At 34.4% G+C, this 144,179-nt stretch overlaps 1 protein-coding gene across 3 annotated transcripts; it reads left to right on the forward strand.

Annotated features, from left to right (window-relative positions):
- The first annotated feature begins 18,367 nt into the window (after nt 1-18,367).
- LOC106661183 (B-cell lymphoma/leukemia 11A) lies at nt 18,368-90,607 on the forward strand. 3 transcript variants are annotated; one of them, XM_024229237.1, is made up of 5 exons: nt 18,368-18,816; nt 34,385-34,458; nt 39,126-39,318; nt 73,426-73,899; nt 86,145-90,607. In XM_024229237.1, exons 4-5 carry the CDS (start codon nt 73,437-73,439, stop codon nt 88,673-88,675), a joined length of 2,994 nt encoding a protein of 997 aa, XP_024085005.1. In that variant the 5' UTR covers nt 18,368-18,816; nt 34,385-34,458; nt 39,126-39,318; nt 73,426-73,436; the 3' UTR covers nt 88,676-90,607. The 3 variants fall into 3 exon arrangements, with proteins under 3 accessions (XP_024085005.1, XP_024085006.1, XP_014239913.1); XM_024229238.1 differs by lacking the exon at nt 34,385-34,458; XM_014384427.2 differs by lacking the exons at nt 34,385-34,458; nt 39,126-39,318 and having other exon boundaries at nt 18,370-18,816.
- Nucleotides 90,608-144,179: the final 53,572 nt, after the last annotated feature.

Below are 144,179 nucleotides of genomic sequence, written 5' to 3' on the forward strand. Positions count from 1 at the left end.
ATGTAAATGATATACATATTATCAATTTAAACTGGAGCATAAATAAAAGGAAAAATATATCGTTGAGTGTAGTATCGGCCTTCATGATAAATATTGAAATAAAGAGATTAATATGAAGCCACGGCTTCAGCCCTGATCCCTTTATTTCAATATGAAAAATATATTTTACTATTTGAAAAAATGAAATAGAGAGACCGTAGATTTCGAACAAGGTAACCAAACCCCTTAAAGGGGTTTTCCTTGTAGGTACTAAAATCTCGCTCAATGTTCTTTTTTCGGACCAAGGGGGAAAACTGGAGGCGGAAAAGCGCGTTTCCGAGTCTAGATAAGCCGGCTATCGGCCCACGCCTTTTGCACGGAAGCTGTGCGAACACGTTTTATCTCATGTTGTAAAACGGCAAATTCCAAAAACTGGAGTTCCCCACGTTTCATGAGCTCATGCACGAACAAAATCCGGCAGAGTCGTCTTAAACGCTCGCTCGGACAGGTGTAGCCGGCTAATGAACATAAGGACGTCGTGTCTGTGGGAGTGGCGCACCTTGACAACTATGAAATCCGAGACGGAGTTATTTTAATGGCTTTTCTAGTTTCAATTGTACAATCGGAATCCTTGACCACGTTCTGAGTAATTCAGCGTGCGGGAAACGAAGCCAAATGTGAAATCTTTCTACCGGACATAGACATGTATAATTATATATATTTCAAAATTTGCAGAGAAGACCAATTTTCTAAAAGTACCATCACTATAAATTTGCTTAGTAAGTAACAACCAGCAGCAAGGCTATTTTTACAAGGCTCATCTCATAATTCATTTGCTCAAATTAGACGCAACAGGTAGAATTAAAGGAGAAAAAGATAAAAATTGTAGCTAAACGAAATGCTAATTTGGTTTTTTTTTTACTTTTGATTTATACACAACTTTTTTTAACTTTTTCATAACTTCTTTTGCGTCTTTGATTTTGCATTATTGGGGAGTGCACATGCGTTATGTAAGGCGATTAACCTAGATTAACATAGGAATGGTTTGTTTATGTTATGGTTAAGTAGGATTAGAGGCTGCTTAGGTTAGAGAGTAAAGGTTAGGATAGGCTAGGTAGGGCTAGAGTTCGGGTTAGTGTTAGGGACTAGATTACTTATCTGACTAATTTATTGAGTTCTGTGTAGAAAAGAAAATATACCAGATTCCGTTTCTAAATGAAACACTTAAAACCTAAATAACTTTTAATGATTCTATCACCACCAGCACACATTTTACACAATTATTAAAAAAAGTAAATATTTAGATTTTTAACCTTAATAGGTTATTTCTTTGAACTAATTGTTCTTCGCTGGGTTTATTTTTTTCTATTTAATGACAAGATGTCAGTATGATGCCATTTAATTAGTAATAAAGTCAGGTTTTTGCATATAGGCTTACTGATGGAATTCACGCATATTTCAATGGTTATAACTTATAACTAAAATATGTGAACAAATTCTGTTTCCAATCTTGCTTAAACTTCTGAATTTGTTGATTTGTCTTCGTTTGGACGGGTACAAATACAATATTACATATTTACACATAAAATTAATGAGTGCGTATTGTAACAAAGGTCTGTACACTCAAATCACGATAATGCCATTATAATTACTCACACCTGTTGGTAAATGAAATATGCAAAGTATGTGAAATTTGGTGCTTTTATAGAGTGATTAACCTTCGAAAAACCTTTTCCTACGAATAATTAAAACCGCACCGTGGAAAGACCTAAGTATGAACTACTTGAACTTCGTTTCCCATAAAGTAGTCTTTCATTTACATTAAGTCCGAAAAAATAGGTATAGAACTGCTTGAACGTAAAACTAAAGTACTGATTAGTATTTCTGTTTTTTCCTTTTTAAACTATATTGTTTTGCATTTTATCTGAGCTTTTTAAAACGCCGTGACCAACGAAGTTAGTCGCGTGACCTACACAATCATTAACGTAATGCATAATTCTATTTTGGTTCGTCTTGTTATCGCCTAAGATTTATCTAAGAACGTTGAGAACACAGTTTTTTCAAGAGTTTTTTTTTAAGATTTAAAAAAAAAATAGGAAGAATTCCTCCTCAAAATGAACCGCCATTCTAGCTACCAAACAAGACAATATCGTATGGATATAATGCGACAACCTGAAAAATATGACCATGATTGTTTTGTAAAGACACACACACAAAATCTTACCCACACTATCTGAACTATAATAAAATAAACTTTCTAAGATGGATTCGAACTCGGAACTGATGAGGGCCATGCCAACGCCTCATCCGTTACGAACACTGTACCAAAACTTTATTATCAACCTAATTTAATTTATGATGGGTTGTGTAGCAGTGTGGGCGTTTGTTTGTTTGTGGCGCGATGTATTTTTTCAGTTTGTTATTTTCTGCATGATTTACATTTCATATTGCATGCTCTTAGGCACAATTTATAATTTTACTACAAAATAGTAAAACAAAATGGTGAATTTACACATCTTTTTTTCAAGATAGTTTAGACCCAAGAAAACCGAATAGTCTCTCTAGCCAAATATTCAAACATTTACAGTTTTCACAATCATTGGAATTGATGCCGAAAAAATAGAACAGATCGCTATCCGTTATCACTCGCTATCTCACTTTTGTTCTGGAGGCAGGCTCAACAACAGATTTTGAGAAAAGGAGCTCTTTTCTCCAGATAGTTTAGACTGGAACAAGATGTGGTGCCATATTTGCATCGCAGTCTCGATGTCAAATTGGATCCTGGAGATTTCTGAACCTGTGCAGATATGTCCATGGCCTGAAAGAACTTTGGACATCTTAAGACAACGACAGATGAACACTTCTTTTTATTCAGGAGGAGATGGTGGGGAAAAACGCCAAATCTGTTATGATGACCCGTTGTAGCTAGTGACCAACTTTGTGCCAACTTCCGCACGTCCTATACAACCAACAATCCACTTAGGTCTTCGGTACCAAGCTGAAGGATACTAGCAGAGCGGACTCCTCTGAATCTTATTGGCCAGTATATCGGCTCTTTCGTTCATTTTTTCCAAAAAGGCCCTCACCTAACTGAAGAACACACAAATGCTTTATAGGTATCAGAACATGCCAAATCTATCCTTACGATTGTTGTGACTACTACCATTTTCGGGAGAAAAAGCGTACTGAGTTAGACATTTCAATGAGTACAAAATTGCATGTAGACCCGCTTGATTAGAGCACTGGTCTGCTAATCTAATTGTCCCTCTTGGATCGTTTGTTTATTTAAATAGCTCAAGAAGGTTCCATTTCTCTTGCTGTCATCAAAATATATAGTATAATGAGTTGGGGACTTTCTTGATTATTAGAACTTCTAACTCCGGCACCAAACCAGGATGCAGCTAGTGACAGAACATCCTTGTTGACTCAATCTCCAGTTCAAATTGCTCGTCAATACCTTAGTGATTTTATTATTTTTGTACATATCTCTCATCTTTATATCCAGTGGAGGGTTATTGGCAACAGGCCAGTTGGTACGAGAGTGCGGAATCCTTCGCTAATTCCAAGCAAGAGTATCTGCACTCTGAGGATAGCTTTCACATTATACTTTCTTTTAATGGCTTCAGATCAAACTGGGAGAGCGATGGTGAGTAGAAGAACCATAGAACTGTCATAAACGCTGTAAGTCCTGACGAAATTCCCCAGTGGAGCTTTATCTTGACAAGTGACTATCTTCTGCAGGCTTTTTTAACTAATACCTGTACTAATAAATATGAGCGTTTCAGGATCATCTTGTATCTAAAGTCACTCAAGATATTGAAATTCTAGTATCAGTCCTTTTACCGCGTATTCACGTTATTCAGCACAATTAAATTCAATTTCATTTTGTTGGTGTGCATGTGTATGTCCCTGTGTGTGTGTGTGTTTTGTCTCGTTTCGTCTCGTCTCGTCTCGTCTCTCTCTCTCTCTCTCTCTCTCTCTCTCTCTCTCTCTCTCTCTCTCACACCTCTCTCACTGGGATTTTTTATTTTAGTTCTTTCGTTCAAGTTGTTATTATCATTAAACAGTTGAGATCAAATTTCGAACTATTTAAATATGTGATTACAAGTTTATTTCGATTACAACTTACTTTTACTTTATTATTAGAATAAACTAAACCCTGACAATGTAAATTTCGTATCTCTAGCAGTCTCAATGTGTTGAATGTGTTTGAAGGTTTTTCATGTAAATTTTGCCATATTTACAATTTGTGATCGTAAAAATCATATAATCCATATAATCTGTTCTTTTTGACAAGTAAGTTTTTTAATTTATTTTACTTGTCTATGATTTGTGGTGTTGGTCCACGAATTTTTCGTTCTAAACTTTTCAAATAAAACCAACGTCTCAGTCGGGAAAAGTTGGTTTAATATTTGAAACGACGGGCCTTTTCTTATGCTCCTTTGCTGGCGGCGGCCCTTAGGAAAACAAAAATGGTTTATTAACGCTGGGTTCCCAGGCGTCTATTAATTAGTAGCGCTACCGGAGGATGGGACCGTGAGGGGAGCCGAGTTCAGATGTGGCCCATGTGTCTGTCTGGTCCAGAGACGTCCCTGAGCCTCATTGTAAATAGAAACCTTTCGACTAATAACCGACAACTGCTGAGAATCCGACACATGGACATTACCGACGCGGGGAGGCGTCGTTTGGAATACGAGAGTCCTTTTTAAATATTCTATTTACCGACAGGGAGCCAACGCTATAAATCAGCGTTGGACTTGTCAAAACACTGGGAAGAGGACGAGGTGAAAACGGGGGCATAAAATATACTATAAAAGGAAACGATTTATTATATTATGACTTTTTATATACTCCACTATAAAATAATAATTGAATTCCTGTTTAAAATACACCATCCTTTCTAATAAATATATATATCTTTCCACGACATTTTCATGGTGATTTTTAAAAAATTTGATTGAAGATTGTATATTTTGTAATAGGACAGACCAACTGACTGACAATGGCCAACGATTCACGAAAAAGTAAGAAAAAACAAGTGAAAGAAAAACTACGACTAAGTGAAACATGATATGGATAAATAGATTGATTCATAGAATAAAGTGATAGAGATAATAATAAAAATTCGATTTTTAAGGCAAAACAATTTTTCCAAGATATGTAAGATGTAGAAATGTATGTACATAAGTATGTTACACGTAAGTAAATACAGACACACATTCACATATATATTAGACAATAATTTTGCCACTGGTACATTAAAAAAAAGCCTTTTAGACTCACAAACCGCTGTCCCTCCCTCAATTCTCTCGCTCTCTCTCTTTCTTTGTCTTTCTCTCTCTCTTTCTGCCACTTTTTGTCTTGTCTTGTTAATTGGCAGAAAATTCTACGAGAACTAACATTGCGCAGCAAAATAAAGCATATCATCACTTTCCTACTCACTCTCTCTTTCTCTCTCTCTCTCTCTCTCTCTCTCTCTCTCTCTCTCTCTCTCTCTCTCTCTCTCTCTTTCTCTCTCTCTCTTCCACTTTTTGTCTTTCATTTCTTTCTTGTTAATTGGCAGAAAATTCTACGAGACCTAACATTGTGCAGAAAAATATAGCATTTCATCTCTCTCTAGCATATCATCTCTCTATAGCTCTCTCTCTCTCTCTCTCCCTCTCTCTCTCTCTCTCTCTCTCTCTCTCTCTCTATTCCTCTTTCCGTCTGTCTCACTTTTCTTGTTACGTGGCAGAAAATTCCACCAAACCTAGCATTGCGCAATAAAATAAAGCATATCTTCTCTCTCTCACTTTCTCCCTATTATACAAACTAGTAATGCTTTTGTTAGTAATAAATTACTTAATTCACTCATAATGCCTCGTTTGTGATACATTCCATCTATAATGTCCGATTGATCTGATACAAAGAAACGTGGTACACAAACAACACAAAATGCAAGTCATAGATTCACATTAAGACTAAAGTACGATACCACTATATATGACAAATTTAAGAGAATTAATAAGTTAAGATAAATAAATTACCAAAATTGACCACCAAATCAATAATGTTTAAAATGATACACACAAAACTACCGAAGTATATTTTTGTTAAATATAAAACAACGTAAGATAAAACAATATATTTGAAATTCCAATTTATAAAAATAAAACATAAACAAACTCGTTTTTAGTTACCAGCATAAAGATGTTTAATACTGTCCCAAATTGTATTTCCTCTTAGAGCAGTTTTAGAGTTCAAAAGAACTGATGGAAAATAATTGAAATAATCATTGCATGAATCATAAAATCATGGAAACATAAATTAATTAATATTATGTGCATATTATATGGGTTTGTACTGTCTAAATAGCTTTAGCAATAATGAAAATTAAAAACTATTTGTTAATTAAATGATTGAGTGTAAATTAAATTAAAAAAATTATTTTTTTTTATTCGTATTCTATTTGTAAATTTTGTAAATTGTAAAGCCCAAAAGAGACTGCATTAATTGTATACATAATGTATAATGTACACACTCACGTTAAGTGGAAGAAGGGTCCACTAGACCTAACTTTGTGTAGCTAACTAAAATGTTAAATTAATCAATCAATCTTTCACGCTCTATGTTTTATTCTCTCTCTCTCTCTCTCTCTCTCTCTCTCTCTCTCTCTCTCTCTCTCTTTCTTTCTTTCTTTCTTTCTTTCTTTCTTTCTTTCTCTATCCATTTTGTTACTCTTTCCCCTTCAATCCCAATAGGTGGTACAATAGGTAATGTAGTTTTAGATTATTTTTGTTCGTTGTTTTTGTTAATTTTTCCTTCAGGTTTTTTGATATTGGGTCTTTAAATATGTCAAAATACTAGTTTTCTAACAAACATCTAGTTAATTAACAAAAATACACAAATATTTAAATAATAACTTTGAAAATTCCACTTCATACTCAGTATTACATATAAAAACTTTATTATTTGGGTAGAGTTGTCATCCAATTATAGAGTACGTGAAGATACATGGGATTATCTGTTGGATAAAGCACAGTTGGCAACTTTTAAAACAAACGTTTCTCTTACTTTCTCCTAAAGCCACTGTCGTCGACTTTCATAGTTTTATTTGTTTCCTGACTTCATCACACGCTGCATCTTTTTTATCTCGTCTCTCTGGAAATCGTAAAAAATTATCCGTTTAAAATTCAGAACACCGGATTGGATCGTTGTACAGTAATAAAGTATAAAAAGATTTATAACGTTTTACACCATTACACACGCATCATTAGATTATCTCCCGTTTATACACTTGACGTTTTCAATTAAACCGCGGTGGAGAAAAAAAGTCGAACCCCGAGCGTGAAAGGTGTACGGAGTCATTGTGCAACAGGTAGCCTCTTCATTATTCAGCTTTAGTTTGCGAGGCCGTTAAAAACAGAGTCTCACTTTTAATTATGTGAGAGCCCCCTTTGGAAGTAAAACTTTCATCCAGGGCGGCTTCCTTTTACAACTTCTCCAATTCATTCAACGTTCAACGAGGGAACGTACTTGAAAACGACTCCGATCTCCTACAATTCTCAGTTTAGCGACACCGATCGTAATTTGCTAAAAACGATTTAATAGATTCATTTAAATTAATTAAAATTGAAAATTGGTTATTTTAGTAAACGTATTGATTTTTGTGAGTTTTTATATAGTTAAAATTTACTGATTAAATTTTATACTCTTTTACATTAGATGTTTTAGGTTGCAGTGGAACGAACAGAGACTTCTACAGTGAGACCGAAGGAGGTAAAAAAATGACACTGTAAAGGTTTTGATTTTGAAACTTATAGGTAATTATATAAATATAGGATTCTCTGGGTGTCATTTTCGTAATTTGGTTTATATCAAGCGTATTTCAATAATATTTCTAATATATCAACAAATTTGAGGGTGAGAGGGTGAGTGAGAAAGAAAGTAACAGAGTGAGATATTGTGCTTTTGGTTAATAACTGTTCATGAAACCTAAATTGAAGTTTGGTGGGCTTTGATAATTATGGAATGTCGCGGGTTTTGTCTGTTGTTAGGTGCGTTTCAGCTTCTCGTCAACATCATTGGCAGCATAAAGCTTATCTAATTAGTTGCCTTTTTTATATTAACTTATTAATTGTATTTAACTGTTGGTCCTTCTCTCCCTCTCACCCTCTCTCCCTCTCTCTCTCTCTCTCTCTCTCTCTCTCTCTCTCTCTCTCTCTCTCTCTCTCTTCGGTGGTAACATAAATGCTCCTTTAAATACTTTCATCGGTGGTACCATAGCTGCTCCTTTAAATAACAATTTCAAAATAATTACAAATCTTGTCCATAATTTCGAATTATTTATCACAACAATTTTTCTATGTAATATATTCTTCTATTATTGTTTTTTAACTGTCTATAGTTAGTTATTCAGAAATCGTGAGATGCGGTCTGGTGTGATGTAGGTTTCAGAAAAACATTTTCTTTATCGTGCCAACGTTTCGATCTTTATTGAGATCGTCTTCAGGGCCTGGGATTTACAAACATTGTTTACATTTAACAAATACACGTAGGATGTGGGAAAAAGTGAATTTATACAATGCAAAATATATTTTTTATATTCAATCAAAGGATTTCTACTCACTCGAAGTGTTTGTTTTGTGTAATTTTGTCATTCTTGCGTGTCGTGTTGAGAGTGCCAGTGAGATTCTCTTTGTTTAATTTGTAGGGGTGTAATTTTTTTTATAGTATTTTAAGTCTATGAATATGCACCTTTCAGTACAACGCTTTCTTTAAGTAGTTCAAAACTGATCGACTTAATTGGATGAAATTTAACTGAGATTGTGTAACTTGACCAAGGGTCGAACCTTTAGTTATTATAATGGTTAGAGAAATATTAAGCCTTATTTTAATTTATTATCGATTATTGATTGTATTCCTGCTTTTATTTACACTTGAATTCTTAATATACTTGATTATGACACAACGTTGCATTCGAATACGTACTTGTTTTCGAAAATCGAATTGATTTCTTTCGATTCTTTCCAGCTAATCATCGGCTGTATTTCAACAGCTGACATATTTTCAAGACAATTACTCGAGGTCGGTAACGGCACTGTACCTACAAATCCAGAAACAGGAAAAATCACCTTACCATCTAATTTCTGCAACATCGTGAATTCAAAAGCAGAACTAATAGAAAATATTTTTAAAAGGCATCGAAACAAATTTTGGAAATCACGCATGGTTGAACGGAAGAGCCTTTCTCGGGCTAAAACTGTCGACGTACTCGATATGTACATCATCCAAATCTATCGACTCTGTGATGAACCAAAGTGAAGGAGTGAATTTTCCAACGGAATTTCTTCATTTCCTCTATGTTCCCGGATTGCTGTCATACATCCTTTGCAAATTGGATGGCCAATTGTATCATTCCAAAACATCAATCAGCCAAAGCTGTGCAATGGCACAAGATTAATAGTTAAAAAGTGATGAACAATCTAATTGAAGGAACAATATGATTGGATCTCTTAGTAAGGGCATACTTCTTCCAAGAGTACCACTCATGAAGAACGAGACCGCAGTAGAACAGAAGCACTAGAAACTCAAACCAAATTTATTAAAGTACCACATCGACCCCCAATTAGAGTAGCAGGTCGATGGAGGAGTATCGAAAACTCCATCTAGAAAAACAGAAAGAGCGCAATGTGTGAATGTATTTATTTGTGTGAATGTATATTGAACGTCTGTTGTTATATTTCGTATGCTCTTAGGGCTGAAATGACCTGGCTGTCGGATGCTCTAGTTATTTAAAAAATACCATTCCGACCGACATGGCATCGAGTTCAAACGACTTCACTATCCAATACGGCTTGCGTTCGTTATGACTATGATTATAGCGCAATAGCAATTTTTGCAATTTTGAAAAAGAATGCTACTCTTATGGGCAATTATTTATATGTCGCATGGTCCAGAGTCGGTAAACCGTCTGATTTTTATGTTCATGCAGATATAAACAAAAATATAGTCAATCCACCAACTGAACAATACAAAATGGGTTCGAAACCCTCTCGTGACACTGACTTTTTTATCTCAACTTAAAACTTGAATTAATTGAATGATATTAATTGGTCAAGCGGACCACGAAAACTAGTGAATTTTTATGTAGGTTTTGGTTGAAATGAAAAAGTCAGCGTCACGAGCGGGATTCGAACCCATGACCTTCGGTGGGTTGACGCTGACTTTTTCATTTCAACCAAAACCGTACATAAAAAGATTATATAAATCTATGTTTCTATTTTCTTAGAGAAAATGGTCGTTGAAAAAATTACAAATTCTAAATGTATAAAATTGAAGCGTGACATCTAGAAGATTGTTTTAATATCAATCTATTTACAGTCCTTCAAGAAGACTAATCAGAAGCGATTTCTCAGCTATTTCACTAGATTTTGTCACCTTGGCAGGAGAATGGGCCCCTCCGATAATATTCATAAGCGGAGGATGAGAGCATCTAATGAATGCCTGGCCATGGCCGACGGCTCGCCCATTTCTGATTTACATTGAATAAACTCAGCGGTGTGTTTCGTGTTCTGTCATTTGCGGGACAGCCACGTATCGATTTACTGAGCACGTGCCATACTATCTTAATGGTCGTAGCGGTCCCGGGCATGAATCAAACACGGCCCCGTTTGACAGGACGTGCCGGTTATAGGTTGCCTTTATCAAAACTGCACAAGGAATCCCGAAACGGTAGCGAATTGTGGAAATAAACCGGGAGATTTTACGACAGAACGATGTGTCCATCAGAATCGGCATGAACTTCAACGAACGAGGATTGTCTCGGCCCCCATTCGAAAGCAGTGATGAGGGTGGAGCTAACAAAGGTGAGAAGAGAAAACCGAGGTCCTTCCTCAGTGACCCCGAAGACACTTGTCAATCCGAAGACGATCGCGCAGGTTCAAAGGTCGCAGGAGATAAAATACTTTCGAGCTAGGAACGTCACTCTCGAACTACGCGTTTTTACATCGGTGAAAATGGAAGCTGACTGTAAAATCCTTAGTGGTGTTGCATTTCTAAAACCTAACGGTTCGGAACTACGTCTCTACTGTGCTAGTCCGACCAGTTGTACCTGCTTTGTCTTACATATCGGGTCAAATATTTTAAAAAAATATGTATATTTCAATATTTTAACACATAACTTCCTTGACCTGCAATGGCGAGGAGAGGAACGTAAGATCATGGGTTTTGATGAAACTATTTTTGGTGGCACTAGGTCAAAAAAATCATACACGTGTCGCGCTTTCTTGCCCATGGGCCTTAGGAACTGAGAAAAAAAATATTTCGAGTAATTTACATAGTTTTTGTTAATATGTTTTTCTGCCTTCGTTGTGGGTAATAGATTATTATAAATTATTCGTTATTAAATGAGATTTGATATATGAAAACTAATAAAAATAAAAAGACGAAAGTAACAGTAAAGTAAGTTAAAAATATATTTGACAAAAAATTTGAATTTTTTTTAATCGCTGTTTAAAGCCCTTCAATAGGAATTTGTTTGACTGGTTACACCGGCGTCAACCACCAGGAAGCCAGTGTTTTTGGAAAAAAATTCCATTTGTAAGTACAATGGGTTCGATTTCAGGGCCGCTGAGATTCGAACTCGGGACCCTAGAGGGATAATTTTTTCAACGCTATAAGCGTTCTTACCACCGACAACCGCCCATAACACAATATATTTTTTCCATATTCTACTTTAAAAACAATGACAACAAATGCATAAAAATATATGTATTAAAGAATATATCTAAATCAGTTAATTGTTTTTCGGCCCCCAAAATATATTTTCTATACCCTGGGAAATGTGTCTAATATTAGAAGAAGTATCACTTAAAAAAGCTTCATTAAAATCGGTGATCCCAATAATCCCATTTTACGCATTATCCCATGTTTATAATAATAAAACGAATTCAAATATGACAATTGAATAGTAGATAAACAACATAAAATTAATTATAAAATCTTCAACTAAAAATCATTTGTTCTTAAATCCAGTAGAATCAAGAATTTTGTTAACATGGAACCGAAGAGTGCGCATAGGGTGTTTAAGGTTAGGCTGGTTAAGTTAAAAATTATTAAGTTTAGGTCAGCCTCTTAAAAATTAATAAATTCTCTGAATTTTATTCAAATTCAACGTTATTTCAACCTATTAAATATTCTTTTTATGTGAATTATGGTTTAAACAAACAGTGGTTGATTTTAAGTTCACAGCAAACAAACCATATTATCCAATTCTTTTTATATAAGGTTTTTGGTTGAGATGAAAAAGTTAGTGTCACGAGCGGGATTCGAACCCGCGATCTTCGGCTTTGTGTTCGAAGCCCGCTCGTGACAATAACTTTATCATCTCAACCAAGACCTTACATTAAAAATAATAATTAATTGAAATAAATAATTTGGCCAATTAGACCAGAAACATAAATGGGTATTACAACCTTTTTTAATTAATTACATTTTTTATCTAAGGGCTTATTTGCGATGAAAATATAACGGGCGGACGTTACCAACCGTTATCACCATTGATCGACAGATGATCCAAACATACACATAACTATAAAAGATTGATATACACCATGATTCATCTCAAACCTATGTGGGCTTATCGAACTCAGGACGTAAACCGAGGATTTCAACTCCGAACACTTAATCAAAAATCACAATGAAAAGTCCTAAGAAAAATTGTTTATCCACCTTTTTATGTATCAAACCTCAGCCTAACCGAGCCCTTAATATTTCATTTGTTCCAGAAGTAGCGAAAGCCTATTACAGAACGTTCCTTCAACCCCTTTCCACATATCCAAATGACTTGGTCCATCAGATCAGTTCCAATACCATATCAGATAATCCTCCCCGTCGACTGAATCGTCAATGGCCACGTTATGCCTTATGTACTGATGAAGAAAATTTGACTGTTAAATCATAATCCATACGAGGCTACCACAGAGTGTGTTCTCCTTTTTTTCATATCAGCAGCATTTTTGAAAATAAAAAATTGACCTATGTCTATTTAAAAAAAGTAAATATTAAAGAATTTCACCTTGAATGTTGAATGCATCATCAAATCAATCGTTATGACTAGGTAAAAAATTTCCATTAATTCCAATAGTGATCGTTGGTCATTTTAAAAGGTTGGCGTAAGAAATTTACAAAACGTTTTATCAGTTGTATTTTTATTATGAAATATTTATTCAATAATAAATATAAATAAATAATAGAAAAGAATATGTATATTATAGAATCTATTTAAATATATAATAGCCATAATACATTAATATTTAATGCAAAAATCATGTTTCCTTCACATTTTTATAGCATAAATTACTTACAAACTAATTATTTTAATTACTTATATATAAAAACTTTTTTTATTAGAAGAAGGATATTCACTTCTTACCAAAACGTTATCTTTCTCTCTTTGATTTTTGGTGTAATTAAAAACCCGATTTTTATTCTAATTTTCTCTTCATGTTTATTTCTAAATTTGTAAAAAAATCATTGACCTTGTTAAAAATAAGCATATGTTGTTTGCTTTTTACCACAGTTTGAAAAACAGCATGCAAGAAAAAGGATAGGTGAGTAGTCTTTTGGCAATCTGATATGCTCAGCTCGCATTTCCCAGTCTTCAAGAACTTTGCCAAATTTGACAGGAGATTTTGTTTCTTTTTTCTCCAAACATTGCGACCAATTACAAGGTTTGGATTGGAAATTTAAAATATTATTTGGGTAAAATAAAAAATAAATAAAAACAGACAGAATCTACGTAAACAAGTGTGTTAAAAAAAAGTTTGTTTCTATAATTACGCCCCTGAAGAGTACATTTTTTTGTTACTATCTTATCCAAGACGAATAAAATTTGTTTAAACAATAAGTAAGCTTAAACAAACTAATTCTTTTGAGAAGTTACAATGGTGCGTTTACGATTAAAGCTGTTGACTGCTATGTCTTTGTAAACATATCATACCGGTTTTTGATACAAAAACGATTGTTTATGCTCATTTACAGAATATATGACAAATGTCTTTTTCAGTTGTTGTTCGCTTGGATACCAGAGCCGAAACTTTGAACACCGGTTCGAATCGCGGCTGGCCTTCTTGGCCGAGATAAGGGCCCGGTTAGTCTCTCAAAATGGGACGGCGCTTATCTCCGAGTACCTACGCCTCGGCTTATCGGTGGAATTATCACCGTGAATAATTTGCCGAAGGACTTTCTCGGGATTTCGCCTTTTTTTCTTTTTAATAGAAACAATACGGACCGCTTATTATAATCGTTATCTGCCGTCTGTATGGGGGCGCCGTCAACCCGCTTTCGTTCGCCGACCGGCGGGCCGAAAAGAAAAATTGAATAGTTCAGACAAAAGTCGCGATAATCAAATGAACCATAAATGAAATTAATATTTTCATCAAACACTAATATTTATTTAATAACACACAGTTGTTGAAACTCAAAACTGAACTGCCGCCTTTTGCGTTTCAAGATAAATATCAGAGATTCGATCTATAGCCTAGATTTGTAAAATCGTGTCAAGGGATAAAACTGTTTTCTTAAATTAATCATAAAAATTCGAATCATATTAAACCATCAACAACAATTTAACCGGAACATTGAGGTGAAAACAAGAAGTAGATAAAACAAGATCAAAAAGGATGATTTCTTACGCCATAGTAGAGTCAATAATATATAATCAAACAAATAATCCTTGTAAAAAAAAAGTTTATAAATTAAGGCCCAATAAATTATCACGACAGTAAAATAAATCTAAAATAATATAGCACCCCAGGCTGAACTCCGACTTCAACGTCTATGAAGCCTAACTTTCTTTATTGGAAAGAACGAGGAAAATAAAGAGTGAGTGTGAACAAAGAAAGTGAAAAATAAAAGTCTGAGAGAGAGAAAGAGAGAGAGTGAGAGAGAGAACAAAAAGAAAGAGTGAGGGGGAAGAGAGATAGAGTGACAGAGAAGTGATAGTCAGAGAAGAAAAAAAGAATGAATCAGAGAGAGGGTGAAGATAAAGAGAGATTGAATGAGAAAGAGAGAAAGAGAGAGAGAGAGAGAGAGAGAGAGAGAGAGAGAGAAACAGAGAGAGGCAGATTAATGACAAAGACAGAGATAAATATATAAACTAGTGTCAATAATTATNTTTTGATTAAAGAACATTGCTTTAAAGTAACTAGTTTCTTTTTTTTTGTTTAATACCAAAATCCTGCATTATTTTCCGGACAACCCAATACATACATGTCGAAATGAAGAGAAAGAGAAAGAGAGAGAGAGAGAGAGAGAGAGAGAGAGAGAGAGAGAGAGAAAGTGGAGAGTGAGTGGGTGAAAGAGAGAGAGTGAAGTTGAGAGGGAGTATGTAAGATTGAGAGAGAATCATTCAGTAAAGAGTCAAAGTGTATCATAGGAAATTTTCTAAAAAATGCTGTGAAAAAACATGGTATCACTAACATGAACACAAAATACTCATGGTTTGAAATATTTTAATAAATTTTCGAGTCCTGCCAGGAAAGTCCACATAATTGGAGCTAGAATTACTTATAATTCAGTTCCGTATAGTTATCGTTTCTAAATCAAATATTCCCTCCCTAAGAAAAGTGAAAATATCTTTTCAGAAAAGAGGGATTTGCGCTCTGCCCCATGGTTGATTTCATTCTGTGAATCGCTACAAAGGTCTCAGGGGTACTCAGCCTGCGGTTAATTGTTGAATTGTTGTTCTGAACTTTTTTTACAGACGAAATCGATAGAAAAAAACGAACACAAAAGATTGGGATCGAATTCGACCAGAGGATAGAGGTTTGGTCGAAAATAATGGCCAATGGTTTGAGTATGTAGTCATCGTTTTATATTGAAAGTTGGATATGGATTGCATTGTAGAAAGCAAATGTTTCTTGCTTTCAAAAGAAGTAAAAATATCACAAAGAAAGCCGAACCGAGAAAAATAGTTAATAAGTAGATAAAGAAACCCGCTATTCTTCACGAAAAATGCAATAACTGAATAATTTGTGAATCTATTAATTCATATAGAAAAAAGATTTCTTACTAAATCAGAAAGGGTATTTTATTTACATAAGATAATCGATATCAACCATTTTTTAAAGGTTATGAGAAAGATACAAATAAGAAACAACTGCCAGCAAAAATTAAGATTACACAAAAATTACAGTTCGATGTATGTATACAAAGTGATGTGAAACAACGTGGGCTCAAATTAGTTGTACTACTTCTGTTTCGGTAAAATGAAAATAAACAATCATAGATAATCGTAGATTTATTTTTCAGAGTGAGAAACACATTATGGTTTACATAAAGTAATGTTTTTATTTAATATAAATTGACTGCTATAAAAGTGCGCAAAGGTTTTTTAATATTATATAAAAATGATCAGAACGTGATTACAAAGGTTTATGAGCGAATGTATGAAAGTGCAATACAATTACAAAATTGCATATAAAATAAACAATTATTTTAAAAAAACGGTGCTTTTCAACGCGTTTTTGAAGTGAAAACGTGAAGAAAAGTGAAGGATATGGTCCCAGAAGTATTGACTAAGGACTAAGGATTATACAGAACTTGATGGATGGGTCGACTGAGGTCGTAATAATTAGGAATTTCTTAAGGAAGATGTAAGTACATCGTGATCTTTTCACCAGCAAGAAATGTCCGATTAAAAAATAAATCCCCTGTTTTTAACATCACGATGGTATACTGTAAGTTCTAGTTATAATCTAACAAGTTTCTAAGTCTCTTAACGCATTTTAATTTAGTCTCAAAAGAAAAAATATCAAATTGTTGAGTTAGTTTAAGAGATACGGTAATTTTTATTCAAACTAACCTTCCTAGGCTGCAATTAGTACAAATTAGAAAAGTTATTGGTGGGTCTATAAAAGTCATTAATGGGGGAGTCATGATTGATATCTTTACCGTATGAGATATACCCATCCATATCATCGAGTCACAAATACTGCACAATTCGACTTAAATTTTACATTCTTGTATGAAATATGACGTTTGTAAAAAAATTTACGGTAATCTGTTTTAATTTGATAACAATTTGAGTTTTTTTCACATTTTTCCAAATTGAAACTTTTTTCTCGTTCCCCACACGTTACTTTTTCAGTTCCTTAACTCTAACTCTGCTTGATGATTGTAAAAGTTTACTATCAAAATCGATTCATGCCTTTATAGATGAAAACATAATTTTTCAGGAGAGGGAAAAAATGAAAATTTCACGCCGAAAACAAGACAATATGACTCTTAAATGAAATCGTGGATACACTTTGATTTGGAGAATAATCCGGAAAAGAACTTGAAAATTTGTCAAGTTTTTCGGCGCATTTTCTTTAAAATGTACATATTGTTCAGTTTTTCTTGAGATGGGTCGTGTTAAACGGGTTTTTTCAAAAGGCCAAATCCTGAAGCCCATTATTTAACCCAAAAATTATGTTAATGTTCAAAAATCCGAAATCAAATTCCAAAGGAAGATGGAAGATAATATATACGAGTAAGCTTAAGTGGAAAACATACGCTGAAACGTTTTTTTTTTCAGCATGTATTATATTTGTGACTTGCATATTTGTGTATTTTTATTTGTAAAATTTTGTTTATGTACTTTTTAGTGATTTTAAATAGTTAAAAAACGTTTCATTATCGAAAAAGTTGGTACAATTTTTATAATGTTTATGTTCACAGTATTGGTGTTTCTTACGAATTGGAACAAATTCGAGATGAATTGATCAAAATTAATCACTTCCCTGCATCCTTTTACGGACTGGCTTTGGTCTCAGTTCTTCACTGAAGAATATAGGCGAGAAAAGACGTACACCATGATTTCATCCAAAAATACTAGACTCTCCACTCAACAGTATTTTTTGTTTACGCTTACCCAATTGTTAAAAATGAATATTTTTGATCTAACACAAAATTGAAATAACTAGAAAAGTTTGGAAGAAATATTTATTGGAGTGATCTAGTTAACATAAATCATAATAATTTTAGTGACGCATGGGTTCGTTGGTCGATGAAGGTCGCTCTTGTTTGAACATTTCGTAGGAAGATAAAATCATACTTTGTTTTAATTTGATTTTAAATTTAATATACATTAAACGGTTTTGACGTATAAAATTGATTTTACGTGTTTTGAGACTTAAGCGTGTAAGTGACGGACAAAGTAATTGGAGTCCTTTAAGAAGGATGTGATTGATGATGTCGAATGGACAGTGGTGAAGGTCATTACCAAGGGAAGACGAAAACAATCTTCGTAAATACGTGCAGTTGAATGCCAACGAAGACGAGAGCAGGGAATTGTAGGGTGCGAAAATTATCCGAAAGAATATGGTGGTCATGCAGATGTAATTGGCGATAGAAGGGGTCGAATTGGTGCAGTGGTCAAGGGGTTTGTATTGATAAGAGCGGGTGGGGTCAGTGGGAGGGGTCAGTTGTGACCAATGTACGTCCGTGTAGTGGACATCCAAGATGTGGCGCTATTCTGGGGGTCGCTGGAACTAGACCATCCCCTCTGCTGGAACTCCGACCGACCGTAGCCGAGGGGTGCCGATCTGCTCGTCCGCTCCGCTCGGCCCCCCTGTACACTTAGTTTGCATCGCAGCCCTGAGAACCACGGACCTTCGTCGCAGCATCGCGCAGCCCAGATTACGTACTTGGCCTCGTGCAGTGCCCGTGTAGTGCTTATGTTCAGGTGACATGGAACCCGTCTCCAACGGATCCACCTGAAGCCAAAGTGCAACTGAGTCACTACCCCTGGAGTGTCGATCCACCCCTCGGGCAAGATGAGGATAAAGATGCCAGCAGTTCGGATCGCACAAGGTAAGTTTAATAATCACTGATCACATTGGGTTGTTTTGTAAAAACCGATTAAAACATAAGCCCTTACGAGTTTTAAGTGCGGTCAACCCCCGGACACCCACCCCTCGGTCGCGTGGGCCCCATCCCCCGGTCGTAAAAAAGCGTGAACCCTTTACCTGACGTACTTCTCGCTGTACCGAAGCACGTGCCGGCCGTACCTGTTATTAAAATGGTGTGCGTAAGACCTTCATTCACGGTTTATCGTCGGCGATTCCCTCTGACGAGCACAAATGACTCCTTGAAACGAGACTTTGAAAACTTTTCAGAGGCCGTAATTCATTTAGACGATTAATGTCCAACTTCCCAAAACTACTGACAGTCCACCAGTCCAACTCTTAAGATTTCGAATATAAATACGAATTTGAACGTCATGTTATCAATAAAGAAAAATGAAAGATGATTTATTATTTAATTTAATCAAGTAGTTCACAAGTATTAAGCATTAACAGTAATAATCGAATCATGTCAGTGTCCTCGAGTAAGGACGTCTCTATAATAAATGTTTTATTATAGACAACAAAGTCCCTGTTCTTATAAAATTTTGACACTCGCGTACGTGTCTTGGAAAACTATTTATTTTTCAGGCCCACGTTTATTCTTACAAAATAAATGTCTATGATCGTCAGACGTTTATCAAAATGACAAAGATATTGTTATTTCTAATAACTAAATAAAAACTTCAAGTATTGTACGACTTAAAACTATCGAACTACACAATTTATAGAGCACGTATCATTAAATACACTATCTTTTATTAGTCCTAGAGAAAGTTTCTTATCTTTAAATTTATTCACATTTTCATTTGACATATAATTAGAGTGTTTAGATAAACTTCCTTATTATTTAAAGACAATATTATTCCCGGTTTTAAAAAATATGTCAAAAGTCCGATTCAATTCATTTCGCAAATATAATCTATATTTTTTGTTTTTTTACGGTGTTTAAAAGACTCAAATTTAACGCGTTTTAGTGCATTAAACGCGTTTCTGTCACAGATTACGGATATAATCGGAAACAACATACAAGACTATTAAAATAAATTATTATCTATCAATCCTCTGTCTACTAATTTGTCTACAATTAAAATTCATACACCAATCGAATCATTTGTATAAATAGATCTCGCGGAAATAAAGTAAGTTGACAACGAGATGAACTGATTATTTCTGAAATTAGAAGGATTTATTTTTTGACATTTCAATTCCAAATAATCTTCTGTAAGTTTTTGCCTTAAGTTTAGAACTTACCATTGCATAAATACTTGGAATCATATCTTTTCTACTATCATTATCATCAGTAGTCAATCCGGCGCCAGATTTATAAAAAAAGGTCATTAAATAATGTTTAATATGTTCTTACATTTGACTATGGCAAAATTATTTAATGACAATGACCGAGGGCTTTATACAACAAACAATAACAAATATTTCTGAAAATTTTGCACACTGAAGAAATTTGATAAAGAACGTATTTACTTGTTGGGCATTATTCGTAATTGTAATCGTACATAAACAAATATAATTTAATTTTATATTCCTTATCTTAGAATAATATAAAGTTTACGTTCAAAAGACGATCCCCGATTTAAAAACATCACCAGTATTATTTTCAGTTTTATTATTTTTTAAATCGACGTTTCGTCGAATTTCTATGACATACAGGTTATATGGTCATGTTAAGTCGGTTGTAAAACTTCAAATTACCCTTGTCCTACGCGATTTTTTTATGCCGGTTTCTCTTGTGCTCTACCGAAATTTATACACGGCCGCGAAATCCAAAAGTCAAGGAAAATACATGAAGAAAAAATGGTACGTTTAAAGCCAAAACAGCATAAATTTATTGGACAGGTTATCTCGTTCGACATCGTTTACGGTTAATTCTGTAACATTAAACATCATATATCAAAATTAATTTCGCCGACAAAACTGCAGATTCATTTTTTTGCTCTAAATTCCAACATTAATCTTGTTTTCTGAAGAAAAGTCAATAAAAAAATAATAAAACATCAATAAAACCAAAAATTTTCTAAACACTACTATTTATTTTTTATCTCAAACAATAAGTTACTTTTTAATGTAGGAATATGAGGGAATATTGAAAGTTAAAAATTATGACACTCTTTTCGTGAAATAAAAATAAATATTTTTTAATCATATAGGATTAATTACTAATAAAAATAATAACTTCTTGTTTATATTTTGAAAAAACAGTTATAGGTATATAACCAGTACCGAAATTATTAACCAAAGTATTTTAATAACATACAATTTTGCATGTTAAATATTTAGGATAATGCTTGTTGATTCATAGGTCAATAATTGATGTAGTCAATTTTTTAAATAATACACACTAAATCTATAGTCCTACAACAGTTTAATTGCTATTTGTTTATGGCCCAACAAAAATACAATAAGTGCTAATAGTTATAATCTTTATCATCATGAACATTCTTAATACTAATAATGTTTTTTTTTGTTATCATATTTTCTAAAACAGTGTTTATTTTTTCTGTATATTTTATGTATTGTAAACGGCTGTACCATTTACTGATCGTGTTGTCGTAATTTTGCATGTAATTTATGTAATGTCTTTTTGATAATCGTAATAATAACGATGCGTTAATTATTACTATAAATTGAATTGAAAAATGTGAAATGAAAAAATGTTGAAAGTTAGGATATTTTTTTACGATCGGTTGTGAATATGTTTTGACTCTTGCCTGTGCCCGAGCTAAGCAAACATTTCGATAAGGCCGCTGGATCAATTTACGACGGAGTGATTATGTTAATACCCCAACTTTTTTATATTCGCTGGTTCAAGGCCGGAAAGTCCATTACGACCAAGTTATGAAAGGGGGTGGCAATCGGGGCATTCTAGGACAAAGTTCTATGACGTAAAAGTTAAATAATAGAAATTAAAAAATAAACGAATAACGCGAAGATTACGACGCAAAACCAAAATGTGTTGTAAATGATTTGAAATTTGTGTTGATTTTTTTTTTCAACGTTGTTTACAAGGGGCGCATTGACGCCGAATTAATATTTCATGAAATGAAGCAGTCCCCCTCGACGTTTTACAACCGGTGGAAGGGTTAATTCATTGGCGGCACGCTTCGAAATCCCAAGGATATCGGCGATCATAATCTCTAGTATATAATCTTTGGTATAACATAGGAAGCTTTCCATCTACAGAAAATTGACAACAAAAACAAAACAACAATATCCTGCCAATATTTGCTTGTTATGAGAGTTTTCTATCTTCAAAATTGATATTAAAATGTAAAATTCAAAACTATACTAAATACAATTGCAGTTCTTATTTATTAAAAAATGATTATAAATATACACTCAAAGAGAAATACCGGAGGCTTCATTTTGTTGTTTGTTTCAAACTGTATGTATTTTATCGTTATATTAATTACAACACACTTATTTTGATGCAAACCAAATTAAACTAGATCAGAAATCCATGAGTTTTAATAAAAATTACTTCATTAAGAGGATTTGAAAGAAAATTCACCAAAACATCGGAAAATCATTTAATTATAGATTAAAATTTAACTAACATTTTACAACCTGTTTTGCTCTTAATAAAGCAGCTTGCGTAGGGAATTAAGCCTCTTAGGCATCGCATAAATAAGCGACCGGATTTCTCCAGCGAAGAAGAGCGGTTTGAAGATGTTCAACGCTTGTTGGAGGAATCGAATAACGTCTTTATCATGATCAATAAGTGTTTGATGGGATTCATCAGGAGAACGTGCAAGCCAATTCATTGTGATGATTTCTACATCCACCAAGTCGAGCTACATGCGGTCGAGCATTATCATGCAATAACACGAAGTTGTCCGTAACAAATGGAGCGAATGGGATCAAAACTTCAAGAAGAATTCGTCAATGTGCCTTAGAGCAGTCAAAGCCCTACTCTGTATGATAATCAGTTCGGTAAGGGCATGGACTTTGCTTCACCCAATACCAAAACTGTCTTTGAATAGGCTGTGACTCTCGCATGGCACATGAAGCAACGCGTACTTCAGGTCTTCTCCTCGTATGATTGCCACAGAAACCAGCACTCATCTGAGAAGAGAACAGCCCCACTATTACTGTCCAAGCGGGTGCTGATTTGCGAATAATCGCCTTTCTATTCGATCCTTCTGCAGTAGTAGATGGATAGTAGAATCTGATTCGTTTGACGTTCCGTAGTGCGGTAAGAGCAATAAAAGTATTGCCTCTAGCCGTCTTACATGGCGGTCGACCAGAATGCAGTGGTCCATTCTTCCATCGAGACTTCCGGTGGCTCTAAATCGTGGATGGACAGCACGGCATACTCAACCCAGGACTATGTAACGGCCGCTACGTCCGACGCTGGCCAAAGCATCTGCCCGGGGAGATCTTCTCGGCTCTAGAAAGGACGAAATTGAACTAATTTTTTAAATTTTTAATCCAAAGAGTGTAAAAGGATTATTATTACTCTATGAAGGTAAACAATATTATTATTCTTGAGTTAACGTTTTAAGTCAACTATTAAACTTTATACCTGGTTATAATGGAAAATAAATAAATACAAATTTACTTTTTTTTCTCTTTGCGTGTATATCGGAGCGTATGATTTAATTTTCAAACAAAATAATAAAAGACTTCCCCGCAGTTTAAAAGTAAATTAGGTATTTTGTACGGAAATTTATAAAATGCCAAAATTTTAATCTTGATTAGTTACTGTTTATGTTTATTTGTATGTTTTCTTTGTAAACTTAGTTACTGATTAGTTGAAAACCACGAGGCCAGACGACGTACTTTCTCAAATGCATGCATAAAATGATCTATCAAGGAAAAACTGGCCAAATTCTTTACATTATGAATCCGCAGAATTAAAGTTAATATGCTTATGTTTTAGCCGTTTAGGTGTCTTGAAATTTGTTTTGTTGTTGTTTAACAAATTGGCTATAATTTGTTTGTACCGATTGACGTGTATTAAGAAATAAAAATTATCCATAAACCATAATTTTTTTTCTTCTAGCTTTTCAACAAATTTAATAAAATCGACAAAAAAATTAGGGAATATTTTAATATTGAAAGTTTTAATTAACGGCGCGCAGGGAGATGTGCGGACATGGTGAAAAGAAATCCACAAATAATAAAAATATTTTGTTATACAAATATTGTTTAAAAAAATATATTGCTAATAGACATTTTATTAAAAATAATACTGTAAGCAATATGTTAAAATGTGTAATTTAGACAACAAAGCATAGTTTTTAAGAACAGTACAAATTTGTAAAACTGAACAATATGAACATCGTGACATATACATGTTACAAAATTAATTGTAATATTGTATAATATTTTATTAGTCCATATTTGCTTAGTAGTCATAATTGGCCATTTTAATTATTCCACATAATTATTCTTTATATCTAAGGCTTTTGGTTGAGATGAAAAATTAGTGTCGCGAGCGGGATTCGACTTTGAAAATATGGCAAAAAGAGGGAAAAGTCAAAGTGACGGTTGAGATGGGGAGTTGGTGTCCGAGGAGATCAAAGTCACGATCCCTCAAGTGGTTAGAGCAGCTGCGTATTTAGCCGTAGGACGTGTGTTCGAATCCCACTCGTGACACTAATTTTTCATCTCAACCGAAAACTTTAGATAAAAAAAGAATAATTAATTGGAATAACATGGTTTTTTGCTGTGAACTTAATAACTGACCATTGTTTGTTTAACACCTATTTCAAATTTTATTATGTATGCTCATTTATACATAAAATACTTACAGGGATGAACATAGTGAAATCAATTTTCCTAGGACGATATTCGTTTTTATTATTTTTTGATTGTATTTTAATAGATATTGGTAGTCTGCGGTTTAGATATTTATCACAAAGGATCGTAGTGTCGGATAGTAGTATGCGGAAATTCGGAGTTGGCAAACCTCCCGATCTTCCCCCATCACCTTCTGACCCCCCGATAAATCACGGATCGGGGTGGCTATTTAGAATGTCAATTGGAGTCCGTTAGAAATCACCGTCGGGTTACTCTTTAAATGGTTTTCCTCTTTTCCGCTTTTAACTTGTTTTCTTCTCAGGCCATGCCTTGTTATTTGTTTGGGGGGGGGGTCAGAATAATTGACAGAAAAGATTGCGAACCGTGACGACACCGACCGCAAGATTTCTCATTTGTTCTCCTACTTTTTGTTTGCTCTTAACGATTAAATGGTCATTAAGAGGTCCCGAGTTCATATATAGAGCCGAAACATCACTTTCGACAAGTGACAATGTTTTAGGGACCTTCATAGTGACACTGAACTTGGGTCATGGTTGTCGTTTAATAAATTGTTCCTTTTTTTATTCAAACTTTGGCCATTGTTAGACGCAAACGTTTTCGTTTAATAAAAAAGTGCTCATTACGTACAATTGTTCATGCCAGAATGGTTCGTTCCATAATTTTTCTAACCTTTTAAAATCATCCATAAACTGTATAGCATCAAGTTTAATAATCTCCAGCTTTGGTTTGTTTTGAAATCGATTAATACGGTGCATCCAGCTTATCAAAAATCATTAAATAAGATAATAATTTATTTTAGATAGATTTCAGTTTTCAGCTCGAAATTCATCTCAACCAAAGCAGAATTGTGAAATATTGTGGTTTCGTCTAGGAGGTAATGAACCGATAGTTCGTTCGTCCATGATCATCCTGGTCTGCCTATACAAATCGCAATTATTAAATTTTTATAAAATTTTGTAGTTCAGAAAGTTAAACAACAACAAACAGACAAACTGTTAAAATTTGAAACTCTCAAAACGAAATCACTAATAATGATTATTGAAATTTTTTCAAGTTGGATTATGGCTACATTTCAAATTAAACAATTTAGCAAACATTTTTCTATAATAAATATATAAACGTAATAAAATAAAGTTTCACCGTTCTGATCATCCAGTCAACCTGGCCTTGCTTATTTTGTCTGCGACCCTTTCTGCATCGCCAAAATTTGTGATTTGTTTCTAAAAAAACATTTTGTTAAAAGTTGAACGATTCTATAGTTTAGTTGGATCATTTCCGTTCACTGGCTAAATTAATCATAATGAAGTGGTATTAAACTGAAAATTTTAATTATAGGTTTAATCATTCAATCAGTTAGTGCTGCATGTGAATCAGTTCGGTTTTCATGGTTCGCCGAGATTTTTAAAAGGAATCTTTACCTTTTATTTTAGAGGTTAAATCTTTTCCAGATGAAAAGTATTGGCGTGACCTGATGTGTAGTGCAGTAGACTCTAGCCTCAACAAGAAATCTACTATCTCAGAAATTTTACATTTTTAAGTTTGAAGTGTTCATTATGGATTGATACGTTAACTTTGAAGGGTAAATATTAAAGCCAGCACGCTTTTCACAATGATCAACCTATATGCTGAAAAATCCAGCCCCTGTACCGGAAGGTTGTCGATCTCAGAATCGGCATATCCCCTTTAATCCAAGGGCGAAAGGGCTGCTTTAGAAGGGGTCGACGCCTTCCTCTAATAAAAGAAAACTTTTAAATCCACCCCCCGCGCGACCACGTCGCGGCCTTCTTTGCTCTTTGCCACCCAGGAAAGTTGGGCTTGCGCCCTAGTTGCCCCGACGCCCGACAGGTCCCGACACACGGCCGAGCTTTCACCCCTGAAAATTCGCACAGACGGAAGTGTTGACAAGAAGCTCTCAAGGGTACAAATTGCCCGGCCATTAGGTCCCACCGGTCAGTCCTATTAGGAAAACAAATAAATCAACAACTGCCCACAACTACCTCCTCTCAGAGCCGACAAAAGACCTCAAACTGGATCGCACAAACCCTGGATGCAACTGGTACAACTAATTAAAACATATCTTACTATCGAGGAAATGCTTAGTCAATTGAAGACGAACATCCAGGAAGCAGTCCTTTTTCCTGTCAAGGATAATCACAGACAGCCGGATGGTTCAACCCACTGCCCAAGATTTTTCCCGGAGCGTTCGTATCGATTAAATAAAACTTCTGTTGATAAAACTGTAATATTTCCCGTATAAAGTCCTATCGAGTACGTCTTTAAACAGACATTCCAAGGATCCCGGTGCAATATGAAAGAAAATGTGTTAAAAAAGCATAAGAGCAAACTTTTAATACACAGAGGTTATCTCAAATGGATTGACACTAGAGAAAACTGCATGTTCAATTACTGCAAAGAAGAGACCCTGACACATTCCCATCAAACTAAGGACTCATTTATTACTCTCATTCTTTATTGAGGTAAGCAATAAAATTCATAAAGATCTCTGACTATCATATGTACTATGTGTACAGAAGAGAAAAAAACAGCAGTTTTCGAAAGGCGCAGTTTAACACCCTCTGAATTTTTCTCTCTACCAATTAGTTTGATTTTTTAGATAATTTTAAAAAATGTTAAGTCTTGTATGTAATTGTTGTATGTAATTTTTATTAACTGTTAGGACTATAGTTCTAGCAGGTGTGCTATGGATAGAATTCATAAGCAAATCCGAAAAACATTGTGCCACCCATTTAAGACGTCAGATGAATTCAAAAGGTCAGAAATAGGTGCTACACTGTGGACAATCAGTAGACCTTTATATTTAAATAATATACTTCCTAGCCAGAACGGTGGATAGTTCTTGATGGGTGTAGTACAACACTTCATAAATTAAACTTTCTTCAAATTGGTTGTCTTTTTTAATTATTTATAAATACTAACAATCATTGTCCATTTTTTATGTAGTGCTGCGCCGATAAGAAGGTTGAAAGATGCCTAAATGTTAGAAAACGAAATGAGCTAAATTGGGTAAAATCAACTGGATTTTTTATATCTCATCATTCATCGTCAGATCATTTTTATAACAATCAATAATTTACTTAGCAAGTTTAAATGTTATGTACTGTGCTATACTCGAAATGTTTAAAGAGTTAGAAGGATTCAAAACGTCCGAAAAGAGAGTTGAGCTAAATTCGGTAAAATAATTAATTTTACACTTTTTTTGCAAAATGTGTCTATTGCTATCATAAAATATTTCCAATTGTATTCTTTTAAAATGGTACGTAAAACATAAGTAATTCACATATACATATTTTATATTATATCTAGTAAACTAAAGACTTAGCTTCATGTTAGTCAAATAAATAAAAACTTTAATAATAAACATTAACAGTTCTTAATACAAATATCTTCTTAAATATTCTATCATTTTCTATACCATAACAAAACGTAAGAGTTGTTTACTTTAACAATCTGGAAATCCCACTGACAAAACGCTATGTTATTCAATAATGAAGAACACTAATTCCGGAACGTTATCAAGGCTTAAATTAAAAAAAAAAAAAATCGCTAAGTAAAACCGACAAAACACCTAAAACCAAAATTGTTTATTTACACTGGAACAAACAATTGTCTAAAAACAGTTACAAAAGCATTACAACGGTACTCTTTTTTTTATAAACAATTCACGCACGCAGTTTGTTACACAGTTTGTAGATAGCGTAGAATGATTTAATAGAGATTGTTTAAACTAATAAACTTTAATCATGCTGGACGGCTACTGGGTCACTTACACACTCATCAATGAAATTAATGTTTTGAAAGTATTGGTTTAATAACGTTTAACAATTCAAATTAAATTTTCAGTATAATTCTGACTTTTACATTCGTGAAAACTGCAGTACTTTGTTACAAACTGAGGAAAAACCATGTGTCAGAAGATGTTTGAATTTTCAATAAAACTTGTGAATGTATTTTTGTTCCGGTTCAGTCAATAAAAAATCTACTATTCCCATTACTAAACCGTGAACTTTTCTCGCAGTAATACATTTCTTCCTAAGTCGATATTTACGGTATAAAGGTAAAATTTGCCCGATTGTTGTTATCAGGTATGACGCACGGAAAGAATTGAATCTGGACCGTGAAATTTAAGTTACTCATTTTTGTTTTTTATCGTTTCTTGTTCTTCCCGTAATTAGGAATTGAGAAAAAGTCAAAGATTAACTTATCAATTCGTATTCCGGGGTCAAGGATACGTTTAAAAGCCCTTTGTCATTAAAATTCCATCCGAGGGTGAATAGGCGGCTACCGTTATAGGTGTAAACACATCCAAGTCCCTGTGCACACATGCTCGCAAGCATGGGAGTGGTCCAGGCTCTCTATGACCCCGTTCTAAACCAATTCTGAGTAGAGATAAAGCACGAGATTCAACGCGATTTTCTTATCTCGCTCTATCTTCCTGCCTTCCCGGAATATTCGTTCAGCAGCCATTTCGCCTTTTGAATAAAAAACAAACAAAAAACAGACACAGGACAGCAAAGAAGTTTATAAGACACGTGCAAAGTCCAATTTGAAGTGTTTGTCCAGAGAGTGACGTCGGACAATTAGAACTATTGTTGCTTCCTCTCGGTCTCGGCAGATAGAACAATAAGGGCTTTCGGCTGGAATTGAAGGTTCGTTAGACGGTATTGGTCGCCGACTTCCTGTGGGACAAAGGCCGTGAAGTGACTCGGAGGAAAGAAAAACACCTTTCCGTTCAGTGGACCCGGAGCCACAGGAAATATGGACCAATTAAAACAGGATGTCTTACTTTTGTCTACTTTTTTACCCTATTTCGTACTCTCCTCTCGGAGGCCGTCCGAGGCTTCTTCATTACAATATCAATGGCCAGGCGGAGGCGTTCACTGAGAACGATTACCAAACAAACGGAAAGGTAAAAGTGTGGGATGAAAATTACTCTCAGTCCTCAACTGGCGCGCATTGTCCCCCGAAGTTCGGCCAACGCGGCCCACGCCCTGGAATGCCGGGTGGAGAGAATTCTTCGACGGTCAACAGGTCCTGAATTGCAATTTTAGAACTGGCTCAACCGTTCTGGCAGGAATTATTGCGATTTTGTACTTACAACAATTATGCCTATGAGTTAGACTGCTAGATGGAACTGTAAGAGTTTTTTTGTAGAGGTCTGCGGTGTGGCTAATTCCTACCACACTGGCCCTAGCCTCGGTGATATAAGTCTAATCCGGGCCAAACAACATTTCAAGTACGAGGAAATTTTCAGCAAGTCTTGATTACCTAAGTCATCTTTTAATCTCTAGTTTACAACTGAAAATCAATTTTTTTCGTATTCAAACAATGACACTAATCGTCATGGAAGCATTTAGGTTTAAATCTAAACTCTCACGACACGCAAGAATGGCACAATTGCACAGAAGACAAACACTTTAAGCCCTGAAGATGATCTCAATAAAGATCGAAACGTTGGCACGATAAAGAAAATGTTTTTCTGAAACCTACATCACACCAGACCGCACGATTTCTGAATAATTAGTTTAAATCTAAGTTAACATAGAATTAGTTATTTTAATTTTTTGATATTTTTCAATGATGTTTGATAAGTCATACTTCATTAAGTATATATAAGTCATAAATAACTCCAGGTTTTTCCCTTAGCTGTCGGCCTAAAAATCCTTCGCCGAACTTTCCTATTCGAGCAATGTATTTACTGCAGAAGGATCTGGATGGTTTCTGGTCTTGGTGCGACACTAATAATTTTAAATGAATTAAAAATAAATGTAAGGTCATAAAATTTTCAAAGAAGGCCAGTATGAGCGTGACTTATTTGTTTACAGATTCAATGGTCATCCTACTGACTACATCAGTTCCATCTAGGACCTTGACTTTTTTTATAAGAACCTATGATTTTCATCACCACTTTGAAGCTGTTTCAAAAAAGCATTTAAAAATTTGGTCTTAATTAGAAGGCAGGTAGATTTTGAAAATGCATTTGCCATAAAAATCCTCTACTAATCACTTTGTCGCCATTTCGAGTATGCTAGTATTGTTGTGTCGCCCGGATCAGACAGCGGATCGCTCATAATTGCGAAGGTACAAAGGAGGGCATCTAAATATTTGCCGTTCAAAATGAATATTCATGAGTCAGTCGTGACCTACCTTATACAGTAAGACGAGATTCGGATAGGATTGACTCTCCGGAGATCTTGTCCTGCATTAGTACTAGGGTCACTAAGAACCGACTCCGCTACCGTGAGCTATTTCTACGTTCCTCAACATAGGTCGAGTTATGAGTTGGAATCTCGTCTTTTTCGGATAGTCCGGCACATTAATATAGAGATGTCGCGGACCCTTTCTCTGACCCGTCGGTTTTCAAAAACGATTTTACAAGCTTACAAAAGAGTAATTCACTCACGGATATTAGAAAGAGGAACTTTTGTTCGAATCCCTGATCTGCCTGTTTTTATTATGGGTCGTTTGTAGACNTTTATCCGTTTTATCTAATGTGAAGTTTTTAATTTCTAAATTTTTATGTATGTTTTTTTGTACTCTTGACTGTCCAGTTTGGGACATTTGACACGGTTGAACTGCAATAAGATTAAAATGAATAAAACGAATTGAAAAGAACGGGTTTAAATGACTAATATTGATCAACATGGTCAGAGAATATTTGTAAATAAATAGGTCCCCTTTTGGCTTCTTTCCACTTTTTTGGTTACGTTGCAATATTACATAGAGGAACTTCTGTTCGAATACCCGATCTGCCTGTTTTTATTATGGGTCGTTTTTAGACTACACTTAATTTTAAATGTATAAACCAAAAAATAACCGCGAACTTGATGTGGTCCCGTTTTCTACAATATCAGTTTTTAATTTCGGTAAAATATTAAGGAATCATGTCAAATTTCGAAAAAAATTATATGCATAAAAACGCAGTCAAAAGGAACAAATAGATTATCCTGAATTTTATGTTTAGTTAATTATTGTGGCAATCGAGATGTTAATATTGTTTTGTTTCCAGGCGAGCTCTGTCATTTTGTTCTAAATTATTTTTGTGTGTTTATAAATTATAAACGAATGTTTGATTACTTTTGTTTCCAAAACAATTCCAGAATTCATCGTTGGTAAAAGAGTTTGAATACTGGGATGTACTGACATCGCAGATTTGATTACAGTCTAGGCTGCGTGGTTTCCTTACGCTGTTACATGTTGTTATTCTGATTAATTGGAGTTTAAATTGGTTTCACGTACTTTGGCGTTAAACAAAGTGTAAAATAACCATAGATAGATTCAGATCCGAGGTCCTCGAACAATTGAGTAAACTGGCTTCGTACGGGCTAGAGTCGTAATAGTTTGGCAGGAAGCCGTAAAGCTCCCAATGGCGGAGCTATTTAGCATGGCTTGCCTTTAATTTACGTCCTCGGCGATTTAATAACCCAATCACGCCACTCTGGCCGTAATATGCATTTATATTAACGGCGTTTTGATGTCTCTTTCCGAAATACAGAGCGTCGACTAGCTCGGAAGGCCTCCGGAAATAGAAGGGGACTCGGTTTATTTTCGTCGGGACGCTGGAGCCTCAAGACGAGACGCCTTGCTCCAGGCTTTACGTAAAAAATGAGGCTTTATTTTTAAAACTTCCCCGATGTTTACTTCAGAAGGGGCCCTCCCGTCTTTCCGTGCCGGACGTAACGTCAGCCTCGGCCGTCGAGGCCTGGGATAACCTTGTCAAGATTCGAGAAAACAATCGAAAGCCGGTTGTTTATAATTTCTCGCATGCTATTCACCGATAACAAGGGGGTCTCGTTGTTTACAGGAGATTGAGGCGTGTAACAGGCGTACGCGGACACCTCGAGGTACTAATTGCAGAGAGACAACGGTACAGTACGTGCCATTAAGACCGGAGTCACCGAAGATGTAATTTACAGTCGGCGGGTTGTTCCGCGCGTCCAATTACTCTGCTCCGGCTGCCAGTCCCTTTCTATCTTCTGAAAATCTTGATCATCCCGGTTGGCGTGACGAAGTGTCCAGGATGAGATTGTCCTCGTAATTACCACGCTCTGTGGGTCACACGGACCACACCACCGTATATGAGACGTTGACACCGACAATTAAAAACCTTTTCCTGATTAATTCGCGATAGCGTTACTTCTTACAGCAAAAAAATTAAGTTTTCATGTGACTGGAATGGTTTAATCACTCAACTCCTTTGTAGTTTTCTTCGCTATCCTTTGTTGATCTTTGACTACATTCACGTTGTATGTTATAAACAACATATTTTGCATAATAATAATTCGTGCCTGCTTTTCAGCTCGAATCCAAGTTTTATGCAACTCCCAAGGACAGGTTCGCCCATTCCAGAGGTGCTACTTTTTTTCGTAGTCATGATTAGCTTTTCACTTGTGCAAGTTACTTATATAAGTCACTAGTTATATTCAATGAAATACTTAAATTAATTTTACCATCAAGAAAGCTGTGCATTAGCAGATTAGCATCAAATACCGAGATGGTTCTTTACATTATTCATGATTGACATATTTGGCGAAGTTGTTCTTAGATTTACCTAGTCTCTATGAAATAGTCAATTTTGATTTTGTTCTGTGGAAGACGTCGATTTTCAGATCAATTTTGATCCGTCCTCAGTGAAATCCCTTCGAATAATATGAACAGTGTGTTTGTATAATTTACATCATTCAATCTAATGTTATTTAATATTTTTGACATTGGTTTTTTTTCTTGGATGGGAATCGTTGTTATTTCTTTGATTTCGAATAGGGGGCGTATTTTAATTAAAGGCCGGTATAAAAAAGCATCCGGCTGATTTCATAAGACATCCTCGAAGCTCTCATCACCCGGATTGATAAAGATAGACCAACGGATCACGGCATTAGATGACGTGCACAATGATAGTGATGTTTCTGTTTCCTGTCCGGGCGTACGCTAAGTGGATTAGCCGTTCGCTCATTAAAAATATCGACTCGACGTTTCGTGACTTTTTCCATGGGACTTTTTCAAACTTAGACAGTGCGTTCATCACAACAGAACAGCTTCGGTCCGCCTATTCTGGACCGAGTAGTAGTTTATGAAAATTAGACATGAAAAAATCGGCCTATGAATCTCCCTTTTATTAATTATCAATAAAATTATTTTTTTAAATATGTTTATTAACTCCAGCCATACCAATGTCACTTCTTAAGATCAGGTCAGATCTCCTCTGGAGACTTCAAAACGACCGGACCTTTGTCCGCCGCCCACTGCCACACTTCACCTCGCGAACACATCGTAAATGACAATTTCTTTTTTTATACCTTCGCGTGGCTTTTGCCCTCCCCTCGGATTATTCTCGAGGAGTGCTCGGTATGCTAAGTGTGGCAGGGTGTGGTGGGCCCGCTTATTATCTGTGAGCCCGTGCCCATTGTCTGAAGGGCGTGTGTGTATCTCCTAGTCCATGTCGCCATGGCTCATTACCTCCCGAAGGTTCAATTAGTAAACAAATCTTAAAGACTTGTTTTTGCGCTCTCAACTTGAATACAAAATGTCCGTTTAACACCGATGCAAAATTAAAATTATCAAGACACTCCGTACATAATTATCTTTAGTAAGAATAAAATCATCAGCGGTAGTTTAACAACATTCCTTCCTGTTAAATAGCCCTTAATTCTATTGAATCATTCACTAATGCAATTTAAAAACTAATAGATGTATAACCGTAGTTGAATTAGTCAATTATAGCCATTATACTTTTTCAGGCCCGTCCATCCTCGCTGGGTGTCAACTTACTCAAGAATTGAACGTCTTACCAAAGCAATAAATGATACACATGGTTGAGTATGCTTTTAACTACAACCATCTACAAAAATATCAACATGTACAAATGCGTCAGACCGAAATAAGGGTCATAATTGATCAGGCTCACAAAAGGAAAATTACGTGCTTATATATGCTACAACAAGACTTGCCAATAAAATATGCATCAGCATAGGTCACAATGATAAACCTATGAAACACAGTCTTACACCAACTAAGCTTAGTATAAAATGGCTAGGAAAAATGAATTATTATAATCGAATCCATGTTACAGCTTCCAATGTTTTTTTTTTTTTTTAATTGTAATGACTGATGTTAGTACGTTGGGATTACGGATTTTGTAAGAAAGCTAGGTACATAAAACAGGAAATATTTATAGAAGTGATTAGCATGATTAGAAAAGAAGCGTTTTCTATAGAATTTGTAATACCGTAAAATCTGTTGGACTTTCCTGGAAGAAAAAGAATGAATAGGTTACTTTTGTTTATTCTACGTTTTACGAACGCTAAAATGTTCGCATCGTGTTTACAGGTGATGCCTTTCTTTAAAAACTGTCATTTGAAATGCACTTTTGTTTGGTTTTCCGTTTTATCTCGATGACGTTTCCTGCACTTTTCTGTTGGAAATAATTGATTATGGTTTTCATAAGAAATAGGTGAATGCTTTGTATTTTATGTGTTTTTGGTGTCAATTATTGTGAATAGTATAGAAATATCATCTCAACATCAATCATAAATGAGAACTAAACTAATTTCTTTGCGATGTTCATGCCTTTATCTCATTTTAATTATATGTAAAAAATTTAATTGAAAGAAAATTCAGTTTCTTCAATGAGCTTTTAGTGGAATATGAACTTGAAACTGTGTCTAATAATTCACACATTAACAATATCAAAATTTACTTACAATAGTAAAATTATGAGTTCGACCTTCGTCAACACAAAAGGTCTACCATCGTCCATGCTACATTAAAATTATATCATCCTTAGTTAACCTATCACACATCCATGTTTTATCAATATCATCTATAATTATTGGAAGGAATGGAAAGCAAGATGGATTATAAAAATCTTAAATTTCTTAATTGTCTTAGAAAATCGTGTATTCCGGGTAATGGTAATGAGAATACTAGGTGTGCGGTTTTGCTCCCCAGGCACTGCAGCCTTCTGGCTTATTGTACTTTCCTAGTTCCCTAGTTCAGTACAACAGACTCAATCCTTCTTCTTAGAAGTATCAGGTCATTCGCTGCTACAATTGCAATTCTTAGGTTTTTCCTGTATGTTAGGTTAAATCTCCATTGAGCCGATGCTTAGCATTCGAGGATGATATGGGTAGCTGTTTCCTCCTCCTCATTGCATAATCTACAGATGGGATCATGCATCGTATGTCTATGTTGTATAGATTTCTCAGATGCCAGTGATCTGTTAGTAGACTTATCACTCCTCTGAGTCTAGCCCTCTTCGTGTATTAGGGGTAGTTTCGACTGAGTCTTTTTTGAAATGAATGATTTGTTGCAATAATAATTTTGTGGTCAACCTAGTTGAACTGCAGCATTTCGAATTGCCTAATCGTGCAGATCTGCTTATTTTCATACGCTTTCACAATAGGCTCGTTTCGTAATTCCGGCCGACGGATCGTTGGAGGTCCTCCAACGCGAAAAACCCCGTGACGCCATGTTTATGTATTTCTTGTCGGGCCGGCCTCACTCCATGCGTGACCATTTTCCTTTTTGTGAAAGGAGAGAAGGAAAAAAAATTCCGTTGTCCGTTGAATAGAAGAGGTGGTTCCGGCCGATTTCCCGCCGGGAGCGGCTAACCAATGGGCTCCGGCACCGGGCCCGGCTCCCTCTTTCCCTGCGGCTTCAATGCCGAACCTCCTGCCGCCATCCTTCCGATACGCTGCAGAATAAATAATGGAACTGGACCGAGGTCGGAAACGCCATGTGTCGGAGCGGAATTAATGACCGGCTTGATTGGAGAGGGAGCGCCCCGGTCATAGGCTCATTAATCATCCCGGTAGGTGAGCAAATCGTTTCCTCGTAACTGTAACAATTACTTTAAAAAATTGATCCTGTGATGTATTAACCGGAGAGTATAATGATACGCAGAGGGAATTTCGCTTCTTCCATTATCTAAATTTGTTTTCCTTACTGTGGTGTTATCGTCGGAAAGAAACGGCTGTCGTCACCTCGTAAAATCAAATTGCACTCGTTGTGAATCACCAAACGAGTGTGAAATGAACTCGGACTGATGTCTTGCAAACTTTCCACGTCCATGAAAGTGATTTTAGCAGAAAATTCTTAAACGGCTTAAACAACCCAACAACCGCAAGACTTCAGCGAAGAAAATACATGAGAAAAAATAAGCCTAATTTTATATCCATTACATTTAGTCGTCTGATTGACCAAATTACTTCTTTCAATTAATTACTTTTTTGTATGTAAGGTCTTGGTTGAAAGGAAAAAGTTAGTGTCTCGAGCGGGATTCGAACCCACGTCCTTCGGCTTAATTTTATAGTTCACCTAGTTAATGAATGCTGATCGTATTTGACTTCCAACCCTCTGCTTCGGTAAGTCATGCGTTTTGGCATTTCGCCTTTCTCAGCGGTGACCTTCTTAAAGTCAGCAAACTGCCTGTCGATTTGAATTAAAAACTCACAAATAATTTAATAAGGGCAAGAAATATGCGTAGAAATGTTTACATCAATCAATACTCACAAAAATCAGACAAGAACATATTGCTAATTGGTGGAAGCATGCAGGTCGGTTTAAAGTAATAAAACCGATCCAGATTCTGTAATCCTTTTCTTAAAATAAGTCGAACTGGATATTGCAAAAGATCACACACGAATAATTTTATTCCTACTTAAGCATCACGATAATAATGGAACTATTCGAACTCTGCTCAGAAGTAAGGTCGAGATTTTCAATTTCGTCAATGACACTACCTCTGGCTAACTCTACTTTTCGTTCCTTTATGAAATGTTTGTATGGTGCCATGAAGATTTTATTATTTGCAGAATGAAAGTTCATAAAACAATGAAAATCAATACTTTGTTGTCGCGACATTATTTTTATATGGGATTTAAAAGAATCATAATTTTTGTTCAGCATGTTTTCTAATCATAGCTGGGTTCTTTAGTTAATGGTCCGATTAACTTGACATATGTTGGCATGATACACTCAAAAACTTATCTAAAACCTTATTTATTTACGATTTTCTAAAAAAAAATCATTATTTTTACTACGTTACGATATTCATTTACTGAACTGGTTTTTTTTCTGCATTTTCTTAAGTAGAACATTAATTTATGTGACATTATTAAAAATCCATTATATTTCGTGGTCCGATTGACCAAATAACTTCTTTCAATTAATTAATCTTTTTAAGAGGCAAAGAGATTATAAATTAATCTTTCGTAAGGTATTGGATGAAATGAAAAAGTTAGTGTCACGACAGCTCAAGTGGTTAGAGCAGCGGCGTATTGAGCCGAAGGTCGTGGGTTCGAATCCCCTGGTGACACTAACATTTCCATTTTAACCTTACATAAAAAGATTATTAAAAATGTATAAATAAATAACTTACATTTCATAGAAAACATTAATGATTCTACGCAACCATACTTTCATCGCCTTGTTAAAGTAATCAGTCTGTTCAACATGATCATAGATCCTTTAACCAACTTAATCCCATATAGCAGATTGTGGGTTGAGAATCAGTGATGAAGGAGGACTAGAGGCTGTTAATAAACTTAATGACAACAAGTTCTCTTTTATCCAATATACTGATGTATATAATCATCATAATCTTTGTTCATGAATAGTTAAAAAAACATATATTAGAAAAGGTAAAGAATAACAATACGATTTTGGCCATTTGGAGAAGAACGAGATGTGTCAATCAGGTAGAATATGCACCATTGTCAATTGTGATAACCGTAATTTCTACTCTACTAAATAGTCTTATCCGTTGTTTATATGCGCGTTATAATCAGTGGTTCATAAACACATTAAAAGAATTATTAATTAAGTTATTGGAAAATGTAACCAGTCAATGTGATGATAGTGCTTTGCAAAAGCACGAAGTGTGACAATCAGAGTACGGGAACCGAAGATAGACAATTAGTTTGATGACCACCATGACCAATCTACTCGGTACTTTCATTCCTTGGCCTTATTGATCACTATAATGACAAGTTTATTAAAGCTCGTTTTAATGAATCATAGAAAATTAATTAAATTAACGAACTTTTAAACGAGGAAAGACAATGCGCAAGAATTGCGAATGATTGGCTGTTGACATGTCGTTTCATGTTGATCCATTGGATCAATAGTTCGAAGATGTAAAATCACGAAAATTATACATTCTTCTATGAATATGTAATTTAAAAATAATAAATTCATGGTGAACAAAAGAATGATGATTTTTATAATGACTTCGTACGGTTTTCTTTTTTCGTTATCAGTATTGCTAAGTGCCTTATATTTGGATCGTAAGATAAAAGCTGCATTAAATTGTTAAATGGGTTGAATCAGCAGAATCCGCGACTTGTAATGCCATGTAATTTCCCCAGGCACACCATCTGGTCAAGTGAATTTTAGTGCTTCCCCTGGAGTATGGGGTGATAAAGTGATGTTGAATCTAATTCCACCTTGTAAACGACGTCTGTATTTTCTGTGTTTCAGGTAAGGAGGCGCCGGGATTTACGGCCCCTGGACTTGGGCAAACAGTAAGGCTTTATCTTGAGTAATTTAACCGGATTCTCCGAGATAGCCCATACGGAGCAGTTGAAATTTTCACCTTGGGATTAAATTTCCTCCCGTTTTCGATCAGGGGAAGGGTCGACTGTGGCCGAACCGTTCCAGAATTCCGACGGGGGTTAGTAAGTCTGTTTAGTTAGAGTAAGCGTCGAGTTAAGTTTTAAGTGGATGGGGTGAGCCGTGTTGGGCGCAGGGATGAATAATATACGGTACAAGGTCCAGCACTCTGGACATATGGGGAGCAGAGGAGAGTCACTGAACTAAACGACCCTTTTATCGATAGTTGTCACGTAGGATCTGCAAGGATTATTCAGTGTTTGACGTTTAGCTCTGACACAGGTGAAATTTAATGGCCGGGGTCACGTGATTTACACTTAACGCTTGGCAAATGACGCAGGCCTCTTTCGACACAATAAAATTAAAAAGGCTGACCCCATTCTTGGGATAGCCTCTCGAACGTGTGCATTCATAGTGTGTAAACAAAAAATTGGGGGGTTGTCAAGCTCTTCAATTTGTCTGAAATGTTTAAAAAAGATTATAAGTATGAAAACATCATCAACAAATATGAAAAATGAAAATAAGATTAATACGAAAAAATTAATGCTGGTAACCGCCACAGTTAAGGCGTCGACACGGCGACTCATCATCGTAAGGGTCCGGGGTTCAAATCTCAGCAACTCTGAAAGTGTGTTTTTCAAAAGCCCCAGCCCTTCGCGGACTAATATAATTTTAGTATAAACACAGGCAGGTGTTAGTCGCGATTTTTTGTTGAAAATTGTACCTTTAAAATCAGTTTCTTATCTGAACAACAAAAACTGAATTTTCTCTCCTTATTGCCATTTTTCAAAAGGTGTGTGGTTGAGATGGGAAGTTGGTGCCTGAGTGGATCGAAGTCACGATAGCTCAAGTGGTACAGCAGCGGCGTATCAAGCCGAAGGTCTTGGGTTCGAATCCCGCACACACTGACTTTTTATCTCAAATAAAAGCCTTAATTAATTAAATGATATTAATTGGTCAAGCGGACCACGAAAACTAGTGAATTTAATAAAAATCAAGTTTGACAATGAAAAAATAATTCATAGTAAACATTATTTTTCAATATTAGTTTAAATTAAGTAACATCAAAAATATTTATGAGAGATTTATAGGAGATAAAGTGACATTTGTCACTTCGGGGAACGACTTTATTAATTCACAATTTCTGGATTCTCCTATTGAAGATAGTAGGTAAAAAATGAAGTCAAATAACGGAGTGAAGAATGTAAATAATGACTTTTAAAAGAATTATTGTAAAAGTTTGTTTACAAACAAGAAGTATGGGGAAGCACCTGGCGATTCTGTTTCATAAACTCAGCTCCTCACAACCTTGTAAACAACTCTTTTTAAAACGCCAAATTTCTCTCTCTCTCTCTCTCTCTCTCTCTCTCTCTCTCTCTCTCTCTCTCACACACACACACACACACACACACACACACACACACACTTTTTCACTCTCTCTTTCATACTATTATAACAATAAAAGAATTTATTAAATCAAATATTAACAATAGAATCAATCGAAATATTACTAACATTCAATATATTTTCTTTCTCAATGACAAAACAAAGTGGAAAAACTACAAATACCTTTCCAAAAAGTTAGTTATTAAGGCAAGGGTTTAAAACTACGAAAATTAATTATCAAAATTGATCGATCAATGTCATACCAGCCCCTTTGAACAGTGAAGTCCAAAAGATTTATAAAACTTCCTTTGAAATTCAAAACAATTCCAATTGATTCAATTTGTTTAATATCTATCACCAGAATAAATCACTCCATAATTACGATTTGGTTAGGAATAAAGTAATAATTTTTATTTATTGTTTATTAAAAACTTTTATTATTTCTCAGGTTTCTTACAGGCACCTTGTGAAAGCATGTAAGAATAAATACAATATTCGCATCAAAGACACGATAAAAGTTATAAATAAAAAGGTAATTAATAAAATACTTATTCTTCTTGTTGTTATTCTTGGCTTTTTAAAGTAAAAATAAATTAAAACCACAATTTTTCAATACATTTTACTGCAGTTTTCGCTTGGCAAACGCGATTTAGAATTTTGCCATCATTCATATTCATCTGTGAATTTTAAACGTACTGCCAGTAATTTTAATATTATTATTGATTAATTATTATTTATTTCTTGATTGCTTGCCGGAACTCCTGTTTTGAACAATCAAAACACTAAACTTTCAAAAAGCAATAAGAATGCCAGCTATCAGTTATGAAAGAATTACTAGAAAAGTTTGTTTACAAATAAGAATGACGAAGTGACTAGATGTTCGGCGCCCTTGAACCAAGGACTTTCTCTAGTTCTGCCAATCCATCGTCTGGTCAACTTATCAACAATAATGAATTTAAAAAAAATTAAAATTTAATTTATGGTATAATTTCAAATCGTTGGCTTTATCTGTCAGAGTTTCAAGTAATTATATAAGAAACGAGAAGGATTGTCTATACATTTTCGTTTATTTAATATCGTGGTCCGATTGACCAATTAACTTCTTTCTTAATTTATCGTATAATTTCAAATCGTTGGCTTTATCTGTCAGAGTTTCAAGTAATTATATAAGAAACGAGAAGGATTGTCTATACATTTTCGTTTATTTAATAAGTGTCTATTAATAATTAACTATCATGCTCTACATACTTAATTCTTCCTGTAAATAATTGGAAAAACAAATTTAGGAAGAATGATTATGCTGATATCTTGACCATTTACATATAAATATTACTACATAATTTATAAAAATTGATCTTTGTTCACAAAAATGAAAGATCTAACGTATCATGCCTATTTTTTTAAACAAAATTAAATTAAAATTAATTAATTATTTTAACAATAAATTTCAAATCGTTTGAATTTGTTGGAATTAGGAATCCCAACCAGCCCTAATTTTATTATCTAGTAGCTTTTCTTATTAAATCAAACATCAGGAAAGAATGTTTTTTAAAAACATTATCACTTGTGAATACAAAATAATGACGAAAATCCAGGCAATCTGTCGCCTTTGATCTGGCCGTGGTTGAAGCGATTCTAAAAAATAAATAAATTAGTACATAAACTTAGTTGTAGCATAGATTAAAAAAAAATTAATTTAAAAACAACTATTTTAAACTTTAAAAACAATTATTTTATAAGTCCGATTAAATAATTAAAGCATTTTTGATCCAGGCAATTATTTGAGTCTTTCCTATATGCGGTGTCGTTTTCAGATGCCCCGGCTGATTTTCAAACATCTGCAAAGTCTGCTGTGGTTGAAGCGATTCTTAAAAAATAAATAAATTAGTGCAGAAACTTAGTTGTAGCATGGATCTAATATTGTACTTTAAAAGCAATTATTTTATACATCCGATTAAATAATTAAAGCATTTCTGATACAGGTAATCATTTGAGTTTTTCCTATATGTGGTGTCCTTTTCAGATGCCCCGGCTGATTTTCTATCGAAAAAACCAAAAAGTATTTATTTAACATTTTTTCGTATAGTTTTAAATCATTATTCTTTTTATGTAAGGTCTTGGTTGAAATGAAAAAGTTAGTGTCACGAGCGGGATTCGAACCTACGACCTTCATCCTAATCCTGCTTGTGACACTAACTTTTTCATTACAACCAAAATCTTCCGTTAAAAGAAGAATTAATCGAAAGAAGTCATTTAGTCAAACAGATCACTAAACATAATGGATTTAATAGTTTTAAATGTTTACTTATTTTTAAAAAATATTTGTTGTCAGGATACTTCATAGCCAGTACAACTCTGAAATTTTAAATGAGAACGTAAACCCACAAGTGAAGAATGTTTTACACAGAAAACCATGGCGCTATAAGAATTAATTTAATTGTTATTTAATTTAAATTGGTCAAATAATAACAAAGTTAAGCACGTAATGTGAATTTTGTTTTTATTATAAATTTCAATAAGTAATTAAGCAGTGAAAATTTAATAATAGACTCAAAAATATTAAATAACTATTTTACGGTTTTTCGATAACGTTATCAGTTCAAGAGAAATTCAGCCGATTCGTGTAAAAAGGATACAATGTATTGTAAATCAATATTATCACAATCAAACAAAGTGAATAGTGGTTTGTATTGAATTTGCGGAAGGAAGTATAAGGTTTTCAATTTAAGAAAAAATGTTTCGTTTGTCAGATGTGACATGTAACAAATTAACTTTTTGAAATTGACTTAGGACCGGTGTCATTTGACCAAAAGTTATTCACGTGCCGGTTGTTCGGCCCGGCCTGACCTCAACGGCGAATTAATTATAACTAAAGAGCATTAATCATTTATTTGTCATTTCATTAGTCCACGGAGAGAGTTTTCGATTTATCGCCGGAATGCAATAAAAATGCGCGGGCCAAGCCCGAGGGGGCCAATGAATACTAAATATTTGGACGGGCGGCCCATTCACTAATATTAATTCGAATGTAAAATGCCGATTCGATAAAAGTTAACAAAAAAAAAAAAAAAATTAGAGCGTACTGTTCGAACGGTCCTTCAAAAATGGGTCTTGGAAAGTTTTCACATTAAACATTATTTACAAGCGGGTTTGTTCCTTGCATGTCTGCCTTTGACAGGTTTACATGAACAGAAACATAGATGATGGCATTTAAGAGATTGGTAGCCTGTAAATCGTGATTATGAATCAATGAAGAATCTTAAACAATAATAAAAGCGAAATAGACGGATAAGTGTATGTTTAGTTTAGATCACCTATTTCCAACAATAAATTTTTAAAAAACTTAGACTTCTATGTCTTTGTAACGATTTTTTTACATTTCCTAGCTTTTGATGTTCTAACCCTCTTCGATGCTATAGAAATTATATTAATATTGAATAAAAAATAATATTCAATGTACCTTTTCAAAGAGTAAATTTAGAAGGATCGTCTCCGAAAAACTAAAATTTATTATCAGTATTATTAAATTAAAATTATCTTCTTATTAGCGATCGTTCAGAAAATCATAAAACAAACTCACTTTTAAAATGTGTCAGCTAAATGTTAAATGTTTATTTTACAGGCTGGTGGTGATCACTGAAACGATTTCCTTTTATCCAGATCATTCTGGATTTTTGCTCTAATCTTGTTTTTATCTATTATAAAATTTGTAAATCATCAATTAAGCATTTATTCTGACTCGAAACAACACGCAACATGTAGCTGTTATGTACGAAGATATTATCATAATGGTTAAAGTATATTTACAAAAAATGTTTAACAACATTTTTTCAAATAATTAATCTTTTTATGCAAGGTATGGTTTGAAATGAAAACGTTAGTGCCACGAGCGGGATTCGAACCCACTTTCATTTATTCTGACAAATATTTTTTTTAAATAAGTAAGCATTTAAAACTATTAAATCCATTATGTTTAGTGATCTGTTCGACGAAATTACTTCTTTCGATTAATTCTTCTTTTTATGTAAGATCTTGGTTGTAATGAAAAAAGTTAGTGTCACGAGCGGGATTAGAATGAGTGTCGTGGGTTCGAATCCCGCTCGTGACACTAACTTTTTCATTTCAACTAAGACCTTACATAAAAAGAATAATTTATTTAAAACTATACGAAAAAATGTTAAATTAGTACTTTTTGGTTTTTTCGATAATTTAAACTGTTCAGGAGAAAATCAGCCGGGGCATCTGAAAAGGACACCGCATGTAGGAAAGACTCAAATAATTGCCTGGATCAGAAATGGTTTAATTATTTAATCGGACTTATAAAATAATTGTTTTTAAAGTTTAAAATAGTTGTTTTTAAATTAATTTTTTTAATCTATGCTACAACTAAGTTTATGTACTAATTTATTTATTTTTTAAGAATCGCTTCAAAGAAGTTAATTGGTCAATCGGACCACGAATATAATGGGATTAACGAAATTTTAAAAACATGTTTACCTGAAAGTTTATTTTACTTTTTTCACTATATTATTGGTTCTTTAATATTCTGTTTAAAATTACAATATTTACTACATATCATTAAATTATAGGCTTAAAAAATCCTTATTTATAATGAACAATTTTTTTTTCTTTTAACAATATGATCGTGTATCGTGTTGTTTCTTGTTAATTCGATCTATAAATAACAACTCTGTTCGCATCATTTGCATTTTTTGGCAAAAAAATCCATTTTCCAAAAGGTAGTTTCTAAGTCGTAAAACAACTATTTCAGACAGTAATACTTTTAAAAAAAGTCATAATGGATTTTGCTAAGAAAAGTTACTTTTACATTATTTTTTTATCGTTCTACCAGTTTTCCGGTCTACTAGAATTCCTATTGTCGAATAATATATTTTGATTTTACAAGCAATGAATCAAACCCTTACCATGTAAATTTGATTCCGAAAAGTGTAAACCAAAATTAAAACTAAGATGATTAATATTTTGATAATATTTTTCCTAAATTAACAAGTACAATTATTCGTCATTTCGACATAAAAAAGGTTTGTTTCATCAAACGTGACACTTTGAAACCGTGTAAAAACGATTTCAAATTGAAATTGACAAGAAGCTATCGACACGCTTTTCTGCCAGGGGGCTTAATTGCTGAACAAGGTCCGGCCTGGGAAGAGCTAGTGTTTCTGCCTTTTTAGTTAATTATTGAAACGACAAGTGCTCCGTGTATTAACAAAACAGTGACAAGTCATTTCCAATGTATACCTAACCGGAGGCTATCGCTCCACCGTTACAACGGACGACTTTAAAAATTCAAATGATATCAAATTTGAGCCGAGGACGGACAAACGCCCGGCTAAAAGGTATCCGGAACAATAATTTTCACCTTCGTTCCATTGCAGAAAATGTACGGCTAATTTTATTTCTGCATTTATGCTTGAGTTAATTACAAACGAACAACAAATCGCATTAACGTATTAAACAAAATATCTGTTTAGAAGCATAAATAATACTTAAATGTATTCATGAATTTTAATAGCTTCAAATATCTGAAAATGTTATCAGTATGCATTATCATGTTTCCCATTGTATGCTTCTGTCAACGAATTGTAGTCTTTCATTTGCCACATTATGTGTATTTGTGCGTACCTATTTCAAAGATTTCGTCCTCGACCTAAACGTCCTAATTTTTCACATATGAGGATAGTGTCATGAGTGTATTATATGATGGGGCTAAATTTTGCGATGAAACTAATATTAAAATACGTATGGTTTTATATAGTATATTCATATTATAGAATAAATAATCAGTGCATAGTTTGTTCATTGATCATCCACGGTTCTTAGGTATGAGAAAATTATGTGGTTTCAACAAAAGCAATAGTAAAATAACCCAAAACTGCATTGTTTTAAATGTTTTAAATTGAAAAATTATATTAGAAATTTGCTTTATTATTGACTAAATTTTGATAAGAATTGATAAATATTTTTTTTCCATTCGTTTGCTTTGTTCAGCCCCGAATGAGTCGCATTCTTTCCAAGAGAACCCATAAACAAGAGTTTATTTTTGTACTGGCCTCCGACTAAGAAGTCGAATGTTTTGAATTTTCTGACGACACCCCCGAAGATTGTGGGACACGTGTAGTTCGTCCCGTCATAGAAAAAATCTCCCAGGGGTTAAAGAGGATCCGGCCCGAAAGGAAAGCTCCGAGGGCTTTGTAACTAGCCGACCGAAAGCCGGGATCTAATGCGGTGGTAAAAGGGTGTGAAACAAGTCTGATTGATGATGATGAGTTAGCCATGGGTGAGCAAAAGGAGTGAATGGAACACTTGAGCCATTGTGCCCTGCCGTGGGTGGGTCAGCCGACGCGGCGTCTTCCCATGCATTGTTCCTTCTTTGACATTTTCAAAATGTGCATATTTACAGCGGCTATTGTACCCGGTGAACGTGAGCGCGGTTGCCCAACAGCCGAAATCGCGAGCTTTCCCGATCCGGGGCCGGCGTGGGAAGTTTTTTCGCCCAGGTGGCCGGCCGTGGTCCATCGGGGTGCAGGTACCGTTAACCTGATACTGACCTTGAAAAACGACAGAAAACCACCCCCTAACCTGAGTCCCGTTATCCCACGGAAGAGCACCTGCTGAAGGGATTTTTGTATAAAACTGGAACAGAACCCTGACTACCTGACCCTGAAACATAATCTCCCACTGTTGGAGAGCCACGATAAAAAAATTATAAACGAGAGGGCTGCCAAGACCTTTCTCAACAACCCCCTCCAACCATACTACACACAATTGTAAATTTAAAACATCCCAGATGTTTCATCCGGCATACACCTGAATATCATTGAAAACCTTTGCTTTTCTCTAGAACACATACGATCGTAAAAGAACACATGCCTTAAAAATTCTTAAGTTTCACCAATGGCTTGCAAGACAATAACTGAGATAAATTTACACAAAGGGACCCCACTCTAAAATTCCATCTTCAACATTTCATCAGCACTGCTATGTCAACAAACACCTACAAATATCAAAACTTTACAACATAAATATATTTATATTTGGTAGTACATGCATTGTTGAAAGAAAAGTACAACTGAATAAATAGAAAATAACATAATGATAAGCTGACCATTTGCAAACTCTTCATTTCTAAATAGAAAAAAAGTTAACCTAATGATTGATCTAGAATCTGTCTGGTTTGTTGACCTTTGAGTTGACGGACTCTCCACAATTGACATCAATTAATCATATCTGGATTTGCTTATTCAAAACCCCCTTTCACAAAAATTAATCTTAAGAACAACAAAAAGTTAAACATTTGTATTTTTATTTGACTATTAATGACTCAACTTTCATCGGTTGATTTATTATTTGTAGGTAGTTGGTAAAACAAAAAGTGCAAAATTTCATTAAGAAAGCGTAACCAGAACGTATATAGTTTTAACTTGGTAATTTAAAACATCAACTTATATACCGCCAGGATGGAAATTACTATTTTTCTTTTTCTGAACTGTTTTAATATCGGGTAACAAGTCATATTTTTACGATAAATATATTATTTATTAATAATTATTAATTTATAACTTTTAACTAATTTTCGTGGCCCGCTTGCCCAATTAATATCTTTCAATTAATTGAGGTTTTTAGTTGAAAAATGGCAAAAAGGAGGGAAAATTCAAAAGATGCGGTTGAGATGGGTAGTTAGTGTCCGAGTGGGTCGAATAGCTCAGCTGGTAGAGTAGCGGCGTATCTAGCCGAAGGTCGTGGGTTCGAATCCCGCTCGTGACATTGACTATTTTTATCTCAACTAAAAACCTTAATTAATTGAGAGATTAATTTATAGCTTTAAACATTTTCTTGGGTGAAAGGGTACTTTATATCAATAATTCCTGGATGGCTTAATGTCTAACTATCGAGTGTGCAGGTAAGGGAGGGGTAAGAACCACTTTAAAAAATTTGATTTATTTAGTTTATCTTAAAATTCCAAGCGCTATGACGGGATTTGAAACACAGAACCGCTTGCGAGGCAAATACGAGTCGGACCCCCGTATTTAAAAAAAAAATGGATTACCCGGACAGAAAAGGGAGATGTCCTTACGATGGTACTTGGGCAGTTTATCGTTTAACATACAAAAGTTGGTGTTCAACGAACCTCGACATGACTTACAAATTTAGACGTCTTCAACATCGAAACCTCAATCGGCAGTATCGCAAGTGGCGGAGCTTGTAAAGACATGTTTTCTGAATTAAAAAGTCTAGACGTGCGGGAGAGCGCGAGCTAACCTCTGCCCGCACAAGATATATAGTCCCGGCCCCGACAAGACTAGGTAAACAGCCTCCATGATTTAGTACTTAGAGATTATCTCGTCGTAGTTCATTTAACAAGTAGCCTTTAATTTACAATTTGTTAAATCCCCCCTCCTACCATCGGTCGGCCTATGTTTAAAACATGTGTACGGCCACCTCCGACCCCAACCAAGGAGATAAATCCATTCAGCGGCTACCGAGCTTTCATCTGCAAATCGCGCACGTACGGCAACTGGTGTTTAACTCTGTTTCACGTACAAATTAATCAAAAGCAAAACAGAGTTTTACTACTGAACAAGATATTGGGTTATCCACTCAAAGACCGAAAACCTGACATTCATATTTTGTTGTTTATTTCAAACCATATGTATGTATTTTTTTAATATATTAATTATACATTATACTTATTTTTCTGTAAAATAAATTAAACGAGATCAGAAATTCTTGAGTTTTAATTAAAAAAATATTTAATTATGATTGTTTGAAACAAAATTGACCAAAATACTGGAAAATAATTTGGTTATATGTTAAAATTTGTCTAACAATTTATTCTATAAACTAAACGATTCAACTTTCAACCTCTTAAATCCCAGCAATGTTAGCACATACAGATTTTGATATATTGGTATTTAATGCCGTCGCCTGTTTAAATTAATGTAAATGTCAAACAAAGTTTCCCATCGGCACGTAGTCATCGTGGGGAAAAGTTTATCTGATAATGTTACAAACGCGGTTTTAGATATTTCAGAAATTCGTCGAGGTGTGATTTGACATTTAATGACTTTCCCCTTTTTCCCTCTACGGGTCTAGTGCTCCTGATCATAAACGGTCTATGATTGCTATACTTTAAAAATATCAGGGACGGTAGTGAGGACGCATTAATCGATCTCACAGTTTAACAAGTTGATCTGACGTAATTCGATTGAGTTGAGGCTGTTAGAAATAATACCAAGGTTTAAAAAAGCATAAAAGAATTCTAATTTAGAATACTAATACTAAGAATACTAATGATATATTACCACTTTAATGCTTATTGAAAATATTTCCAAGTATGTATAATTAATACATTCTGAGTATTGATGGATCATCATGATGTATCAATTTTGGTATACATATTCCTTGTCGAAAATGGAAAAACAATGCAAAGGAAATTGACGCATATTACGCTTGTCGTTTTAAGTGTGCTAAAGTTGCTAAAGCTTTAGGTCGTAAAGGTGTTATTTTGAAGCTAATAGTAGGTAAGACTGAGGATGGTTTTTTCATTCTCTTTAAGGCTTCGATTGACTTACAGTCTGTTTGTAAAATAGACGTTTACAAGCCTAATACAAGTTGTATTAAGAAGGGAAAGATCAAAAAGTAAGCCCAAACAGGATCAATTTCAATTCATCAAAAATTTCCAACAAACAATATTTAAATAACTAAAGTTTAGAAACAATGCTTTATTACGCATTACCATATACAAAAACACATCTTAAGAAAAAAATGTGAACACCCTTCCTAGGACAATTATGAGAAAAAATTTCAAAGGACTTACACACTCAAGCACAAACACACACACACACACACACACACACACACACACACACACACAAACACACACACACATACACACACACACACACAATATAAACGCAATTCTACGTTTAAGTATCTATTGTTTGGTGAAAATGTTTTTTTAAGAATATGAGGGAAAGGGAAACCGATATATTTTTGAAAACTTTATAATTATAAACTTTTTTTGATTGTTTTATCACAATTTTTGACTTGTAATTACAATCATTTGTAGCCTTTTTCAGTTTTATAACAAGTTAGTTTATACTTTTAGGTCTAAAAATGGTATCCTGCTTATCCTGCGTCCTAGTGTTGTCTCAGCTCCTCTCAGGAATGACGATGGATTGTTTCCGACAAAGAAAAGTCCAAAACATTTGCGAAACATCTTTCCGAGGTATTCAAACCTCAACTTAATCAATATTGAACGCGATAAATTTATATCAGATTCACTTAGGACACCTGTACCTCTAGATCTGCCACCTAAACCAATAACTCTAAAACAAGTATCAAAAGAAATACGACAGCTTCCCAAAAAAAAATCACCTGGTCATTTGGATTTGATAACAGCTGAAATTCTTCAAGAACTTCTCAAAAAAATCTAAATGAGGGAATATTATACAAATTAAAATTATTTTTACCCCAGGAACAGGTTCATTGTAAAGTATATGCTAGGACAAGTCTCATGAGGGAGTGTAAAGGTGATATGTTGTGACTTTGAGGGGTTAAATTTTATTTTCCAAAGATTGCCCAATTTTTCAGTTGTTTTTATGTGGATTTGTAGCATAAGTGAAGCTTATAATTCTGATTATACAAGCATACCTTAAGAAGAGATTTTTTGCAATAAACCAGGATACGGAGATTTCTGAGATGGAAGAATTGCTTGTAGGTGCCACAAGGGTCAATACTCGCTCCGCTGTTGTACTTTTACTTGTGATTTGCCTACAAATGAGAATGCACTTACCGCCACATACGAGATGACACCGCCATATTAACAAGTTTCAAAACCACACTTCAACAAATGAAAAATTTGAGCAATCTTTGGAAAATAAAGTTTAACCCCTCAAAGCCACAACGTATCACTTTTACACTTCGCCGTAAGATTGTCCTAGCATACACTCGGACAATGAACATGCTCCTCAATCCGACTTAGGACTATTTAGACTTACATTTGATAGAAGACTAACTTGGAATCCACACACACGATTTTTAAAAAAACAGACACTTAACAAACGATTTGAAATGCTTTATTACCTACTTAATCGACAATTAAAATTACCGTTGAAATCAAATCTTTCTACATACACTTGCTTAAACAACATTTGGATGTACGGGTGCCAAGTTTTTGGATAGGCCAAATATTCCAATATTCAAAGATTACAAAATTTTCAATCCAAAATTTTACTTCTAATTGTTCCTGCTCTTTTTTAGGTAAACAGTAACACACTTCACAAAGATCTTAACATGCCAACAGTTTTTTCATCCATCAGAACATATTATAGACGTTTTCATAGCAAATTAGAAAATCACACTAAAACACAAATACGTTTCCTTCATTCTCCACAATTACCACTCCATTACACAATTAATTAATTATTAATTATAGGACTAAGAGACCTCTTAATTATTTTATTAATGCAGAGCGGCTGCCAATGGTTAGCTTTGTTTACATGGCACAAACATAAATTGAAATCCAATCTGCTGGTTGTATATAATACCAGTACAGTTGTAGATACAAATAAATGAAGTAAAAAATTGTAAAAATTTGTTGCTTGATCATCTGAGCGATGTATAGCACATTTAATGTTTTAAATATATAGTGATCAATTCAATAATTGTAATATTAGAAGGTAAATTATTGATAATGAGATTTCTTGAAGTGGTAAGTGGGGTGGTGGACAGGTAAGGCGGGATAGGGAAACTAAATCTCAAACGACCCAACGATAAATTATTAATGTTTCTCAAGTTTTCGACTGATATTTCGAGGATTTAAAAAATTACGTGAGATTCTTTGGCTACTAACAGTGCCTTGTCAATGAACGGATGCCGAAATGAGCAAAGAATTGATTGCCTGTTGCGCGAAATATTGCCCACGGTATTTTCTCAATCAATCAAAGAGACAGAGGCTCTCGACTGCCTCGCAAAGGTCAGCTCGACGAGATGACATGGGCTTTTTCCTGAACTGTTTATGATTTTCGCCCAGCAGATGGACAAGGAGCGTGAGAATCTCACGGGGGTCAATAGCGGAGGAGTGGACACTTTCCGTCAAACGGTAGCAAAAGGGTTTTCTGTCTGTCGATCGGCCGTGAGAAACGGAGCGTACCTGCGACGGATCGTCTGCTCTTTCGGAAAGGTGGACTCGATCATTATCTCCCTTCCACCCACTGAGGAAACTCGGCTGATCCCGGTGAATAACCAAACGAGATTAGATCCTCTATCTCCTGTTTTACAAACTCGGGGGACCGATTGTCCCAAGCTGCCCTTTATACGGGGCCAATTATGCCCGTCTCTTCTTCGAGGGCTTTCCTTTTATGTTCGTTTATTTATGAAGGCGTGTCATGTACAGTTTTCATAAGGCGAGCCACTGCGGACCCAATAGAAAACCGAATATCAACGGGAACATTGCTGCACTTCGCAGTAAATATAGATAACGGATGACGACGCCATTCGCCCCCTTTTTATGATTCAAGACTGCATTTAATACCACTTGTTTCTTCCCTTTTTTAAAAATGAATTATAATGATCTGATAATTCTGTTTCAAAACAATCTGATTATTATGCAATATAAGATCTTTAAATTTTGGGAACGCCTATTTCCACCACATAATATAAACTTTTTTGCATTAATCAGCTACTATGTACGTTATCAAGATAAAAAGATATATAATCAAGATAAAGAAATAATAATATTACGTTAGCATTTTTAGAATGATTATAAAATATTCCCACTCTGCAGAAGGTATTTAATCATTTTTATTACACTTTTATTGGATTAAAAATACCAACAATTTTAAATAACAACATCACCAGTCACATAGCCAGCATTAAATTGATTTGAAAATACTTTACAAAATTGGAAAAATTAATGGAAATTACAATCATCATCCTCCAAACGTCCAAATGACGAAACGTTGCCTACACAGAAAGCGCATTATACATTTTACACCTGATGAAAAATATTAAATTATTATTTTGCTTTTTTTGTAAGCCTTATAATATAAAGGTGTTTTTTAATAAAACTCACAATTGTACTACGTTTATACAACCTTGTGCCATTTTCAAGTGCATATAGTTTGTATGTAATATATTTTTATAATTAATATTTACCTTATTATTAACATTAATTTTTTTAAATTTAATCTCAATAGTAAGTTGAAATAGCGTTAATGATTGACAAAACGACTGCCTTTTTATTTATGGTTACAATTATAGAACCACTGTAATAAAATGCGAAAAGTAGTGCAATCATGAATTTTATTTTAAAACACCTTCACAAAATAAGTCTTAGAAAAGGATGAAGTACATCTATAACAATAAAAAAGAATGAAAAGAAAAACTAAGAAAAGAACATTATAATAAAAAAATTTAACATTTGGAAACTTAGAAAGCAAACGAAAATGCTAACAATCTAACAGAAATTCACTATAATTGCGAATAAAAAATGGATTAAATTAATATAATTAGTAGTAATACTATTAACACATTTGTAAATAATTATGATTAAAAAGTTTTCCCTTCCAGAATACTGAATTATTTAAAGTTCAAAGTGCTTCACAGACACTATATTTTTGATTCGAAGTCCAAAATTCGGCCTGGAAATGAGTGTGATGCAATAACACGCCTGATTATTGATTGTCAACTTAGAGAAATATATTTTTCCAGTAATGCTTTCGTTGTCAAGGGGAAATGAGTTGCCAATTAGTATTTTACTTGAAATTGACAGTCATTACACTTAGTATTAAGGTTACAGCAATGGCCCAGAGGTGGAGTGGTTAATCTAAATTTTTTTGATAAACTGATAATAAAGGTGCTTGAATTGGTTCAAAATAAAAAACTGACTTATTTCTTTATAGTTCACAATTGGACTGATTATGAGTCAAAAATTGGACTTTTTATCATTTGTGAAAGATTGAACCGTTTTTATACTTTTTTTCTCTCCTGTTATTATTGTTTCGACTCGATTTATCCGCCCTGTTTGAGAATGGGGGTTGAATTGTTTGTCCGAATGAGGTGTCCATTGTAGCCGAATTCCGCAACACAAATATTTACGGACATTTAGCCCATTGTCGGTCAAAGGTGACAACAATCGGCCCAGGTCATGTGAGACATCCCCACTTAAGCTTTTCCGCCCCGGGGTTGAAGAAACGCGCACTACCCTTTCGGACAACGAGGTGGCCGGATCTTACCAACAATTATAACAAAATCGTAAGTAGTTGCATTTTGTTAAAAAAAAATCACAATTTTAAAGGGCGCGAGTATAATTTATTAAAAATTGACGATTGTGTTAAGCTAGCATCTGTGGTATGATCATTTTTATTGTTTATTTTAATGATCACTCCTGACATTGTAATTTTAACTAGGCTTACAGAAGAAAATTTTCAATATTTTCTTAAATCAAGGGAATGACAGATAATTTATTCGAAATTGAAATATTCGACGAAAAATTATTACTTTTGTACATTTTATTAAAAATTCACGACAATAATTAATTAAGTTTTTTAAATTATTAATAGTGTTAATAAATTTGCTATTCATTGCAACACAAGTAATTGTATATTATATAATTACTCATAATTAATAATTATTCACTTAATACATTTATGTTTAGTGGTCTAATTAACATATGAATTATTTCAATTAATTATTCCTTTTTTTAAGGTCTTGGTTGAGATGAGAAAGTTAGTGTCACGAGCGGAATTCGAACCCAAAGTCAGCGGAAGGTCGTTAGTTCAAATCTCCCTCCTGACTAACTTTTTCATCTCAACCAAGACCTTACATAAAAGAATAACTAATTGAATTTATTCATTTTATTAAAATTTGATAATCGACTTATAATTTGTAAAATTTACGTCACTAATTTAAGATGTTCTTTTTCAAAAATTACTCAGTGCTGAATCGTCTTTTTACTTGTTACACGCCAGGGAATGTTTGTTATTTGCTCTCGTGACCAAACCAAATTTATTTATCCGATTTACAAGTCCCGTGAATGGCGATTGGTGTGAAGGACCTTTTGCTCGACCATTGCGGATACGAAAGTTATGAGAACGCATGACATATTTAGAAATGTAGGAAGTATGAACGGGATTTACACGAAGAAATTGATCACACAGAGGTTTTTCATTTAAGAATTAAAAAAATAATAACAAAAAAACTTTTTCTTCGGGGTAAATTACAGTATTTACAATCATATTTTGATGTAACTATTTGGATGTAAAAAATTATGTTGATTTAATTAATTATATTTCGTGTAGGATGTTGAAATCCCTTTTAGGACTCACTTTCTCTCACACCCTCTCCCCTGGCCTTTCCAGAAAATTTAACGTACCCAGCTCACCTGTAGGCCGCTATTGCTCTGCCGAGAGCCGTTTGAGTTTGGCCCCCATTGGCATTAATATCACCGAGAAGTGCTTTTTATTGTTGAGAGAATAATGTCAGGCAATTTCCCCTCGAAAACCCTGCCCGGATTCTCGACATTACAGGTAGTTGATGGCCAGCCCTGGTACTGAGTGCCAGAAGCAATTTAAGCCTCTCAGCCCCACTAATCCGCGGTATAAAATCCTAGTTAGACGGGACTTGCTCATGACGCACTATGGCCACTCAGGACGAATTTATGACTGCCCGACTCCAGTCCGGACACCAATTAGGGTCTTATGATATTGAGTTGGCGATGTAAGATGTCAAATAACCATAATTCATTATTCAATTACTCGCTTGTTCATTTTTTACAAAATAGAATAGAATAGAAATTATATACTTGCGTTCTATACAAAGTAATAAGCTGAAATAAATATAACAAATCCTGTACACAACCGCCTGCTTTCAGTAAGTAAAAACTTGTATTTCTTAGCAGGAGGCATGGTTCAGAAGAGTATGAATTACAAAAAGAAAAAATACACACTATACGTAGACAAAAATTACTTTAAAAAAGTTTAATTATAATTATACTCTTGGATAATTTTATTTATTAAGGCTTTTATAAAGGATGTAAAGTTATTATAATTGTTATAATTAATTTTATTTTATGTAAAAATTTCAATTTCAAAATTAAGTGAAAAATTATGGTATGCTTAAATTATGGTTTTAATCTTAATATTGTTGTATTTAACGGGGTGAATGCACGATTTTTTTAGGAACATCTGTTTTAAATTGATCACTTTCATATCATCATAGAGCTGCTTTGTATGATATCTTAAAGGTTTTTTAAAAATAATTTTGAATAAAGTATTATTAGCAATCTTTAAGGCTTTTATGTAGCAATTTCTTATCTAGTTGAAGGTTAAGCATTTCATTAATATAAATTATAAGCAATTTTATGTAAGGTTTTGGCTGAAATGAAAAAGTTAGTGTCACGAGCGGGATTCGAACCCACCTTGCAGCCTATCAAACTTTCAACCTCCTTGATAATTTAAAGGAACAATTATAACCGTAATGGCAATAAACTATTTTACTTTTATTTGGTCTAAATAGCGTTGAAAAAAATATCTGCGTGTCTGATACATTTGTCACAAGTGTTTCTATTGTAACTGAATGTCGAATAACCCAAGGTACTGTTCATGGTCCGATTTTATTTTTAAATTATTAAATCCATTATATTTCGTGGTTTTATTGACCAAATTACTTCTTTCAATTGATTAAAATTTTTATGTAAGGATTTGGTTGAAATGAAAAAGCTAGTGTCACTAGCGGGATTCGAACCCACGACCTTCGGCCCAATACGCCGCTGCTTTAACCACTTGAGCTAGCGTGACTTGACTCGGACAGCAACTTCCCATTTTAACCTACCTTTTTTCCTCCTTTTTTCCAATTTTCAACAGCTCCCCGTGGCCACTTCATATATCGCCCAGAATCAAATCCTGATTACACGACACTTGAAAAATGACAGAAAGAACGGAAAATTGGAAATGTTTAATGTTGAGATGGGGAGTTGGTGTCCGAGTGGATCGAAGTCACGATAGCTCAAGTGGTTGGAGCAGCGGCGTATTGAGCCGAAGGTCGTGGGTTCGAATCCCGCTAGTGACACTAGCTTTTTCATTTCAACCAAATCCTTACATAAAAAATTTAATCAATTGAAAGAAGTAATTTGGTCAATAAAACCACGAAATATAATGGATTTAATAATTTATAAATAAAATCGGACCAAGAACAGTACCTTGGGTTATTCGACATTCAGTTACAATAGAAACACTTGTGACAAATGTATCAGACACGCAGATATTTTTTCAACGCTATTTAGACCAAATAAAAGTAAAATAGTTTATTGCCATTACGGTTATAATTGCTCCTTTAAATTATCCAGGAGGTTGAAAGTTTGATAGGCTGCAAGGTTCCACACTCAGGCAATATTTGCTTAACCATCAATCAGGGGGAAACGTTCTCCTTTCTGAATACATCTGGGATAGACACAGATTGTTTCAGGTTAGTAATTCATTTCTCGCTAATCTGAAGTGTCCTATTCTAAGTTTTGATAAATTATACATTTCCTACGGTAAATGTTTGAACGACCGAATTTAGGCAAATTATTTCGTTGGGAAATATGTTTTGTGGCGTCGTGTAGCAAAATGTTGAATGAAAAGAATTTCTGACTAATTGTTCTTTTTCACTATTTTCTTACAGGATATCAGATTTGTTTATTTATTTAAGTAGCTATTATGTATTTATATTTAAATTTTCATTAATTTCGTCGATAAAATTTGGCCAAATTTAAATGTTTTAACTAGTTGTGGTTATAAATATTTATGTGCGGTGATTAGTGACCGTTAATCGTAAGTGCACACACGCAAGAATGGCAAAATCACACAGAAGACAAAACACTTTGAGCCCTGAAGATGATCTCAATAAAGATCGAAACGTTGGCACGATAAAGAAAATGTTTTTCTGAAACCTACATCACACCAGACCGCATCTCACGATTTCGGAATAATTATAAATATTAACCACTTCACTTTTAATTGATTACTAAACAGTTCCAGTAAATCATAAAAGTGTGTTTTCGTTTTAGAACAATTAAAAAAAACCGAATCATGCAAAAAGGTTAATCGGCCGTTTAATTCCGTGTTTTTCCGTCTTTCCGTCGAGAAAACGGAAAATTGCCCGAGTTGGTACAATGAGCACTTCCCTCCTTTCATTAAGATTCAACGCACCTCGAATCCCTGATGGGCAAAACAGCGATTTACTTAACCACGCTATAACATCACGATAACGATTCTGTCGGATGGAGGTGAAGGGGTTAATTCTGAGCAAAAATTAATTTAATATCCCTAAAAAGATTTTGTTATTAATTTACCTCTTTTAGGATGTTTTTACATGTTATATATCGATTCTTAAAATTATATCGGTTCTCTTTTTCTCCAACAGCTTGTTGTGAAAAACTATTTCCCAAACAATTAAAAATTATTCAATTAAAAAAGCATTTTACAATACATTTATAAAACGACAACCGCACAAGGAAATCTCGATGCAACTCACAGAAATCCACTGCACATTGCGAATTCTCAAAACAAGTCACAAATGTAAACAGCAAAAAGACAAACGGAAGCTATGCGTCTTAAAAAACTCACTTATTGTTGGCAGAAAGTTAAAAGTAAACTCTGCCTGAAAATTACCACATTTTCATAACACATCGTAGATCTGTCAGATAGACAAGGAAAATTGTTAATTGCTACACCGTATAAATATGAAACAGGTTATTATATTAATTTTTTAACAAAAAAAAGCATTATGGTGGTTTCCTGTTGCTGATATTATATTACTTTAATTCACATATAATTATATAGACATACATAAGACAATTACATTCTAGACCAGTTTTTTTACACGTTATCAAGAATAATCATCTTGTACATTTTACAATTTTTTCTACCTTTTTGCCATTTTTTACACGTCACGGTGTCATTCCTTCATTATTTCTGATTCGTCATGTCTATTAGACGTAAGGTATAATTGGGTCGTACCTTATCTTCTTGTGATTCAATCCGAATCTTCCTCCTGTGTGAAAATACCATTTGGACGAAATGCCAAAACGATTTGTCACCAGAAATCAGAAGTAATTTTCTTCTCAGAAGATTAATGGAATTTACTTTTGGCGGATGTACATTTCTATGCAAAGAACATTGATAATGATACACCTATAGACAAATTTTGAAAAAAAATTTAACACATTACTCATTATACATAAAAATATAATATACCCTATAAACTAGACAAGTATGAAAATAAGTAAACTTTAATAAGGTTGATAATATTCTCTAGGTTTAATCATGGAACGATCATGATTATGAATGTCTTATTGCATTATGTATTTGTGTCAGGTGTTACTCTAGGACAAAATGATTCAATTTTATGCAAATAATGATATGCAAGTCTCTTATTTTGTTTAGAGTATTTTTTTGTATCGGGCAAATAAACAATTTTATTTAAATATATATCTGAAGTTTTTACATTGTTTTAAAAAAGTTAATAATCACATTAGTCAAGAAAAATTGGACTTTGTTAATAGGTTTTGTCCAAATGTCTGCGAGGTAAAAAAACAAAGGCCTTATAACAGCTCATTTGTATTTATAGATAATCAAGCTACGATAAAGACTAATTTTCGTATTGTTTAAAATTACTTTCCCATATGAAATAATTTATTGAAGGGAATAATTTGAAAAATATCAAGCCTAGCGAACCTATTTTAGAAACCTAAGAAAATCGTTTGTACGTTGATGCCATTTGTAACACTGGTTGGAATTGTAATATGGAATTGTTCAGCATGTAATAACATATAATAATAAATAACCAGATTTATAATACAGCATCCGTGCCTTTTCCTGGCATACAAATCTATAAAACTAGAGAACATCTTAGAAGCGAGATAGGGTGAGAGTTTGACAACGATGGATTCACAATTTTATTATATATCCCCGTGTTCTTGTTAAATTGAATCGATTTTTTTCTTTTAAATATGATCTAAAATTATTTAATTTTTGTTTTAAAAAGTTGATCACTAATTTGGCACTTGCCAAGAAAAATTTACTGACACATGATCAAATAACCGTTCGTTTATAGTTAAGACAGGGGTCGGCAAACTGCGGCCCTTTTCAACTTTTTGCGCGGCCCGCCAAAGCCCAATATAATTTTAGGAAAAATCAACAAACTTAGAGCGTGAGCGTGCCGAAATGTGGCCGGTGACAAAAATGCGCGCTAACAGAAGCATAGTGGGAAACCTATTTTACTGCGCAAGTTTAATCCCCACTCCCCATAATAATATTTATACTCGTTTATGATATAAAAGCACTATTTAAGTTACATTTGAATGTGTGGCCCGCATAAAAAATTTTATTTTGAAAATGGCCCGCCGTCCGAAAATGTTGCCGACCCCTGGTTTAAGATATTCAAATTACAAGGGAAAATGTTTATTTTTTTATTATTTAAGAATGCGTTTTCAAAACAAAATGAGATACTGAAAATGGAGGCTATGTCAAAATATCAAATTTAGTGAACCTAACAAAGCGCTTAAAAAATTTGTTATTACGATGGTGATGTTTGAATCAAGGACCCGATCAAACATGCAGGGCCAAATCCTTCTCCTTCGGAATAGGGAATCCATAAAATTATATAACATCTTAGAAGAGAAAATAGATTAAGAAGGAGGAAATCATGGGATATGACACAAGATACACCTTGAAAAATTTCAAAATAATGAAATTAAGAAAGAAGTTGGAAAATGATTTGCATTTGAGAAAGATTGCTGAGGCAGGATAAAATGTTTTCAAATTTAGAACATAACGTGGAAAAAATACAGCCGTATATAAGGTCAATATATGGGATGTATTATTTTCAATGGTGTTTGGAAATGGACTCTGGGATACCAATGAATTCTGTTTGGCAATGATTTTTTTCCTAGATAGCCATTGTGAAACAATAACGGTTCCGGCCGGTACCCGACGACGTCTTGACGTTGTGCAGGGCGCGCTAATCGTGTTAGCAAGTTTGCTGGGGCTGTCTCTGGTAATTAGGGGAACGTCGGAGCACCCCCGTCGGCCCCCGGGTGGCGTATTTTTTCTCTTTTTCCACCGGAATCGCATTATAGACGGTAACAAACATTGCTAACCGCCGGGAGCGGTTGTCCCGTGTAATCGAATCTAAGCCGCCTTTGGGTCGGTTTGATCCCTTATCGAGTTATCCTGGAGGCGTCGTTGTCTAACTGGATTGCGACCTCTCCTTCGGGACCTGTCTTCTAATTGCGTCACCGGCGACATCTCCGGACAACAGCCATGTTACATACTGTGCTATTCTCTTCCGTTTCACTACATATTTAATCCGACGCCCTCACCGTTTTGGTGGCGGCAATCCGAGTTCACTCCGTACGGTGAAATATTAAGCAGGATCAGGCAAGACATATATACGCATTTCTAATTCAACCGGGACGACCAGTTCCCGCGGTTACTCCAACCGGTGATTAATAAAGTTGACCTCAACGCCGAAACTTCACTCGGTTGTTATTAACAACGTGCGTTCTGGACGATCGTCATCAGCGAAGATCATCAAAACACGACTCCTCTTGTGTTGGGATATGGCGTGAAACCCTTTTCACTGTCTCTGTTCGTGAAATTCGTGCGGTTTGTTCTGTTGTCGGCGGTTTGATCAATACTGACCATCTCTGTTTCGCCTGTTCACTTTCGCGATTTTTCAAAGGTCTTCCACATTCCAAGGTTCTCAGAAAACGATAGGATTAACAATGAAGAAGAAAAAACAGTAGTTCTATGAGAAATAGAAAATTAAAAGTATGTAAATAATTGAAAAATAATGTAATTAAGACTCGAATTGACTATCTTAATGCACATTATTATCAGAATTATCTCCCATCATTTCGCAAATAAATCTATAGAAATATTAATAAGAAAATCATAAAACATTATGTTAGATTAATTATGTTTCGATATTGTTTAATATTAAGTTTAATTATTATAATTCTTCAAGCAGTTAAATAAACGCAATTTGTCACGTCATTACTGACAAAAATATTTATATCACTAAACAGAATTTAATATCTACATTTTAACATTAACATTTTTTTCACGAAAATTGTTATGGATGTAAGATTACATCGACTTACAAATAAGTCTATGAACGTTTTATTAATTTCAATGTTTGTTGTAGAAATATTCTAAAAAAAAAAAAAATGAAAATAATTTGTTTTCTAGTCTACGATAAAAGAATTGTAATAATTTCAATAAGCATACCGTACTTTACAGTTCTTTATGTAATCCATATCAGATCATCTTTAACGAAAGTTTCGCATATGAATTTTTTTAAATCCTTTTATTTTCGTTTGAAGTTTAGAGAAAATCTTTGTATTCATTTTAAATTTAGTTTTATTCTGACTATATATATTTAAAAAGAGTTCATCTCGTGTAGGGTCAAGAATGATGATTGTTTCCAGCCGCCCTTTATGCTTTCCTTTCTCGCTGAGGGTCTTGACCTCAAAAAGTTATCAATCTCCTAAGAGTTTCACAGCACCAATTTTACCGTCTAAAATCCATTGTTGATTGTAGCGTTCGACAGATTTCTATTTCATTTATTTTTATATTTTATATAATTTGTACAAACAAGGCTACGACCAGGTGTAACCACCCATCGATGTGACACGTTACAATCTTATTATTACATACTTAATCTAAACATCTTGTACCAAATTAAAATTTGTTAATAAATAAATTTTTAATTATAATTTGGAGATGAATAAGCAAAATATTTTATTTAATTATTATAATCCTTCAAGCAGTTTTAGTGAAGGGACTGTTAAATAAACGCAATTTGTGGCGTTAATACTGACAAAAATATTTATATCACAAAACAGAATTTAATTTATACATTTTAACAATAACATTATTATAGTTTAGCGAAAATTGTTATAGGTGTAATTTATACATATATACAGGAAGATACTAGATATTTATACAATACAGGAAGATTGCTGGGATTTTTACTGATAACGAGCGTTGACCATATGTATCATTGTGCTTTGGGCCAAAGCACATAGAATTGTGTCTTAAATTTGTATGTTGTTGTTTTAATGAACGATGCTTTGAGTTGCCCATGAAGTAATTTATCATTTTAAAGATAATGTATTCTCCTTGAGAATTGAAGATGACTAGGCCACTCGTCCGTCCACTGCAGCGCCAACTGTTTCTTATGAACATTATACGACTGCTTTTATCAGTTACCTTTTCAAAGATTCATTTGTTGGGTGTTTTTTGTCTAAAGGCTATGCCCTTCAAAACTGACCACAAATGTCCAATGGATTGAAATCTTGGCTGACAGAAGGCCACTCTTCCAGCTGATAAATTCAGAATGGTTCATTCTTAACCAGGCCTGGATAAATTTCGCCTTGTCTGCTGTAGCTGACTCCTGTTCGAACTTCCAGAGATGTCCTTTAAAAGTCCTATTATTAAAGGAAGTTACTGCTTTATCAATGACGTCGGATTGATAAACTTCGGCCCTGGTTTTTACGCCTTTTTCATGAAAGTAGTATTTATTAATAATACGTAATAAAAATATTGATTATAGATTTTGAAATTATAATTGATAACCCTTGATTATATTGAAAGAAATTAAAAACAAGGTAATACATCCTAGTTCGTCCAATGTTTACTCAAATAATTTACTGATAACGAGCGTTGACCATATCTATCATTGTGCTTTTGGCCAAAGCACATAGAATTGTCTTAAATTTGTATGTTATTGTTTTAATGAACGATGTTTTGAGTTGCCCATGAAGTAATTTATCATTTTAAAGATGAGATATTTTTTTGCATTGAGTGTAAGCTTGTTTAGAAAATCCACTTTGTGAAATTCTTTCGCTGATTCTTGTCTACCAGGGCCAAAATAGTTATTAAATTTGTTATTGTTGTTGATGTTAAATTATGGAATTAACTGAATGTAACGTACAGTTAATTATTCAGAAATCGTGAGATGCGGTTTGGTGTTATGTAGGTTTCAGAAAAACATTTTCTTTATCGTGCCAACGTTTCGATCTTTATTGAGAGCATCTTCAGGGCTCAAAGTGTTTGTCTTCTGTGTAATTGTGCCATTCTTGCGTGTCGTGTTGAGAGTGTAACGTACAGTAATGCTTGACATGAACCTAGAATATATTTAAACATTAATGTCTATGGTCTTCTTTATTATGTTTCTTTTTAATTTTAGATTTTTGTTTACAAAACATTAACTGATTTTGTTATAATAGTGCAATAAAATAATGATTATGTTAACTAGCATACTTTTCCAATTCTTGTATGTTGAAGTTTATCGTTGTCGTATTATTGCCTAATATGGCTATTTAGAGAGTTATTTCAAATGCTTGACAAATGCGAAGCAGTCCTTCACAGGGGAGTAATTAAAATAAATCTTCGTTAATAGAGGCCGAGATGTTGCAAAATGAGTCCCTGTATTGAAAAGATCCTTTACGATTGTCTCTCAATTTGTTGTGCAACTGCTGCGCTCCTCTTTGGGTGTCAAGGTGTACCGCTTGTCTCACTTTAATGAGTAGTAAACTGCACCCTTTTACCCTTGATCTCGGTCTGTCCGATTTTGAGCCATTAGAAGACGAAAAAGATTCTTTCGCAATTCCACAGTTTTCACTCTTTTCCCTTTTAGGGTCCTGGTACAGGAGATCGATAAAAGGCAATATGTATTTGGGGCCGGAGTTATCTCCACTGGCTATCTCGTACGTAACATACGATTGGGTTTATTGTCTACCGATTGCCTTATTTTGGCAACTCGGAGGGTAATAGATTCTGGGGCAATCACACACTCGATCCCCACCAGGCCGTTCCCGCAGATTGAGAACCAGCCCTGATATAGTGCTTCTGGAATTAGCCCCCACCCATGGCAAAGGAGGCCAATTAATGACGATCCGAGGAGAATGAGGGTAGTTTGGCATGTTTTTGTAGAGTTATTTTTGACAAAATCACTTTTCTAGGTGTTGATAACTTCATAACGACGATTTTGACAGAGCTTTAGATACTTTTACCTAGTGCAATTTTTAACACCGTGATCAAATTATTTCCACCCTGAATAAGACAAACGAAAATATTCCAAAAGGCTAAACAAGAGCGAGGGAAATGTGATAAATATTTCTCGTACTTCATACCTGCGATTTCATGAAACGATTTTTATCCAAAACAAATGAGCATCAAATCTCATGACAAATTTCAAAAGCAGAAAAAGTGTTAAAGGATGAAGCACATGACATTTTATTTTTTAAATATTCTCATTTGGTTGAACGATTGTGAAATATACTTTTAGCGTTTCCTTATTGACAATAAACTCTGGATGGTAAAAACGTCGTTTTCCACGGTTGTAAGTTTTAAATCTAACAAAAAGACACGTTTGGTTTTATGGCTTCCGCACGCAGTCGCCGCTGTAATTTCCGTCGATGACATCGCCCTAAAAATAGTATTTTGACCGTTGTTAATCAGTGAGGATAAGCGCCTCGGCAAACACGAGGTTTACATAAGGCAATAAAGAGTCAATTTACCTAAGATAAAGTGGCCAACTCGCTCATTAATCGCCCGAGGCTAGGTTGCTAAATTCACCAATTCCCCCAGAGGAACGTTCTCCTTTGAAATCATCCCGGTTCCTAAGGCAAATAGTATTTCCATCTTCTTTTTTCCGGCTCTCACGGACAACCAGTGTCCACCTAGCTTGGGACAATATTTCCTCGCCAATTAGGACATACTGAGCGTGCCTCGGGATTGACCGGACACGTTCACACGGTCGAGGTGCCTAATGCGTTCTTAAACATGGGAAAAACATTCTAGGAATATGCACAACTTTTGAGGCGGAACGAGGATCAAGATTTTCTTTAAACATGCATATGTCCCTTTGTCAGGATTGCAAAAAACAGTCACAAAATGACCACCTGCAATACACTGAAATTCGGCGACGACAAAATAACTGGTAGGATGTAAAGTTGAACAATACGTACATTATTTCTACTCCAAATTAATTTTAAAGCAAGAAGAAGAAGAATATTCATTGTCTTGTAATGCATAAAATCAGAGTTGTCGGTTAAAACAATATTTTCAAATATCAAAAGATCAAAGCTATGTTCAACAAATATTTTTGCGTGATAGTGAACTATAGATTAACCTGATGTTAAAAAGAAATGAAAATAGTAAGAAGATGAAATTGATTGTTCTTTTAACTGTATTTACAAATTAATGATTCTTTTTATCTAAGGTCGTAGTTGTGATGAAAAAGTCTATTTATACACAATATTATGTGTCTGAATTAGTGAGGAGCGGTTAGGTAATTCAACCACCTATTGAACCACCGTTCCCTAAACATCACGCAATACAATATTATCTTTAGATTGAATGTGTGGAAGAAGTAAGAGTTAGTATGAGTGAGAGAGAGAGAGAGAGAAACAGAGAAAGAGAGAAAGAAAGAAAGAAAGAGAGAGAGAGAGAGAGAAGGGAGGAATGTGATAGATAGAGGGACAAAGTGAACTATCGTGATGATAAGATTGAATTGACAGATAATTAAAAAAAATTCTTAGAATGAAGAAAATGGAGTGCAAGCAAGAGAAAAAAAGAGAAAGGGAAAGAAAAGAAGAAAGAAAGAGAGAGAGAGAGAGAGAGAGTGAGAAGGGAGGAATGTGATAGATAGAGGGACAAAGAGAACTATCGTGATGATAAGATTGAATTGACAGATATTTTAAAAAAAATCATAGAATGAAGAAAATGGAGTGCAAGCAAGAGAAAAAAAGATAAAGGGAAAGAAAAAAAGAAAGAGAGAGTGAGTGATTGGAATGAGTGAGTGTGGAACAAGGCGTAGTGGGAGTGTGTATTTGTGATGCATAGATCCGTTAAGAGGCACGCGTGCAAGTAGGAAAGAAATAGTAAAATATACAGAAAAAAATTATATATACACGTAATGTGTAAGACTAACATTGGCATGTAAATTAATGAATTAGTATTCATTTGTTTTGGAAATTTGGAATTTCTGATGGATCAGTAAATGCAAGAAGAGAGAAAAAGTGAACGAACTCTTAAATGATGACTGCTATTCAATTTTATTATTTTAGGTGTAAATTATGTTTCTTTTGCGTTCTTTAGTAGGATACAATTCTATGATTAATAAAATACTTCTGTTTTAGCAATCGACTAACGTCATTTAACTAGTGAGTTACTTGTATGAATTTGTTGATGTATCAGGAACTTATTTAGAAAAATTTTATTGAATTAAAATCGCAAATAAACAGGATAATAACATGCGTCATCAATGCACCCTGTCATTGAATAAGAATATCAGGAAATTGTCATACCATAAGGATCTGGATGATTGGTTTGGGGTCAAATGGACTTTTCGCATGGAAGAGCGAAAACAAAGGCAATTACACTACCTAAGCTGTTGAGAATTGGTCCAATTAGCCTAACAGCAGTAAAGTAATCACTGTAATCCCGTAATTTGTGAATAATGTGATAGAAAGAAAACCTTCCTTGCACACAGTCTGAGGAGCTTTTCCCCCGTAACAGCTGAGAAATGAAAACGGATGAAATTTCTCTGTCTGCGGGCGATGGTTGTAAAATTGACAAATGCTGCGAACGACCCGATGGGGGAGAGGGATGTCGGATATGAAAAGGCTCCTCGGCGTGAATAATGAATGCGAGGGTGGCGACGTGGAAGGGGGAAATATTGTGAGAAAGACTCCCCGCGGACAGGAACCAGAGGTATTAACCCGACGGACGGGAAGGACGCTGCTACGACCGCATAGTTTTTAATGGCGCTTCCCGTTTCACGCACACGGGCCAAATACAGGGTCGTGCGGGATTTTCTCCATGGGAGAAGCGTGGATTAAAGTTTCCCGCGATTCGGAGACAGGCCGACTGAGACGTGATTGCCCGGGTCATTAGGAGACGAGGCTCCCTCTGGAGAACACGTCCGACCTACGCCCTATTTACATACAACGGACAGAACACCTGTCATATTAGCTACCTCTGATATTTGTTACTGTACCATTGTCCGAATAGCAATATATCTCATATTGAAAGTTGATTGCTCACTGATATCACCTGCGGTGAACGGGATCGGCCGATTTTTTTTAGTTAACAACCCAGTGTGTGTTTCGAAAATGGTTTCATAATCCTTTGGTTGCTAATATGCAAAATTGTCCGTCCAACCTGTTGAATTTATTGTGTGCGTGTAACACGTGCCCACCTCAACTAACGATTGTCATCACTGTCATCGATTTTTCTAAATGTGTGGTGATTAGTGACCGTTAATCGATGATTATTCGGAGATAGTGATATGCGGTAATTGTGCCATTCTTGTGTATTGTGTTGAGAGTGGGCACGCAGAAAACAAACACTTTGAGCCCTGAAGATGAACGATCGAAACGTTGGCACGATAAAGAAAATGTTTTTCTAAAACCATCGACACACCAGACCGCATCTCACGATCTCCGAATAATGTTTCTAAATTTTTCCCCTGGATGCATTTTATTTTAAAAGTCCAACAGCAAAAATTTTACTATAAATGGTGTAATACAAATTCCTTATATTTTTATAAGTTAAATGTAAAATAAGTCCAACTTTATAATTAGAAAATTTGAACTTTTTTTATTAATAATAAAATCAAATGCCATTCGTCAATATATATTTATTCTAATTGTAGGTCTGTTACTTCTTCACTTGAATTCAAATGAAATATATTCAAGGCAGGTTAAGGTAGTTTTTCTCCATCATATACAAAAATCATGTCTTACAATTAAAATTTAAATACAATTCTTTATGATAGATTATTCAAATTTACAGATTTCATTTACAGGTTGTGAAACAATAAAAAAGAAGCGTTTTTAAAGAAGAAAATTTTAGGGAACAAACAAATCATGAACTTCGCGGTATATTATAGTACCGTAATCCTTTTAGCCGCCTAGCCATAAGTTTTGTCACAAGATGATGTTGATGATACTAGGAAGCGGGGTTTGTGCTCCCCAATCTCTGCAGTATATCTTTCATCATTTCTATTTAAAAAAAATCATATCTTACACATCATACTTAAACCATACAATTAAATTTTAAATAGATTTTTTTATGATAGATAATTCAAATTTACAGATATTATTTACAGGTTGTGAAACAATAAAAAAGCTTTTTTATAGAAGAAAATTTTAGGGAAAAAACAAATCATGAACTTCGCGGTATTCTATAGTACCGTAATCCTTTTAGCCGCCTAGCCATAAGTTTTGTCACAAGATTATGATGTTATTGTACCATCCTAGTTACCTAGTTCAGTGCAATGGACGCAATCTTCATTTACAGAAGTATTAGGTCTGTTGCTGCTACTATTTTATTCCCTAGGTTCTGTTACAAGAGTTCAGGTTGTTTTAAATTAAAATAAGTCTTAATATCCAAATATTTAACACATAAATGAATTACTAGTTAATTCATTTTTCAAAATGACCCCCTTGAGATCCTTGAGGATTGAAGATGACTAGGCCACTTGTCCACTGCAGCGCCAATTGTTTCTTGGGAACATTATTCGACTGCTTTTATCAGTTACCTTTTCAAAGATTCATTTGTTGGGTGTTTTTTGTCTACAGGCTATGCCCTTCAAAACTGACCACAAATGTCCAATGGATTGAAATCTTGGCTGACAGAAGGCCACTCTTCCAGCTGATAAATTCAGAATGGTTCATTCTTAACCAGGCCTGGATAAATTTCGCCTTGTCTGCTGTAGCTGACTCCTGTTCGAACTTCCAGAGATGTCCTTTAAAAGTCCTATTATTAAAGGAAGTTACTGCTTTATCAATGACGTCGGATTGATAAACTTCGGCCCTGGTTTTTACGCCTTTTTCATGAAAGTAGTATTTATTACTACGTATAATTGAATATAATTATACGTAATAATAATATTGATTATAGATTTTGAAATTATAATTGATAACACTTGATTATATTGAAAGAAATTAAAAACAAGTTAATACATCCTAGTTCGTCCAATGTTTACTCAAATAATTTAAATAGGTGTACAGCTAGCTTTTTTCCGTAAGTATGTTCGTACAGTGTGTAATCTTAACAGGTCAAGTTGGCACATGATAAATTGTTGTGGTTTTAATATCACTATAGATAAAGTCATTCGATGGATTGGTGTTTGGTTCTTGTGAGCAGGAGCTTTCTAGGTTGTAAAGGTTATTGCATGCCCATTAACGATCTTTAAGGTCAGATCGCCGTAATGGTTCTCCTCGGGTTCATTTGTCTTTTTCGTTCTCGTCGTAGTTATGTCAGGAGTTTAATAAAGGTGAATAATTACTGTGGGAACAGATTGTGCAGGCTTTAAACTAATGACTTGCTCCCGGATTAATTGCTGGCTGTCCATTGTCCCTTCGAACAGCCTTGTTTGCATACATCCTTTTAGTCGAGGAATTGGTCTGTCTCACACTTTTGAAACGGGACGGCTGTATTATTTGGTAGATGTAGGTCTATGTGCCATGTGGTAATCCCCTCCCAGGCCACTTTTTACAAAGGGCACTCACTCCCCCCACGGAATCAATAACGGGGGGAGGTGTGTTTGCCGATTATGCACACCCCGACACGGACTACTGTTACCGCTGGTCAAACAGAGAGGGTGATGACTCAACCGCAAACAGGGTTTTGTTTCTAGAGCGAAAAAGGTTAAAACGACTATGATCACACGGATCAAATAAAAGCGACCGTGACGAGGGTTCGGTTTACCATCTGGGTCAACAACCGGAAACGACCAGGCCCCGGAAAAACTAAAGCTCCATTTTGGCAAGAAGGGTGGGGGCGAGTGACCAGAGGGTTGGCCAGTCGGTCTGACCATTGGTCAGCATAACACGCATGTCACCCCCTACCAAAGCTCGAGAATGTATCTACCCCCAGGTATACTCCACCCCCAATAACTTACATGTACTTCACATTTCCTTTATATCATTATAATTATTGACAACCAAAATTTAATTGGGTTTTTATGAACTGTTTCTCATAATCCGAATAAATAAATATTTGTCCCGTGAAAAAGCGAATAAACGAAACGAAAGTTAAGCATTCCTTTTCCTTAAATTAATTTACTAACTCTTCTAGTTAGACAAATTCTTCTAACTTTTCTGATAAATCAAATTTAAAATAACGTAGAAATGAAGAATATTTTCATATAATTCATTTTATGTAATCAGTACAATATTAACATAGATGTAAACGAAAATGTAAAAAAAACAAGCCTGAGAATGATTTTTTTAAAAATATTTTTATATTCAGCTAGATTCAGGTACCGGTGACTAACAATCAGAGTAACTATCAATGTAAAGGAATAACTACATGAATAAATAAATAAATAGGCTTGTAAATATATAAATAATAGCATAAACAACAACTACTTAAACATTAATATCACAATTCTTGAAGAGGAATCAAATTTAAGTAAATTAATTTTCAACATAAGTTTAGAAGAAAATCGCAATGCAGAAATAAAAGCTAGAAATGGGATTTTTCTCACAGGAGATAATTTAACAGATCCTGAACTTCGTAATTATCAAAACCATGGAGACGGAGGTTTACCATGTAATTATTTAAATATGCACTATGTTATAGAAATTCACTTGTCAGAGAACTGAATTATTAGTAGGAATATATTTTTTTTCTCTGTGCTTTCTTTATTTTTATTATAGTAAAAAAATTGTATTGCAACTCTGCTGACCGATTAGCATCTAAGCAAAAAAAAAAAGGTTGCGTTGAGATATTTTGTTTTATTTTGTAAATAGCTTTATTAACAAACATTATTTTTTATTTATTTTTTTTAAAGGGTCATCCGACACCTTGGTCATTTCAGTCCCGAGCGCATGCGAAATATTACAACTCACATTCAAAACGCATTCACTCAAATAAATACATTCATACCCATATTCATTGCATTGATTCTGATTGGTAGATGGAGTACTCATTATTCCTCCATTCGACCTGCATACAATAAAAAACTTATCTAATTGGGTTCGATGGGTACTTTTATAAATATTAGAGGGGCAATGGGGATGCTATTCCACCATCAGCACCTCCCCGTTCACTCTAATAAATACACTCACTCTTACAAAACACAAAACACATATTTTGACGGCCACGTACAATAACAAAATTCCCAATTCCCCTAAAAAGCGGAACACGGGACCCTGAAACTCGCTACCGTGTCAGACATCTTTACTTAATTTGACGGCATGCCTTCACGCTCTCTGTATGGAACCAAGGCATGACACGCCTCTATTATGTAGGATACATCAATCACTCTTCCTCTGCAGAAGGCCTACGCGGGCTTTGGCTCAAGATTATTATTATTCGTTTTATGAATTAATTTACAAATTAAATGAACTAATTTCATCTAATATTTGGGGAAATTGAGTCTGACAAACTCATTCAGAGAAAATTGGCGGTCTTAAATAATCAAGTATCATCAAGCTAGATACACTATTTCAACATACCTACGGACATTGTTTCACAATAATAAAAATATGAAAGAATTCTTCATTTAAAATGAAATTTCATATATAAAAATTATTTCAGGAATGAAGAATAAGCAGTGAGAAAATGCTGAAACGATGTCTTAACATGAACTAGTCATACATTTATGATTGCTTTGAAGAACCTAAGAATGTTAATGATAAAAATAAATCTGGTTTCTTAAATTAAAGTAATTCAATTTTGTTTTTTGTTTTCAGCGGACGTCGAGATGCAGCAACAACACTCAGATGTCCTCACGTGTGGAGCCTGTCAGAAGGCGTTCGCACTCGGGGACATCGTCAAGTTCATCCAACACAAAGTACTAGCGTGCAACAAGGAAAACTATTCGTGCGAGCCACCCGCCGGAAACAACCCGGAATCGGGCGACTCGGACGACGGGGGCGTCGGCGTGGTGAACTCGCGGCGGCCGAGTATCTCCGCGCCGATGAAGAAGGTCTCGTCGGCCAGGGTGCTCTGCACGTCCTCACCCGAGGAGGAGCCGCGGTGCTCCACGCCGAAGAGGCGACCCCTGCCGCTCAACCTTCATGAGGACCATCCGGAAGATGACGAGCTCAAGTCGAGAATAAAGGAAGAACTCGACTCGACACCTCCTCACTCCTCACCTGAGGAGGCGGCCTGCAAGAAACTCAGGACGGACGTTTCTGACGCCCAGTCGAACACAACCAACTCAGGTGATTAATAAACTCCATCGTCTTTCATAATTAGATCTTGCTAAATTACATTGTTAAAAATAAATGGCCCTACACCGACTATCGTTCCTGACTATTAAAACTTATAATTTTAAATCACTATCACACTTCGTCTAAAAATAAACTGAATTCTGATCCACTCACTGGTTTTCTATATGTCATTTTAAATTAATGTTATTTCAACTGCTAAGGCTTTAACATAAGATTTTTTTCTTTGGGAGATATGATAAATTTAAATCGAAATTTGCCGAAATATAGTGCCAAAATTTATTTAACATTATTGTTGTAATCTGGTATCATGTGGGTTTAGAAATACATTTTCTTTATCGAGCCAATGTTTTGATATTTATTGAGATTATCTTCAGGGCCTTGGATTTATAAAAATAGTTTAAATTTGACAAATACATGTATGATATGAAAATTAATTTATACAATGTTACACACAATATATCAATTTTAGGTTTAATCAAAGTATTTGTACTCTCAAGTTGTGTGGTTTCTGTTTAGATGTGTCACGGTTGTATGTCGTGTTGAGAGTGTTATTGAGATATTAATGTTTTTTTTTCATATGTTTGATTTTGAAAAAAAAATCAACAAAAATTAATTGTATAACTTGTCCGGCAATTTACATCGGAATTACATCCCAATAACTGGATAAGAGGCTAAAACAACATATCTATGATTGCAAAAACAAACAAACTCCTACAGCACTGTCTACCCACCATTTTCAACAAAACAGACATATACGTAACTTTTTAGAAAAGGTTTACATCAACAGAGATAATCACAGCATCTACAGAACAGACACGTATATACAACGATAGGAATTTTTAGTTTAATCAAATCATTTATCTCAAACAAAGTGTGTCGTTTGTGTAGATGTGTCACTGCTGTCTGTCGTGTTGAGAGTGCGAATGAGACACATTTCCGTAGAAAACACACACTTCGAGTGAGTACAAATACTTTGGTTAAACCTAAAATTTCTACCTTGCATAAATTCATTTTCACACCTTACACTTGTACTTTGTATTATTTAAACAATGTTTATAAATCCCAGGCCCTGAAGATGATCACAGTAAAGTTCGAAACGTTGGCAGGAAACCTACATTTAACCTACATCACACTAGACTGAATCTCACGATCTCTAAATAATCATTTATTGTCTTACCATAAATTTAATTAATAAAAGTGAAATTTTGTGAGTGTGTACACAACGTCAACACATTCTTCAAATTAGAATAATTCCCTATGACCAGATGATTTTAAAATATACTTCTCGGTGAAACATGATACTACTATCTCTTTTTTTTTAAATAGCGATCATTTTTAGACCAATTTTCTTTTAACATAACGGGATTCTTTTTCTAGTTATTATTTGATTGGTGGGATAAATAACGTCGGGGCCATGATGTCGTGTTATCGAAATAACAAATCATACCGCTTGGTTTTAAAAGGAAATATTGAATTAGATTTTGCCCGGCGATAAGTGAAAAATGCTCTTTCGAGTGTAAAACATTAATCAAAAAAGATTCATATTTGTAAAAATAAAAATATATATATTAAACCGGTCTGAAGGTCATGGAGAGTACAGTTAACCAGTGAATATTTTCATAAAAGGTCGTTTGGAAGGAAAGGGTGGGCAGGTGTGCTTTGGGCAGTTGGCCCCCCTTTGAATATTTGTTGTTCTGGTAGATAAAAGCCGCCCCCGTCGATCCATTGTGCAACCCGTCAGATTCCAGTAAACCCTTCACCAGGCGGGGCGTCAATCGCAATAATTAAAGATATGCGTCGTAAAAGCGAATTAAAGACGGAGTTGTAATCCGGCGGGTCCTTTTAATAGTTTTACTGCCGGCCGGACCCATAAAGCGATAAAGTTTATGAGAAAAGATTTGAGGATTACCAGGCCTAACTTCTGTGCAAACAGAGCGCGTTATCATTTCCGTTCGTTTCTGGTGTAAAAAAAATTAGGTGTCCTCGCCACCGCCCACGCATATGTGCACCGCAACCCTTGAGATACACATCGGAACCGGTCCGGGGATTATCTCCGCTTAGTCCCCCTCGGATTCAATGAGAACCGATTGAGCAGGAGCGGCCACCGTGACAAGCATTGCGACAACACACGAAAATACGTTACGCCGTGTCCTGAATGGAATTTAATTAGATGACACGAAAGCTGCAACCATCGGCCCATCCTTAACAACCATTGTCTCATCGGCAGACACCAGTTATGTACAATTTCACGAACAACGAGGTAGACGGTCGTGCTACAATGCTCAAACAAAAAAGGCCAAAGAAGGGGGCGGATTTTTAAAACGTCAAATTAAAAAAGAAAAAATTATACCTAGCAAACATAATATGGCATTGTTCGCAACCATATAAAACCAACTTGCATCGAGATATAAAAAAATCTGTGTAGAGCACAACCGTATAGTTCATGCTCGAATTACTAAATAGGAAAAGGAGATTCAACTCTTCATTGTTCAACAACGACCCTCCTGATTAAAAGAATTATCAATCAGAAAATCAAATGTACAGTTCAAAACTTCTGTTTCAATACGATTATAAATAAAAATATAAACTCTAGTATGTATAAGAATATCAAAAATCGCAACAATAGATCAACCAAGTCCAACTTTCCTTAACTTGTTTTATTCATAAAATTTCTATTACGTAGTTTAAAGCCTCCGTTGAAAATACTTAACTTATTTAATTGCTATGGAAATTTTAAAAAAATACATAGCTAAAATAAATTCCTCCGTCATATCCATAACGTTCCCCTATAAAAATACAGAAAATGTTAATTAATATAACAATTTAACTTAAAATTAAACTATACCAAATAAAATGGAACAGAAAGAGGCTTTAACATATTATTTATATTTGCCAATGAGCTTCTGCGATTCCTAGCTTGTTGGACAGTCAGATTGGGGGAAATTTTTCTATACATACACATTTTTTTCTATACATACACATTTTTTTCTATACATACACATTTAAGATCATTTGATGTAATTTTACTCTTTTATCTTACTTTATATTTGATCCATTTGCATATCATATTGTATTTAACCAACTTCATCTCTATGCCTTAATTGTCTATAAGGGAGAAATAATAAATAAATATTCATTGTGTCAGACTGACGTAAAGATATACAGAAATGCCGAAAGGGCTCAACCATACTCTTACTTGAGACTTTGTCTGTATTAAATCAGATTGAATTTCAAAAACCGTTTTTACCAAATAATGGAAGGAGCTCTTATGAAAATAGAGATTCTCTCTTAGCATCCCTTGAAAACAAGTTTTGTAAACGTTGGTTTATGATTAATGCCACGAAGTGTAATTTATCACTTTCACACTGATTGTGGTGGTACCCCTTTCCCGATTGGAGACAAATTAATTTCTTAGGCATTGTAACGGACAAAAAATGACATAATCATATGAGATGTATATGAAAAGGATCGATTATAGATCAGTACATAACACAAAACTAATTTAGTAATTTGAAGGTTGAATTTCTTGGCTCCATATAGAGAGCGCATAGGAATGCCATCCGATAGGAGAATTGGGTTTGGTATAGCAATGAGGGCCTGGTCCCCTGTTCCAATTTTTGGAGGAACGTGGTGTTTTATTGTTTACAGTAATGATAATTTTGTCCGTAGCGTGTATGTACTTATTTGCGTAAATGACAGAATATCGGGTACCCTATCGGTCCTCATTAGGTTAGTTATAAAATTATAATTTTATTTAAAAGTTACCTCAGACTTTACAAATTTGACGGACGAGCAAAAATACCTAGGCAGGCCAAAGTGACTGGTAACGACCAAATTTAAAATCACAAAAATAATGACGAGAAGGACTAGTCAATTTAAATGAAGCTATAATACTTAAATTACTATACATATAAATGAATGAGCATAAAAATACTTAATTATCTTTAATTGAAAAGCCCTCCGTTTAAAACGTAATGAAAAAAAATGTATGATATTTTTTCTGGATTATCAATTTAATCCATTTTATACTCTTTTGTTTTATAGTTGCTGTGCTCATTTATATGTAAAGTGCTAAACCTGCTCTTTATTATTTTAGGATTATTTTAATGTGCTTCGAAATAATTTTTGAAATAGTATTTTCAAAACCACAATTATTGTGGAGTTTTGAATTATTGTAAAGTACGCAGTATTGAACAGTAATAAACCAAATTAATTACTTTATAAGTTCTCTATAATACATACAGAGAAAATTAATAACTGTGGTTGAATTTTGTACGGGATAATTGTTCTTTTTTCTTCTCTTTCTTTCTTTTTTATTCACCGTTTTGTAGAAAGTACAAACCGAAGGTTAATTAAGGGTCTTCATACCCTGCTGACACTATATCAACACGTCAAAAAAGTTTCGACCGATTAATAAGGATGTATGCTAATCCGGAGAAGTCGTGACGTTGGAAATGCCTTTCGGAGAAAGGGAACTTCGTAAATAATTAATTTTAATAGCGTTATAATTAATTGTTCATGCCGTAATTAAATATAATCAGATAAGTTTTTTTTTGTTTGTTTTGTTTTCACAGGTAGGCAAACGGCCGTTTTCCCTTGTCGGCGGCGCGCCCATCGTCGACATTTGGGATTGTCAACCGGTCCACTTGTGAACATTGTTCACGACCGGTTCCGGGCTCGTGCCCGTCTTGTTTAGCATATCTAATGTTCTATCGGAGGGCAGATAAAGTTTTCAGGGTGTCGCCGCCACGTGCATCCCCTGTTTTGTTCGAAAACTCTGCATTTTTCACCGGAATCTGGGCCGTGGGATCGTGGATCCACGGTGGCGGCCGTTTGTGAAATTTCGCAACAATTCAAGTACACAAATGGTGCAGAATTCGTACACCGAGAGTCCTCGAGAGATATTTTGGGCCCTGCCTCGTCAAAGGACGGCAAATTGGCGAGGTGACTTTCACTTTCGCGATTCCTTAAAGGTCTTCCACATTCCATAGTCGAAGAGTCCCCTCGATTAATAAAAAGTTCAAAAACCATTATTTACTTTTATGATTTCACAAACACTTTAACGTGTCAATATATTATTATTTAACTTCAAGCTTTTGCAACCACAGTAAGTGAAGTTAAAGAATTAACGTACATACGTATTAGTTGGTATATGTAAAAGTGTGTGTGTGTGCGTGTAATAGGTTTCACACATGATAATTAATTTTGGTCTGTAGTAGCAAACAGCTTCATCTCTAAATGATTTGCTTCCTGTCAAAAATGTTAAAGACTTTCATAACTCTGATTTAGACAGTTTATCGAACTATTTACACTATTATGTGCGTCTCTCGCTTTCACCCGCTCTCTCACTGTCTGTCTCCCTACCTCTTTCACTATCTCTCTCACTCACTCACCCACACACNCTCAACTTTGTCCTGGTTAAGTTCTTTGTATTGTTCTGTCAATTTTCAACTTGTTTTTTTGGTTTATTAGCTGCTTAACACACTTGTTAAAAGTAATGTTTTTGTCATAATGCCTTCTTTTACATGAAAACTTTCTATCTTTCAAAACTGTCATCTTAAAAAATGCTCATTTACCCTACTATAAAGTATATCTGTGTGTGTTTTTTAACCTTTGGCATTAGTTAATTGGTGTGTAATTACTAAGACTGTGAAGTGTATCAGATCAATCATTCAATGGTTTAATCGGCAGTCATCATCCCTGGCCTGATTATTCTCGTTGTAGGACGTTAACAGACGTATTCAACACAATATCATTGTCATTTTTATTAAACCTGTTATGAGTCTGAAATAATTATTGTCATTTAGCTTTTTCATTACTTTCGAATATTTCTTCTTTAACTTAATATATAGAAAATTTGAAACGTTTAGCTAACACATTACACAAAATTTCGACTATTTTAGAACCTGCAAGTATACTTGTATAAAATTTAAAAAAACTCAACGTGCCAGTGTTATTAATTAACTTAAAATGGGATGCTTAGTAAATAGGTAAACGTGAATTGTTTTAGATCTACTTTTATTTCTAAATTTCCGTAGGTTTATTTTTTGTGTTCAAAGTTCAAGAGTAAAAATTAGTAATGATCAGTCCATTAAGTCTGTTCAAAATTCACTATCTTTTTTATTGTAGTTTCTTACTGTTTGGTAGTAATTAAAGATGTTTGGCATAACTGTATAACTTATTATTTTAAAATTTCTAAATTTGCAAGTTTTATTGCAACGTTCGGCAAAGATCCTGACTTTTTTTCTAACTAAAAAATAAAGGCACATATATAAGGGAGGTGGAGAAATGAGATGTCTAGACTATAAAAGGGACAGGAGTGATGGGCGTGAGGACGTATGGGGGATAACGGGACATTGCTCTTTGACTCGCTCGGAGCTTTATGATTTCGTTCTCCGCAGTATAGCACAGTTCTATAATTGTCTTTCTCCATTTCTCGAAGATGCTTCATTTTGGATCGAAATTGCTACTGGGAAAAGCGTAAATAAAGCGTCCAACGGCTCGCGGGCTAATCTCTAGGATCAGAGGATTTTATTGATTTCAGAGTAACAATTAGGTTTCGGGTCAAGGGTCGAGCTAAAAAAGGGTCCCCTTAATTTAGGACAATGGTCAGGAGCGAAGGGGTAGCTCATCCCTTGACAATGAGGCTCATTATTTAAAATCACATAGCGTACACCCTCAACTTCACAACTGTCCACCCCTATCGCTCTCACCCGTGTCACGTGCGTGCAGTCCTAGCCGGGTATTAATCTTTCAACGGCATAGGGCTCCCAGGTTTCAGCATGTTTCTATGAATTATTGATTTTGTATTAACTATATTTTTGGGGGAGATCGAGACCGGTTAAACGGTCCTTCTGGAAAATTAATAGCGCTTACCTATGCGCATGGAAAATAATTGTTTAAAGTCCGGGATAATTCAAAAGGGGGTGTTGAAATATTTACGGGAAAGCGAGGGATTAGCGGCTTAGATTCCCCAACTTCCTGAGCTTAAACATCGCAACTCCTTAACCGAGCATCCGGTATTTATTATTTGACTTGATGATACCTCTGAAAAATGCCGATGAGCTTCGCCAAACGGCTGATTTGCTTAAAAGCCCCCGGCTCGTATCAAATCCGAGAATTAACGAGAATCTCTTCCCTAGCCCTTTCTATATTATTATTTATTGCTCTTGGGGGGTGGCCCTGAATTTCCCAAGCGCTTAATTCCTCCGGAAAAGTTGTGTGAAGAGTCGGCTTGAAAGGGGCGAAAGTATGGGGGGGCTGACCGCAACACCCCTAATTTATTTATACGTCCGGAGGAGAATATCTTATCAACGGAGGCTCTCCATTACCCGGGCGCCATCTTGGGGGTTGCAAGGCTTGATAAGATGACGCCACCTCATAAATAACAACCAAGAGTTGAGAGGCCCCTGAGAATATCTTTTTCATCCTCGAGGTTTTCTCATGCAAATACATCCCTCCTTGGCTGGTCAAGTCCCTAACACATTTTCCTTTTAACGGTAGTGCCCTGTTTTCTCTTTCTTCTGCCCTGTCAGCCTTTAATATTTTATCATTTAAGTAATAAATACAATTTTATTTACTGTGGAAATTTCAATTGGCATTATATATATATATATTTTTTTTTTAACAGCATCGAGTAAAAGCGTCATTACCTAAAAATTAAAGGGTTTTCCCATATTTCCTTCGCTTATTGTTTCTGCATGGTGGTTGCAGTTTTGGAATCTAATTGACGAACTTTAAACCTAAAGTTTGCAGATAACTTTGCATTCAATCTGTCTGTTTTATAACCGCAGATTACTTAATTTAATTGATGATAAAGTTTGAAGATCTAAAGATTCTTTAGGCAAATGAAATAGAATAATGAAATAATTGTCGAATGGTTTTAACTAAAAGTCATTTAGAATATTTATCTGGTGATATTTTGTAGTTTTACATTTCATTGAAAGTGTATGATACCTCCTTTACACAATTTTGCTGAGAAATTTCATTTTACGGGTTATTTAAATACCCCAGGTGTTTAGACTTCAGTTGAAGAAGTGACAAAGGTAATAATGGAGTTAAACTGACGTCGGTGCTTTGAGGACTGGGACAGTTTCATTTTTCCGGCGGCGGTCCCGTGAAACCCATCTAAATGGAAACAGTATCCGAAGGGATTAGGTGCGAGGGTTGGGGGCCGGGATTTTCATTAGAGTCCACCCTCGGGCCGCCTCGGGAAGATATTGCATTACCATATCACAGTGTTGACATTTACATTTTTCAATCAAAACCGGAAACCGAGATGCCCCCAATAAGAGCGATACGAAAAATAAGACAATCGTGTCGAAAAGCCGGGCCACGTGCTCCTTATTAAAGGAAAGGGTTGGGAGCAAAAAAAAATATTTTAAAAAAAGGATCGCTCGCTCTTTCCCCGAAGGGTCGCATTGTCAGACATCTTGATGGGGTTTGTCTAAAGGTTAATTATGAACGGGGAGCAGATGCAGTGCCTCCTGCAGCCAGGTAGACACGGCACGGGCGACCTAAGAATATAATTAAGAGCATGTGGCACACGCCCATGATGACATCACTAAAAATAATTTTTATCCAAATTTTCCGCGAATGTTTATAAATACCGGGTCCACATTTTCGTCAATTAGGCCGACGTTTAAGGATCGACGGTCCTCATTATACGTATGACGGTTCGTCAAAAGCAACGTTCATGAATGGAACAATCGAAGGAGTGGACGTGGGCGAGTCTCTCCTCAGGGTCCTGTCATGAATTATAGATGACCCGAGTGTATCTAAGAAGACGTAGGTCACAATCGGGTCAACAAACCAATAATTGAACAGCCGAAACACCCAAAGGTTACACGTAGACGATTGGTAACAAAAAAGAGTAAATTTATGAAGAAACATCCCTTTTTATATATTCAATGCGACGATGTATCATAATTGTGACGATAGCGAGAAAGCTTTATGACCTCAGAGGACCCACCTTTCTGTTATGCGAAATGTCATGCGACTTATCTGTCATTTGCATGCCGATTATTCGTAATGAATGTCGAAGGAAAACAATACCAAAAAAGCATAAGACATATACTGGCCTATGAAATGAGTTTAATAATTATAGTTTTAAAACCATTTATATTATTACTTTATCACAAAACATGATGTCGACAAAAATAACATTCTGGGTAAATAATGTAGAAATAATATTGTTCTAAAATTTAATCATAATTCAATAATAAAAATCCAACATTTTTGTTAAATATAAGTTTTTCAACGCCTGTAACAAAATATTTTACAACTTATAAAAATTATAAATAATGATCGCTTGAATGTTTGGATAACATTTCTTTCGTAATATTTGTGTGCTCAATAGAAATTTTTAAAAAATTATTGCAAATTTTAGCTTTTTATTGATAACTATTTTTTTGACCAAGTTTGATGATTGTAAAAGCTTTTAGTCAAATAATGTTCTGCACAGGCAAAAACTGTGTGCTGTAAAATATTATCATTGCCATATTATTAAAGTTATAAGAAGAAAATTTTTTAATGATTTTTGCTAAGTCGTGTTAAATAACATGTAAACCACAACATTTCCAAAATTGGACAATGCAGTTATTCCAGCCATTAATTTCTAGTAAGATTTTTCAAAAGTTTTTTTGAACACAAATAACAAAATATTTTACGACTTATAAATCTTTGATCGCTTGGATAATATTTATTTTGTCATATTTTTTTGCTCAATTGAAATAAACAAAATTTATCGAAGATTTTAGCCGTTTATTGATAACTATTTTTTTACTATGGTGTTTGATTGTAAAAGTTTTTGGTCAAATAATGTTTCTGTGTGCAATAAAATATTATCATTGTCATATTATTAAAATTATAGGTAGAAAACGAAAGCATGATTTTATCTAAGTTGTCTTAATTAAAATATAAAACAAAACATTTCCAAAATTGGACAATGCAGTTATTCCAGCCATTAATTTCCAGTGAGATTTTTCAAAAGTTTTTTGAACACATATAACAAAATATTTTACATATTATAAAACTGATAAATTTTCGATCGTTTGGATAACATTTATTTTGTCACATATTTTCCTCAATTGAAATTAAAAAAATTTATCGCAGATTTTAGCCGATTATTGAAACTATTTTTTTTACTATGGTGTTTGATTGTAAACGTTTTTGGTCAAATAATGTTTCTATGTGCAATAAAATATTATCATTGTCATATTATTAAAATTTTAAGAAGAAATGTAAACCATGATACTTTCCAAGTCGTGTCAAATAAAACATTTGCAAAATTGGAAGATGCAGTTATTCCAGCCATTAATTTCCAGTGAAATTGAAAAAAAAAAGGTTACAACTTATAAAACTGGTGAATCTATCTGATGATTTCTTTTTTTTTTTTTTTTAACCAAGGTTAATGATTATAAAAGCTTTTTGTAAAATACTGTTTCCATACAGGCAATGATTGTGTGCGATAAAATGTAAGTTTTGATTTTTCTTTAAAAGAACGATTCATGTGGTTTTTAAAGAAAATTTATTACTTATTTAAACATTTGTTTTGACGTTACGGGAATTTACATCATCAGAATCTATATATTTAAATATATAATATATAAAAATATAGATGCTGCGAATGGATGTAAATTCTGTAAACGCCAAATAATGAATTTGCTTTTACAAAAACCACATGAATTGTTTTTTTAAACAAAAATCAAAAAATCAACAAATACAAAATTGTCATAAAAATTGCCGTTATTTAAGAAAGACATAAATATTATTGTTGTCATATTATTGAATTATAAGATAAAAACAAAAGGTTCATTTTTTCGATTCTTGTTAAATAAAATGCAATATAAAATATTTGCACAATTTGCTAATCAAGTTATTCGAGACATTAATTTGCAGAGAGAGTTTTACTGAGGTCGTTTTCCGCCGATCGGTCATTTTATGTAGTAAACGAGATTATTTTACCGTCAAAGAACTAAGTAAATATTTAATAATTTTAATTTTCTCGCTTAGAGTAAAATAAATTTCGTACATATAGGTCAATGGGACCGAAGTATATTTCATTTCTACTGGGAGAAACCACTAAACCGGTATAATTGGCACCTACCAAATGATATAATATTCATTCTATTCGTCAACCCTTTAAAACCAGATAAGGAAATTTTAGTTAATTGGAAAGGGCAAACTTTTTAAAAACCAGCAGTGTGGTTAACACAAGGCAGGAAATGGGAATATGTGGCAATTATGACGAGAGGGACAAAGCGGTGCCTGTTTAAAAATAATTGACAAAGTTTCCCAATTACGACTTTCGGTCCGTCTTTACGGATGACCGGTTTTGAGCCCGTTGTTCTACGAGTACGCCGACAAATTAATCGCCTCTCGCCCCATTGTCCCGATTTAATAATTAGCCCCGGGCGTGGGCGGCGACTGCCTTTCGTTTCTTTTTATTTTTTTTATTTTAAAGGAACCGAATTTCTCTGCACAACAGATATATTTGATATCCGGAGTCTGCAGAGGAGATGGGGAATCTTTGTTATTGATAAAAGTGTAAAGGGGGTGAGAAGCGGGTGGACCGGACGGAGGCCGCATACATAACGAGATGGTCATTGAATGCCACCCCCTCCGACAACACCTTGCGCCAGCCCGGTAATAAATTATTTGTGATTGAAAAAAAGGACTGGAGAGAATTCACGCCGATTTTCGTGTCGGGATTATCAATAAATCTGATTTCTGTAATTTAAAATAATAAAAAAAAATCGAAATAAGTAAATAATTTATTTGAACATTATTTCTTTCGCGTACGCTCTTTGTACACTATCTTTTTTATTATCTGGGAGGGCTGTAAATAGTTTTGGGTCATCTGGTTGCACAGTTTGAAGGGAGAGAGGAAGATGGAAGGACGGAAATGGTAGGAGGAGAAAAGGAAGCGGAAGTCGCCTTCCCCGGCCCCTGCGCCTCCTCTGCTCCGCCGCAGCCTCCGTAATCCTCCCTACCAATCCATTACCAGGGACCTCCTGGGAGATCTTTTACCCGCCTTGTGCATATCTCCTTATTTACGGGAAAGCCGGTTTTCAGCACATTATAAATAAAGGGCTTTCGAACAGTGGCCAAAAGATTACATAAGTGGAAGTGAGAATTGGCTTCTTCTGCTGCCACTTACCTTAATCTTTGAATTTTTTACTTTTATTTTTTGTATAACAATTGATGTTAATCGAATTGTTACGGTTTTGTTTCAGAACCAAGCAACTATGTCTGTTCGACGTGCAAAGCGAGGCTTCACTCGGCGTGGCGGCTGGTGCAACACGTACAGAATAGTCACGGAATAAAAATATACATTGAGTGTTCACCTTCGGGATCAACGTCGTCCATCGGTTCGTCGCCAGGGACGTCAAGCGCTGCCAAAAATCAGTCGACTTCATCAACTTGTTCGTCGTCGTCTTCTGGGTGTTCGTCTGGAGGAAATGCGCTGGGGATAGGAACGCCGCTATCCATGGCGTCTCAGCCCAGGCTCGGAATTCCGACTTCATCGCCAATCGTCGAACCTCACCTATCGATGCACAACCCTTTTACTGTCGGTGGAATTTTGAGGATGCCGATAGAGCCGCCAAGGCACCATCAATTCCCTCCGAGCTCTTTGGGTCCTAGCTCGGGAACGTTATTCGCCCGACCCTCTAGTCATAACGAACACCATTTTCGCATGGAGCAGCTTGTCTCGGAGCAGTTTAGACTCAGTCAGCATCACAGCTTGGGCCTGGCAGCAGCGGTGGCGGCAGTAAGCGGGGTTCCTCCACCTCATTCACCTTTTGGGCCGCCACCGAATGAAAGGCCCTCCCCAATCCTACCGACGTCCACCGTTTCGAGAACTCCCGTACCTCCTCCTCCACCGGCTTTGAACCTTCCCCTCGAGCCGCAAATCGACTTCTATTCTCAGAGGCTGAGACAGTTGGCCGGAACGACTAGTCCCGGGGCGGCCAACAACGGCAATTCATCGCCTTCTTCACGAAAACTGACACCGCCTTTTACTAGTCCTAATAATAATTTACAAGCACCAGTCAGTTTAGCATCATCTGTTGCAATGACTAACAACAACAACAATAACAACAGCACCGCAAATAACAACATCAACACCGCCCGATCGCCTACGCCAAGGCCGCAGTCGTCGACACCACCATCCGAGCCGAAACCTCCCACCTTGAACGAAACACCTCCTAGTGACCCGACGGACATCGCGATTACCCCGCGGTTGACCTCTACACCTCCGAACAAGCCGACGGATTTTTCTATGGCCGCCCAAGCCGAATCGATGGACGCATCGGAAAATGGCAAAATTCATTCTTGCGAGTTCTGTGGCAAAAAATTTCGATTTCAGAGCAGTTTAGTTGTCCATAAAAGAACTCACACGGGTGAAAAACCTTATAAATGCAATGTCTGCAGTCACGTCTGCTCGCAGAGTTCCAAATTAAAAAGGCACATGAAAGTGCACAAAAGAAGTGTAAGTAAGACTTCCGGCGGAGAGGATGGGACCAATCCGAACGGAGGAGGTTCGGTCCATTCGACACCTGATCAAATGTCTAATGAAGGTTCTATCGGTACCGCCGAAGACGACGATGACGAAGATGAAGAGATGGACGATGATGAAGAAGAAGAGGAAGAAGAGGAAGATGACGAAGAAGAAATGGAGCTTGAGGAAGAGGAAGGGGACGAAGACGACGATGTGGGAGGTGATGCCCCCGAAGATCTAACCACAAAGTCGTCTTCATCGACTCCACCTGCCGTGACAGACGGCAAAGGTACAAATTCACCCAACGGCGTCGATAAAGTCGGTTCAGGTTCGCTCGTCAGTGAGCTCATGGACAAATACGGTCTCAGCACCATTCAACAGTACAGTGAAGCTTATAAACAGGCGCTACAAGAGTCGATAGGGGCTCATCACCTTATATCAAGAAAAGACGATTTACTTCACAGGTCTCATCTCCTTTCTGACAACAACAATAAGCCTAGGCTTGAAAACGGCCTCTTGGAAAAATCTGCGGCCGCTTTACGATTTCGAGAAGAGTTTGCAAAAAACATGATATCGAGCCAGCCTCCGCTGGATTTAGTCGGCGGGCCACACGGTCTATTCGGCGCCCCTTTTGACAATCCTTACGACGCAAGTAAAAGACTGAAGTTGGATCAGAGGGATGGCCTGGTAAGGACTAACGAGAGAGACAGTCTTTTCACCGGTATGTGGCTCCCACCCATGGCGGTACACCACAGGGACCAGATGTTCGGCACGAACGGAACAGATTCGGATCTGCTGAAAGAAAAGAAGTCATCTTCTAACCCAAGCACCAGCGCTACACTGGCGGCAGCAGCAGCCGCAGCGGCGGCGATCAACCTGGGGCTTCCCTCCCAGAACAAGAAAGAGACTAGACGGAACGACACCTGCGAATTCTGCGGTAAAGTATTCAAGAACTGCAGTAACCTGACGGTCCACAGGAGGTCGCATACCGGCGAAAAGCCTTATAAGTGCGAACTCTGCTCCTACGCCTGCGCCCAGAGCTCCAAGTTGACACGTCATATGAAGACTCACGGACGGATGGGTAAAGACGTCTACAGGTGTAGGTTCTGTGAAATGCCCTTTTCTGTCCCGTCCACCTTGGAAAAGCACATGCGAAAATGTGTCGTGAATCAGAACATCAAAGTTGAGTACCAGAGTTTGCCCTCGATGCTAAGCGGCGACGAGGATTCGGCGGCTTCCACACCGAAGGACGCCGCCACCACATGACTCTTTCCATGGGCTGGGCTGAGACCGCTTCAGAGCATTTACTAAAAAAGTACTTGATATGACATTTTTAATCACTGTTTGTCTTTCTTGGACAGAAACTGAGCTCAGTATCTTTTAACAAACAAAAAATTTACTGTAGGTAATTGACGCCAAAGTTTTTCATCGATCCTGTTGTAAATAGTTTTTAATTATAGTTTTCCTTTGTACTTATTAGAAAAGTTTCTAGAGTTATCTCAAATTTTCATCTCTTTCCTCCCCTTTTATTATGTATACTATTCTTCATCTCTTGGTTTCGTCTTTGTTGGGACTGGTAAACATGGCGAAGCACTTGGTTTTTTTTCTCGGAAATATTGAAAGCTTTAACTCTTATTATGTTAATTCTTTTAAGTTTTATACAGATATGAAAAATTGTTGATAGTTTTTATGCCGATTGTTGTTAATTTTATTTCGGGAATAGATTAGCAAGTCAGTTGTTGATTTACTTTAAAACGTGACAAAGTATTACAGATCTGCGAAACACACTTCAATCAATCGAATAGAGATTGTTTTCACAGTGTGATTCGCATTTTTTGTAATTCTTAAATTTTTGATTTACATTCCACAAACATTGCCAAGTTTTATTCTATAAAAGACTTACATATTTTTATGATTCTAAACCGCCTTGTCAGTGAGAGTACTTAAAGATAATGTGATATGTGATTCCGACGTTTTCAATCAATTGCTTCTTGCATTTATTTTTACCATTATTACTTTTAAAGAGAGTTTTTGTTACATAATATTTTGTATTTTTATGTATAATTACGATTTGTATGTATAAATGTGTGTAAATCTCATTAGTACGTATTTTGTGTATATAAAGAGGAAATGTTATTTAATGTTATCTAAGCATTATAGAGGAGAGCCTACGTTTCAAATTATTTAAATGATATTGACATTAAAAAGTATGAATTACCTCGACAAAACTTGTAAAAAATCAACTTCTGGTCCCATTGAAAAAATAAATATATATTATGAAAAAAGAAAAGGGATTTAATATTTATTTAAAAATTAATATTTAATAAACTTGTTGTAAATATAATTCACGATTGAATTTACTATATGTGCATAATAAATGTTTGCAACATGGTTTTGTAATATCTAGGGTTAAAAATACTACATTGTTAAAATACCAAATATGTTCCTCTAATTAGGTCACATATAATTTCGACTATTATTTTTGTAAAATTGTGGTTTAGAGTAAAAGACAAAGGATTTCACTTCGTTGTACTTGGAATAAGAAGCCTTTCAAAGAATATTCAACTTAATATATACCCATCCTTTCAAAATAATATATTATAGATGATATTCTATTACAGGGTAAAGATCGAAATATTTGAGCATGAAGTAATAAATAAATGGAATAGCTATATGATATATAAAATACAAATTAAATTAATAGAACCCTTTTATCGTTTTTGAATTTCTCTATTTTCCCTTATGTTTTTATTTGTTTTGTTTAGTGAGAATTCAGCTAAATCACTGTGTGGTTCCTATTAGAAAGAAATTTGGTTTTAGAACACGGTGCACACTCGGGACAAAAATCGTTGTGAATGGCTGTTTATTTTTAGATTCTCCTCTCGGATCTTTGATAAGATTGTGCAATATCCCCCTGCACCCTACGAAAAGAATTGTAATTAAATGTTATGTTTTATTGTATAATAATCTGTATACATATTTATAGATATAGGCATGTGTGGACAAATTGTTGTTTATAGTTTAATAGCATATCTCATTTATGTTCATATTTCGGAAAATAACTGCAATTTGCTGTTCATCTGTATTTATTTATTATCGGATCCGTAATTACTATTGATGTACATGTAATGTACCAAAATTATATAAATGTAAGATTGTAGAGTTGTGTATTTATGGATAAAAACTATTGTAAGAGAATTCAAATTTGTTTTATTACCACCTTGAAAATATAAATTCAAAATATGTCAAAATGTATTGGCCGAGTTGTTTAGCATTGCCGAAAACAACAGTTTGATGGACAACTAGACCAATTGGTCTATTAATTTTGGTTTTGAATTTCTTGATGAAAACGAGAAACCCAAAATACTAAAACCATCTATATCAATTCAGAATCAACCACAATTTATGTTCAAAAAGGTAGTATTCAACAAACAAAAACCAACTGAAATTCTAAAAAATCTTTCATGTTTATCAAATATGAATGTATGTGGAGTTTCAATCTTCATGGAGGCGACAGGTGAAGAAAGAAGAAGACTAATTGTTGGGTGCACCAAGTTTTCGGCAACTTATAGTGCCATCATCAGGGCCTATTTATTAAAAATTAAAAAATATAAAAATATATAAAAAAATAAATAATATACAATTAAGAAAATAAAATAATGTACATACTTTCCCAAGAGTGCAGAAAAAGATTAACCTGGTAAAACTATTACAAAAACGTATTGGGTTTAACGTTATGAAGCACATTTAACTATACTACACTACCAGCATACTACATTTAACATGGTGAAAATAGTCATCTATATAAAATTATAAATAATTATTAATATACACTGTTCAAATTATCAAAAACAATAATTTATAATAAAATTTAACAGTACCTCGCTAATAAAAACCCATATGACTATGGTTCAAAAATTTTGTTCTAACTAGCAATTTCTTATAGGTAACATTTATAATTGAATTGAACAATTGAAGGCACACATGTAAGAATAAATAAGTTAAATTTAAAATCAAATTTGAAAATGAAACATAGGCTACGGATTTGTATATTTTAATATCATTTATTACAATCGCATTTTCAATCCAGTCCAAAAACAAAAGATCAACAGCGTAAGTAATGTTATGTTAGAAATACTGATTAAGTGAATTCTCAGCCTAGACCTTAGAGAAAAAGTATAATTAATTGAAATAATTAGTACGGTTAATTATTACTAATACGTATAGATTAATATAACAATTACATAAGTTATTACTTCGCTAACAGCTCCTCGTGGACTCTTCATAAATTGCTGAGAATCGTAGGATTCGATTATTACTTGATATTTGAAAAAAAAAATTGCAAAAAGAGGTAAAATTCGAAAGGGTGTAGCTGAAGTTCGATTGGATCGAAGTCACGATAGCTGAAGTGGTTAGAGCAGCGGCGTATAGTCGTAGGTTCGAATCCCGCTGACTAACTTTTCCATCTCAGCCAAGACCTTAGAGAAAAAGTATAATTAATTGAAAGAAGGACAATAAAGAAATTAATAATAGTGCAATTCCAAAATTATCTTGGTGTAATCAAATGGTTTAAAAACTTAAAATCCTCTGCACTGGATTTGTGATTTTTCATGTACCTTTTTATCAAAAAGTACCTGATTAATTCACACCAAATTACAGAAGATATCGTTTGTCATTTTAAAAATGCATCTTTTTATTGCTCAAATTTGGACTCGGCTCATTTTTATTCTTTTGTGATGAAATAGGCCTCCTAAATGTGTTCAAACCAACCCGTCATTAGTTTAGGAGGAATGGTAGGTACATAAGTGACGATAAGAGAAGTCTGGATTCACCCGATTATTTGAAAATTGAATATCGGCGAATTTTGCTCGTGATTGCCCGATTTTTCTATTTCGGTTTTATAATTTTGTCGACGACCGTATATTTACAAGCTTTAGAAAGGACATTGGCGTTTATTCCGCTTTTGAAAGTTGTTTTGAATGCTTTATTTTGCCAAAACTTGCCTCGAATTCATACCAACTATCAGTTTATATCCGCCCAAGTCATTTTACTGAGCAAGAGAATGTTTTTTTCTTTAATTTTTCATAGAACTTCCTAATTCTGGTGCCAAAATTTCCAAAAAATAATGGGTTTTATGATAAGGCAATACAAAATTGGTTAAATTGAACCCCGAAACTGTGGCAGAGTCTAGGTTAAAATGTGAGAATTTATTATAAAAAATAATTTATCAAAAGGATAAAAAATTAAAAGAAAAATGATTTTGTTGATTTGATAAAATCTTATGGTTTATTCGAGTCGACACTTGTTTCAAATTGGTAACAAGTATAAGATGTGTATTACTTATTCATTTATGATTATTTAGAGATCGTGAGATGCGGTCTGGTGGGTTGTCGGTTTAGAAAAACGTTTTCTTTATACCACCCACGTTTCGATCTTCATTGAGATCATCTTCAGGGACGGGGATTTATAGACATTTTTTAAATTATACAAATACATGTAAGATGCGAAAATGAATTTATTCAATGGTGTATAATTTAAACAATATTTATAAATCCCAGTCCCTCAGATGATGTCAATAAAGATTGAAACGTTGGCAAGAAAAAAAGTGTTTTCTAAACCTACATCACACCAGACCGCATCTCACGATCGCTAAATAATTATTAACTAACGGTCAGGAAACACCACACACTTCTTCATTTATTTTAATAACCGAGTTAAATTGATAGAAACACACACGACTAGGGCACTCTAAACACGACACGCTGTGAATGGCACAATTACACAGAAGACAAGCACTTCGAGCCCTGAAGATGATCTCAATAAAGATCGAAACGATGGCACGCTAAAGAAAATGTTTTTCTGAAACCTACATCACACCAGACCGCATCTCACGATTTCTGAATAATTAACGATTAACGGTCACTAATCACTATACATTGATAGTAAAGTTGCGCTTGATACCTTGGGCACTGTACCTAACCATCACCATTCCACAGAGTAAAAAAGGTTGTACAAAAACTTGTTAATCATAGTTGATCTGCACATTTCACACTAACACTGGCATTGGCGGCATGATAGCACACTCATTAGCTAAGGATTACTCTAAAGAACTGCTTATTATTTGCGAGTCAATGATCACCAATCATAGTTCTACCAACCATTACTTCAAAATGCAGTGTAACGTGAAATTAAGGAAAGTCGAAAATAGAACGAAGTTCAAATGTCCCTTCAAACTATCTTCGATCGCTTAATTACTAAAACGAATTACAGCTTTAAAATTATGGAAGACTCAAACTGTTCTTGCGACTGATGTTGTCCTTAAATTGTATCTGTTATTATTTTGGAATGTTAGCCATCAAATAAATTTGATACAAAACGATTCTCAAAAATTTTTGGAATCGTTATTACTGCCTGATATGCATTCAGAGTTCTTTTTATAGAAACAAATTAAATGTTAACAGCTTTAATTTGTTGAAATTATTATAATATAAATATATGTACTAAAAATTAAAATAAAGTAATTTCTGTCATCCAGCAGAACTTAACATTCAACAATGCGTTAAGTATCGCAGACACATAAGTATATTTTTTTCATCCTATTCCAATTAAAATTACATGGGTTGTGCTGAGATTCGAACCGAGAACCGCTAGCGAGGTAAATGACAGTCAAATGGTCTAACCACCGAGTTTTTTCAATTTACATAAATAATTCACTTATTTTCTCATATTAAAAACCAGTTTATAAAATTAAAGTGTCAGTTTAATAATTACAGTAGTTAAATTGAATCTATAAAAATTTAAACAATATAATTTAGACTGTTAATCTTATTGCAGTAACAACAGATCCAATAAAGTTCTCATTAAATAATAAATCTGTCTTTAGTTTCTGCTAATGTTTTAAATTATTTATTATAAAATATTCACGTTCGGTCCAAGTTATATGAATAGTTATTAATTTCAAAACATTAGCTTTCCTAGATATTACAAAATACAACTCTAGTTTTTAGTTTACTGTAGGATGTTTGTATGTACAATAAATAATATCAAATTTATGTAAATCTCTTATATGGAGCATGTTGAATAAACCTCCTGGGTCCTGAGGGTATACTAAGACAAGAAAAAAGCATAATATGGAAAATTGGCGTTTTAGTTTTTAGATACTTAATTTGGCGCAAAATAGTTAGAAAAATCTTTTTATATGATGTGTCAAGAAAAGTACAAATACTCTTGACATATGTTAGAAATTAAATAAAATAAATAAACAATAAACAAAACAGAATATTTGTTGATCACTGAATCTGTCCAACAAGTGGTTTAAATTCCTTAAAACGACTCAAATATAGACCCGCAATGCACAAACAAAACGCCTTAATTATGCAAAACCGCAATACTTGCAAGCACTGCTTACACGTGGCTCCCTCTATCGTCAAAGGCTTCACGCATCACGTGCTTAATGCTGTAAGCAGGCGCCCTCTACTTACATTTCAGGTAACGTAAATGTGGTATAAATTCTACAATATCGTATTTTTACAATTTCTCATAATCAGGACTATGATCAGTTATATAAAGATTTTTCAGGATCACAGTGACTTGTGACCGCGGATTTGCCGTGATTTTTCAAGGAATCCATGATAGGATTTAAACATTCTGGTCGATAGTGACTAGAACATGAGTTAGTTCTGCATACGGTTCACCGAGAGGAAAATAATTTATGATGATTGAAATACTGTAAACATTAAAAAAAAAAATCAATTCAACAATTTTTGCTCCCATACAGCTCAACCGATGTGAGTAAACTATTTGTAATAAAAGCGTTAAAAAGTCGATTAAATAAACATTGTCGAACATCGAATGTTATGAATATCAAAAAAATTCTTAGACAAAAAGGTTTAGTTTAAAAAAAACTAAGCGAACAAAATAAAAACTTTAATTAGTTAATTATTGAAAATTGGATGAACGAGTTGTATTAAACCTTGGATGACCACTGCTTGCGAAGTATGAAGTGTAAACTTTACTACAGAGCTTAAACAAGTCGATGGCAGCGACCTCTCTTATTTAAGCGCGGAACTAGCTTGTCCGGTAAAGCACGGTGAAGTAGCGATCTGCATTATCGTCGTTCAGTTCCTTCGTAGCTATGTCTCAAATTTTAAAGTAGGTTCTTTTCGATTTAAAACCCTGTTTGTTTAAGTAAAATTTTCCATTAATGAATGCTCATTTATAAGCAAATGCAATTTCGTATTATTATTATTGACTAGATTAAACAAAAATAAAAGATTTCTTTCAGCGAATAGATGGAATACGTTAAAATATAAAACAATGTTTCCAGTTTGAAAAACAAGATTTTTATTTAAACTATAAAGACCGAAGAAAATGATTGAAAATTTCAAAATTAAAATTTTATGTGTGGTGATTAGTGACCGTTAGTCGATGATTATTCAGAAATCGTGAGATGCGGTCGGGTGTGATGTAGGTTTCAGAATTTTCTTTATCGTGCGAACGTTTCGATCTTTATTGAGATCATCTTCAGGGCCTGGGATTTACAACAATTAACAATGTTTCAACAGATCGAAACGTTGGCACGATAAAGAAAATGTTTTTCTGAAACCTACATCACATCATACCGCATCTCACGATTTCTGAATAATCATTAAAATTTTAATTGCAATTTTTTTGTCTTGTTGTCTACTAGGTTATAAGCCTGGTTATTTGGTATCTAATCATTTTTTGTATGCATTTTGTGATAGAGCGTGGTATGCTCCAAAACTTAAGTAAAAAAAAACATGCTTTTAAAAAATAGTATATTTTTGTTTGTGAGATTTGTAGTTCGATTTTACGTGGTCGGGTCCGAAATATTATACCAATAACTCTACATTAGTTTATTGCCATCACGATATACCTATTTCCCACCACAAGCACAAAGGCAAACTATCACCTCTATTTTACCTAATGTCTGATCCAGTATAGTTCAGCATCAAATAGAAAAACAATTAATTACGCTACGTCACATTTACACGAGAGAGAGAGAGAGAGAGAGAGAGAGAGAGAGAGAGAGAGAGAGAGAGAGAGAGAGAAGAGAGAACAGACAGAGAGAGTGAGAGATGGAGGAGAGAACGAGCAAGAAATGGTGAGTTAAATAGAAGTCAGTAAAGAGAGTGAACAAAAGATAGATAGGTAGAAGGAGTCAGAAAAGAGAAAGAGAGGTAGGTCAACAGTGTGAGTGAGAGAGAGTGAGAGAGAGAGAGAGAGAGAGAGAGAGACAGAGAGACAGCGAGACAGACAGACAGAGAGAGAGTGAGGAGAGAGAGATGGTTTAACATCAAAATTTGACTTACTGAAGACTGCACAATTTACGTACGAAAGGTTAATTAGTCCAACTTATTGACAATTTCAAGAACAATCTTTAAATTATTGGTTCTTACAAGTCACAAAGTCTTCACCATTGTGTATATTTTTACATAGTTTAGCCGGGTTCACCTTGAAAGTACGATTACTTAATTACGATTACTTTTGACCTTTGATGACTGTTTTGTTTCTAATATTTTATCTCTGAATATAACGTTTTATGGTATGCGTCTGTTATATTTCTTTGTATTTCGGAGCAAATATTTTCCGAAATAATGGTATGGTATTCATATACACAAAACATTGTTCCGATATTTCAAAAGTATAAAACTTTTTCGAAGTTAATACAATTTGCCAAAATGAATCGAGTATTTTCAATTACATAAACTAAATAATATATCTAACGGTACAACTATTTTTAAGAAACAATTTTTTTGCTACAACTATTTAAGACATTCACTTTAACTGTTCCAAAATATATNGAATACTGAAGATCAAATCAAGTCTCAAAAACACTCCAACCAATATCATATTGTAATATCTAGTTGTAATAGGAACTGCTTTACTCATACTATTTTTAACTAAACAATTTGCCCTATCCGGCCCTTTTGCAAAAGGTCAGGCTAGTGAAGGGTCTGTTGACAGCGAGTGATTAGAGGAGAGTCTAATGCCATGCTAATTCAAGCCTGTATGCTGTCTTCCTATTACCAAGATGGCAATCACAAATGCAAAGTGAACCACCATCGAACGATCCAAGTTACTACATGGGTGAAATAAACCTTGAATCATGTGTCTTTGGCAAAGGTAATAGTAAGATAGCATACTATAAGAAAAACTGTGATCAAATTTGGCCTGTAAAATGGCACACATTTTTACGTAAACATCGTCGATTCCAAAACGAAGAAAAATAAAGCAATTTAAGAGACATATTTTATTATGATTTCTTGAACTTTAGGCTTGATCCATACAGGCTATTCATTTGCTTTGGAGCAGGGCAGCGACAGTCCAAATTAAATGCTTTATTTGTTGCTTGCATTGGGAACAGACTAGGTGTGGTTTTTTCTTTATAATGGTAAGGGAGGGATAGATAAATAGAAAAAATTAATAAATAGATAGATAGGTAGAGATAGAGCGGGCAACAATTGGGCTAAGAAAGTTGAAGAAAGAGTGAGAGATAAATGAGAGGAGAAAGAGAGAGAGAAAATGAGATTGCAATATGGCAGTAATACGTACACCGTTCAATATACGTCCACCATCATTTCATAGTATTATACCCAATCTTAAAGTACTTTTGTAAAAGTTGGTTCGAAAAAGAAAAATTGGAAAGAATTTATAAATTATTTTAATCGTAGCAACCGTGGAAAATTTAGTAATTACGTGTTGCAATCAAGTAATTATAAAATGTAATTTAAAAATTCAACTCTTCGATAAGTACTTTATTTATATAATTAAGTCGACACTCCTACAGACGAACTTCCATGTAGTTGGTATTTGTAATACTTCGTAACACAAAATTGTTATTTATATTGTAAATATTAATAAAATGCAATTATTATTTATTGTTTTTAATGTGGGAAAGTGGCCGACAGAGACGCAAAACAGATGTGTATATATGTATATATATATATATATATATGGATAGATAGGTAGGGAGAAGGTGAGTGAAAGAGAGAGGAAGGGAAAGAGATAGCTAGATAGATAGATAGACAGACAGATAGATAGATAGATAGATAGATAGATAGATAGAGAGAGAGAGAGAGAGAGAGAGAGTGAGAGAGAGTGAGAGAGAGTGAGAGAGAGTGAGAGAGAGATTAATTTATTTCTAGATGAATTATTGGAGGCTTTCTCGACAAGATCATCAATATTTAGTGTGAGATTCTATTGTGACTATAGAAACTAGAACATTTCATATTTCCCCAATATCAGGTTTATTTGTTATGAGTTTTATATCCTATGTTTAACTATTATCAATTCTATTATATATATAGGAAGTGTCAGTAAATGTTTGGACTCATTCCGGTATTTCCTCATATAGATTAATATTTATTTAGAAATCGTGAGATGCGGTCTGGTGTGATGTAGGTTTCAGAAAAACATTTTCTTTATCGTGGCAACGTTTCTATCTTTATTGAGACCATCTTCAGGGCCCAAAGTGTTTGTCTTCTATGTAATTGTGCCATTCTTGCGTGTCATGCCGAGAGTGCCCTCAATGACATATAGATTAATGTTGAGCCCAAATCGTGTTGACAACAGAGAACAAAGGACTACTTGTCAACACGGACCAACAGGCATTGTATTATTTTTTAGACATACCACGTGTAAAAGTTCGCCGTCTGACCATAAAATGAAGCAATGAACGTTCCAAGTTGTAGTTAAGGGTATTAAACCTGTATAGCCGATAGAAAGGATATTTTGTTAAACATGTTATCCCGGAGATTGGGAGGATGGGGTTAATGAAAGAGCCCTTCCTGCGGTCGAGGTCCCAAAGTTTGAGGGAAGGCCGGTTTCCAGCTCCCCTCAGGACTTAATTACGGGACATAGCTCGATATAAATTGAACTCGTGGGGTCAAGGGCCAACAGTATCAAATCCACGGACTTTAAAGTCCTGCTCAAATTGGTTACATAGAAATTTTGGAAAATCGTTTGATTGCGTGAGCTATCACCATTTAAGGGGTGTTTAATGAGGTCTCTGTGTTTTTTGTTAGAAATGGAAAAGATAGATGGTGATTGAGAGAAAAGAGAGAGAAAGAGAGAGAACCTTGTTTGTTCTCTGAACTTATCTAGTATTTACGGGTTAACTTATAAATTACAAAAAAAAGTTAACGATGCTTGTTCAAATTTTGTATTAAAGAAGAAGCATACGTCATCGCTGTTTGAAGTGTTTGAAACAATTATCCCGAGTTTTTAGTTACAATTTATTTTGATAAATTTGTACTAAGTACAATTTACAATGTTAGAACTGAGTAAGTAAAAAACAATTAAGTACTAGTTTTACGTAATTGACAATGATATTCATGATTTCATCAGGATATTCAGTCAGGATTTTGTGCTACTTCCATTCTACCGTGTAAAATAGCGTTCAAAGGTTTGAAGTCAGAGGCAATTAATTAGTATTGCCTTTGTCTCTATCCTTCGTGATTATGATGTTAGGAAATCAGACGGGAAAAATGAGAAAGCGCCCATGCGAAAAGGTTGTCCCCAGGCGGCAAACACTCGATTCTAATCCACTACGGACTATTTGACTAAATTACCTACACCTTCGATAAAAGTTGGATTAACGGTGGAAACAAGAAAGTGGTCCACCAAGGGGATTTATTTATAGACTAGCTTTCCGCCCCCCTCCCGGCATTTTGCCCCGGTTTAAAGGGATTAGAAGACTCCCGGCCAGGAAAATTACCACTTGATTGAATCAAAGCGAAATATTAAAGGTGATTAAATTGTATTGCATCAATTTGCTTGGGCGGGAGCGCGACCGAACCAATCTCCTGCACCGATGCCCAATCTCCACTCCTTTCCGGGTCCAACATCCTCCCTCATCACGATTTTCTCCGGTTAAATATTGTCGTTTATTTAATTAGGAGAATATTTAACATGTATTAAGACGTGAGAGCAAATCAAACTAACTTTGATAATAAAGCAAACGTATTTATTATATATTTGTTCATACATTTTCGCTGGTTCTCATCAACTGCTGGCACGAATAATAAAGGATAGTATCGGATGATTAATTAAAAACATGATTTTTTGTTGTAACGATTATCAGCTGACAGTTACACGTTACGAGAAATCTGTGGTACTGATAGTACAACGCCAGCAGCAATCTCCACCATCTTCGCCTATTCCCCACTTAGAGAAACCTGTTACTAATAGCGATACTAGCACAAAAACACCAAAAAAAGCACGCGTCGGAATTCTTCAAATACAACTAGCTCCTTTTTTGAAAAGCCAACGAGCGAGTGCAATTATAATTGTTGTGTGGCCTTAAAATGTAAAAATACCCTGAACATTTCATTGTCAATCAGCATCACAATCGCTCTTTGACCTAAACACAAAACATTTTAAAAAACTTAAGTTTTTCGATAGCAAGTCACCATTTCGAAACAGAAGAGATACAGAAAGAATACAAAAAGAACGCTGCAGGTCGCAAGACCCTAGCACTATGACCAAAAACCCAGCGGGAATAGGATGCTGGAAATTAAAGGTAAAGAAAAATTCGGTAATTTTTGGAGAAGCAATGTTTGCTTTTTAAATGGTAAAAATTTCTTAAAAATTGATTGAACATTTTACCTAGGCTTATATTTTAAGATCGATATTTGTAAAAGCTAGTTTTTAGATACCATTTAAGCGTAATTAGTTAACTAGTTATGTTTATTAGAACTTACTTAATATGTATTTAAATTATAATTTTTCATGTTACATGGACAAATAGTCTGTTACTATTTTATTATAGTATATTTTGCAAAATGGTAACGATAAGTTTTCAAATCCAATTGCAAGTTCCAAATGATAAAAGTACAAATCATTTATTTATATAATTTACTTTTATTTGTTTATTTTCTTCTATTAGAGATATAAGCAGTATATTTTCATTATTTTGAAAAAGGACTACTTTTTTACTGCATTATAAAGCTAAAAATACTGTCGTTAGTCATATTTATTCAAGTTGTATATTATTGTACATAACAGAAATAGTTAATAGAACCATAACACATAACAATAAATAATATTGTAGATCAACTTGTGAAAATACTCAGTATTTATATAACTAACTAAAATTCTATGATTTTTATGCATCAATTTTCCGATAAAAATGTAATTTAAAATTACAAAGTTGAAGTTAAGAAGAGAAAAAACACATAAATTGTTTTAGTAAAGTTTGCACTTGTCTTGGAAAAAAAACAAGTTTTATCTGCAAAAAATTTAATTATATCTAGACAAAGAGATTGGCTTAAAAAATGTATAAAAATTTACCTTTTTAGTAGTTGATTTTACTTATTTATTTATCTTAATTATTACGTTTTTATAATTTAAATGAAGCAGCTATTTGAAGCTACGATTTCGAATATTGGCGGAAAAGAAGAATTTTTAAGTAGTTGTAGGACAATAGTTTTGGATGCCACGAGATAAAAGAATACTGGGTAATTGCCAAGCAGAAAACTGGCAATACGACGATCTGTGAGTCCATAATGTAAAGGCCCAGAATCTCTAATTGGGATAACAAAATCAAACAAAATCTATTCTTTCTCAGAATAGGTCTACGAAAAACAATAAGAGAAGTGAACGGACTCCAATGATGCCGGAGAGAGTAACTCTTCATGAAAGTACCCTCCCAAAACAGGCTACATTTGGACTGCGTAAAATTCAAAGACGGGTTAGGCTGTATGGGTCTAAAGAACAAAAAAAAACAATTATTGAAGTGCCAGGCACTAAAATATTATTGTTAAAGGACCTTAGCCAAAACTAGCAGAAGCATTGCTACAGCTGTTCAAAACAGAAACAGAATGTTGGGCTGTAGACCGGCCACTGGCATCAGAGAAAACACCTACCCAATTGGTAGATTATGTAACAAGAAGACAAAACTGCGAACCATATTATTTCGAATGCAAGAAAGTGCTCAATGGAGACATGATCAAGGGTAACAAGAAGACCCGGGAAAAAGTAATAACACCTAATGGCCTACTAAGTCTTTCGTAAAAATGAGTCAATTTAACAATCAGGTACAAGGCAGCGGTGCTTGGGAAGAACAAAAAGCCATGCTTTCTAACGTTCTTCTCATCAAAATCACTAATTGTAGCTTGCGATAGAGAGGGTATCTTTGGCGACCGAACGTTATAATAGATCGATTAAAGAAAATCAGACAATTATCCAAAAATCAAGGGTTCGAGTACGACGCATGTCTTTATCTTTTCTTCTCAACTACGTTTGCATAATTTAGTCTACTATAAAAATACACCTATAATGGAAAACATATTTTCGTATTACATCACTAAACGCAGCACCCAGGAATAAGGAAATGTAAGTATGTGCATATAAATACTAAACAATGAGTATGGTTGCAAGAGTAATCACGGGAGGAAAAAGCAGATACTTTAAATTTCCAAGCAAGGGTGTGATCAAATGATAAAATATCGCACAGTCAATTTAATTTTAAACTTGAGGATTTGGTCAAAAACTAAATTTGACGTGAAAATGGTGTGAAATCATCATTGGCGGAAAAGATTTATCTAACATCAGCAGATTACCTACTAATACTAATGGGACCTACGGTCCCATGAATTGTTTGGTACTTCACGGCACAGGACGGGTTACAATCGTCAATCTCGCATTACTTAAATAAATTCGCTATCAGTGCGGACCCCTTCTCCTCATCCCTTCAGATCTTTAAAAAAATATTAAACTTTAAATAAAAATATTTAGCTTTAAAATGTAATTGAAGGTTTATTTATTACTTTTGTTGTGCTATTATTTAATCTGTTTATAATATTGATTTTTTGGTAAAAGTGTAAGCGCTTATTTGCTGTTATTTTTATTTTTAAATCCTTTTTTAGCACTTTATATGGTAATGATTAGTTTGTTGTGTTGCTTGACTGTCCTATGCTTAGGTACCTGACCTATTTGGACTGTAAATAAATAAAATAAAAAAATATAAAATAATCGCATCAACAAAAATAAAAAAATTATAACATGTAACGGCAATCAGTTATGAAAAACCGAAAATAAACGCTGCATATGACAAACGGGAAAAATGAAATATTACTTAAAACGGACAAGTGATTGAATGGTTGGACAAAACAACATTTTCAGCATAATTTATAAGCGTTGACAACGAGTACTATAGAAATTAGAAAAACCGAGCCCTCGCGAGGTAAAATGCTAAGTAAATAACATAAAAATAATACTGCGTATCATACGGTTGACAAATTTAAGCAGGAAAAATAAATTATATTACAAAATTAAAAACCACGCAACATTCAATATAAAAGAATCGGGGACCAATATATAAAGTGAAAAAATATAGAAATGTACAGTCTCGGGATGTGAAATACATACAAAAGGAAAACAAATGAAATTTGGGTGGGAAGCATTTAAACAAAACAATTGACGATAGAAAGAAAAAAAAATGCCACAAAATGAAAGTTACGTTTAGTTGGATTAAGAAGAAAATTTCGTTCAGGAAAATAGAAGGAGGAATTATTATCAAATATAAAGAAGGCAATTTCACTTGAAAAACAGATAAAAGTGAAAACAAGCGAAGAGGTCTTTGCTCGAGTCTAATTTCTAAGTACAGGGAATTCATTTTTCGTGTAAATATACCAATTATTTTGTCATTAATGATTATTTAATTATTTTAAAAAGTTAGTATTATAATTTTTAATGATAATCAAAATTAAAAGGAAAACGATATGGTTATATCATACTCGAATTTGAAAAACAAAGTAATCAATTAATGGTTTATTTATCTTCAAGAGGAAGTTAATATTTTCTAAACTTACGTAAACCCAGTCAAACCTTTCAAATTCCTTATTTAATGTTGGTACAAAAAAGGTAAATCCAAATAATCTATATCATTTAGCATTTATGCAGAAACTATATGTACAATGGACGACTTGTACAAGTTTCAGTTAATTTCCACATTTCAAACAAGATAAAGTAATTTGTTTTTGCTGTAGGTATATTTTTATGTTCCTGTCTTTTTTAAACTTTTTATATAAGCATTTGATTAAATTAGTTTTAAAGCTTGTAAACTGGTTTTAATTTATTTTGACATACGTACTGGATAGTAGATAAACACATTAACTATAAAACTGATTAAAAGAATGATGAAGAAATTTAGCATTTGTCTTGGCTAATGTAAAATTATTACATTTCAAATTGCCTGATGAATCCTATGAGCAATGTTAAAAGTCTTTAACAAAATATAAAGCAATGAGTCGAAGAAAAGAATACCTGACAAAAATTCTTTTAGACACATAATTTTCTGGTTAAGACGGATACACAAATACGATCGGATAGCTTACAAGCAAGCACAACATAATTTTAAAAACACTGTTCATTTGTGAAATTTTGTATATTTATCTTTGATGGGACACCTGAATACTAACCCTCAAGACTTTAAAGTGTTACTGTAGTGAAGGTCTTGCGCCCATAGGGTAGAGCAATGCTAAACTAATTAATCAATCAACGAGCTGATAAATTATATTTTTAACTAAATAAAAATAATAAACATTTGTCAAAATTACTTACATTATTCATTTTGAATTGAATGAGTACAGAAAAGAAATTCATTTCCTATTACAGCTGTATGGGTTTATACATAATAATATATAACATATATAACATATAATATATAACATATATAACATATAATATATAAACATTGTCTTCTAAAGATTGCAAGATGTCAGGAATAGTCAAATCGTAGTTTCATCAAAAATGTAGTTATTCTCTATAAATCAACTTTTAACGATGACGATCATTATAACCATGGCCAATGCGGACCAATCTTTAACCTAACTAGTGCCGTGAGTTGATAACATCAATGGAAAGTAAATCTATGTCGTAAAAATTTAACGTTCAAATCTTAATTTAGTCGTGAAGGCCACGAACAAAATGGCCAGGTTTATAAATAATAATATATTTTGTTTAAAGTTGTTTTCTTTGTATGATTAACTGCAAATTAAAAGAAAAGATGAAATTGTATAACAAATTAATTGAATTAATCGGCCTGGAAAAGTTTTAATATTAAAAACAAATTATGAAAAATCATTCAAACATACATTTCTTAGTCTTTTTTACCCAAAAATCTATGCTGTCAGGAGGTTGGAATTTTGGTACCAGCTTTTTCTTTTTTAATGGCATAAATTCTTATTTTCATGAATTACAATTAATAAATTTGTAAACTAGAAAAAAATTTTTTGTTATATTATAAACATTTAATCCAATAATTGTATTATTATACCATTTAGAAAAATCAATTTGATAATCAATTTAAACAATTATTGTAATTTCGGTTTTATTGAATCTGAAAGGAATAACTATAATCGGTTCGTTCATAACTGTTGGTATTAAAAAAAGTAAAGAGGTTTGACGAACCGACAATTGGAAATATTCACTTCATTCGAAATGCATTTTGGTAACCAGAGTTATGGAGGAGAAACTTACGAAAAGTTTCAAGAGCCGTTTTGTTCATTTCTCGGTGATCACTGCCCATTTTGTTTATGTTTGGCTTATTAATGTTTGATTCTTGGACGGGGGTGTCTTTTGAGGGGGGTGTTGCCGTGACAACGTGGGAACGGCCATGCCTAATCCTTTGAGTTTATCTCAGATCAATGCCCACTCTTCGACCAATGGTCTCCACTGGTCATCTCTGGACCCAAGGCGCAACTCGATGCCACAGACCAAGTGGTCCCAAAATACATAGGCCCACGATACATTACAAGCAGAAAATGAGAGAAAACTGGAAATAGTTTACGTAAAAAATTTCATTTTTCTTTCTTGTTTCCATAAAAACAAATGTTAACGAATACCTGCTTAGTTTGGGTCGTTATATTTATATTCATACAACATAATTAATAGGTATAATAAAGAAAAATAGCAAAGATTGTGCCAGAAGTGAACAAAAGTGTTAGAGTAGTTATAGAACGAATTACTCGTGACAAATTTACTGCTATATGGTTTCAATTTTATAATCATATTACTTAAAAATGGGTTTCCAAATTGTAGATAGAAGTTTATTATTTTTAATATTTTAAATTAATAATTAAATTAAAGTTTTGATGAACCGATCATCAAATTTTGATGAAAGAAATGGGTGTCATCAATTGATGAAAAAAAGCTTCTTTTTTTCAAGGCTATTTCAGGCCCAAGTATGTCGAATGCAGGGCTGCTGGATTCGAACCCGGGACCTTTAGTTTACAGTGTTGAGCGCCGTACCGTTGCGGCCACCGACACTGAAAACAAGTTTACACAAAACAAATAATTCCGCATTAACCTGATTTTTTATAGCACTCACAAACAAATTAATATCAATTATTTGATCGTTAAAATTTTTACATCATAGATTTACGTTCCATTGACGTTATTACCCTCACGGCACTAATTTGGGTAAAGGATTAATCAGCAATCGCTATTTCTATATTGTCCTATCCTTATTAAAAGTAGATTAGAGAATAATTATGCTTTTGAAGAAACTACGATTTGACTTTTCCCCGACCTCATGCACTCTTCTGAAAACACTGCTTGTTATGGAGGTACATGGTATGACAAACTCATCATTTCAGGAGCCTTCGGATTCTGAATCACAAAACACCAGTTGTCCTGGAAATTTGGCGATTCCTGATAAGGAGATTATTGTTTATTTCCCGCTATACAGACTGCAGACCTTCCGTTGTCTTCTTTCGCAGTCAAATTCCCCTCACTAGTTCTATGAAACACCTGAAAGAGTTTTGTGACAAAGACAGTCGTTTCTGCATGATATTAATATGAATAAAACCAAATAGTTATACTAGGATATTTAACTTCTCATCCGCACACTTATTTAATAAAAAAATTAATGCGAGTAATTTTGACAAATTTTTATTATTTTCATTTAATTAAAAATTGATTTCTCAGTTCGTTGATCGAATAATTAGTTAAATATTGTAAGCCTACCCTTATGGCGCAAGACCTACACTTCAGCAACGCTCGAAAGTCTTGTGGGTTTAGCATCCAGGTTCTCTTATTAAAGAAAAGGTTCAGGGATGAGGCGTATTTTAAAATATATTACATATTTTATTTGCCCACCTTTCAATAACGTTATATTTTTATTATTGTTAAGTGTCTTTATTTTTCATTCATACAAACCTAATTTTACAAACTGAATAAAATGAATATAAATTATCACTTTAACATAATATGGACTTTTAGTGAATAAATGATTACTTCATAAAGACAAATATCAGAGTCCGATAACTTTATATATATATATATATATTATAATACATCATAACATATGAACAGAGCATCTATCTATAGCAACTACTAATTTCAAACTCAGTAAAAAAAGAATGGGAAACCCGCTGGGCTCGAAGATATAGAATTAATCCTGCCAAACTGTGGCAGGTTAAGAAAGAAGTCGGTCCCTGGTCCACGGAGAACGGTTCGAAAAGAGAAAAGGCCATACTGACAAGACTACGCATAGGTCATACGAGAATAACGCACGGGCACCTTCTGGCCGGAAAGCGACCGCGTAGGTGCCCGTTATGTAAGGATAGAATAACNTAGTATACATCTGAAATCAGAGAATCAGTAACCAGATCGAGATGCTCAAATGGCTGCAGTTTAAAACAAAATATGCGCGAAAGAAAAGAAAAAGATGGAAAACACGTAGAGGGCCGGCGATGACCTCAGCTGTTTGTTGGCCCATGAACTTCCCACTTATATATATATATCGGAGCATATCTTAAATATAGTACTAAATAAAAATTAGCAATAGTATTTTTCATAAATTTCCGGCAGTTTGATCCAAAGTCGACAGATCGGTAGTTTTAAGATACAATGTTTTTTATAAGTATTTTTGGTTTCAGTCTGAAGTTCAAATCATAATTGAACGAAAAACTAATATGAATTAGTAAACATTTGCACAGAAACATAGGAATGAAGATTCCCGCGACAAAATTCGGATGTTCGACAAACGTTTTCTAGTTTTCAAAAAAAATTAAGCTGGGAACGAGTTTATTACATGATGTAATTCATTGCTATACATATTAGCAATACTTATATTAACAACACGTTTTTGTTTTTATAATTACTGAATTATTTTTAATATATTTATTCAGAAATAGTGAGATGCGGTCTGGTATGATGTAGGTTTCAGAAAAACATTTTCTTTATCGTTCCAACGTTTCGATCTTTATTGAGATCATCTTCAGGGCTCGAAGTGTTTGTCTTCTGTGTAATTGTGTCATTCACAGCGTGTTGTGTTGAGATTGCCCTAGTCGTGTGTGTTTGCTATCAATTTAACTTGGTTATTAAAATAAATGAATAAGTGTGTGGTGTTTACTGACCGTTAGTTAATAATTATTTAGCGATCGTGAGATGCGGTCTGGTGTGATGTAGGTTTAGAAAAACACTTTTTTCATGATTAGATCTATGATTAAGACATGAAAAAAAATTATTGAAAAAAGTTTACAATCTCTAGGTCCCATAGTTTTCCATCTTATATTTTGGTTTTGGGCCACGTTTTCAAATATTCGCTCATTCAAAACTGGAAAAAATTCACCTGTTGATGACACGTCTTGGTAATAGATATTGATGAAGTACAGTTAAATATAGATTCAATCGATATAAAAAGACGTTCTTCATTTCGAAAAATAATTACGGGTACATTTTGTTAACAGTTTTTACAATAGAATTTAACTATGTTAGCATGCATGGCGTTTACACTGCCCGCGATGCGATGCGATTTTGTATTTAAACGACGTGCTATTCAAAAACATGGTGATTACAAAACCTGCAAATCGAAAAATGTTCTGTATCATTTCAAACATCTACAAAAGAAAAAGCAATTGCTAAATAGATCAAGTTAAAGCTTAGCCTCGGAGGAAAAACATATAGTCAGACATTTTTCTTAACTTACTGAAATTATACACAATTATGTAAGTTCTAGCTTTTCTAAATGGCAATCGTTTTATATTGAATGAACGTGTTTTTTAATAATTAAACTTACACTGGTTATTTGAAAAACGGTGAAATTCTGCCAAGGCTTAGTTCTTTTAAATAATGAACATCAAGACGATTTCTTTGTTTAATTGATTTTAAAATTTCAAAAGAAAACTTGATACATCTTTACTTTAATGAGTACTTTGGTCCAAATTGCCTTATTTAATTTTCAAATACCAGCCACAGTGAACCAATTACTGGTTTTGATAAGGGCAAAAAAAATTTTTTCGGTTTAGTTTTTATTTTGGCTCTTTCTGCCCTAATGAACTGGGACGAATTAAAGAGGCTTGTTTTTAGACTATTTTTGTAAGAAAATGCTCTTTTAATTAAATACAAACCTGTGGCCAGGACCGAAATGGGTACTTTTCATGTTAAAAAATACGAAAAAAGAAATCCACTGTTTAGTCGGCACAAGAATAAAAACAAATGTTCCTTACAAGCTTAGAGTTTGCAAGAAATAAAATTTTATTTGCAACTGTAAATCTATTGATATCCTATGAAATTATGTACAGTATAAATTATGTATATGTATACGTATAAAGGTCAATTGAAATGAATTATTTTTTATATGTTACATGTCGCAGGGTTAAAATACAAAACAAACCAAAAAACATGTATATATTTCCTACATATTTAGGCACAAACTAAAAAAAACAGCTTTATTTGTAATACAATTTAAGCATTAAAAATATATATTATTAATTCAAGGTACTAGACGTTTTGTTGGAGAAGGAGGTGTTCTGCGGTAGTGTCCCTTACATTTTTTTATCTGAAACAATATATGAAATGCTTGAAATGATGAATGAAATTAAATAAAAGTTTTCTTAGTAGTACAGACCAGAACAGCAACATAAATATTGATAATAAAAAATACAAAGAAACCAATGTATGAAAGTTTGTTTTTCTCCCTCTCCTTTACTCTTTCTCACTTTCTGTCACTCATTTACTCTTTCGTTCAGGTAAACAACAATCTTACCTATTATACTATTTCTCTTTCATCTCTCTCTCTCTCTCTCTCTCTCTCTCACTCACTCTGTCGGCCTGTCTTTCTTTCTCTATCTCTCTCTCTCTCTTTCTCTCTCTCTCTCTCTCTCTCTCTCTCTCTCTTTCGCTTTCTCTCTCTTTTTCTCTCTCGCTTTCTCTCCCTCTCTTACTCGCTTTCTCTCTCTCTCTCTCTCTCTCTCTCTCTCTCTCTCTTTCTCTCGCTCACTCTGTCTGTCTCTCTCTCTCTCCTTTCTCACCCTGGCTGTCACTCTCTTTCTCTCTCTTTTTCTTTCTCTCTTTCCCTCTTTCTCTTTCGCTCTTTCTCTCTTTCTCTTTCTCTCTTTCTCTCTTTCTCTTTCTCTCTTTCTCTTTCTCTCTTTCTCTTTCTCTCTTTCTCTCTTTCTCTTTTTCTCTTTCTCTCTTTCTCTCTTTCTCTTTCTTTTTCTCTTTTTCTCTCTCACTCGTAAATATAAACAACGATTAATCTTAAGTAAGTACTCTTTCTTTTTCTCCCGTTTTCTCACTCTCTCTCTCTCTCTCTCTCTCTTTCTCTCTCTCTCTCTCTCTCACACAGGATGTGCGGAATGTCAAAATCCGTTCTGATCCACGTGTTTCACAGTACTAATTTCTCTACATAACATGCACATGCGTATCTCACTCCAGTTTAGAGCTGCCCATGCATGATCCTAGTGGCCTTGACATGGTGGATTTGACCTTTTCCCATCTGGATCGCAGCAGTCCTGGGACCGATGTCTTTTTTAACTTAAAAAAATTCCGCCGAAGTTTTTTCAAAGTCCAAAGGATTCTTAGTTTTATTATTGAATTTAAAGTTATATTTTTTTAATATCCTCTGAACGAATAGGTAGTGTCGACTCTTCTAGATTATCTTAACTGCCTCATGTGCTTCTTCACTCCCGGTTATGTTGTGTTCCCGAAAATCATTATCAAGACGATCTTCCCAGTAACATTTTACAACACCCTCCCGGTGTTCATAATCTATCTGAAAATTGGGTGTGCAGGGTTTTTTTTTCTATTATGCGTATTGTTGCATATTTTTCTTACTTAATCTATTGACTTATGAATTTACATTCCACTCTTTGTACATTCATGTGTTTATCTATTTATTAGAATGGTTTTCTAAATCCAAATATCACGACTTGTTGATATCAGTCACAATTTTGTCCTACAATTCTTCTCCTACTGTCTCCTTTTCACTAATTATTATCTACCCACCATCAATGCACATTTCTGACTACTTGACAAAATTATGAAGAATTTGATTTGATTTTTTTTTTGTTACGTTTTTTCTATTCATTCGCGTAACTCAATTGCACTTTGCTTTCAAATAGAGGAATCAAGTCGTAGACGAACAAATTTGAATTTCTCTCGCAAATGTTGGAACGTTGTTACATGCTATAACGGCTTTTAAGCAAATGAAACAAGTTACAACCGATCCAGGTTGTAAACTTGCTTTCTGAAGAGATGCTTGATGTGATTGGGACGGGTGGCAAGAAGTTGAGCATGTCGCATGTCATTAACGTGGTGGGCACTTTGAAGTTTCACGCCGGGCACTAATTAGTACCTCGCTTCATTCCACTTCGGTTGGCACACCAATCCGTATTTTCAAATCTCTCGGAAAAATGGTAAATTTAGTATGAAAAAGTCATTTGCTGTTATATTTCGTATTTATAAACATAAATGTACAGTGTCATTATACATTATTACTACTTAATCAAAGTATGTATGTAAAATTATAGTATGTGTAAAATAAAGTTTTCGACTGAAATAAATTTACTTTTTTTTAAACAAAACTTGACTACTTCCTGTTTAACTTTTCAACAAGTCAAATCCTCTGTCAGAAACTTTTAATTATAATTATTGATTTACTATAACTATAGAAATATATATCGCAAAACCTTCCCACTTCTAAAAAATATAAAACAAAATTTAAAAACATATTTAAAAAATTTAAAAAACCAGTGGATAAATATAAAAATAATTAAGGAAAACAGTGTTCAACCAAAGATAATACATGTATGGGAACAGAATCTCTATGTAGCTACAAATTTTTTTTATTAACAAATATTTCTTTACATTTCCACACAAGACTACCACAAAAGTAATTATATAATTGTATACGATAAACAAATTCTACAAACAACTGATAAATTGAATAAAACTGTCTTTCATTTATCGTAATTGCAATGTTTAACTTGCATAATCGTTTGATTTCAAGAGACATAATATCGTTTTGAAAAAGTTGGAACGAATAAAGTACGAAATAATTTCATCTTAAAATAAAGCATCTCTATAAAGGATAAAAACCTTAATCAGTGTATTCTGAGGTTATTATATCCTCGTTGCCCGATAAGGCCGATCCAAATAAGTTAATCCCTGTCTTAAATTAATTACAAAGCGCCCCCAGTAATTTTTTAATGCACCCATAAATCTCGGGCCGTCAAAATATGGAAGGGGCCAGGATATTTTAATATAAGAAAGGGTAGTTTTTGCTCCTTGTTGTTGGCAAATGTCTCTGGGTAGATAACAGGGGAGGGTTCGGTGTCATGAAATCGCCATTAGGCCTTGGGCAGGCTGTGCCGGTTTTTCACCGGACGTGCTTTCTACCCCCGCAGAGCCTTAATTACCGCTCGTTAATGCCCCATCCCCCTCTCAACCCCCATCCTGCCCTGATGAGGCACCCTGTATTAATTATTGCTAACCGCCTCCCGCTCGCAACAACTATCCAAGACAGATTAAGAACCGGACCCTGGCCTAAACTACATACACCCTAGAGCCCCCTAATCAGATTTTAATGCTTCCCAGGTGTTATCAGTTACCGCCCCATACCACCCCCGGATGGCACAGTTGCACCCAAACCCTCGAGCCAACACTCTTCCCATTAACTATTATTTTACATAACACTCGCATACTAATCCATATTTAAAAGTTAATCATAAGTTAACGTACCTATTTCTGCATAATACGAAGTTTAACGTACGTACAAACCACATTTATGGAAATGATAAATTAATTAGAAACTATTAAAACCTTAGCAAACAACAACGGGTATCTAGAAATATTTATTGATAGGTTGCTAGTTAAAATAATAAAAAAATTAACTTTAAACGAATCAACAATAGGACTTAGCCACCCCCACAAATGAATCATCAGGTTTCCGTTGTTTGCCATACATTGGTGAATTATCGAAAAAAGTTGGTAAAATTTTTAAACAGGAAGGTTTTAGAATAGCTTTTAGAAGTACGGGTTCACATAAAAACATCTTCTCAAAACCTAAAGACAAGGTAGACAACTTGGAAAAAAGCGGGATTTACCAACTCAATTGTAATGATTGTGATATTAAATATATAGGACAAAGCGGCAGAGAAATAAAAACGAGAGTAAAAGAAAACTTGCCTAAGTCGAGCAAATTTTCGGATTTTAAAGACCAACTAAAAGAAACAAAACATAATTTCAATTCAAATTTAAATACAACAGTGTTACATAGTTTCAACAAAGGGAGAGAACTAGATTGGTTTGAGAAATTTGAAATTAAAAAATGTAAAATTGAACATGGTGATAAATGCATTAATACTATAACAGATTTTGATCTACCTCCCATTTTAAATATGTACATAAATAATATTAAACGTCCAAATAATTAAAATAATCATTTTAATTGTTATTATTTTTATAATAATTTAATAATATTAAGGTATCATTTTAATTTTCTATCATTTATCTTTAATCACTAATTTATAATTATTTTCTTATAGTATTTACTATTATAATATTTGTTTGTGTTATAATTTCCCCTTTTTGCACAAATTAAGCACCATTAAAAAACCAGCTGCTAATTGGAAAGTAACGTTGGCGGGGGTATCAGCGGGTTCACTTTTGCAATTCATGTCGAGAGACGTGGTTGTAGGAGTCCTTCAACCTGATGATGAGCTCAAGGCTCGAAATCCGGATCATTGCGAAACAACTTACTATGAGTAGGAACTATCTTTTTAAAAAGGACTGAACAACATTTGTGACAAACATTTAAGAAGGTATAATAAAACATTTTCTCTCATTCAGATTTTAGTGATAAACACAGTAGAAACTACAGTCCAAAAAAATCATCAAATATACGCAATTTGTAATAATACTATTATTATTAAAAATAATATACTTTCAATAAAAAATCCTTATCACAATACATTCTTTATCGTTCAATTAGACTTATTTTTGGTCATTAGACTATGAAAGGAGTTTCACTTTCTGTACAAATAATGTATAAATAATATATCACATAGATGATATTATTACAATTCCATTTTTACTTAAATGTTTCAAGCAGGTAAAAACTTAAAGACGAGCATAATACTTACACAAGCAAATATTCTCATTTGTTTCAGTCGCACTCGTGATATAAGAAGTGCTTTATACACAATTATACCAAATACAGCATTCCAATAACACAAAATTCATGGAAGAAAGTCATATCCACTAATATCAAGGAAATGCNGACAATATGAACTTTTTTGTTCATTTTAGGGTGAAGAATCTACTGGAGAAGTTTGTAGCACGAGTAGCAATTCACCCTGTATATATATACTGATCTAAAACTTAAATGTTATTTTTATCCAGTGGGATTTTGGGATTTTGTGATATTTATGTGGGATACCACGAATCTGTAATATTGCTGTTTAGATAATATTAAAAAAAAAATAGATGGAATTCCTGTAGTCGTAACTGGTTTCAATTGTTATATTTTATTTTTTATTACTATTTATATATTTGAACCTCTTAACTAGATTGTTGTCTAAATAAATAATTAGTAATTACTGTAAGCAAATACGGTTGGCTCAGGATGAGTAAGTTAAGTTACCACTCAAATTGTGCCTGAAAAACCAAACTGCTTATTATATAGTCACATAATATATTATTATATTTTTAGATAATCTATTTATTTATCTAATTTTTATGAAACAATTCTTAATGAGAATAGTTTTATGCAACATGTACACATTTAATATACGACTTAGCACCTTAGTAAGTTACAAACATGTTAAATATAAGTTATTTTAAGGGCAATTACAAACTGTTATAACTGAAGAGCATGACTAGGGCATAATAAATGCCGAATCTTGGCAATGCTGCAAATCTTTATGACTTTTGGGCTTCATTCCTGATGCCAAAACGAGTTCAATAATTGTAATTACAACATAAGGGGAAAGCTAAAACAACAATTTTAAATTCTCCGAGATAGTCTAATCTCAAACATTCCTTTGCATGGAGGACTATTCATACTTCACTATCAAATATTTCATCTCCCAACTTGATTGAATAGTAGTAGGTTAGGAGAACTAGACCCTAACGTCGTTGGCGGGTTGGATAAGACCGAGGTTCTGGGCTGCCAAATTCAGAAGTGGGTGTCATATGGATTCAAAAACACAGATTTTCCCTTCATTTTGAGACGTGGAGATTTTTCCAGTTAGCACTTTGACTTATTGTGCCAATCTCAGCTAATAGATTTCCTGGAAAATGTGAGCTTTTTTAACGAGAATTTTTCTCAGGGGTGTGATATGACGATCCATCACTATACTCAGGTTTTCCAGGTACCATGTTTTTCCAAGCTATTGAGAGGCACTCGCATATCTTTCGGACTTTTCTAGATATAATCTACATAGGAAAACTGTTGTTCCTTAATCCTATAGAATCCATCGTTTCATCCTGTGTAATATTTATACTGCTGGCCTAATTGCACATCTTCATTAAAACCTACATGGACGGTACCGCAATTCTGTCTCTTAGGTCTAACCTTTCACGACTACTTTGAACATACAAATCTCATAAAATTAACGTCTTAATTAATTTTGAAAAACATAGAAAAATACTATAATCATTTCAACGAACAAATAATGGCAGAGAAAATTCTACAAAATATCCAAAGTTTTGTACGCCTAAATCATCATCGGTGTTATTAAAACTATACTCACAGCGCCGCCAACGAAACATATAAACAAGCTGCTTCCATCACATTTATATGTAAATAGAAGGGCTGCGATGAAGGAACTAAGAATTCACCAAAAGCAAACAGACGGCATATAACAAGTGTAATCAATAACAAAATCTTAGGAAAAATTAAAACGTGGTTAAAACCAAATCTGACTTAACAGAAAATACTAAACTTTAAAAAATTATTCAAAATAATAATTGAAAAATGGCAAAAAGGAGGGAAAATTCAAAAGGTGCGNTATTTACAGAACATGCTCCAGCTAAATATCACCTTAAATGGGATTGTCAACAGATGGCTTATGTGGATTATATCTAGAAAAGACACAAAGCTGAGGGAGTGCCCGGCAATTGCTAGGAAAAGCCATGGTACCTGGAAAAACGTTCTTGAGCTTGCAGATAGATCGTCATATCACACCCCTGAGAAGAATTCTCTACTTCATTAAAAAATCTTCCGTTTTCCATCCATTAGCTGAGCCAAGGTGCAAAAGGAGACATTTCCACTTCTCTAAATGAAGAGAAAATCTCTTTATTTGAGTCCTGATGATCAATAAATTTTCTAAAAATTTTAAACTGTTAATTTTAAAGCAATCTTATTTTTGTAAATGAGATTAAAATATAATTGTTTTAAGAAAAAACCCTGTTTTCATCTCGGTGAACAAAAGCTCATGTTCGTAAAATTGCTTTAATTTCAAATAAAAAATGCGAAATGTCTGAGAAAATAGATTTGTTGAACCATTAAAACTCTTTTTAATGTTCGAATTCTAAAAGTATTACCAATTATTCACATGGTTCAGAAACATGAACCTCTTTACAATATTAAATCTTATTACCAAAGCTCGACGACAGAACTAAGTACCTTTAAATAAATTCTCTGATTTTTATTGTAATTTTTTATTTAACCAATAATTTATACCTAACTCACTATACTATTTGATAAAGAAATTTTGTTGTATTTTCATCGCTATTCGAGCAATAGGTAAGTGTGCAATATAGTTCCTGAGGGCAAAGTTAAATTAATATTTCCACGTAGGACAAAATACCGCGGGATTGGGTCTGTAAAGGGGGCGTATCTGGCCCTTTGGGCACCTAACAGACTCCATTGTTACTTATCGGCTGTCCGCTCCAATGGAGACTCTGTTCGGGGACAAAGTTAGATCGAGGCGCGATACACAATGCTACCCGGTCCGTCAAACCAGCCAATCACTACTAATCCCGATACCACAATGGTACTTGACTTCAGAATTTCTCAACTGGAAAGTACAGGGAGCGAAATCATTTACCTACCTGGCCTCCAGCTTTTGAAATGACTTGTAGCACTTTCAGTCACCTTTAAAAAACGCCAGTTCGATTTTTTAATAATGTTTTTTTTTGCGAATTTTAGAACAAAAATTTTATAAAATATCGATTGGCAATCAGCATCATATTTTTCATTGCCACGGAAAAATCTTAGTAATGGTAATAATTTCACTAGTTTTGTGGTCCTCTAGACCAATTAACATCTTTCAATTAATTAAGGTTTTTTTTGAAAGATGTTAATTGGTCAAGCGGATGAAGTATACCTTCACTAAAGCTCTCCGTCGCCATTTCATTTGTCGCCGAGAATCAAATAGAATACACGACATGTGAAAAATGGCAAAGAGGAGGGAAAATTAAAAAAAAAATGGGTTGAGATGGGAAATTAGTGTCCGAGTGGATCGAGGTCACGATAGCTCAAGTGGTAGAGCAGCGGCGTATTTAGCCGAAGATCGTGGGTTCGAATCCCGCTCGTGACACTGACTTTTTTATCTCAACTAAAAATTAATTGAAAAATGGTAATATTTTTTTTAGTACATAGGGGGTTTTGGTTTGCGAGTCGGAGAACTCATGTTGAACTGTCTGTCTCCACTCGGAGTTACTCACTGAAGATGGCGCAATGCCGAAACGCATTTGAATAATTCGAACAAAAAAATTCGAGTGGAGACAGACCCAGTAAGTGGCCGTGTGCCTGTTTAACAAGAATTATATTTTTAATTTTGTTACCTGTTTTGAAAATTTTAGAAGCAAGCTTAAAAAAAGGCGATTAAAGGTAGAAATCGTTTTTTAACCGTCTGAGATACACACATAATGAAATATTTTATCCTTGTCACATCTGATTTGATTTTGCGAAATGACACGGTGCGCTAAATATTCAATAAGCCTGCTTCGAACGCTTTGAACTCATAACAGTCTATAATTAGTGTTTCAACAATTCGTTTAAACCAGACTAAAATATACTAACAAGTGTATTCTTGGCCACTTTGGTAAATATGGTAATATTTGTTTAATATTTATTGTATTCAACTCAGGTGTTTTTCTTTCGTTCTCTCTCCCTCCCTCACTCTCTCTCCTCTCTCTCTCTCTCTCTCTCTCTCTCTCTCTCTCTCTCTCTCTCTCTCTTCCTCTCTCTCTGTAATCTTCTCAGCCCAATTGTTGCCCAGGAGTTGTTGCAACGTCTATTTTAGTTTGACCTAGAGATCATTTTAAAATATTATACTTTAACGAAGGAAGGATGGATCAGGATATCAATGGTAACTTCGAGATCAGGGATTCAGTCATCAAAATGGTTTTGATGACTGCATTCCTGATTTTGAACTTACTACTTATATTTTAAACGAAGTGTTTAATTTGTATGTAAATAATTTTTCATACGTTTTGCAAGTCTTGTCACTTCTCGTAAGCTGTTTTGCAGTTCTTTCACCGGCATTTCATCAGATTTAGATGATTCGTATGAAGAAGAAGAGGGAATAATGCAAAGGAGTTTTTTAGTCTACATTAAAGTTAATGGTGGATAATGGTCTGCGCTTCGGGGAACAGATGGTAAACAAGTGGCACGGGGTAGTTTGTATTACATGGTCAAAAATATGTAATTTTTTACCGCGGTTCGCAACAGTCGAGGTCATATCCACCCCATGGGGTGCCGGTTTGAAGAAAAGCCCAAATTGTAAGTATGCCTTTACCGTACATTGACGGGTTACGTCAATGCATTAACCAGTCAATTGCATCCAGCGACATCCCTTTTTTTTTATTTTTTTTCTCTAAATGCTTATTGTGTTGGTTGTATTAGTTAATTTTGGATTTTTTCTTCAATAATTGCATTTTTGTAATCTCATTGGTTTAGCTTGGTTGAAAAAAAAGTTATTTTATTTCATTTCTCCACTGGTGCTTCAAAATTTTCAAAATGGAAAACATGCCAGAACATTTCTGAAAAAATTCAGGAGCAATGTTTGGATTTCTTTCCTTCTCGCTCCCTCTCACTCCTTCTCATTCCNAAATTTGCAATAGTCAGGATTAAAACATTGATCATGTAGCTCTATACCATTAAGTTAAAAATATAATCATTCCTGTTTTACATTGACGTTAAAAAAAACTCCACTGTCTCTAAAGGTATAATGTAAACAGATTTAAATTCACTTGTGATTCATTCATACTACCGATCTTTCATATTTACTAGAAAATTTAAAAACGATATATACTTGCCAATGATATTGAAATATACATATAACCAAGTATTATTACATTATACATTAACTGCAATATTTAAGTTCATTATGATGGATTAAAACATGCAAATTTGGTAGGTTTTCGTAAAATAAACTCAATAAATTGCTTCTTTGTTCTTGAATTCGTAAGGCTTTATGATAAGTTGATAAAAATTTATTAATATTTATTCTAATAACAATTTAGAAAGATTTTCTTTTTTCTTTTCAGATTTATAATTACGACAATCATGAAACTTTTTACGAAATTCCTTTTATGCCTTAATAGAAACATACACAGAGAATTTATTATTCGAGTTCAAAGGTGAACGGTCTTTTGATCTCCTGCAATATTTAAATTGTACAGGAGAATTAGCGTATCCTTTGACCCCTGGCCAACTCGGGGTTGGGGTCCATACGAAAGGGAGGCTGGCGGATCTCCCCTCGCTTCGAGCCGACCCGAGGGGTTGAAAAGGTTAAACGAATTCATCCCTTCTTTGACCGAATGAATCTGGATTTTTAAATAGTCCGTTCAAATTTTCCAGTGAATCAAACAACACTTCAGGGACATTTTTCGCCTTTTAATGACTAATAAACGATAGATAAAAATGATAACTAATTATTATTCACGGCAAATCGCCATCAGTAGTAAGTAAATAAACACACACCCTTACTATTTTTGATTGTCTCTTAGATATTATCAAATAACAATATTTGGTCTGTTTTAAAGGATTAGAGGTAAATTAAATCTCCTACTTGCATTTACCATGGGAGTTTGGAAATAAATCTTTCAATAGTCAATCTCTTCTTGTTGGTTTTTAGGTCAAGCTGCTTTCTAACTTCACTAGTTTTCGTGGTCCGCTTGACCAAATAATATCTTCCAATTAATTAATCTATATTTAAGGTATTGGTGGAGATAAAAAAAGGAGGGAAAATTCAAAAGGTGAGGTTGAGATGGGAAGTTGATGTCCGAATGGATCGAAGTCACAATAGCTCAAGTGGTAGAGCAGCAGCGTATGTAGCCGAATGTCGTGGGTTCGAATCCCGCTTGTGACACTGACTTTTTTATCTCAACGAATACCTTAAACATAGATTCTTTCTAACGTTCCGGGGTTTTAATTTTTTTGTACCATTTTTCCCTTTCAAATTTGTCAAATCTTAATTGGTACAGATGCTACAATTATAGCATTTGTTGGAAGAAGGAAGAAGTCAAGCGTATTTGGCTAGGGTGCTTAAGATTCCAAGAACGGTCCGACGGGTGTTCCATTGCTACCAAGACACTGGGCGTTATTCAAAAAGGCGTTGATCAGGTTGCCATTGTGCCCCATGTCAGAGAGATGACTGTTTTATTGTTTCGATTGAACTTCGTATCTACATTTTACTGCTGTTGAGATCAAGCAACGGCTTCAACAATTTAGAAATGTCAATTTAAGTACTGTAAGCCGAAGATTTTTGGAAGCGGGTTTACGTCCGAGAAGGCCTGCCACAGATCCAGAACTTCTAACAAGGTACAGAACAGCTCGGTTCAGTTGGGCAAGAAATCACACCAATTAGTCTGAACAAGATTGGACTTGTTTTCGGATAATTGAAGATTTTGTTTGAGGACTTCTGACGCGTGGGAGAGGGTTTGGAGAAGAACATAAGAGGGATATAACTCCGCAACATTTTCACCTCGTAAAATCTATGGATGTGGTGGTGTTATGATTTGGGATTTCTTAGGAAGCACAAACTCGCTCTTCATTGGTGGTTCCCTAACAGCTGCGTGATACATTAAAGGTGTGCTAGAAGAGGTTTTTCCTTATATGCCACTAATTGGCAACTGTGTTACTATTACGCATGACCCACACAGCTTGGAACGGCTATCAATTCAATTTTTGGAGAGACCAGCGTGCAGTCCCGGCTGAACCCTGTCGAAAACCTTTGGGAAAAGGGTTAAAAGTCGCCCAGTGATGCCAGAGAATTTTCAGGAATTAAGAATGGAGCTGGTGCAGGAGTATTAGAATATTTCACAGCACTACATTCAAATTTTATAAAATTGATGCCACGTCTAATGAAAGCGGTGATTAATGCTGGAGGAGTAAATTCTCCGTACTAAATTAACTATTTTCTTCATTGTTTCCATAGAAACATTTTTGGTAAAATTGTTTTACTCAGTTTAATGTTTTTCTTTAGCTATACTTTTTATTTGTCTTGAACAATATACGCAATAAAACGCAAAACAAAAAATAAATATTTTAACAATTGCAAGTAAACTTGCGAACGAGGGTGGGCACTGTTTGCTAGAAAAATAACATATTTATTTAACCAATACTTAAAGTAAGCACAAAACTATAATTTTAGATTATCTGATAATTATTAGAATTCTCTTTATTCGGGTACAATATTATTGACATTTCTACGGTTTTATTGCCTGAATTACGGCTGAAGTTAAATTACACGTAAATATACTTATTTTAAGTAGAATAAGAGCATAAATAGTTCCAAAACCCTTATTCAGCTTGTTTTTGTCGAAATTAAACCGTCATTGACGAGCTTGAATGGATTATTTCTTTCTCACTGCTATTAAAAATTAAATAGAATAAATTTAAAGATTACATTTTAAAAAGTTGAATTTTTTTTAATTACTAATGATTAATTAATATTACAATCTACACCACAGGGGTGCCAGTAATTTAATATTAACCTACACGCCAAAAAAATCGTTAAAATAAACTTATGTGTTAAACTTTTATCTTGTTTGTTTCAGTTCTCGCTTCTTGAATTAATAATGTATTCTTCACTTTATATTTTATCGTTTCTTTACAACCGTACCTACGCGCCTTGAAGGACCGCAGGGACCACATACTTCATTCTTGATACCAGGTAGGCCGGCCCGCCTTTCTACACATACATTTTGATTAAGGCTTCACTGTAAACTTAAATTTTAATAACTTTCACCATCTAAAGGGTTAGTTTACTCACTTTAATGTGCAGTCTCTAAAGTGTATTCTAAATCACTTAACGTGAAATTTCAAAAAAATCTACATAAGTACACTGCAAAAAAATTAGTGTTGGGGCGATAATAACGAATATTGTTATTGTTTTTTTCGTATAATCATCGTAATAATCATTCCAAAAAATGTTCTAAATAATTAGTAGAGGAGCGCGGTAACCGTGTGGGACCAGAAAAAAGCCGTGGGTTCGATTCCATTCTAGCCTCTGAATTTGTTCATTGATAATACGTATTATAACTAATATGACAGTCCAGACACCATTAAAATAATTAAAAAATGTATTTTTTTCGGTTGGCTAATTACAAACAACGTTGGCTCCTCACGTATTTTCGCCATTTCGCATTATTTTTATGACTTTTGACTCATAGTACATTTGTACATCTTTTGATTTCTTTGAGAATTTCTCTTTCGTCGTTTTAGACGAATACAGGCAATATGGTTGGCTAGACGATCATTTTCTTTTGATTTAACAGTGGGATAGATGTTGTTACTTGTTTTAACCGTTCATGACGTGGTGAGTTAAAGTTTAAAAATATTTACAATTACTGACACATATCAAATGTACATTCATGCTACTATAAATATTAACCTAATCTATTTTTGGAGTGTCCTATACACTGGCAGGCAAAAAAACTCCACCCAATTGACCTTTTTTCATTTTCTCGATAAAAGAGAATTCTGCGCTTAATTTGTTTCATTGTTTTTATCAATAAATATTACGCAACTCTGCGAGACGCCGTTGGACGTTTACGAGAAACTGGGTTCCCCTACCATAAAAGGCCCGGTTCTGGACGCCCTTGGGTAACAGAACCTCAGGATGGCCGTTTTTTGACTTTGAGAATTTTGCAAAACCGGCACCTTCTTCAAGGGATTCATCAGCTCCAGGAAGTTCGAGGTGTCAAAATTTCCGAACGCACTGCTCGAAGAAGACTGTCAGTATGAACTGATGGCTTCCATGTGCTCGAGAATACAGCTATTGGTCATTAGACGATTGGTCTGTTGTAGTTTTTACAGATGAGTGTAGATATGCTCTATGATCTCCAGATGAGCGTGGAAGATTGTGGAGAAGGTGAAATGAAAGGTACGAAGCCTGGAATTTTTCCCAGAGCCGACCTTTTCAACGAAGCTCAATGATGATGTGGGCGGGAATTTCAATGGAGAGTCGTACAGAGTTGGTTGTTGTTAGTGGAGGGTCAGTCGCTATGTGGATGAAATTTTGAAACATCACGCGTTGCCTATCCTCGATGAACTCCAAACGTACCTTCAACAGCATAACAGGTTCATAGCCTGGCCAGCCCGTTCTTCAGATTTGAAACGCATCGAACATTTATGGGACAACATAAAAAAAACAAATAAGCGCACGTCCTTCCTTATACATTCCATCTTGAAAGGACACTTTGTGCAGAATGAGCTAACCTCCAGCAAAGAGATATTTCCAGTCTGGCAGAAAGTATGCCGAGGGGTCTTCGAGATGTAATTAAGGCAAGAGGAGGAAGTGCGATATTGAAATGTTAATTAAAAATCTAAAACAAAATTAAAACAAATTTTATCTGTCCGTCTTTTTTTTCATTTTGTTTCGCAATTTCCTTATTTTACTTTTTTAGTCAACTGAATTATTAAACGCTACAAAACGTGAAACTATAATAATTTATTAATTTAATTCATTAAATGGTCTATCAAACCATTATTTACCTTTTAATTTACTATCTATACTGCTATTAAATACGTCTTAATATAGTGCCATCGTTTATCAATTTATGTGTTAATCTAGCAACCAATATATCCGATAATTCATCACCCCGTTTAACAACATAATGTTTCAATCAATGCGGGTGTCATGGCGCAAACACTGTGATTATTACCTTCTCACTACTACAAGTTTTACATATTTGTAGAATATTGATTATTTCTATCAACAATTATGTTATCAAAATGTCTTAAAATCGACTCAGGAATAGTATATTATGCAATCAAAAACATTTTCTACTCTAGACATATTTTCCAAAAAAATTGTAAACAATTAAACAAAAAAGTTTCAGGCAAGTTCAAGCCGTATTCTTGTTTAACCAATTTTACGTTGACATAGCTCTTATCACAGGTTGTGTCATGCTGTCATCAAGACTTGAATATCCCTGAATTTCACTCAACCGCTTAAACAATTTACAAGGTGGATATATTGTTTTAGCCTTTGATGTTTGAAGATGGCGGAGCATAACGATCGGCGAGGGGTTGTGGTCACCCTACGCGTGGGAGGACATTTCTCCATTACACCAACCCTTTCCCGACCCCTTCCGACCCTTTATGACTAATCTGCATAATAGGCCCACTCACTGACTTACGCACTCGACGCCTTCTCCTTTTCAGTTTGGCAGGCGAGTTTCTCCTCATACAACGAGAGAGAAATCCTAATATATTTTCAATAATTCAGCTTTGTGTAAATGGTCAATTATGGTTATGTTCATTCAAAATCAATTTCGACATCATTACATGAAAGAAAAGAAACTAAGGAACAAAACTAAAACATTGATTCCTGATTGCAGATTCCATACATAAAACATTGGGGTACTAACTTAACTCAAACATAGCATATTATTGACCTAATCATTGCCCATACCAATGACCTTTTGCGACCTTCTTTAGTTGTGTTTACAAATGCATAAGTACCAGACACGATACATGCATGCCCAAACTACTCACGCTGCTCAAAATGGTACCTATAAATTTCACGAAAAACAATTTATATTAGTACCATTGAATTGAATAATACAAACAATCAATATGTATAAAAAGGTAACTAACGTTAACGGCTATAACATACACAATTATAGCATAGCAACTAAAACCAGCAGACACACCAAAAATTAAAGTGAGGAACATAAAGTCAAAGAAAAGATTTAAAAAAAGACCCAAAAAAATTTAAGAACATTTGACACTAATAGTTCTTACAAAATGTACATAAAACCTAACACATCGCTGAAACACCAGTGAGACAAAACACCGCCATACCAAGAAACCAAACGGAACGAAATAAATATACTACCAACCACTAATAAGGAGCGTGAATAAAGAAATAAAAATAAAACAGAGCAAATACCAACAATTGAAGAATGAAAAAGTCGAAACTCATCTGACAGGCACCAACGAAACTAGAGAAACAAGGATGATACGACAGAAACAAAATACTTTTTCAAAAGAGAGTCCTTATTCTCAGTTTGTTGTTTTCAACTATCCGGATTTCAAGCTTAAAGCTCATTATCATGTTGGAGGAAATTTACAACAAAGTCTCTCGACATGAATTGTAAGATTGAACGGACCTATCCGCCACCAACGCGGCGTTCCAATGAGAAACTGGTTTTTATTGCCGCGCAATTTTGAAGTGCGAAAAACGGGAATTGCAACACATATGAATATTACCTTAATAAATACTGTAAGAAAATAATTTAAAATTAGTCATTAATTTGTATCTATTAATTAATTAATTAATAAAATTAAAATACAAAAATAAATTAATAAATTAAAGATAGCATTAAATAATAAAAAAATAATTAATTAAGTTAAACGTTAAATTTTATTTAAGTAAATATATAAAATAGGAGATAAATAAAAATCTATTAATATTAATGGATTTATCCCAGTGTTTAATTTTAAATTTTTTAATTTCAAATTTCTTGAATCAAAATATAATTTTATACAAAATTCGAACGAAAATAAAAGTAATATATAACCCATATATGTATTTAGTAATCATAATTGACCGTATTAAGCATTTTAATTATTTATTTTTTTAAACTCACGACGCAACTGCTCTAACCATACGATAGCTGAAGTGGTTAGAGCAGCGGTGAATTGGTTTGATTCGGATCCCGCCCGTGACACTAGCTTTTCCACCTCAACCAAGACCTTAGTTTAAAAGTATAATGAATTAAAGTAACACAAAACGATGTATACGCTTTTGACATCTTTTAAAAGAAACTGCAAAGTAAATTTTATTTTCTAGTAAAATAAGGAGTTTCATGTAATTTTCATAAGTCTAATGGAAAGAATAACTTTAATGTTTTACGCAATATTTTCCGTAGTCATAGTTATGCACGTAAGTGGTTCTCTTTTAAAGAAAATCACCATTTAAAAAAATGTTTAAACGGCCTCTCGCGAAAAGCATATTTTAACAAATTCGATTATATTAGAGGGACATTTTCCGCGATAAAGTGGATATCACGTTACCAATTACACTGACGAGGCTGATTGGAGGACTGATCACAAGCCTTTCTAATTAACAAGGAGGATTGTGTTGCCAATAATAAGCTGATTAAGGAGGAGGCGATGAGCAGGATACCTCTGACGGTTCCTCTCCTTAATTAGCAGCGGCTAAGCCAAGGTGGCAATCTCGGGCATCCTCTAATCGCACTGAAGATCATTCCTCAATTCACATCAAGCCGTGGTTTTTCCAAAAGAAATAATTTTTTAAGGCGCTATAGAAAAAACGAAAAGTTTTGCTTCTTGTTTATATCAAAGGATGAAGGTCATTTTCACGTGTCGAGTTAAACCACACATTCGTTTATGCGTCTGAAATATGTTATCTCCATATTTATAATTTATTGTTGATTTTACACAATTTTTATTAGTTCTGCATTTAAATTGATTTTTGAATTGCAATGCTATGCAAAACCAGGGTCAAAATTGCTGGATGTCAGGTCGGTGAGTGACATGACAACCGGCCCGTCATTACCCTATGAACTATTTATCCTCCGGAAAAGTTCGTCGAACCTCGGAGTTCCAGCGCTGAGAACAAACAACTTCCCCGACTACCCTACAATTGTGCCCTGAGTGTCGATACTGTGTTTGATATCTAAGGCATGACCAGACGGGTCTTGTGACCCACGTCAATGTAGTCGAAGTTTCGCGCTCGATTCAAACGCGCACTGTTACAGCTTCCTTACTGTGGCTGCACGTACGTTGGCGGTAGCTCAGTGTTGAAGGGGGGGACGTGTTGAAGGGAGAGACAAGTCGGTGAGGAGGTGCAAGTAATTTACAGATATTATGTTGAGCGCCACGGTATTTTTGGAGAAGGATAAATACCAAAACCAGAAAAAAGGAGAAGAAAAGTAGAACAATGAAAAAAAAGAAAGGGAAAAGGAAGGACAGATACGGTTCCCGTGTTAGACCCCAGACGACCGACGTAGCGCTTCTTGCTTCTCTTCTTTCTGATGAAGTGGCGCTTCCAACCAGTGTTATGATATGGGGCTAAACAACGAAGTTCTTACTTCTTCTACCGAAGTTAATTAGTTAACACAAGAAATCTTAGGGTGTTTAGCTTATTTAGGGTTTAAACTACGATTTAAAAAAATGAATACTAATAGCAACTATTCTATTTATACCTAAATTTACAAATTCTTTTTTAAAATTAAAATAATTACAGGCCGAAATTTACAACTAATGTCTTTAGTCCCGCATTATCAGGCCTGATAAAGAAATTGGAAATGAACCAGCTCACGGGATCACTCTTCCACTTAGGCTGTGCCGTGTCCGCCGGGATCCGCAACCTTCTCTTTGGAGGAATTCTCGGCACCCCTAGATCAGCACCACTGGGATCACACCCAACACACTTTTCTTTAAATATTTTATTTTCCTCGCGGAGACCACCTCTTACTTTGATCGCCTATCTCGAACTCACTGCCGCTTGATTTTTTTCCCTCAATCTCGAACCCGGATCCCACTAGCCTCGAACCCAGTGCCCTCCGGGTCAGGATCTTGCAGGCCGCGAATTGTTTCCTGCTTCTCGCGCGTCTCGTCTCGGTTTGTCCCGCCACTATTTAAGTTTTATAAAAAATTTTCCGAGCAGAAGAAAAAATGTAATAACTATCTTCTTACCAAAAAAAAAAAAAAAAATTGTTGGTCAGGATTTGAAGTAGTTAGTTTCTCAAAAAAGGAAAAGGAATTCTGGTTGCACGGAACTTCACGATTAGCTTGGATCAGTCGCCTATATTTCCCTGTTGATTTTTGCCCAAAGTGACCGACCTATTTTAATTGAACCAAATTGCGATTCAAGACATCTCGTCAATCAGGGGGGGACTCGTTCTTAGCAGTTTTACATTTAGAACATTACCATTTGCGGCGTCTTTCGTGGATTATTTGGTACACTGCTACACTCCTAGTAGTACATTCGATTGCAACAACAAACAAATGGAAGCTTCTTCGAGCTTACAAAAAATTCCAAATCCCTCCGAGTTTTTTGAAAACTATACAATGCAAAAAAAAGGAATTATTTTTTTTATATTCAATCAAAGTATTTCTACTCATTCAAAGCGTTTGTTTTCGCGTATAAATTCACTTTTTTCCACATCCTACATGTATTTGTTAAATTTAAACAATGATTGTAAATCCCAGGCCCTGAAGATAAAGAAAATGTTTTTCTGATACCTACATTTTATATATATAATATTTTTATTTATTTTTTACTTTACCAAATGCATCTTTTGAAAATTTACATATATATTATAAACAATTATACAAAAAATTCAATTAGAAATATAAATATTATAATAAATTAATAAAAATGTATCTCTAGATAACAATTTGCAACAAAATATAATAGAGGCTTATCAATGGTTCTGGGAGTCGCAATTCTCTTACTGGAATTTAAGCGATCAACCTTCCATAACACAAAGTTGCTGATTTGAAGAAAAGGGGTAAATCATTAACAAAACAGTCTGGAAATTATGCTGTTATTCATGTTATCAGAATTCACGTAATATCTTTATTTAGCTTACAGAGCAATTTAGACTTTTATAAATATTCACTGATATTGGAAGATTTCTATTTAATAAACTTGCCAATTTGTCGTTTCCGACTCACCGACACATTTTGACATTTTGTCTTGATCCGATAAAACTCACACAAAGGACAATGAAACGCACAGACAAACCACTGAAACGTGAAATACAAAATTATATCTGTTGGACCCATGTAAGAAAGTGTGAGAAATACAGGATGATCACAAACTACCTTACATCATTTTCAAGTTCTGTTAATTTATATATGCTGGAAAATCAAAGCATTATTACAAATAATAAAGTGGGGTGAGTATGGAGATTCATTTTTGGAAAATGATGGTTGAAATGTATGATTTACAAAACCTTCCATGAGAAAAAATGCTATGAGTAGAGCCATCATTTACAAAATGTGTAAACATTTGTTATAAATTGGGTGTGTCTTTTTATTGAAATACGCTAGTCCTTTATTGTTATTACTATTATTTCAATTTTAATATTTGAAAGTGCATGGATGTAATCGAATATTCGATACATTGTGTTTTTATTTGATACTTTGGATCCCAAGCATGTACATTGAGTTTAATGCTATTATATAACAATGAAGGTGGCTTGGAAGTTAGGTTATTCTTATTATTGCATTGAGGTGTATGGTTCGGCGGATGGTTGTAGTACCTCGTGCGAGAAGGTGACTTTGAGACAGGTTCCTATAAATCGTGGAGAAAAGTTCTCCAACATAGCCCAGTCGGGAAGGAAGGGGTTTGCAGTAGGGCAATGGGTCTGTTTGATTGAAGGTTTCCCGGAACAAAGAGAGATCAGGTGCCGCCGCCCTAACGACAATATACCTCAGCCTCTCCTGACAGGAGGCCCCGCCGGGCTCAAATTACAGGACAATAGCCTCACATACACATCCTCATAATAACTCATTCATCCGCCCACACTTCAGCACAATAAACACAATGGCTGGAACATCTGATGTCAACCCCCTCCGTTCGGTACGTCATTACTTTAAAACAATGGCCGCCGACGGGCTTTGGGAAATGTAAAGGGGTGCCCCACAGTTTGATCCTCATTCACTCTCCGTTATGACGTGGATATTTTCACAACGGCCTGGGACATAAACCCCTTGACACAGATCAATTATTCTCGAAAATACCATTGAATTTAATGAAATCTTCCCACTCTTGGTCGGCTTTGCTTCTAATTTGAATTTTGCTCTACTTACAGAAGTCCCCTTTAAATACTGTCAAAACAAAAACGTTAAAGCACAATAAAGGTGACACAAATTGAAAAATACTTGATTAAATTATAGATGCACAATAGATATTGTTTAAACAAATGCTGTTCATTATACATCATAACAAAACGTTCTGGAAATATATAATCAAATTTGCTCTACATCCAAAATTAATAAACGAGCTTAGTAGATTTTGGAACACGTTTTTAAAATTGGCCGGTGATTGTAAATTCCACTGATCCCACTGAATCTAAATTCCACCGGTTAGTAGGTGTTCTGTAAATTCCACCGATCACCTAGCAGATGAAGGGTTGGATGGAAATTCCACCGCTCTTTAATATCATATATTACAAGGTTATATGCTGGCCCAAAAAATAGCTAAACATGCTGAATAGCTGATAAAAATGCGCAAGACAATACTTGAATGGGCCATCCAGATAAATACATTCTGACTAGCTTCGCGATTTGTTGTACACGTAAAAATTATCAATCCTAAACGATTGTAGAGTACAAAATTTTCGTTTCGATTAGTATTGAAGTGCTTACTTTGTATGAGTTCATACGCTTCACACTGGTTAGAAGGCAAAGTAGGACAAAAAATTCTTTTGGCGCATTTCAAGTAGTACGGAAGATGGGTACTGTTTGGATCGACTTCGCTCAGTACACTTGTCAATACCTCGAACAATAGGATCTTCAGTGAGGTCACAACAGAAACATCAATTCTTTAAGTTTTTGCCGAGCTTTTGGCGATTATATCGTCATCATCAGAGCCTATTTATTTTAGGAAAATATCGCAATTAAAACATGTTATATCATTTTAAAGAAATACTAAAAAACAATTATTAATCTTTCGTAAACTCGATGAGTGTTGAAATATATCTGGAGAGCAAGAAACTGCATTTATAATACGATTAATTAAAATTAGGTGAAGCTCAGTATCTAAACAATGAACTGCATACATTTTTTTTAAACGAATTTCGTAATAATAGGTTATGTAATGTGTTTGTATAATTTTATATAGTTTTTTAAATTCATTCTTAAACTGGTACCTTATTTATTCTAGAATTCTACATGGAAACGTGTTAAGCCCTTTGTTTTACGTTGTATATGTGAGCGACTCCACTCCCCTATTAACTAAACAAACACGTCAAAAACATGTATGGTGTTTTGTAGTGACCGATTGTTTATTAATTTGTTGAATTCGTGAGGAGAGGTCAAGAATAAGGTAGTTCATAATAACACCTGTTCCATTTTTTCCGAGGTTTATTTATTCGGGTCTTCTTCAGGGCATAAAGTCTGGAGCTATTCTTGTGTTGCCATGTTGGTGAAATTGTTGTGACGCAACAAAACCAATATGACACCACAAGAATAGCACCACACTTGATGCCCTGAAGATGACCCGAATTAAGGTCGAAACGACGGCAAAAATAAAAACGGTGTTTTTTTAATTACCTCATTCTTGACCGCTCCACACGATTCCAACAAATTATTCATGTGAAAAACGTCACAATATCCCAAATTGTAGACGAGGTCGCAGCTAGAACTTGTGAAGAAGCCCAGCGGATACTGACACAATTTTCAGAACTTAATGGTGTGTGGTACAAAACGTGGCAGTAAAAAACTCATCAATGTCTACGCTTGTATGATCCAAACATCAAAACAGAAGACCCGACCAAACTTTTACGCGTGCTGAACTAATGGCTCACAAAGCAAATATCCATTACCTAGGCACCCGAATGACAGGCTAAAATGGGCCTAAAATCAAAAATAATAATATAAAATAAGGCATAGATTCATTACACCAACCACCTGGACATCAGATCTTGCAACTAAAACATCGCTGAATGCTGTATCTATTAATGATTCGCATTTGTCATTATTCCAGTGGCTTATGGGACTTAGCAGAACAATCTAACAGGTAGAGGGTATAAAAACCCACAAGGGGTTTTTAGGAATAATAATCGCACCGTGGTACGCATTATAATATTCGATTCACAAATGTTCTTAATAAATTTGATTAAAACGCGAGATTAGCAAATTATATCTGACGCTTTTCGGAATTGCGTCTTCTTCATTGTACGTTGGTTTCATCAAAATGTGACTATTGTCAAAATTGTACACACACTTATCAGAGTATATGCTAACATACAAAAAAAAACACTATTTAACTTTTTTTCGGTTTTGAGAATAGTAATAATAATAAAATCCAATTACACACAAATAAATAAAAGTTTATATGCAAAAATCTTAACGATAAAAATTGTAGTGCCTTGGACACCTCATTGCATTTCAAACTAATTGTAACCGTTGAATTTAACTAACAGAAATAATTTGGCAAGTTCCACCTGCGCGGAATGAACCGCTTGAATTAGTGATCCATGTAATGTTGGGGCTCGATGTCGGAGGATGGGCGACTTAATTACATTTAAAGCCCTCAGCGGTGAACGAACGGTAAACATTGCCTTAGAAATCTTGAGAATCTCCTGTTTAATGTTTAACTTCAACTGTTTGTGCTCTGTTTTGTAATGTAATAGCCGAGGGACCTGGAAAGTCTCTCGACCAACCGCCAGTCATTACAGTTCATTTCTAGGTTATTTATCCAAGAAGGGAAAACGTAATTAAGCTGATAATGAAATGGGATATGAGTTTTGTATGGTAGTTTTGTTTATTTTCAGTTTCTGTCCTACTAACCAATATTTTGAAAAGGAAATTGCCAAAGAGTTTTCTTTCCACACAATAGCAATTATTAATATTCAGACCTATTTTGAAGTAGTCAGTAAATATAAAACATTAATATTAATTAACATTAATAATATATATATATATATTATTAATTAACATTAATAATATATATATATAAAAACATCAAAATTAATGACAAATTATATTTTTGTAAAAGTAGGTAGGTAAATAGAATAAAGGTTAAAATTTACATGATGCCTAAACATAGTACTCTCTTTTACATATAAAATATGCCATGCTTTGACAGATACGATTAAAAATTTAATTATTATGATAACCTATTCAAACCAGCACAAACGCGGTGTTTCATCATCTTAGCATCATTTAACCTTTATTCCAGTTTCTTTTCTTTTCGATTTTATAAGAGCACTTAGTATTTTGAATCTCCCGAGACAAATTAGCCACACAAAAAAGCCTTATTTTTTATTTCCTTCACATGTTTACAACCTTGTTTGAAAATAGTCCGTAAACTTGTCTTATTGCTCGTCTTTTACTTTTGTCCGCTATTTCATATACATTTTCTAAAACGTATGTGTAGCACATATTAGCAATATAAAAAATACTTTAATAGAACGAATCGTTTACTGTTGGTTTTAAATATTTTCGTGAGGATTTTGACTTTGACCCATAGAATGAAAAACCTTGGATGGCAAAGAAGAAAGACAACTAAACTGTATTGAATTTGTTTGTATTTTCTTTTTTTTTTTCAAACTACTCGGCAATAAAGGATTTAGTTACAGATGAAGAATAATAAAACGGGTACTCACCTTAAGGGACCCTGCATTTCATGTAGAAAATAAACAAAAAATGGCAAAAAGGAGGGAAAATTCAAAAGATGGGGTTGAGGTGGGAAGTTGGTGTTCAAGTGGATTGAGGTCACATAGCTCAAGTGGTAGAGCAGCGGCGTATCAAGCCGAAGATCGTGGGTTCGAATCCCGCTCGTGCCATTGACTTTTTTACCTCAATAAAAACGTTAATTAATTGTAATATATTAATTGGTCAAGCGGACCACGAAATTAGTGAATTTAATAGTTGAAAATAAATGTAAACTTAAAGAAATTTTAAAAAGGAACAACTACCCAGTAAACCTAGTCAACAAAATGATAAATGAATGTAACACCACTAGTCATAGTTTAGATTTAATGCCTTGTGATATGAATTATAGTCTTTTAGAAATGTCAACGATTAAACCTTTGAGGTTTGCACCTGGATTCTCCTATGCTAAAGTTAATGTTTAAAAAAGTATTTGCCAGATACATTTGTAGTACATAAATTCAGTAATAAGACAACGACACACAAAATTTAAAGCAAAAGAAAGTATTGCTAAATGTTCGAATGTGGTGTTTATTTAACTGTCAAAACTGTGAAGAAACGTATGTTGGGCAATCAAAACAAAGATTGAAAACTAGATTAAACCAACATAAATTAGACACTAATGATATATCTAGACAAGGGACAGCGATATCAAAGCAATCGCAAGAGTATAATCATCAATTTGATTTTGCAGAACCCCGAATTCTAGACAGAGAGAATCGGTTAGACAGACCTTGTTTTCAAGAAATGTTATTTATTGCTACAAACGATACATGTAATATGCGTACTGATATTTCTGGTTTAAGTTCAATCTACTCGTGTCTCCTGGATTTTCATAAATCCCGCCAAGTCGCTTCCTTTATCACAGGTTCAACACATAAATGTAATTATTGTTTAAAAGACCAAGTATAGATAAACAAATGTAAACAAGGAATTGGCTTCTTGACTTGTGTAAGCAGTGGATTGTAACTGTCCGAGGACAATTAGCTCCTACACATAACGTTTTCTTTATCGACTGGACCTGTATTTTGAGGAGACCGCTATTCTTGGTAATCCTTTTAAAAAACGACCTATTTTACTATTAAAATTGTTGGTATAATCTAGTTTTACAATACTGAAAAACTGTAAAAACTTGTCTCAATGTCAACTTAACCAGCCTTATATAATTCGAGACCTCGTAGTCGATGTCGTCGGGTTTTTTTTCGTCATTCTGTAATGTTAATATGAGAAATAGGATGCTGTAAGTTAAAACAAACAAAAAAAAACCCTGTAATTAATGAAATACCGTAATGTTGTAATATTTATTCAGGCCCTGATGATGGTCTTATAAAGGTCGAAAGTTTGGCAAGTGATCACAGTCTACTTCTTTCTCTACCTGACCAGACACAAGATGACAGCAAAAGCAATGTTTGGAGACATTTTGAAAATGTTAGAAAAGAGCTGGAAAGTTGGATACAACATAAAATAAACAAGGTTCTCGACTCGAATCGCAGCCCTTCTCAACAAAAATGAACCTTTCTTCTTCCTTTGTGTTATCCGTGGTATAAAATGAGTATTACACGGTAATCGTATGAGGTTGGAATGGTAGTTAGATAAGGGAGACGTACATATTACTGAAAGCAAGCCTAAACAAAAAAATAAATAAATAAATAAAATAAAATAAGATTTATAACATTACTATATATGCGTGCTTATGTAAATATTTTTTAAAAACCTGTTTTGATCAACTGAAAACAGTTTAAACTGATTCACTTCAGCCCTAGACTCCTTGTAAGAAGATTGACCATCCAAAAGTTAACGGATCGGTAAAATGATGTCCTTTGGTTTTATACTTCACCCAATGCCTCCCCTTCTTTTTTAAGATTCGGATGACATGATGATACAATGTTAACAATGAAAATCGTTGACATTTTCTTTAATGTATAAATTCTTGGCCTTCGGTATGAGAGGTGTTTTGACAAAAATAGAGCTAGGTTTTGATGTGGGAAGTTACTATTTAGATTTATTTTAGGAGAAAAATTTCAATTCACATTTCAATTTTTAATTTATTTTAGGCGTTGCTATTCAATATTTGACCTTTTCGATTTTGTCATATAATAAAGCAGTTCCTCACTAATGATGGCGCAATTCCAAAACGGGTTTGAGTCGTTTAAAAAACCAGCGAGTGAAGACGGACCCATTAAGTGTCCTTGCCAGTTCAATATGAATTTAAAAAAACATTTAGTACAAACTAAAACAACAAATACATGTCGTAATATAAATATGTGTTTAATTATTTCTATTACAGATCATAATCTGAATATGTTAATGTGTAATGATTTTCTAATTCTGATTGTTTATTTAAAAATTAATTAATGGGTAAAGGCATGTTAGTAGTAATTGTCAAACAAAGTCTCCTGTCTCTTAAAACTAATAAGTTTTCATCAATATTTTTTTTTCTTTCGGCCGCGATTTCCTCTCTTCCAAGATATAAAATGAAGCTAACAAATCACGCCTCTAAATGGTTTAAGAGTGGCCGATGTTATTGGGGGAGTGATAACAGTAAAACTGCGGGACCGGGACAGAGATCCGGCTGGGAATCTTTCGGCCATAAAAGGACTAATTCACCGTGTCCTTCCGTTGTTCCCCGGCGATAAATAAGCCCGGAGCCAATTGGAAGAGGATTTAAGAGTGGGCATAAATTAGGGAGGAGGTCCTAAGATACGACCGGATCTAAGTTATAGTGGAGTGAGTTGTCTTCCAGATGGATCGTTCCTCCGGGGTCGCGGGTTATCCCCTTCTTCGGGAAAACGCCAGATCCACCCCCGAGGCCATCCCTTAATTAAGAAAGGGTTTAAAGGTTTAATATCTTGGGATAATTCTGGTCAAAGCGGTTTTCCCTCTGATGGCGAATCGTCAAAATGTGCCAGTTTTTATCTTACGGTCGAATCTTGTAAATATTCTATTTTCTCTGAGTAATCTATGCAACATTTTTAAAATAAAATTAATTTAATGTATATTTTAAAATGTAGTACAATTTATATAATTTCATCTGCCACTTTCCATACGAATTCTTTAACGATCCTGTTTATGCAAGAGAACTTTTACAATAGAACTTTTAATATTTATAAAATTGATGATTAAATATAATCATTGAAATAATTTTCTTTCACCAAATATGAACTATCCATTTCAAGATTTTACATTCCAATATGATTGAATTCATCTTTTATATCACCTTAACTTTTACAATTCAATGTATATTTTTTGGGTGGTTTTAATTTCACTTATTTAATGTTGTATGTTTTTATTATGATTTAATTCTTCTTATTTTTCTTTCATATTTTTCATCGGAGATCATTTTTATTGAATCGTAAACAAACTGAAATATGGAAATAGCGCTTCCTATTAATCCTTCCAAGCTGGGACCTCGAAGGACTACTAGAAGGATTGGAAGGATAGTTTTTTCTTTCTTCTTTTATGAGGGTTCGCATCAGCAGAGGTTATATCAACCCTCGGGATGCCGGTGTTATTGAAAAAAAGCCCATTTGTAAGTATGTCGGTTTCGAATGCAGGGCCGCTGGATTCGTACCCGGGACCTTTAGCTTACAGTGATGAGGGCCGTGTCAACGCCTAAACCGTTGCGGCCACCGACGCCCCTTAGGAAGGATAGTTATCGCAGAAGAAGAGTGTGTGAGTTCCGAAATATATTCGTTGTATGCAAGAAAACGTCATTATTGTTCCAAATCTTTTTTACCAAACTTGATCACTGATTATATGAACAACACTTTTAGGAAAAATATGGATACACCTACAATTTGGCAACAGGGAGTTTTAAGAAGTACTAAAACCATGACGTAAACAAATGACATTAAACGAATTTTTCAAGATAGATTTTTACGCTTGCAAATAATTTAATTGATTTAACTTTAACTGGTTTGCTTTAATATCATGGAATCAACGACTACTCCAACTTCCAAAGAAGTTTAAATATTTCGTATTTTTTAAATGTATAGATTAAAAACAGGACATTTTCTTAATTATTGTCTTACCAAGCAGTTAGATAAATATTTTCTAATGTTTAACTCCCAATAGATTTAGTGTACGTAGTGCAAATTTGTACATTGGATTAAATGCAATGAATAGTGTCCAACATGCCGCTTACCTGACTTATTTACAATTATTACTCGTTATCCATTAAAAATGAACTATTTTATGATACTTTTTAAGAGGTTTCATCATTTTGACCACACATTTTGTTAAAATAAACTGTCCGGATTGACATTTCACATGACTTTAAGATAACTTAAAGGTAAGTTTGATTATTACATTTTTATTTAATTAATAAGTTAATTTTAATTAAATTACTTATGTATGAAGGAGATAGGAAGACAGATAGATAGATTGATAGGAGAAGGAGGATGGGGACAGAGAGTGAGTGAGTGAGTGAGAGAGAGAGAGAGAGAGAGAGAGAGAGAGAGAGAGAGAGAGAGAGTGAAAAAAAACGATCATGCTTAGCGTTAATCCGTTCAATGAAGAATTCAACAGAATAACTTACAAAATGAGTTTTAGTACAGATATTCACATTTTTTCTGTTTAGAGTCCATGTTACGTACTAAGTTGTCATGAGGATAACCATCTAAACGATGTAGTAACTTTACCTTCATCCTCTTCAACACTAACTAAAACAAGGAAGTGACGATAGCTCAGTGGTTGGAGAAGCGGCCTATTGAGTTGAAGAATTGAAAAATGGCAAAAAGGAGGGAAAATTCAAAAAGGTGTGGTTGAGATGGAAAGTCAGTGTCCAAGTGGATCGAGGTCACTATAGCTCAAATGGTAGAGGAGCGACGTATCTAGCCGAAGATCGTGGGTTCGAATCCCGCTCGTGACACTAATTTTTTCATTTCAACCAAAACCTTACGTAAAAAGAATAATTAATTGAAAGAAGTATGTCAATAGACCACTAAATATAATGGATTTAATAAAATAATTTAATTAAATAAAACATTTTAGAATAGCGTTGACAGAATAAAAGGAGAAATTGGAAAAATAACTCATACAAAACGACAAAGAACCGACTCTAAGCATCCAAATCGTTAATCTTCCCGACTTCATCACAGTCAATATTATGCGTGAAAAGCTAAACCCGCACCAACCAATCATAGGCGATAGCGAATTGACTAAAAGCGTCTCAAAAGTCAGGGTGATCAATCATTACAATCTGCTCCTTTTGGATAGCTCATTGTGTATTTGACCATATTGTACTACCATGGGGATGAATCTCTTCTGCTTTCGTTTAAAGCAATATAAAAGCGCATTTATATATGAACAAGAACGTATAAAAAGTGCATAGCATATAGCTAAAGAACTTTATATGATAGAAGATGTATGTATGTATGCCATAGATAACCGATACACTAGATAGAATAATGAATTGCGAATTTGTCAAAACTTCGCTCTGAGAGTCTTTCATCTTCAATTTTGAATTTCACTGTTAACTTGTTCCACGCACGTTTATTTCGCCATAGTATGATTGTCTGCGAGCGTCTACCGGTGAGATGTTGAGGACGGAAAGTTTCCAGGTCCCAACGGGGGTGGGAGTTGTCATGGAGTTTACCGGGCGGGAGAGTCGTAGGCCCCTTGCGGCTAATATCACACAGCCACAGTGCTCGTTGTAAATTAACATTAAAATTAAACTTGGCCGCTCCTTGGGAGCCATTTGCCGTGGATAACCCGCCGACCCTTCGCACCTATCTTCAGTTGGTTCACGGTATCCTCTCTAAATAAAATGGAAAAGCGCTTCATTTCGCCCTGGTATCAGCTGATATAATATTCTGGCGCGAAAAGGTCATTCATTTTATTACTAGAATTATTTATTAATTATTGCTTATTTGGAGATCGTGAGATGAAGTCTGGTGTGATTTAGAAAAACATTTTCTTTATCGTGCCAACGTTTCGATCTTTATTGAGATCATCTTCAGGGCCTCGGATTCATAAACGTTGTTTAAATTATACAAAAACATGCAAGTTGTGAATATAAATTTATACAATGATGTACACAGTACAGAAATTTTTGATTTAATCAAAGTATTTGTACTCAGTCAAAGTGTTTGTTTTTTGTGTAGATGTGTCACGGTTGTATATGATGTTGAAAGGGTTAGTGAGATATTAATGGGTGTTTTTGTGTATATGTTTCTTTTTGAAGGAATCGGGAAGGCCGTCCTAAACATTCCATTCCTGCAACACAGATTTCCAACAGCTAAATTAATTACTGATATAAACTACGCAATCCAAAAGTCAACAAACACAGAAGAAGAAACAGACATAACACTATCAAAATGCATTAACACAATATGTTCTGTTTATATATGTTTGATTTTGAAAGAATGGGGAAGAGATAGAAATTCATTTTTCTGTGAGCAGTCGGCTTTTTTGGGGTAAAACGGACCGACAATGGAAAAAAAAGGGTAATGGTTTGCCGTTCGGCGCTAGTTAGCCTTTCAGAATTGTTATAGACGGATTATTAGGGAAAGGAGAGATAAATTGGGGATTTAGACTATGCAAAATTGTTTCATGTGTGGCGTGTAATGATTGTTTTGTATGTTGTATTATATGTTTTGTGACATGCATGTTATTGTTATTGAATTTCATTTATGATATTAGCATAGCTGCGGCTGAGTTTATATATGTTTGTTCTGTAATTTATGCTGTGTGTATCTCTATTAATGTAAACCATTTCTAAAAAGTTACTTTTATGTTTTTTTGTTCTGTGTTTAACATTTTTGGATTTTTGAAGTCGAAATTGTATCGGTGTTCAAAATGGTGGGTAGGATTTGTATGATTTTTGCATATATGTTGTTTTGTGTAAATCCGATTAAGTTGCCGGGCAATCTATACAATTGATTTTGTAAATTTCCTCAGACTTATTTGTTACAGGTGTGGGATCTTTCATTTTGGAAAAAAAGAGTGTGAATAGTTTTATAGTTTTTGAAGGCTATTTTAAAGTTATCAGAAAAAATATGTCTAATTTTTGTGATAAACCGAAAATGAATGGCATGGAAATGTATGTTGGTTTGTCTGTGTTTGATAGAATTGATGTAGTGTTACTAGTGACATTGGATGATATAAGTGTTGATTTGTAGTTGCTGACGTTATTTATTTAATCAAATTTATTCAAAATTCATTTTCCTTCATGTACAAAAAAATAATCGCCATGTATGCAAACCTTTCCACTCCTTTAAATACATTTTTTTAAGAATCTTTTCTCTATCATTCTGCGATGATTTACAAAGAAAAATGTGTATGCTTGAATAATTGTTGACTGCGTAAAATTTTTATTTCTTCTGTGTGAGTGTGTACGTGTTTCTGTAAAAATTAAAATACATTGGTAACAATTATGAAAATTTAAGTACTTTTAATTTTAAAAAAAAGGTGTTCAAAAAATATTGAGTTGGTGCAAAATTAATAGAGGTTTTGAAAATTTGTTTTATTTTCGAAGGTGCTTGTCATGTAAACAAATACTCATAAAATAATTTGTGGACTATAATAAATAATTTTAACTGTTATCTTTTATACAAAACTTTTTAGTTTATTAGTTGAATGATATTAATTGGTCTAAGCAGACCACGAAAATCAGTGAATTTTAGTTTATATTGAATTTTATAAAAGTGAGGACTTGCAAATATGAAAATATTACAAGTCCTCACTCTAGACTACTAGATTTTTGTAAAATTTATTTGTACGAATTTAAACCTGGGCGAATTGCTTTGCAAACCGCGCGTAACATCACAGTTGGGGGGAGGGAAGCATTAGTGAATGCACGGTGTAGCGATGGTTTCAGAAATTTAGTCTCGGAGATTTCGATCTCGAGGACAGGGAAGATCGCGGTAAGGTTTCCCTTGTGGATGACGACCAATTCAAAACGTGGATTAAAGAAAATTCACGTAAGACAATACGGTAAATTGCGGAAGAGCTTAGTAGACCACTCAACCATTGTTCTCCATCTGGTGCAAATTGGTAAAGTAAAGAAGCTCAAAAAGTGGGTACCGCATGAACTACCCAAAGGCCAAGAAATCTACGCTTTAAAATTAGCATTTCTCTTCTCTTGTGCCACCAAAATCAATCATTTCTTGATCGTATCGTCTCGCGCGATGGGAAATAGATTCTGTCCGATAATAGAAGGCGCACAGGCAGCGGTTGGACAAGGATAAAGCGCCAAAACACCTCCCGAAACCAAATCTGCACAACAAAAAACATGAAACTACAAAATCATGGCGGAGTGTGGTGACCTGCCCTCGAATAATCTGAATTCTCGGGCCATTTTACATGTTCAAAATGTAAAAAAAAATGCGATTAATTGTGTCACCTGTGAAAAGAAATATCACGCCGGTAGTGCGAAATCTAGAGGAGGTACGATCAACTGCTGCAAAAAAAAAGTTATGGTGACTGTTTGGTGGTGTACTGCTGGGTCACTCTATAACTTCCTAAATTATGGTTAAACTATCACAGCAGAGAAATATTGTCAAGAAATTGACCAAATGCACGGAAAACTGTAACGTCTTTGACCGGCATTGGTAAAACCGTAAGCGGCCGATCCTTCCTCACCATAACGCCAGGTCACATGTCGAAATTCCAAACCGGAAACTTAAGGACTTAGGATATGAAACATTACCGCACCCTACATATTCACCCGACCTCTCGCCTACAGATTTCCACTTTGTATACATTTTGATCCCTTCTTGAGGGATAAAATTTTTAGAGAACGAGGCGAAACCGAAAACCCCTTCCACGACTTTATTGTGGTTCGAAATAAAGATTTTTTATGTCCGCAGAAAAGCGCTTATTACATGTTGGCAAAAATGTATTGTGATAGAAAATATTTCGAGTACATTTTCTTTATTTTTTATTTTGGCATAAACTCAATATTTAATTTAGCTCCGAAACCAAAATAAAAAATGTATATTAAAAAATAAATGGATAAAAATATTGGGTTTTCGTAAATAAATGCTGCAGTGCTGAATTTTAGATGTTGAATAGAATTATCATTAAGCAATTAATTTTTTTACATTAATCATTAACCCATTTTTTCTTACGTTTCTTTAAAAAAACAAGGAATATGATCTTAAAAAGAGAAATAATAAATAAAATGATAAAAATATCAGACATGCTGTCGAGCAGTGGGCAGGATTATTGCCTCAAACAATGAGCCTTAATTAATTAAGCCGTTTAGTAGATTAAAGCGCTTTTAAGTACGGAAGTCGATAATTCCACCCCCTCCACGGTAAGGAGCACTTTCGTTAATTTAGAATTCTCGGAGACAACGCCTGAAATTCCAGATGTTGGGCATAAATGGTCCGTGGGAGAGGTCCGCGGGCTGAGCCTGTTTCCATACCTTCCGAGTCTTGGAGCAATAAAGGGTTCGCCTTTTTAACTGGGTTGAGATGAAACTTTAAGCAGTGCCGCTAAAAATAAAGCAATGTTTTATCCCCCTACAGTTTGGCCATTTCGTGCTTTACTTCTTTTTGGAGTATTTGGCTACAAGATTTTCAATTTTTTTCTTCCGTACAGGGTATCTCTCATCGTGCCCTCGTTACTCGTTAGAGCAAGAGCCTATTGTCGGCATAAGCCTTCTCTGACACCCTACGAGGAGAAATGGGTATTGTAAAGTTGAGCTGGTAATTAGCGCTGTGTATAGCCGACCTGACAGTATCACCACTATTG

Source organism: Cimex lectularius, unplaced genomic scaffold (genome assembly GCF_000648675.2).
Source record: "Cimex lectularius strain Harlan isolate CLEC.00 unplaced genomic scaffold, Clec_2.1 scaffold121, whole genome shotgun sequence".
NCBI lineage: Eukaryota > Metazoa > Arthropoda > Insecta > Hemiptera > Cimicidae > Cimex > Cimex lectularius.

What these genes read in the sequence shown, in the direction of transcription:
- LOC106661183 (XM_014384427.2), top strand. Translation starts at nt 18,780, where the DNA reads ATGAGGATAAAGATGCCAGCAGTTCGGATCGCACAAG. An exon ending in AGCAGTTCGGATCGCACAAG is followed by an intron (nt 18,817 to 73,425) that starts GTAAGTTTAATA and finishes TTTTGTTTTCAG; the next exon opens with CGGACGTCGAGATGCAGCAA. An exon ending in GTCGAACACAACCAACTCAG is followed by an intron (nt 73,900 to 86,144) that starts GTGATTAATAAA and finishes GTTTTGTTTCAG; the next exon opens with AACCAAGCAACTATGTCTGT.